Source organism: Chaetodon trifascialis, chromosome 14, assembly GCF_039877785.1.
Source record: "Chaetodon trifascialis isolate fChaTrf1 chromosome 14, fChaTrf1.hap1, whole genome shotgun sequence".
In the NCBI taxonomy this organism is placed as follows: domain Eukaryota; kingdom Metazoa; phylum Chordata; class Actinopteri; order Chaetodontiformes; family Chaetodontidae; genus Chaetodon; species Chaetodon trifascialis.
Genome location: NC_092069.1, coordinates 24,825,047 through 24,934,065, shown reverse-complemented (window position 1 = coordinate 24,934,065; position 109,019 = coordinate 24,825,047). Strand labels below are relative to the sequence as shown.

The 109,019-nt window shown below is 43.3% G+C and overlaps 6 protein-coding genes and 11 non-coding genes across 17 annotated transcripts; 7 read left to right on the top strand and 10 right to left on the bottom strand.

The window, feature by feature from the left end:
* The first annotated feature begins 1,562 nt into the window (after nt 1-1,562).
* On the top strand, nt 1,563-6,241 carry LOC139341888 (exocyst complex component 3). Its single transcript, XM_070978596.1, has 10 exons — nt 1,563-2,071; nt 2,566-2,683; nt 3,562-3,663; nt 3,757-3,857; nt 3,995-4,096; nt 4,298-4,424; nt 4,570-4,677; nt 4,958-5,113; nt 5,199-5,320; nt 6,100-6,241. Exons 1-10 carry the CDS (start codon nt 1,563-1,565, stop codon nt 6,239-6,241), a joined length of 1,587 nt encoding a protein of 528 aa, XP_070834697.1.
* Nucleotides 6,242-8,987: 2,746 nt separating this feature from the next.
* On the bottom strand, nt 8,988-54,547 carry LOC139342546 (tumor necrosis factor alpha-induced protein 2-like). The gene is made up of 12 exons (XM_070979716.1): nt 54,539-54,547; nt 15,487-15,738; nt 14,260-14,902; nt 13,446-13,557; nt 13,012-13,134; nt 11,909-12,003; nt 11,721-11,813; nt 11,496-11,622; nt 10,969-11,088; nt 10,462-10,617; nt 10,191-10,312; nt 8,988-9,310 (listed from the first exon to the last, which is right to left on the bottom strand). The coding sequence occupies exons 2-12, from the start codon at nt 15,683-15,685 to the stop codon at nt 9,166-9,168; spliced, it is 1,935 nt and encodes a 644-aa protein (XP_070835817.1). The 5' UTR covers nt 15,686-15,738; nt 54,539-54,547; the 3' UTR covers nt 8,988-9,165.
* LOC139342821 (small nucleolar RNA U3) lies at nt 23,156-23,362 on the top strand. Its single transcript, XR_011603060.1, has one exon. It is a non-coding gene; the product is annotated as a small nucleolar RNA U3 (small nucleolar RNA).
* Nucleotides 24,008-24,214, bottom strand: LOC139342822 (small nucleolar RNA U3). Its single transcript, XR_011603061.1, has one exon. It is a non-coding gene; the product is annotated as a small nucleolar RNA U3 (small nucleolar RNA).
* LOC139342836 (small nucleolar RNA U3) lies at nt 25,005-25,211 on the top strand. The gene has a single exon (XR_011603073.1). It is a non-coding gene; the product is annotated as a small nucleolar RNA U3 (small nucleolar RNA).
* On the bottom strand, nt 25,851-26,057 carry LOC139342824 (small nucleolar RNA U3). The gene has a single exon (XR_011603063.1). It is a non-coding gene; the product is annotated as a small nucleolar RNA U3 (small nucleolar RNA).
* LOC139342837 (small nucleolar RNA U3) lies at nt 26,863-27,069 on the top strand. Its single transcript, XR_011603074.1, has one exon. It is a non-coding gene; the product is annotated as a small nucleolar RNA U3 (small nucleolar RNA).
* LOC139342820 (small nucleolar RNA U3) lies at nt 27,715-27,921 on the bottom strand. The gene has a single exon (XR_011603059.1). It is a non-coding gene; the product is annotated as a small nucleolar RNA U3 (small nucleolar RNA).
* Nucleotides 28,715-28,921, top strand: LOC139342829 (small nucleolar RNA U3). The gene has a single exon (XR_011603066.1). It is a non-coding gene; the product is annotated as a small nucleolar RNA U3 (small nucleolar RNA).
* Nucleotides 29,570-29,776, bottom strand: LOC139342819 (small nucleolar RNA U3). The gene has a single exon (XR_011603058.1). It is a non-coding gene; the product is annotated as a small nucleolar RNA U3 (small nucleolar RNA).
* exoc3l4 (exocyst complex component 3-like 4) lies at nt 31,680-50,878 on the bottom strand. Its single transcript, XM_070979641.1, has 13 exons — nt 50,674-50,878; nt 48,224-48,346; nt 47,137-47,364; nt 45,179-45,797; nt 43,851-43,968; nt 43,033-43,158; nt 42,332-42,432; nt 40,858-40,956; nt 38,026-38,149; nt 37,238-37,360; nt 36,433-36,585; nt 35,139-35,260; nt 31,680-31,916 (listed from the first exon to the last, which is right to left on the bottom strand). The coding sequence occupies exons 1-13, from the start codon at nt 50,876-50,878 to the stop codon at nt 31,697-31,699; spliced, it is 2,361 nt and encodes a 786-aa protein (XP_070835742.1). The 3' UTR covers nt 31,680-31,696.
* Nucleotides 32,137-32,343, top strand: LOC139342818 (small nucleolar RNA U3). The gene has a single exon (XR_011603057.1). It is a non-coding gene; the product is annotated as a small nucleolar RNA U3 (small nucleolar RNA).
* On the bottom strand, nt 32,991-33,197 carry LOC139342823 (small nucleolar RNA U3). Its single transcript, XR_011603062.1, has one exon. It is a non-coding gene; the product is annotated as a small nucleolar RNA U3 (small nucleolar RNA).
* Nucleotides 33,599-33,804, top strand: LOC139342838 (small nucleolar RNA U3). The gene has a single exon (XR_011603075.1). It is a non-coding gene; the product is annotated as a small nucleolar RNA U3 (small nucleolar RNA).
* Nucleotides 54,548-75,097: 20,550 nt separating the features above from the next.
* LOC139341932 (protein LBH-like) lies at nt 75,098-85,149 on the bottom strand. The gene is made up of 4 exons (XM_070978669.1): nt 84,954-85,149; nt 79,319-79,397; nt 77,955-78,129; nt 75,098-76,061 (listed from the first exon to the last, which is right to left on the bottom strand). The coding sequence occupies exons 2-4, from the start codon at nt 79,394-79,396 to the stop codon at nt 75,994-75,996; spliced, it is 321 nt and encodes a 106-aa protein (XP_070834770.1). The 5' UTR covers nt 79,397; nt 84,954-85,149; the 3' UTR covers nt 75,098-75,993.
* A 2,117-nt stretch (nt 85,150-87,266) lies between these two features.
* On the bottom strand, nt 87,267-90,372 carry LOC139341930 (neuroblast differentiation-associated protein AHNAK-like). The gene is made up of 2 exons (XM_070978665.1): nt 90,084-90,372; nt 87,267-89,810 (listed from the first exon to the last, which is right to left on the bottom strand). The coding sequence occupies exons 1-2, from the start codon at nt 90,302-90,304 to the stop codon at nt 88,121-88,123; spliced, it is 1,911 nt and encodes a 636-aa protein (XP_070834766.1). The 5' UTR covers nt 90,305-90,372; the 3' UTR covers nt 87,267-88,120.
* Nucleotides 90,373-97,547: 7,175 nt separating this feature from the next.
* Nucleotides 97,548-108,427, bottom strand: LOC139341886 (periaxin-like). Its single transcript, XM_070978595.1, has 8 exons — nt 107,934-108,427; nt 101,663-101,712; nt 100,886-100,990; nt 99,730-99,843; nt 99,461-99,614; nt 99,164-99,324; nt 97,806-99,079; nt 97,548-97,557 (listed from the first exon to the last, which is right to left on the bottom strand). Exons 1-8 carry the CDS (start codon nt 107,989-107,991, stop codon nt 97,548-97,550), a joined length of 1,926 nt encoding a protein of 641 aa, XP_070834696.1. The 5' UTR covers nt 107,992-108,427.
* Nucleotides 108,428-109,019: the final 592 nt, after the last annotated feature.

The window sequence follows — 109,019 nt, the reverse complement described above, 5'->3', positions numbered from 1 at the left end:
CGTCACCATGAATCACTTTGCTGTAGATCCCCAAGTGAAAGCAGCACATTAGCAGCAGTGCAGTTTCAGTACCACTTTGTTTGCACAGGATGCGTTCAGGTGCAGTATTGAGTGTGGGTCACCTCCATGTTGCCAGTGCTCACAATGTACTGTAAGAGTCAAATCCAAGAGAAGACACTCAGAGCATAAAAAGACACATAAAGTTGCCGTAATTATATTTAAGGAGCTCTCTAAAACACAACTCTAATGACAGTGATGACAACATTTCTGTCTGCCAGTATGTTGTGCTCTAACTAAGAAATTAACCATAAACTTGGTTTTGTGTGCACATGATCTGAATCAATCATTTGAGAAAAGTCTCACCAAAAGGTTCAGTTAGCTTCAAACAATTAGCTCTGGAGCTAACGATTAAATTTGAACATCTGTATTTCTTGACAGAAACACAAATGTTACTCTTCCTCTTATTCTTAGCAGTAGTAGAAGCAGTAGCTGTAGTATTAGTATTTGGGTTTATGTAGTAGCTCTGCTCGACATGATGCAACAGCTTTCACTTTCCCAGCATTCTCTTCCACAGGAAAACGAAACAGCACTGTTGATGCTGTCCTGGGAAAAACCCCCTTCATGTGCCTTTATAAAGGATCGCCGAGCTGCTGACTCACAGAGAGCTGCAGCTCTGAGCAGGAACAGGCATCACTGTGCGCTAAACCAGAACAACTTTAAACCTGGCCATGAGGAAGATGTGGAAATTAGGAGGAAGGAGAAAACCTCGCAGGACTGACAGCAGGAGTGCTTTGATGGACGATAGCAAAGACATACAAGATGGTAAGTCTGTTATTTATTTAATTCATTTGCTTCTTCTTATTTAGACCATCATTATCTTCAGTGAGGATTTAGAAATGCAAAGAAAGAAGAAAACAAACCTGTTATTGTGTTTTGATTTGTCTGAGGTGATCAAGAATTCAATCAGTGAACGAGAAATCATAAAATGTGTAGAATTCAGTGCACAAAGATAAAATGGTGCTAAAATGCTTAAAAACACAGAAACAAAAGGAGAGCTTTATTGTAGGTATAAAAATAAGCATCAGAGCATGTCAATATGATGAAAATAAGAGTTTTCAGCATGCTAGCAACTTGTGAGCCTGCACAGTGGCACTTTGAGCTAAATGCTAACAGCAGCATGCTAACATACTCACAATGACAATGCTAACATAATGACATTCAGCAAGTATAATGTTCACCATCTTAGCTTGGCATGCTAGCATGCTAAAATTTTTCTAATTACTAAGTGCAGCTGAGGCTGATGGGAATGCTGTGAGTTTTGTAAATATTTGTTAATGAACAAAAATGTCTAACAAATTAAGATTTTAACCTCATAGTCGCACTAGATGGAAAGTCAGTGCAGTTTTTACAACACTAAAACAAAGTCCTTGTACTTGAAAATGAGATCCATCATCTGGGAACCATGAATGTTTGCACAGAAACATTTTACCAGTCCATCCAGTAGATGTTGAAGTTGAGATGTTTCAGTCAGGACCAAAGTGGTCTAATAATACGTTTCTAAAATGGCGTCTGTCATAGGATACGCCCTTGCAGGTGACGGGCATGACAGCGCCTCAATTCAGAACACCTTCAACACCCACAAGTATCAGCTTTTGCGGAGTTCGGAGGAGATCATGCCACAGGAACTGGCCGAACTTCTCGGCGTGTCCTGTCCTGACAGTGCCTTTGAGGATGGATCTAGTTGCTCAATCCGGCCTGAGACCATTTCAGGACAGCAGAACGTGAAACTGAGTGTCGTCCACATCATGCAAAGATCGGTGTCCCAGCATTTCCCAAAGCCGCCCGCCGATCTGGACCGGAACCTTCAGCAGCACCTGTTGAACGTGCAGGAAACTGTACGCCATGAGCTTGTGAAGCTGGCTCCCCTGCTGGACAGGATGGGGTTGATGGGATGTCTGATCAACTGCTACCATCGCCAGACATTTGATCACCTCAATGATCTACTCCAGAACACCTGCTCCTCCAAGAATTGCCTTTTGCTGATGAAGTGGGTCGTACACACATATCAGAGGTACCAATCAGCCAACTTGCTGTATCTTTACTTAATGTAATTTTTACTGAGCATGTTTGCATGTGCACCAATCCCCTGAGAGGACACAGTCACATGTTTGGTGCATCTCATGACCTCCACGTTCACGCAAACAAATTACTATGCGAGATATCCCAAACAAACACCTAGACAACATCTGAACCTTGAAAGAGACCTTTAACAAGCTTTATTTCTATCTTCATTTCATAACAGTGCAAGCTTTAAAAGATGTCACTGATGTATTTGATGGATGGTCGTGCCAACACTAGGTTAGCTAGAGCTAGCACTAAGATACAACAACGCTCTAAATGGCTCTTAATGTGCTGCAAAGTCACTATCAGTGCAGATGTTTGTAGAAGTTGGCTGAGATGCACCTTTTTTCTTACATTTCCCAACCGTAACTTCTGCAGTACAACATTAGCGACAGAAGTGGAACCTGCTCAGTTCTGATGTCGGCATTTGTGCTACTTTGCCAGTCAGGAGCTGCTGGATCATCCTGACCTTCAAGAAATGGATCCCATAAAAAAAGTCGACTTCCTGCTGCTCACTGAATGGGTCACAAAAGCAAATGACAAACTGCTCAAAAATGTAAAGGTAGGAATACTAATATACGTTGTTCAGGCTGCTTCATGTTTATTGAATTCCTCCTCTGAGGATCAGTAAAGGTTGATCTTGTCATGACTTATAAGGAAATGCATGCAAGAGAAAGTGGAAGGTCCAAATAAATCAGAGCTCACCAGGAGGATGTGAGGCTTAAACATTTGTTTTGCACAAATGAATTTTTGTAAATATCTGCTTATTCTGACTCTGATGCATGTTTCAAACAAGTTGGGTCAGGAGCAACTAAAGACTGGGAAAGTTGTGGAATGCTCCAAAGACACCTGTTCCACACCTGGAACATTCGACAGGTTGATTGGTAACGGGTGAGAGCATCATGATTGGGTACGAAAGGGGCATCCTCTGTTATGTTTCAGCAGGTAGCGAGGGTAAACTAGGAATTTATTGAATGAACAGTGAGTGGAGACTCCAGGTAGACAGGAAACCCGTAGCTGGGAAGTCCTGAGAACAGCAGGTGAGGCACGAGGTACTGAGGTGGAGAGCAGTTCAGACATACCTACCTGTACCTGGAGGCACAGGTGAAACAAGGTGGTGATGGTTGAGGAGTTGAGGGTTGAGGGTTGAGGCAGGGCAGTATGGTGGCAGAGCAGGTAGCACTGATTAACGGCCAACTCTACCACTAAGCAGTGGAACCAGTCTGGCACTGAGTCCTCTGCAGTCCACTGTCTTTATACTGTGCTTGATTGTGATGAGTCCCAGCTGTGTTGGAGGCCAGCTTTCAGCCACCTGGAGAACCACGTCCAGCCTCTGCCAAAAAGGAAACAGAGGAAAGCAAACCTGTTATCACAGTCTGTGTCTTCACTATATGTGAGCGTGAGTTACTGTTATTGGTATTTCTGTGTTTCTGTCCACAGAAAGAAGTCAGTGAGTTCCTGGAGAAAATCCTGCAGATTGAGAGAAGGCAGGAAGGCGATCGTGCTGAAGCTTACGTTGGACTTTATGTGGACACTATTCAGGTACTTGGTACTTTTCTGACAGCATTTGTCTGTCTGATTATTGGCTGTATAATAATACAGTTCTTTTTCTTTTTTTTTTGGCTTTTCTTGTAGTGCATTGATGCCATGCCCAAAGAAGCACAGAAAATCAGCGCAGAACTGTCTGATCATGTTCGGGAGGTTTGTTTCCAAGAGCTGCTGACCTTTCTGGGGAGGTGAGAATCTATTTTTTACCTCAGGAATTAATTATTTATCAACACACGATTCTGAAATTTGATCATAAAGATCTGAGAATGAACATAAGTTGAACTCAGTGTGCTGCGTTGTTTAGCATCTTCTCTTTGGTTTGCAGGTATGCCGCCGAGCAGACTGAGATTCTTCAAAAAGAAGCAAAAATGGACAAACCAGACACAACACACTTCTTCAAGACTTTGAACACCTGTAAAGAACTCAAGTGAGTATTTGAGAGCTTCTGTCTCTTTGCCAAATATGAGCTTGTTTTTATTCCTTCAGGCGTATTTGATTTGCAAACATTGAGAATAAAAACAAGCCAATGCAGCACAGAAATGCAGTTAAAACACAGAAATCAGGACGTACATAGTTTTAACGTAACGTAAGAAAACATGACGATGACTTCTATGATTCTTCCTCTCAGGCAGCACGTCCAGACCAGAAGTGAAGGCATCAAAACATCCCTCCTCCAGGAAACCGTGGCCACGCTTGAAAACATAGAGACTTTTACTTTGAAACTTCTGATGGAAATTGTAGCTGACCTTGCACAGGTAGCTGTTCAGCTTCATCACTCACGTGTCGCTTTCTGTTACTGTTGATGCTTAGATTTCCCCTGAAGCTTCTTTCTTCAGCTTACAAACAGCAGTTTGACAAATTAAGATTTTTCAGTGGCTTAAATCAGTTTCTGTCCCACAGAGTCAGCTCAAGAATTACTTCAAAACGGAGAACAAGCAGTTCTTCTGCTTGACCATCGCAGTACAGACGTGTTTCCCCAAGCTGCCGTGGTGTCAGGACATACAAAAGGTACGTTAAAAAGACGAGCTTCAACATTAGCTGCGGCTATTTTAGATGTAATGTCTTAACTCCAATTGTGCTTCTTACAGTCTCAAGATATGTGCAGAAGACAGTTATTGGCCATTGGTCCTTAATTAGAGAGCACTACCATCCCCTGATTCTTCATGAGCTTTTTCACTTGATTTCAATGCATTTCGACCAAATCTTTGTGTCTAAATGTATTTCTGTTGCTTTGGGTGCTCTTCTTTACAAACACTACACTGTGTCTCTGTCTGTCTTTGTGTCTCAGAGGGTGATGGACGAGGCCTATAAGCTCATCGCTCACATTTACCTCAAACATCTTGTCCAAAGCAGCCAGAGCAAGCTGACGAAGTGCTGGAGTCCTAATGTTGGCCAAGCAGTCACTGCAGACGCGAAGCTGCTTCACAACAGCATCTCAAACCTGGTGAGATCAGTGTTTCTTCTTATTTCTTAAGAATGACACTGACTCTTTGGAAACGTCCTGACCCGTATGCATGGTGCTGTTTCAGGCTCCGGGTGTCCAGCAGTGGAACCTCCTGCTGCTGAACATCACAGAGCTGCTGGAGTGCAAAGACATCGACGGGATGAAGCTCATGGTGGCCAGCATGCAGAAGGAATGCCTCACGTGGAGGTAAATCGTTCTGATGAAAGATGTTTCTTAAACACGTCTGGGTCCAGTTTCCACCGTACTGTTGCTTTGACCCTCTGAAGAACTGACCACTACCCACAAATACCCAAAGTCTGTGTCAGTTACTGTAGCTAGCAAGGATAGCAACGACTCTAAGGACACTTTTTGGTACTTTAAGAATTATCTTAAAGTCGTCTTTAAGGGATATTTAAGGTAGATTGTCCTTAGATTAGGTGATTCTAGAGAAATTCGTCACTAACTATAAAGTGACTTTATGTTGTTTGGCTGAACTTCTTTGCATTTATTTTCACGTTGGGTTTTCATATTGGGCTGCACGGTGGCGCAGCAGGTAGTGCGTGTGCCTCACACCAAGAAGGTTGCCGGTTCGATCCCCGGGTCAGGCGGGGCCTTTCTTCCCGTGCATGTTCTTCCCGTGCATGCGTGGGTTCTCTCCGGGTACTCCGGCTTCCTCCCACAGACCAAAAACATGCTCATTAGGTTAACTGATGACTCTAAATTGTCCGTAGGTGTGAGTGTGAGTGTGAATGTTTGTTTGTCCTTGCATGTGGCCCTGCAATCGGCTGGCGACTGGTTCAGGGTGTACCCCGCCTCTCGCCCATTGTAGATGGGATAGGCTCCAGCCCCCCGCAACCCCGAAAGGGATAGGCGGTATAGATAATGGATGGATGGTTTTCATATTGGAGTTTCTTAAAGGCAGCGCCTAGTGGCCATTAGAGGAACTGCAGCTAACTAACATCCTGGTGTTCTGTCTTCAAACGCAGTGTGGACGTGGCTCTCCTGCCTGACCTGCTGCGATGGAAGGGTCTCTCTGGACGCCAGGTGAGGGAGGTGCTGGGCGCCGTTCCTGGACTGCAACCCAGACCCAGATCTGCATCCTGGTTCTCCTGTTTTGGCTGCTGTTGAAGGCTGAGCTGCTCTGCAGAATCCACTCCGTCACTACTCAAATCTGACCTGAAGCTACAGATAAAGAAGAGCAGACACCTTACAAAAGGTTTTTATAAGCTATAAGCCATTTCTTCACTATTAGAAGTAACCAGAAGGAGAATTTTCCATTATGTTCTTATTTATTATTATTTATTTCCGTTTTAATTTATTTATAAGAACACAAATGTTTCACAAGATGTGAAGATTCTTCTGTTTCTGGGTTACACTTGAACCACAGATTGCTTGAACTTGAATGTTTTTATGTTCTTCAGGAGCAGTGCTGAGTGCCTTTTCTTTTATTTTAAGTTTACTGTGACTTCTACCCGCTAAACTTTTTGATGATAAATTCCACTGAAACCACAGACAGTAGATCTTGTATCAGGTGTCGATGTACTACTTTTCATTCCCTCTTTAATGTCAGTACAAAGTCTTATTTTCTGCTTCAGTGTAACAGTTAATGCTTTTGTACTTTTTTAATGTTTTATAGTATATTCTTGATATTGCTTTATTGAGATGCAGATTAGATTGGTACGTTTCCTTTTCTGTCATCAATAAACTTCAGCATGGCTCAATGAAACATCAGTTTGTGGCGTCATTGTCTCACCACTAGATGGAGACTAACATCACCTTTCCACAGAGTGACACCACTGACTGGTTCATTCAGACCCCAGAGCAGTCCCTCAGTCTGAGGGACAGGACCTCTCAAGGGATTGTAAGATAAATGTGAGGGGTCACAAGATCATTAATTCTTACCTGTAAAGACCTGAAAATAGCCTAAAGGCCATGCAGACAGTAGACAACCCACAAAGACGACCCACAAGCAGACCTACACTTGCTCTGCTTGTTGCATTAATGAGTCAAAGCAAAATAAATGAACATTTAGCGCAGGAACAGATGACATTTCCCTGCATTTACACACAGGACAAACCAGACATTAAACAGCACAAACAGTATTCTGGAAATCATCAAAGGTTTCTGCCATGCTAGCTGCTCTGTGAGGCTGTGGGCTGACTTCTACAGCAGTGCCCTGAGCTACATGCTAACGTCAGCATGCTAACACACTCACATGCTAACATGCTGCTTTTCATGTTAGCAGAGTGTGTTAGCATGCTAATGATTGCTATAAAAGCACAGCTGAGCCTGAAGGGAATGAAATTAGTTCTATTCTATTCTATTTTATTCTATTCTATTCTATTCTATTCTATTCTATTCTATTCTATTATTTGCTCTATTTGATCCTAACACTGAGTATTGGTCAAGATCACCTGACGATGGCACCAGATTAAGAGTTAAAGGATCATTAAAGTTATCTCATTTCATCCTGATGGAGACATGATATTTATGTACTAAAGCTAATAGTAATGTTGACCATGTTCACTATCTTAGTTAGCATGCTAGTGTGCTATACTAACATTTGGAAAACTGTCATCAAAGGGATTACAAAAGATCCTGAGAGAAGCATGAATGAACGAACTCATTTTTGTGGTAATCCATCAGTAGCTGTTGAGATATTTCTGTCTGGAACAAAATGGTGGACTGACTGGCATTTATTTTCAGAACCGATAATAAAGCAAACTTTTTAATAAACGTCTATGGCTCATAGCAGGAAAGCACGGTGAATTTCCACCAACCAGCTTCCAGTTAGTGGTCAGCCTGATTATTCCCAGTACATCTTATCGCCAGTGGCTTTAATGAGTTTACCTTCCTTTGCTCCACCTCGCTTTCCAGGAGGAACACGAACCTATGACCCCCACCTTCCTGAGCAGCCCCTTCCAGCGGCGACATACAAACAGGCAAAACTACACACCGACATAACCGTGTGCATGCTCATATCCTTCCGCTGCCTTTAGGAACTACAGAACGGAGAAATAATAAACTGGAAAACACCTCGGCTCAGCGTGCACAGCCTCTGTTCCCGCTCAAAAGAGTCAAAGATTTCCCAGAATTGTTCAGGCCTGATTAGGCCGCTTGTGATGTTGGTCACTGAACAGGAGGCTCAGGTGTTTTACAACCCCCTGATTAAGTGTTCATAACCCTGACCTCTGACCTTGCTGTGGGATATTCCTTCAAAAACATTGCTTCAGAGCCATGTTGTTATTTTTAGGACTGCTAATGACTTAGCTAGCTTTGGCAATATCAACCTGACTTTCTGACTAATGATAGTAATTTAAAAACAATCAGGTTCATATTCCCCTTGGGTTAAAGTGTAATAACTTTGGTCATCCTTGGACTTTCTATGTGGTGCCACCAGCAGCAATTAGCAAAGGTTAACATGCTAACACGCTAAGCTTAAATGGTAAATTTTACACCTCCTTAAAATCTGCATGTTAGCATGCTGCTGTCGTGTAGCCCTGAGCACTGTTGTACCCACGTACACCCTCACAGAGCTGCTAGCATGGTGTGCAGCCATGCTAGCAGCTCTGTGAGTTCATGTATGTTCATGTAAATTAGCAGCAAACTGCAAAAAATAACCATGAAATCACACAGAGGTTTCACCATATTTATTTAAAAACCTAACTTACATTTAACACGTTCTCTCACAAAATTCTGTACATCAGATGACGTGAAACATCTTGTAAAACTATAAAATTTAAGCTTGACTCAACCATTTATTGCACATGCAAATATTAAAATAACAAACTATAACACTGATTTAATATAAAAAAATATACTATCAGACACAAACCTGATCCTTATATTCTTTTACATATAAACACACACTCTCACACACACACACACACACACACACACACCAAACCAGATTCTTTTGCCACAGAAAGCACCACATTTACATCAACAGTGTGAGCTGAATATTATACATTCAGACGGAAACTCTAACACTCACATGAGAATATTCTCCTCAGATTTTCGAACATTTGAACCAAACTTTGTCTTTCTCCGGCTCATTTGACGTGAACTGTGGAGAAAAACGGCTGCGCATCAGTATTTTTGCTGTCCCGACAGTCTAACAGAGTGTCTTTGACGGTCTTCCTGTTGGCTTTGGTGAAGTCGGTCTTGAGTTTGAGCAGAGCCGAAACGTGTTTCTCACTGTGGGTGAAAAACGAGGGGGAAAGGTTAAAAATCAACATTTTAATCTCTGGAACTACAGACGCTGGGTTTACCTCCTGACAATCTGAAGTAATAAAGTCATATTCAAGAGCTACAACTCAAAGACTGACATTCAGAGGACTAAGCTAATCTGGGTGTTCTATATATAGCCGAAAGTCTGTGGACACCCAAGCAGACACCGGTTAAAGTGCACCATGTGACTCCCTGTCAAACCTCAAACTGTCATTTTTAAATTCATGCTGTGTATGGAAGACATGCAACAGGTTATCGGTGAGCTTTAGACGTGCTGGTCGGCTGGTTTTGTTACCTTTGGAAAGAGTCAGGCTGGCTGTTTCCCTCTGTTTACATTCTTTATGCTAAGCTAAACTAGCCTCCAGCTGTTTTCTGTATATGTTATCGACAAGTGAGGCTTATGTAAGACCTCTGACTCACAAATCACACTGGGACTGAAGACAAGATGGTTTACAGTGCTGAGAGAAACTTTTGGAAACAAGTCCACCACATCAGACTGTTTACCGAGAACATCACCATCAACAAACACACAACAACCAGCAGTGCTCGCGTTAGCTCTACGCTCTCCAGCTGCAGCGTGTCTGCTTTTAGCTCCTAATCTCAGCCTGCTGCCAGGAAACATCTGAAGATATTTCCACTTCCTGCTGGCCCTCAGCTCTCTGTCATATGTTTCCACTCGTCTTAAAGTTATGCAAACCACGCACACCACCACGCTTTCTGTCCTTGTTCGGTCAGTAACACTTGAGACGACAGACTGGAGGAAGACCAGCGCACATCTGAGTGAAATATGCCGTACGTATCTGTGTTAAAAGTAACTAATGTTCATAATCCAGAGTGCAAACCTTACGTGAGGTCAGGATAAGAAGCTCCCAGTGATGCTATGTGCATCTGGATGGCGGGGAGGTCCTGGAGTTTCAGCACTTCTGCAATCATGGTCAGGACGTCCCTCAGCCAGAGTTCCTTTGATCCCTGTGAAGCAGCGGCATCGAGTCAGTTTACAAGTTTCCTGTGACGGTAATCTACACCAGAGGGGTTTCACACTGATTTTCCTGGATCAGTGATCAGTTCAGCTCCTTAGAATCTCAGATGTGATTTCTGATTTTGTGCTGGAGTCTCACCGTGTTGCCGAACAACTCCTGCAGACTCTCGGCGTTGTCCTTGATGGTGGTGTAGGCCTTTAGCTGCAGCTCCCTGTTCTTCAGCCTGACGTTTCCTTTCAGGAGCCTCTTCACATATTCTGCTGTCACTTCCTGGTGCAGCTGGCCAATCAGCTTCTGAAATCAATCCAATCATCAAATCAGGGATCAGTGTCAAAAAACAAGCAGCCTCATCTTAAAATGTAATAACTTTCGACTCGTTTGAGGAACCAGTGAAGCCTTTATAAAACCATACCGGTGATTTGACAGATTTCAGTCCATTTACTATAAAACTAAAAATACTTCACTCTGCTGATGACTGTTTTACAAACCATATTTAAGAGTTTTAAATGCTTTTTCTCTCAGGCAGCCACAGGTTTGCATTTGTTTCTTTACAGTTTGAAAATCAGTGTGCAGACTGTAGACTGTAGAAACAGCAGCTCCTCTCTTTGACTGAATTCAGAGTGTTTAATGCTTTCTTCAGTCTACCTGGTGGCAGGCTTCAATCGAACCCTGAAGATCCTGCAGCTGTTGTTCGATGCTGACCAGCAGCTTCTCAAACAGGTCCTTGTTCAGCCAGTCGCTGGTTCCCAGCTTGCGGTAATGGTGCTGTGAGGTACAAACACAATGCGTTAGACAGTTAAGACTTTGATCGACACGAGAAATAAAAAACATATTTCTGCAAATACCCTGATCTGGAAGGAAAGAACGTCCTGAGCGTCAATGTTTTTGTTTATATTTATGCTTTTTCTGTTTAATAAATGATATTTTGTTTCTCTTCTGTTTTAGGGCTAAATGCTTTTATTGTGAAGAGCTTCATCATCTCTGTGTTGCTTCTTCTTTTTCTGCATGAACACGTAAACCACAGTGTTCACATTCACTGTCATGACCAACCAGTGCGGCTCTCTCTTAATGGTTTTTGGACAACAATGGAGCTCTACGGCACAGAGGAAGAGGACACACCGTGTTTTGACACACACAGCAGCTAGCAGACAGTGTGAGGTGATTAAATGTACCTTGAGGTTCTCGTGCACTGGCTTTAATAAATATGTGCGGGCAGATTTCTCCATTTCAACCAGAATGAGCAAACAGTCTTCCTGCACCTGCTTTGGGAACAGATGGCTCTTCTTATGGAGGACGTCGCTGCAGACAGACAGACAGACAGACGTCAGACGTTAGCTCACAGGGAGATGTTCTGCTGTGATTTTAAGCAAAATTTGTCAGAAATGTCAGAAATGCACCTGAACTGTTCGATGCAGCCCAGATTGGCCTTGATGAACGGCCTGCTGTTGGGTTTGTTTTGCTTCACGACGTTGCTTTGGAAGCTGCTGAACCTGCGGAAGTTGAATAAAGACAGATTATTTTTACCTCCATAAGGCTGCTGTTCAGACAAAACGCCTCTGAAACTGACACTCACGAGCCTCCTTACCTCTGCATCAGATCTTTCAGTTTGCACGTTATGTTCTGGGCCTTCTGCCGATCTCCCACTATCGTCTCAGCGGACGTCACCATGCCATTGATAAGCTGAAGACAGACGGAGGATACAGATCAATAACAGCATTTAAAGAAGACTGAGAGAAAACATTTTACACGCCTTTTCATTTCACTGATAATCTTCTTGTGAATGGAAGATCTAAAGTCGTGAAACCAACAGGAGCTGAACTCTCTCGACTTATCAGGCTGCAGCTTTTTAACACTGAGACCTCGATCTGACTGTGAATGACTTTCTATAAATTATTAAAAGTGCTTCTTCGCTGGTGCTTGGTTAATCTTTTTCTCAAAGTTTAGACAGTTTGCTTCTTCTGCGGTCTGACTTTAATGAATATGTGAAAGAGGAAGGCACTGTGCTGGAACTCGTCCTGGTCTGAATGAGAGACGACTCGGGTTAATATTAAGTTCACATCACGTCACATCACAGTGATCACAAGAGACAAGAGAAAACATTTCATGTGATCGTTTACTGATTGCAGCACAGACATCACTGTTACTCGCTCTTGATGTTGTACGCTGTCCAAACCTTTTCAAAGATCATGTTTGGTCAACTCAACACAACAGAAGAGCTTTCTGATCAAAGCTTTTTATATTGAGATTGTGATCAGAAGAAAACAAACCATGAAAACATGTCGTCTTCACGGAGGCTTTGATTTATGTATTAGCTGGTTTTCTGGCCATTTTGGGGCAACAGAAACAAACTGTGAGCACAACACAAGTTAATATGATGAACTTGTTAGCGAACAGTTGCTTATTTACACATCCAGCCTTCACAGAGAAACATTAACATTCATCTGGATCCATGTTTGTCTCCACCTGACGAATGAAAGTCCGATATTCTCCCTCTTTTCGCTCTGTTTTTGGTCTCCACCAGCTCCTGAGGAAAGATTTTGCTCTTTAGCTGCTAAATGCTGCTTGTTGCAAGTGTTCAGAGGGTTTTTAGATTCAGATTCAGGTGATTATTCTCTGCATGTTCCTCACGGGAAGCAGCATCCTTCACGTTGTGTTCACGTCACTGTTGGCTCCCCTGATTCGTGGTACCTGAATGATGTCGTAGGCCAGAGGACTGTCGAAGCAGCCGTCCTCCCTCGTCGGTTCCTCCCCTTCATCGAACTTCTGCTTTGCTTCCTCCAGGACACGACCGATGAAAGTGGTCAGCTCGTCCTGAACGCACATTTAAAACATTCAGTGTTTCAACAGCAGCTTCCGCTCTGACGTCTGGACGTTTAATTATACGTTACTAGAAACATACATGAGATACACGCGATGAATTCTGCCTAAATAAAACTAAAACTGTAATGTTCTTCACACAGTAAGTGTAGGAGCAAACATGTCGATGATCTGGATTAGATCAATGAAATGAAAACAGGTTTATTCTCAGGAACAATCTCAGTAAACGTCTTGACAATCTGCTGTTCAGATTTTGATATTTCTTGAACACATGACATGACTAAAATCCTGAGAAATCAGGTTACCTGTTGTTTGCTCAGGTACTGTTCCTCCAGAGGTTCCAGTGACTCTTTGGGCAGCAGTTTTCCCAAAGCTTCAGCATCGATCTCACCCACCAGCTCGGCCTTTTGAAGGATTCTGAGACAGACAGCAAAGCGAGATTATTCACTTCATCAGTTTATCTGTTCTCCTTCAACCTGCCCGCCTCCTCGTCTTCAGCTTCACTTTCAAAAGTTCAAAACAAGGACAAGAGGCAACTTGTTTTCAATGAAAGGCTTGTGACTAACTGGTTCCTGAACATCAGGGTGTGACTCTTCTGTCTTTTTGATGCATTGCATTCTGGTATATTTATGATGTATTGTGGGTGCAGAGCCGCATGATTTGTGCCACTCCTGCAACGGATTTCCACACTTTCCACACAGTTGCACAACTTTAGGGCGCGCTGTTTGGTGCATCGACCAGCCTCTGGTGAGGGTGAAAGCGCTGCTTCCTCATTAACTGATTCCACATAATAAAACCACGAATCAATGGAAGAAAAGGAGACGATTCAAGAAAGATTTTGGTCTCTTTTTAGAGTCTAGAGGTGTAATTTAGCCCTGTGACAGTGGTCCCTTCTGCTGTGGGACCCAACCACCTTCCACCAGCATGCATGTGTTACATTCCCACCATTAAAGAGACTGGTACTCCATGAAGGTCTGCTTCGGATGCACCGAGGACAGACCTACACACTGACAGGTAGCGCCATGTTTAGGCTGCTACCTGGACAAAAATACACCAGCATAGACCAGAATGGACCCAGAAATGCAGCACAGGGTGCTAAGTACTTCAAACAGGACTCACTGTGGATAGTACTCGTTGACCCAGCGCAGGAGGTAAGTGCAGTCCTTGTCACCCAGACCAAACTCTGCGATCTTTCGGAGTCTGGCGCTCAGGTACTGGTGGTACAACCGGGCGTAAAAGTTACAGATGTCCATCTCAGGTGGGTAGCAGCTCCTCACTGTGTCCACCACGACCAGCAGGTCCTCCTTCAGCTGTATGCCCATGCGCTCTATGTCCGTCCGGATGGATGACCCCTGCTGCTGGTCAGCAGGGGGCGTCGAGGGGTTGTCCATACGCTGCTCCACCAGGTTGCGAAGCGTCACATCGTGGAGCTTCTTCCAGCCGCAGGGCCTCCAGGGTGGCATCGTCTCAGGCCTCTGCTTCCACTGCTGGTCCTGCTTCATCTCCTGGATGATGGCCGTCACAGCCGACGTCACAGCCCCCATGCTGACCTCATCCTGGGTGAGAGAGAGACTCAGACTCCGCAGTACAAGGTCTTCCAGTTGTCTGTAGTCTTCTGCAAGTCTGTCCACTTTCTCCTGGTTTTGTGTGAGCGCCTCTGTCTCTTTTATGTCCCTGAACAGACGCTCCTCTCTCTCTATCAGCAGCCGGCTGGCCTCACACAAGTGCCGAGCCTTGAGGATCTGCTCAAACGTGAGGGTCACTGAGGGGAAAAGCAAAGACGTCTTCAGTAAAATGAGGCATCTAAAAATGCCCTGCACAGCACGACACTCAGAGCGTGTAGCTTCCTCTACTGTCATGCAAGAAAAAGGAGAAAATCCTCACATTGCAGAGGCTTAAAACTGCAAAGGCTTGGCTTTGTATTGTCGATATACAACTTAAATGATGAATTCATGGTCAAAATGAGACGTGCTCTTCCTCCAGCAGCCCTGTGATGTTTACATGGGGATTTTAAAATAGTCCATGTTACTCTGCACTACACTTACTGATAGTAATTTCAATATTTGGCTTCTTTCTTCCTCTTCTATGATAACAAAGTGGATTTCTTTGTGTTTCAGGCTGTTTGACACTTTAAAGGACACAATTAATCGACTACCAGACAAAATCACTGACTGACTAATCACTGATGAAGACAATCGAGTTTAAAGCATTTTTGTTCACATTTCTGTAAAATATCTTCTTCATAAAACCACTTTAACAGGCTGTTGCTATCACAGGTCTGTGTCTTAATGTTAAAACAGGCTGATTATCCTCAGGTTTTTGATGAAACGTCGGCTGTAAACTGACCGCTCTGGGGCTGCTCTTCCCGGGGTGAGTGCCGTCCATCCACCGCGGCGGGGGTGTTGTTCACGCCGGCCTGACCTCGCTGGCCTCCCCATATCTTGGGTAATTTAAACCGTCTCCCCGCCGCAGGTCTCCCGCTTTGATCCGGAGGATGGTTCGACCTGAGGCCGTCCATCTCGGTCGAGTCTGACCGGAGCCGCATCGTTATCCAGGCGAAGCAACGGGACCGACAGTCTGAGAGTCGCGGTAATAAATCTGTGAAGACACACATCCGCCATATTAATGTCCATGAAAAGCTAAATTTATCGTTAGCATTCCGCCTGGATAACCGCATTTGCTAGTTACCTTAACCGTTTAATTTTAGGCAGATTTATTTTGATTTTAGCTGACTTATCAACGACTTTCCTCCTTATTTATGTTTCAGTTACTCGTTTTCTTAATGCCAAGGGCTGTCTTTCATTTCCAATGACTGTACAATGGAAGCTTCTTATATTTTGTAATGAAAATAAAGTTTTAAAGTTAGCTTAACGGTTCTGGAGCTAAAACAGCTCTAACATAACGACCCTGCGGCGTCCTTTTCAAAATAAAAGCCTAGCACAACAAATTTTACTTTGGCAATGCAACAGCTGTGATTTTTTTTAAACCAACAAATGAATATATATAGATATAGAGAAAATCAAATAGAAATAGATATAGATAAAATCAAAAAACACAACTGTAGATGACAGTGTCCGGTAGTATCATATCATCATCCTCATCCTCCTCCTCATCGTGTATGCTTTTACTGTTATTTTTCAAAGTAAAATCACACAGTTTGAATGAACGATAACATTTCAGCTTCATTCATGAACAACTAAAAACAAAACCTAGTGATGACACACACAACTTCTGCTTCAGACAGAATCTCAGCCCGTTCACGAACATCAAACTTAACATCAGCTGTAACTTTCTAAAGGTTAAACACGAAACTTTCTTGAGGTTGAATTCTCTCTCGGCTGATCCGGACTGACCGAGTCTCGGTCTGAGCTCCAGCAGCTGTTACTCACCCCGGTCTCTGTCCTCAGCGCTGCTCTGTTAGTCACAGAGCAGCTGGAGGGTCCATTTAAAGCAGAAGCCCTTCCTACTTCAGAGGGTGTAAATAAAGATGACATCCCAAGGTGGGTGGAGGAAACTCCACACACACACACACACACACACACACACACACACACACACACACACACACACACACACACACACACACACACACACACACACACTGGACTTTTTTTTTTTAGAAACACTTGCTGAGGAAATGTCTGTCACTCCTCGTTGGCTAAGAGTGAAAACCAACAAAGATTTTGAGGATTGTTGTTGTTGTGACAGACACTCATGGTCACAGTGATGAATCCTGATGACTTTGGTGACACTCGTCCTCAAACATTCAGTTCCACACGTCCACAGATTATTAACTTTATTAACTGAATAATCATTTGGTCCTCAAACGCAAACTAACCCTAAACAAAGACTCACATTTGAGTGGCTGAAGCCATCAAATTTTTGGTATTTCTGCTTAAAAATGACCCCGAATGATTCATAGATTATCAAAGTAATCGCAGACATGCGTGTGATGAGCATGTCCACCTCCAGACAAACTGTCCTCACCTGAGAAATCAGCACAGGTTGTTTGTTCAAACGCTTTAAACACGTTGCCTGAGGGGGCACTGACTTCTGAAGGGTGGCATGAAGCACAAACACGCTCAAACACGTCAGAAGAGGATTAATCCACCATTTCTCATACCTAATTTAGTTACTAACATCGCAGTGTGTTACAGTTTCTTACATTACTGTGTTTAAAATCTCTCAGAGAGCGGCAGCATCCAAATTTATTCTTTAAGTCCTCAAAATGAAGCGTTTCCTCGAAAAGTGGCTGCATGCAAAAGAAAACGATGAATATTCAAAAATACTCCTCAAACAGCTGTTTTGACCTTTGGTCCTTCCTCTCGCTGGGCAGATCGGCATCTGTGGTGGCCAATCGGATTTCAGGACACACCGCTGACCATGACCACGGTCCTTTCCAAACCTCAGCCGAGCAGTTTTTTTATCTGTAAATCTAATTAACCTGAATTACAGAGCGGGCGGGTTAGATAACATGAAGCTCTGACAAACAGCCTTGTTGTTCAGGCTGGTTAGAGTAGAGTTTAGAGAGGAGATAATAGTTTCAGGCTGTGCAAAACAACCCGCGACTGTTCTGAGGTCAGTGTAAACACTGACTGAACTCCTCGTTTGGAGTCATTGTTGACAACATTCATATGTCAGCTCTGAGTTTCTCAAAGTAAAGTGTTGATGGTGGCTCAGTTTTTTCCCAAGTTTTCTTTGATTTTAGACTTTTTTTGTTCCGTTTTTGTGAATTTAAGATGATATTGATTGTTATTTTGAGTTGTTCTGTCAGCAAACATTGCTTTGCATGTATAGAAATGAATTTTTAAAATTTAAAAACAACATTTCCATTCATTATTTTACAGATTTGAATTTTGTGTTTTCAGTAAATATTGAGACCCTTTTAGACATTTTTCAAAGCATATATATATTTCTATATCATTCACACTTTCATACTGTAACTTTGAGAGAGTGTTGGGGGGGGGCCTCCGGAGGCAAGACTGACTTCACTGTATTGAATATTCAAATCCAAGATGCTTTTATAGCTTCAGCATTTCATCAGAGGGAAATATTTGCATGTCGTTAAATAATTTTGTCCACAATTTCCCCAAATTATGCCTTTTATCTGCCATATGTGGCGTCCTTAGTTAAAGGTGGACTTGTGCTGGACTTCATTATATTGAGAGGTGTATTAAACCTTTTGTCCTCCATGTTTTTATACATGAGTTGAAACACTTCTGAATATAAAGACCAGCATGAAGCAGGACCTCATATGACCGAATGAAGACCTCTGTGTAAAAAACCTGAACATTGCAGACGTCATTCAAACAAACTTAAGGGTTGAACACTTGTAGTTGGACTGCATTAAACTGCTCAGGGGTACCTAATAAAGTGGCCACAGAGTAAATAAATACAGCAAAATGATCACGTATTAATCTGCAAAATGGTAAAATGAACTAAATGTCACATAAATCAATCTGAAAAGCTCATCAAAGGGACTTCTTGGAACAAGCTCCATATCATAAAATGTGATAAATCCTGCGTTTCATATAGATATTTACATATAACATATGCTAATATACGATTAACTGACTCTGCTGATTACTTAAATAACCTGAATGCTGTATCATAAACGGTTTTTCTGACCTTCTGCTCTGCAGAATCTGCAGGAAAAGCAGCCGTGAAGCGTCGAACACATCGCTCACAGGCGTGTAGAGTTCATCCGTCTCTGCAGCAGGTCAACGAAACACTGAACTGAGCGCATGGTGCAGACGAAACATTTGATGTCAGGATGTTGGTTAAGTCACTCTCTGTGAAAGTGAGCTCTGTTTCCCACTTGTGCACCTATACGCTCCACCTATGCACGTTTCCTCTGTGAACTGACGCCTGCACGGTGAGAACCAAAGCATGGAGGGTTTCAACATGACATGAAGGCTTTTTAAAATGTCACGCTCTCACACTGTGGAAAGGTGTTACTGGAGAGGCACAGTCTTACAGTGGTCTATTAGAGAGAAAAACATTTGAATTTTCTAAACACACCAGGCAAAAATACACAGATCAATAATGCTTTTACAGTAAATGTTTTCCCTCCACAGAGTTCACACCACAAACTGCTCTCACATACTACAAATACATCTGTGGAGCCTGTTTTCACTTCCTTACAAACAGTCTTTTCTTCCCTGACCACTGCTTTTACACACACACACACACACACACACACACACACACACACACACACACACCTTTATAAATAAGCAGCGTTGTTCCCAGCACTTCCTGTACTTGCAGCTTACTTGAGTTTTAAGCGGTCATCACTCACTGAAACGTGCAGTAAATTCGATTTTGCTGCAGGTGAGATGTGAGAAGGTTTTTCATCTGTATCTGCAATTTTAAATAATGGTTTCAATTTTGGGGCTGCACGGTGGCACAGCAGGTAGTGCGCGTGCCTCACAGCAAGAAGGTCGCTGGGTCGATTCCCGGGTCAGGCCATGTTCTTCCCGTGCATGCGTGGGTTCTCTCCGGGTGCTCCGGCTTCCTCCCACAGACCAAAAACATGCTCATTAGGTTGATTGGTGACTCTAAAATTGCCCCTAGGTGTGAGTGTGAGTGTGAATGGTTGTATGTCTGTATATGCTGCCCTGTGACCGGCTGGCGACTGGTCCAGGGTGTACCCCGCCTCCCGCCCGTTGACAGCCGAGATAGGCTCCGGCCCCCCCGCGACCCCAAAAGGGATAAGCGGCATAGAAAATGGATGGATGGTTTAAATTTTGGGTCTAAGAATGAGAAGATGCCACTTCATGTCTGTGTGTTGCTGTAAGTACAGAGCTGGAGCTGGGTGTGGTTAGCTTAGCTTAGCATAAAGACTGGCAGCAGAGGGAAACAGCTAGCCTGGCTCTGTCCAAAAGCTGGTAAATGCTCCTACCAGCTCCCGTAAAGCTCACAATTAACACGACATAATGTGTTTGTTTAACCCGACCAACCCGTGTGTGCTGTCATAGCCTGAACTCAGACACGCATATGAGCTCATTCATTTGACATTTGACATCACATCATTTGACATTTCAGTGGTTTAGCTCAGGAAAAGCTGGTAGGTGGATTTCGACTTGACGTTATTTTGTTCGTACTGATTCTGAGGTCTCAGCTTATTTTTTCACTTTCATTATTCAGTTTTTGGTCTGAGAGGAGTTTTACACACTGACTGGTTTTCCATCCACTCAGATCTTGGGAGGAGTTTCCTCAGCCACAGCGCAGGTTGCCGGATAGGACGAGTGTGAGCGGAGGCCATGCAAACACACTGGGACCAAATCAGATGACCTCACTGTGACAGAGCTGAACACTGACTGTGCCGGCGATGCCCAAGAAACACTTTGACTTTTAGTTTCTCCTTAAAACCACAAACCACTGCACTTTTATGAGATGCTGACCTTCTGTCCACTGAATCCTCGTCTAAGTTGTGCTGAAAGTTTAGTTTAGTTTATTAGTTTAGTGGACAGGGACCATGTAGATGTAGACCAGAGTTAGCTAAAATAGCTAATTTGCATCTGTGGTCCCTGGGCAGGAAGTGAAAAAGAAAATAAAACACATACTAAACATTACAGACAATATCAGCAACAAGATCTATGTAAGAAGAAAATTATTGAAAAGTTTCCCTATTGATTCACTGGCATTGATCGGTCGTCATGGAGCTGATTATTCCTCTTTTTCTCTTTTTGCTCTGACTGTTGATTAGCATGTTAGCATCCAAACATTTGCTAATTAGTGCTAAACTCCAAGTGCAGCTGAGGCTGATGAGGTCTGCAGGTATTTGGTTTCAACCAAAGTATCTGACAAAGTGAAACTTCGACAGTGGAGCTCGATGAGATCAGAGTTATTGGAAATCATCCCCTGAATGTCTGCACCAGATTTTAACATGTTTCTATACAGAACGAAACAATGGTGGATCAGACGCTCCAGAGCAGCCACTGAATGGACGAAAAGACTCATCTGGATATTTCTGTTTACTTGTATCACAGATTGCACATTTATGAGAGAAAGATTTGAAATATTTGTCAGTTTTTCCATGTTGACCATCAGTGTTCATGTCTGTCCACATTAGAGGAGCTTTGTGTTTTCATGCTTTCTGTCAATGAAAACATTTACACTGAAAGGGGTTTTTTTTTTTTCCTCCAGAATGACTCAAACTCCTTTGGTCAAGTTGACATGCAAGAGCTGTGTTGGCACACGATAACTTCTGCAAAACATCAGTTAAAAGAAAAGTAAAAGCATCAAAAGTGTCGCTGTTCGAACTTGCATCAGCACCAAAAGGGAAACACGGCAGAACTCACGTAAGACTGGAGCTTTGAGACACCGCAGCAACCACAACCGCAGGTGAAGCAGGTGGGAGCGTTTACATACAGCTTTCAGGAAGAGAGAGTCTTTATAGGAAACGAGCTGTTCCTCTTCTGCCTCTGTCTGCTCCAGATGTTTGCTGATGGCTGCAGGAGGCTCAGTTTATAATCAGTGATGATGCTGTGCTCTCCTCTTCACAGAAAACTATGAAAAATCTGCGTTTTAATGGCGAATTGAACTTACAGGGATCTTTCTTCAGTTAGTGATTTGAGAGTTGCGTGTTGTAATAACGTACAACAGCCGAGGGTTTTACAAACATGTCACATGTTTGCTCAGTGGATGAATCATTTTTTGGCACAGTGAGAAGTGAACTCGATGAATAAGATCCTCCTCAGATAATCTCACCTCTCACTCCCTCAGATTTCATCCTTTTAAAAGACGATCCGTCTGAATTACTGTAACTCACAAAGCTGAGACGCTCCCTTTGCTGGAGGAGGTAACCTCCAGATTTAATCAGTGGACTTTGGTGAAGTCGGAGTGAAGGTTTAATCTTTGTAGCAGCAGAAAATTTAAAATATTTGTTGCATTAAGTAATTTTCCAGTAAGTCTGACAAAGATGTGAAAGTTCAGAAACTGTTTAAGGTCGACTTTAAGATAATGAAGAACAGCAGAGCGAAGGTTTAAAATCAATCACACTGAGCACATTCGCATCCTTCAGGATATCACAAAACATGTTCATTTTCATTTTGTATATTTTTACCACATGAAATCTATCGAACCATCTTTTCTCCATTAGAGTCTCATTCAGAGAGACTGCACTCTTGACCTTCACTTCATTATGAAAGCAGTTTGGCTCCTGCTTTCTTTTTTAATCTTTTTTAACGTGTGAGCCTAAATAATTCAAACATTAATGCAGAATTTCTGTGGAGAAGTAGGAGAAAGCTCAGATCGTGTTTCCTCCATCAGATCTTTGACTTTGTCCTGTGCGTGACTTTAATCAGGTTGAACTTGTGCACTTATGCTCAGCTGGAAGTTAACCTGCAGTGTCTCGTCTTTATCTGCGAATAAAATCACTAAGCGTAAGCTGTCCTGCTCAAACAAGTACAAAGAAACCACAGAGGAATGAAGGAGACGTCTGTCAACCACAGTGTGCAGATGCTCTGAGAGGAGGTCCAATCAGACAGCATGAAGTCAACACACCTGTGTGGGCGGGTCTTTGCAGGTCCTGCACACCCACACAGGTGTTTGCTACCATTCAGCTGATCAGACCTCTGCTCAGGTTGAAGCTGATGGAGCTATGCTGGAGCTCCTTCAACTCACCAAACTTCATGCACAAATGACCACATTTATACTTCATGTGAGAGTAAACACATCCAGGAGGTCAAAGGGAAACAGGAAGTTTGATGTGTTTACACAATGTTTCTGCAATTAAATAAGTTTTGATCAATCAAATGGCATTTAATTCACAAATTATTGCATCTTTAAAATGTAATTGTGGAAAACTTCACTGCAGAACTTAAATGTCTTTTCTGCAAGAGAAAATGAATAAATTAAAACTTCTTTAATTACGAAAGCAAAGATGGAAAAACCAATAAAACCTTCATTTTAGACCAGATCAAAGCTCCACTCAGACCATGCTTCCTCCACCAGGAGTCAAAGTCCTCGTCTCCACGCATGAGACCCTGAGAGACATCCAGGACAAACCAAGACTATACTTTCAGGGATCTTTTCTTCAGGTCTTGACTTGAGAAATGTGTTTCTAAAGAGTTTGGTCTCGCTGCCCACGATGAAGAGCTGAGATGTTTCCTTCAGAGCAGGAAACTGGTGAGAAGACTTTGTTTCTTCTGCACTGTTGATGATTGTTCAGTGTTTCTGAATGAGACTCTGATGGAGGAAACATGGTCTGAGTGGAGTTCTTTATCTTGTTTAAAGATTAAATCTTTGTCCTGTGCTTGACTTTAATCAGGTTCAGGTTGTGCAGAGCTCAGCTAGAAGCTAACTACCATTTTATCTTTGTTTTCCAATAAAATCATGCATTTTTAATATGTCCTGCTCAAACAAGTGCAACTGATCTCAGAGAGGAATGAAGGAGACGTCTGTCAACCACAGTGTGCAGATGCTCTGAGAGGAGGTCCAATCAGACAGCATGAAGTCAACACACCTGTGTGGGCGGGTCTTTGCAGGTCCTGCACACCCACACAGGTGTTTGCTACCATTCAGCTGATCAGACCTCTGCTCAGGTTGAAGCTGATGGAGCTATGCTGGAGCTCCTTCAACTCACCAAACTTCATGCACAAATGACCACATTTATACTTCATGTGAGAGTAAACACATCCAGGAGGTCAAAGGGAAACAGGAAGTTTGATGTGTTTACACAATGTTTCTGCTAAATAACTGCATTTCAATAGCTAATTCAAGGATTATTGCATACTTAAATCCTGGTGAATCTTTTGGCAGATTCTTTAAAAACCATTAACTAAAAAAATGTAAATTCAGCATTTTTTAGAACATTAAGGATCTTTTGAAAACAGGCATTTATTTTAGACCAGATCAAAGCTCCACTCAGACCATGTTTCCTCCATCAGAGTCTCTTTCAGAAACACTGAACAATCATCAACAGTGCAGAAGAAACAAAGTCTTCTCACCAGTTTCCTGCTCTGAAGGAAACATCTCAGCTCTTCATCGTGGGCAGCGAGACCAAACTCTTTAGAAACACATTTCTCAAGTCAAGACCTGAAGAAAAGATCCCTGAAAGTATAGTCTTGGTTTGTCCTGGATGTCTCTCAGGGTCTCATGCGTGGAGACGAGGACTTTGACTCCTGGTGAGCTCCTGAGCTTCAGACAGACGCTCCTCCTACAGTCATCACAGACAGAGCAGTGAAGACACTCTGTGATGATGATGATGATGATGATGATGATGATGATGATGATGATGATGATGATGATGATGATGATGATGATGTGAGTCGACTGTTATTTGTTCAAATGCCACTTTAGCTTAATGTCAGTCCTGAGATCCATGAGTTGGTTTGCTTTTGCTCGATGCAGAATAAAACTCCTGAACACAAAACCAACAGAAGGGAAGCGACAGGAAGGTCCACAGAGCTGAATCTGCTGCTGACGTCTGTTTGCTATGAAATACTCAACAGTTTGCTTAATATGTCTTCTAATTAACTCTGATTAGTGTCTTATTTGTTGTCTTTTTCTCTATGACTGATAGATTTGGAGTCCATTTTTGTCTGATTTCTCACTGATGAGAGAATTTGAGTAATTTTCTGGGTCATCAGCTCAGAATGAAAACTGAATTCTGTCGTCATGCATGATGATGGAAAATATCTGTTTGCTCCAGGCAGAGAAATACACCTGTAAGACAAGAACAATTAAAACATAATGACAGAAAGTTGACAGACAGACAAAGACATATCAGTGTGGACACGTTGTTAATGTGTCTGTGATGACTGTAGGAGGAGCGTCTGTCTGAAGCTCAGGAGCTCACCAGGAGTCAAAGTCCTCGTCTCCACACATGAGACCCTGAGAGACATCCAGGACAAACCAAGACTATACTTTCAGGGATCATTTCTTCAGGTCTTGACTTGAGAAATGTGTTTCTAAAGAGTTTGGTCTCGCTGCCCACGATGAAGAGCTGAGATGTTTCCTTCAGAGCAGGAAACTGGTGAGAAGACTTTGTTTCTTCTGCACTGTTGATGATTGTTCAGTGTTTCTGAATGAGACTCTGATGGAGGAAACATGGTCTGAGTGGAGCTTTGATCTGGTCTAAAATAAATGCCTGTTTTCAAAAGATCCTTAATGTTCTAAAAAATGCTGAATTTACATTTTTTTAGTTAATGGTTTTTAAAGAATCTGCCAAAAGATTCACCAGGATTTAAGTATGCAATAATCCTTGAATTAGCTACTGAAATGCAGTTATTTAGCAGAAACATTGTGTAAACACATCAAACTTCCTGTTTCCCTTTGACCTCCTGGATGTGTTTACTCTCACATGAAGTATAAATGTGGTCATTTGTGCATGAAGTTTGGTGAGTTGAAGGAGCTCCAGCATAGCTCCATCAGCTTCAACCTGAGCAGAGGTCTGATCAGCTGAATGGTAGCAAACACCTGTGTGGGTGTGCAGGACCTGCAAAGACCCGCCCACACAGGTGTGTTGACTTCATGCTGTCTGATTGGACCTCCTCTCAGAGCATCTGCACACTGTGGTTGACAGACGTCTCCTTCATTCCTCTCTGAGATCAGTTGCACTTGTTTGAGCAGGACATATTAAAACTGCATGATTTTATTGGAAAACAAAGATAAAATGGTAGTTAGCTTCTAGCTAAGCTCTGCACAACCTGATTAAAGTCAAGCACAGGACAAAGATTTAATCTTTAAACAAGATAAAAAACTCCACTCAGACCATGTTTCCTCCATCAGGGTCTCTTTCAGAAACACTGAACAATCATCAACAGTGCAGAAGAAACAAAGTCTTCTCACCAGTTTCCTGCTCTGAAGGAAACATCTCAGCTCTTCATCGTGGGCAGCGAGACCAAACTCTTTAGAAACACATTTCTCAAGTCAAGACCTGAAGAAAAGATCCCTGAAAGTATAGTCTTGGTTTGTCCTGGATGTCTCTCAGGGTCTCATGTGTGGAGACGAGGACTTTGACTCCTGGTGAGCTCCTGAGCTTCAGACAGACGCTCCTCCTACAGTCATCACAGACAGAGCAGTGAAGACACTCTGTGATGATGATGATGATGATGATGATGATGATGATGATGATGATGATGATGATGATGATGATGATGATGATGATGATGATGATGATGTGAGTCGACTGTTATTTGTTCAAATGCCACTTTAGCTTAATGTCAGTCCTGAGATCCATGAGTTGGTTTGCTTTTGCTCGATGCAGAATAAAACTCCTGAACACAAAACCAACAGAAGGGAAGCGACAGGAAGGTCCACAGAGCTGAATCTGCTGCTGACGTCTGTTTGCTATGAAATACTCAACAGTTTGCTTAATATGTCTTCTAATTAACTCTGATTAGTGTCTTATTTGTTGTCTTTTTCTCTATGACTGATAGATTTGGAGTCCATTTTTGTCTGATTTCTCACTGATGAGAGAATTTGAGTAATTTTCTGGGACATCAGCTCAGAATGAAAACTGAATTCTGTCGTCATGCATGATGATGGAAAATATCTGTTTGCTCCAGGCAGAGAAATACACCTGTAAGACAAGAACAATTAAAACATAATGACAGAAAGTTGACAGACAGACAAAGACATATCAGTGTGGACACGTTGTTAATGTGTCTGTGATGACTGTAGGAGGAGCGTCTGTCTGAAGCTCAGGAGCTCACCAGGAGTCAAAGTCCTCGTCTCCACACATGAGACCCTGAGAGACATCCAGGACAAACCAAGACTATACTTTCAGGGATCATTTCTTCAGGTCTTGACTTGAGAAATGTGTTTCTAAAGAGTTTGGTCTCGCTGCCCACGATGAAGAGCTGAGATGTTTCCTTCAGAGCAGGAAACTGGTGAGAAGACTTTGTTTCTTCTGCACTGTTGATGATTGTTCAGTGTTTCTGAAAGAGACTCTGATGGAGGAAACATGGTCTGAGTGGAGCTTTGATCTGGTCTAAAATAAATGCCTGTTTTCAAAAGATCCTTAATGTTCTAAAAAATGCTGAATTTACATTTTTTTAGTTAATGGTTTTTAAAGAATCTGCCAAAAGATTCACCAGGATTTAAGTATGCAATAATCCTTGAATTAGCTATTGAAATGCAGTTATTTAGCAGAAACATTGTGTAAACACATCAAACTTCCTGTTTCCCTTTGACCTCCTGGATGTGTTTACTCTCACATGAAGTATAAATGTGGTCATTTGTGCATGAAGTTTGGTGAGTTGAAGGAGCTCCAGCATAGCTCCATCAGCTTCAACCTGAGCAGAGGTCTGATCAGCTGAATGGTAGCAAACACCTGTGTGGGTGTGCAGGACCTGCAAAGACCCGCCCACACAGGTGTGTTGACTTCATGCTGTCTGATTGGACCTCCTCTCAGAGCATCTGCACACTGTGGTTGACAGACGTCTCCTTCATTCCTCTCTGAGATCAGTTGCACTTGTTTGAGCAGGACATATTAAAACTGCATGATTTTATTGGAAAACAAAGATAAAATGCTAGTTAGCTTCTAGCTGAGCTCTGCACAACCTGAACCTGATTAAAGTCAAGCACAGGACAAAGATTTAATCTTTAAACAAGATAAAAAACTCCACTCAGACCATGTTTCCTCCATCAGGGTCTCTTTCAGAAACACTGAACAATCATCAACAGTGCAGAAGAAACAAAGTCTTCTCACCAGTTTCCTGCTCTGAAGGAAACATCTCAGCTCTTCATCGTGGGCAGCGAGACCAAACTCTTTAGAAACACATTTCTCAAGTCAAGACCTGAAGAAATGATCCCTGAAAGTATAGTCTTGGTTTGTCCTGGATGTCTCTCAGGGTCTCATGTGTGGAGACGAGGACTTTGACTCCTGGTGAGCTCCTGAGCTTCAGACAGACGCTCCTCCTACAGTCATCACAGACAGAGCAGTGAAGACACTCTGTGATGATGATGATGATGATGATGATGATGATGATGATGATGATGATGATGATGATGATGATGATGATGATGATGTGAGTCGACTGTTATTTGTTCAAATGCCACTTTAGCTTAATGTCAGTCCTGAGATCCATGAGTTGGTTTGCTTTTGCTCGATGCAGAATAAAACTCCTGAACACAAAACCAACAGAAGGGAAGCGACAGGAAGGTCCACAGAGCTGAATCTGCTGCTGACGTCTGTTTGCTATGAAATACTCAACAGTTTGCTTAATATGTCTTCTAATTAACTCTGATTAGTGTCTTATTTGTTGTCTTTTTCTCTATGACTGATAGATTTGGAGTCCATTTTTGTCTGATTTCTCACTGATGAGAGAATTTGAGTAATTTTCTGGGTCATCAGCTCAGAATGAAAACTGAATTCTGTCGTCATGCATGATGATGGAAAATATCTGTTTGCTCCAGGCAGAGAAATACACCTGTAAGACAAGAACAATTAAAACATAATGACAGAAAGTTGACAGACAGACAAAGACATATCAGTGTGGACACGTTGTTAATGTGTCTGTGATGACTGTAGGAGGAGCGTCTGTCTGAAGCTCAGGAGCTCACCAGGAGTCAAAGTCCTCGTCTCCACACATGAGACCCTGAGAGACATCCAGGACAAACCAAGACTATACTTTCAGGGATCATTTCTTCAGGTCTTGACTTGAGAAATGTGTTTCTAAAGAGTTTGGTCTCGCTGCCCACGATGAAGAGCTGAGATGTTTCCTTCAGAGCAGGAAACTGGTGAGAAGACTTTGTTTCTTCTGCACTGTTGATGATTGTTCAGTGTTTCTGAATGAGACTCTGATGGAGGAAACATGGTCTGAGTGGAGTTCTTTATCTTGTTTAAAGATTAAATCTTTGTCCTGTGCTTGACTTTAATCAGGTTCAGGTTGTGCAGAGCTCAGCTAGAAGCTAACTACCATTTTATCTTTGTTTTCCAATAAAATCATGCATTTTTAATATGTCCTGCTCAAACAAGTGCAACTGATCTCAGAGAGGAATGAAGGAGACGTCTGTCAACCACAGTGTGCAGATGCTCTGAGAGGAGGTCCAATCAGACAGCATGAAGTCAACACACCTGTGTGGGCGGGTCTTTGCAGGTCCTGCACACCCACACAGGTGTTTGCTACCATTCAGCTGATCAGACCTCTGCTCAGGTTGAAGCTGATGGAGCTATGCTGGAGCTCCTTCAACTCACCAAACTTCATGCACAAATGACCACATTTATACTTCATGTGAGAGTAAACACATCCAGGAGGTCAAAGGGAAACAGGAAGTTTGATGTGTTTACACAATGTTTCTGCTAAATAACTGCATTTCAGTAGCTAATTTGGGGATTATTGCATACTTAAATCTTGGTGAATATTTCTGCAGATTATTGAAATTCCTTTAAGTAAAAATATGCAAACTCAGCATTTTTTTTAGAACATTAAGGATCTTTTGAAAACAGGCATTTATTTTAGACCAGATAAAAAACTCCACTCAGACCATGTTTCCTCCATCAGAGTCTCTTTCAGAAACACTGAACAATCATCAACAGTGCAGAAGAAACAAAGTCTTCCCACCAGTTTCCTGCTCTGAAGGAAACATCTCAGCTCTTCATCGTGGGCAGCGAGACCAAACTCTTTAGAAACACATTTCTCAAGTCAAGACCTGAAGAAATGATCCCTGAAAGTATAGTCTTGGTTTGTCCTGGATGTCTCTCAGGGTCTCATGTGTGGAGACGAGGACTTTGACTCCTGGTGAGCTCCTGAGCTTCAGACAGACGCTCCTCCTACAGTCATCACAGACACATTCATTCACGTCGATGTCAGACGTCGTTTCTTTGACATCCGTCACTCTGACATCTGTTTTCTGTGACTACAAACTTCTGTAACTGCTTTAACTGTGGACAAACTGACTAAACAAACATCTTCTAGAAATCATTTGTCCCCTTCTTTGAGCTTTAATCACTCAGAGACTCTGCAGTCTGTGCTTTAAATGTCACATTCATCAGTATAGTGTAATATATATAAAGTGAATCCAAAAATGGTCAATATTACAAGATTTTACACCTGAGCATCTGCATCAAAAATCACCATCGTTGTTTCTATCAGGCTTGAAAAGCTTCTTGCTCGACCGTCTCAACGTGCAGCTGCTTCATGTGCAGACAGGTGCGCAGGAGATTCATGAGACTGATTGGTTTGATGCGTTTTATTAAAAAAGATTAAATAAGCTCGACATTTCCACCCCTCTGTGCCGCGGTTACACATTTGAAAATCAGACATGAAACATTTCACATTTAAACTCTTTGTCAGGATTGATGAGAGCTTCAGTACCTGAAACACTTGCTGAGTAGTAAAGCCCTGAAAAACCAACCTGAGATGCTGATACATGCAGATGTGTATATGTACTGTATACGCTCCAGTTCTCCCAGTTGATAACAAACATACTTAAACAACTGACACACAGGAAAACTCAATGATTAAAGAAATGCATAAAAAATCACATCAAAATGATCAGATATCTGCATCTATGATCATACAAAGTGGTCTGGAGGCAGAGATTTAACAGACAGGAAATGGAAACGCGTGTTTCACAAAGACACGCTCATGTTTGAGTGTGAAGCAGCTGAAGAGGCTCACACACGGTGAACTTCCCATCGCTCGCTCAGTTCCTGAGCAGCACATTCAATCACGCAAACAGTTGCTGTTTGTTGATCTGAAGCTTTCAACTCAAACCGAGGCCCAACAGAAATAACATACTTCTACTGCAAAACAGTCCGGCTGAGAGAGCGTCCTCACAGCAAACACTGACGCCGAAACCTGCCTGTGATTGGTCACATCTGCCGAGCGCTCCAACTCATCCACGCAGAGAGTTTCACAATCTTTTCATCCCCCAAAACTTTGACTTTCATCCAGATTCCTCGGTCAATTGTTTTCTTTCCCAGAAAACAATCCTGCAATTGCTCACAATGCTGGAAAGGACTTAATCTGTGCCTCAGTGCATGCGTCACATTTAATACGTCCTGTGAGTGAAAACATGTGAGACGCCTCTGCCATCGCGAGCCAGAGGAGACATTCAGGAGCACCTTCAGCCTGCTGGGTCGCAGCATTTCATTATTACATAAGTATTTTTATTTTATTTAAACTTCATTTCAATTATAAAGCTGGAGTGCTTCAATTCTTTTTGTCACTAAATCCCATAAAAAGAGGAAAACCAGCCATGCGTTTGTCTCTCGATGTGCTAATCAGTCGCTCTCAGCTCACTGATTCTGACTGAGGACGCAAACCAACAGATTTATGGCTTAACTTTAAAAAGGGCTCAGTCATTTCCAAAACAACTGGTCACTGTAGGTTTTTACAAAAATGACTAACACAAGAGGAAATAGCAGATTTGCTGGTTTTCATGGGATTTGTTGACAATAATGATTTTTTTTTAGGAAGGCAGAATGACAAAGGTGGACCTGAATCTGTGCAGCTGGACTGAGTTTAGCTGGCTGTGTTTGAGAGCGAGGACCCTAATTTATGTCAAAATGTGTCCAAACACCTACGAAAACCTGTCACTAGCTCCGCCTCCTGAGCTGCACCTGTCCTCCACTCGGCGCCTCGTCCACCTTGCCGCACTAGTTGTCGGGCAGCAGGAAGCCGAAGCAGGAGAACGGCAGATTGGACAGACAGTCTGTGTTGACGGTGACCTGCATGTCACCAAATAAAACTTGGCTCTTGTCGCCGCCGCCGGCGCCCAGTTTCTTCCTCAGGTCTGTGAGCGTCTGGAGGATCAGCTGGTGTTCACGGCCTCTCAGCAGGCCTCTGAAGTACAGAACAGCAACCAGGTGCTTCTTGCTGCAGGTGGAAGAAGAGAAAACACATTTATTTAAGTTATTTTATCCTGATTCATCAGTGCATCAGAAGTTGAGTTTACCTGAAAAAGCACCAATGACAACAACAGGTTTTTCAGGTGTTTCATTGTTAGGAGGAGCGTCTGTCTGAAGCTCAGGAGCTCACCAGGAGTCAAAGTCCTCGTCTCCACACATGAGACCCTGAGAGACATCCAGGACAAACCAAGACTATACTTTCAGGGATCATTTCTTCAGGTCTTGACTTGAGAAATGTGTTTCTAAAGAGTTTGGTCTCGCTGCCCACGATGAAGAGCTGAGATGTTTCCTTCAGAGCAGGAAACCGGTGAGAAGACTTTGTTTCTTCTGCACTGTTGATGATTGTTCAGTGTTTCTGAAAGAGACTCTGATGGAGGAAACATGGTCTGAGTGGAGTTTTTTATCTTGTTTAAAGATTAAATCTTTGTCCTGTGCTTGACTTTAATCAGGTTCAGGTTGTGCAGAGCTCAGCTAGAAGCTAACTACCATTTTATCTTTGTCTTCCAATAAAATCATGCAGTTTTAATATGTCCTGCTCAAACAAGTGCAACTGATCTCAGAGAGGAATGAAGGAGACGTCTGTCAACCACAGTGTGCAGATGCTCTGAGAGGAGGTCCAATCAGACAGCATGAAGTCAACACACCTGTGTGGGCGGGTCTTTGCAGGTCCTGCACACCCACACAGGTGTTTGCTACCATTCAGCTGATCAGACCTCTGCTCAGGTTGAAGCTGATGGAGCTATGCTGGAGCTCCTTCAACTCACCAAACTTCATGCACAAATGACCACATTTATACTTCATGTGAGAGTAAACACATCCAGGAGGTCAAAGGGAAACAGGAAGTTTGATGTGTTTACACAATGTTTCTGCTAAATAACTGCATTTCAGTAGCTAATTTGGGGATTATTGCATACTTAAATCTTGGTGAATATTTCTGCAGATTATTGAAATTCCTTTAAGTAAAAATATGCAAACTCAGCATTTTTTTTAGAACATTAAGGATCTTTTGAAAACAGGCATTTATTTTAGACCAGATCAAAGCTCCACTCAGACCATGTTTCCTCCATCAGAGTCTCTTTCAGAAACACTGAACAATCATCAACAGTGCAGAAGAAACAAAGTCTTCTCACCGGTTTCCTGCTCTGAAGGAAACATCTCAGCTCTTCATCGTGGGCAGCGAGACCAAACTCTTTAGAAACACATTTCTCAAGTCAAGACCTGAAGAAAAGATCCCTGAAAGTATAGTCTTGGTTTGTCCTGGATGTTTCTCAGGGTCTCATGTGTGGAGACGAGGACTTTGACTCCTGGTGAGCTCCTGAGCTTCAGACTCTGCTCCTGCTGATGAATGTGACATTTAAAGCACAGACTGCAGAGTCTCTGAGTGATTAAAGCTCAACGAAGGGGACAAATGATTTCTAGAAGATGTTTGTTTAGTCAGTTTGTCCACAGTTAAAGCAGTTACAGAAGTTTGTAGTCACAGAAAACAGATGTCAGAGTGACGGATGTCAAAGAAACGACGTCTGACATCGACGTGAATGAATGTGTCTGTGATGACTGTAGGAGGAGCGTCTGGCTGAAGCTCAGGAGCTCACCAGGAGTCAAAGTCCTCGTCTCCACACATGAGACCCTGAGAAACATCCAGGACAAACCAAGACTATACTTTCAGGGATCATTTCTTCAGGTCTTGACTTGAGAAATGTGTTTCTAAAGAGTTTGGTCTCGCTGCCCACGATGAAGAGCTGAGATGTTTCCTTCAGAGCAGGAAACTGGTGAGAAGACTTTGTTTCTTCTGCACTGTTGATGATTGTTCAGTGTTTCTGAAGAGACTCTGATGGAGGAAACATGGTCTGAGTGGAGCTCATGTTGTGAAAATTACAGTTTAAGCAGCTCTTTTCAATGAGGAACATGCAGCTCTGTCTTATGAAATCTTTCTTTAAATGGATGCTGAAATATTTAAGTCTCAGCACATTATCACCACTTCATCGTTTTGTTTTTCCTGTTTTTCAGCTCTTTCTCTCATGTGGCTGCAGGTTGCTGAAATGCTGCTCAGCTGTTTGTCATGCATGCTTTCACAGCAGAGGTCATCTCCCAGCTTCAGCCCTGGTTAATGCACTGCGTATTCCCTGCAGACCGTTCAGTTCGTTGGGGGTTTTAGGCTCGTTTTTCATTTTCATCAGATGACATCTCTTGTGGGAATCACCTTGCGGAGGTCGTGTGTCTGTCTGTCTGTCTGTCTGTGTTTGGACTGGAGCCTCCTCGTGATTCACGTCAGGGGTTTCATGTCAACACTGCAGGCAGCTAAAGATCACGGCTCCGTTCTCGGTGAATCTGTAACTAAAACATACTCTCCACTTCACCTTTTTCTGCTGTTTTTTCATCATCACTTCCTCATTCTGCAGGTTGCATTCATTCACACGCAGTTGGCTTTATTTCAGTGTAAAATGGGGGATTTCTGCACAGCTTTAATCTGCTGACCACTCTCTGTTCATCTAAACATCGAGTAGAAAGTTAGAAAGAGGGAACTCGGACACTTTCTAGGCAAATGGAAATTAAAATCAGGATGTTGGTCAAACGTTGTCACGTTGGGTTTTTTCTTCATGGTTTTTCTTTCAAAGCCGGGTGATTTTGGCAGCTTTATCGCAACAAAGCCGCTGCTTTTCAACACAGACACGTCGCCGCTCTCTGAGAACCTCCATGTGTTTGCTGGTTTATAAAACCTGAACTGAAATGGACGAGAAATTCCCGTCCTCAGCCCGCCTGACATTGACAGGCTCAACAACAACCTGCGTCGTCCTCATGCCTGCGGGGGTCTCCTCTGAAGCTTCTGGATAAACCAGCTGACCATCAATCCGATCAAACTATGCATCACGTGTTTTCTAAGTTTGACAGCAGCCATGTTGGAACTGTTCAAACTACAAACAGCTGGGCAAAACCTCTGATACACCGAAATCCATCCCATCGTCTTACCACGAGGTCGCTGAATGTTCATGTGATGAATCAGGTGTCATGACCTCAAACTGTACGTCAAACAACACCTGATCTGGAAGAAATGTGGACTGATTCTGGCTAAAACCAGGTTTAAGTGTCAGTGAAAGAAAGATGTACTTTTCCATGATTCATTTTGGGATTTTTTACGGAGTTTCTGCAGTTTTGTCAGATTAGATGGCTTAAATGAGTTTGCGATGCCCACCTGAAGTCTGGGTAATGCTCCACGATCGGCTGCAGGTGGTTCTTTATGTCGCTCTTGTTTCTCTGGCCGATGATGTTGCTCAGGTCGTCTCCTGCAGAGTTCAGCCACTCGTGGGTCGAATGCTACCGAAAGTACCAAAACGTAACCAACTGTAAGTTTGAGTTTCACCCAGGCAGCATAAGAAAAATGGGATTTAGTGGTGCTTATATTTATTTTTCAACCAATTACTCCACGAATATGATTATGATGACATGAACCTTTTTCCTGTGACCACAACTTTATGATCTTACACCAGAAAAATGTGGTTTGTCAGGACCATAAACTGTATGTTAAAAGTGGATGAAGTCAGTGCCGAAACACCTTAAACATGCATTCTTTCTAATGACCAGCAGGGGGCAGCTTCACTGGTTGCAAAAAGAAGTCCAATTCTGTGGAAGTCTATGAGAAAACGACACTACTTCTCAGTAAACACTGTCTAATCTGCATCCAAATTAATATCACAGCTAACATGAATACAGATGCATGCTAGCGTTAGCCGATGGTGCCCAGCTCCGTCCTCCAAATACGGTCGCTCAAAAAACCAAGATGGCGACAACCTACAAGCCAAACTCGAGGCTTTAATGGTGGTTTTCAAACCAGCGCATGACGTCCAGTTGGCAACTTCTTCTAATCAGTCTATGGTTAAGACTAAATCTGGAATAAACCTGTTTCTTAGCCAGTCGTGACACTTTCCGAAGTGATACTGAAACAAAAAGTACCAGGAACCGTCCTGAACACACTCATTTAAAGGGGAACTCCACCAATTTCACACATAAAGGTCAGTTTAAGTTCAATAATCCACCTCGAGTTGGGCCTGGAGGCTGTAACTGTCTTTCAGTTGCATCATGGGAAACACAGACTAGGGTATTTTGGGATCTGGATCCATACTGGAGAGTACAAAATGACTCACTCTGCAGAGGGACGTCCTGTGTCTGATGCACTATTACTGCTGTAGCTGCTCGAGGTGGAGCTCGTGTCAACTCCTTCATATTCAGATAGTTTGGTCCAGTGGTCCCAACTTAAGGGTCAGGCCCCTCCAAAGGGTCACCAGATAAATCTGAGGGGCCATGAGACCATTAACGCTGGTTTAATCCTAACATTTAGAATGTTTTTAACTCTAAAATCTCAATCTGTGCAGCAGTAAATACATCTGTCAAATGAGCAGAGGGACGGAGTAACTCATGCACTGTGACGTAAACGACCAGGCAGACGCTGCTGTTTGTTGCTGTCGAGGGGGAAGCAAACAGTGGATTACCATGTCCTCAAACAGATCTCTGAGTTCAGCCCACTGCTCACGGATCTTCGCCGCTGCCTTCTCGTGTTTGCGGTTCTTGCATGAGTAGTTGTTCTTCATCAGCTGGCCGATGTATTCCTTCACCACGTGGTAATGCAATCGGCCCGCGAACTCCTGTTGCCGGGAAACACACACACACACACACACACACACACACACACACACACACACACACACACACACAGAAAGGGAGTAATGTCGCAGAATAACAGGATGGACACAAAGAAAGGGGAAATGGAAGGATGCTTGTTTTTATTTGACCATCACATGACCAGCAGCCATCAGATCATATGAGCTGACACCTCCACTTCCACCTATTCATGTGCGCCTGTCGCCCTCGGGGTTCTCGCCTTAATGGCTTCTGCAGTCGCAGCGTCCGGCCCTAAACAATGGTGCCAGCATTGAGTCACTGGAACTTCCACGAGGGTCAGTGAAAAGTAAATCAGGATTTCCTCTCCTCACGTCCAAAAAGCTCATAGATCAAATCATTTTTAGCTGGAAATCTCGTTATCTCAAATCTCATATCTGCCAACCTCGAGCTCCTTGTCTCAGGCAGTCTGTTGTTATATGGATGATGGATTTGTCTCATCAAGATGAGGCAAATGCCAGAAAACCTCTGACCGTAGGTGGGAACTACACTGGATCATCTCCAGCGCTGTGGGGAGTGACCAATCATCAGTGAGAGACATGAGGGGTCTTTCCTGTAAGCAAAACCATTTGGCTGGTCAGTTCCAGCCCGTCTCCTCCTCCTCCTCCTCTTCCTCACCTGGCTGTGTGGAGGCCTCACGAGGGAGCAGTGCTGAGAAAGCAGCTGAGTGCGACTCTGAAGCTGCTTGAAGTCGTCGTCGTTGGTGAGCCACTTCCTCGTCATCATCCTGCGCAGGTACGGCTGGAAAGCAGCACAAAGAGCCACAAACACTTACTGAACGATGCCTTCACTGTCTGACTCTCCATCGGTTTCCTCAGCGCTCCCAGGAGCTCATTTCGTTGGGAAATAAAGTATTAAATACAGAAATACAGTAACTGCTGGGTGTTTAAATAATGTTTGCTGGCTGCTCAGAATAACAGGTGGAGGTGATGAAGATAAAAGCAACACAAACCCGTTGGGGAGGAGGTCCGAGCAGATCGCTGGACATGAACGGAAACCATTCTTTGCATCCTGTTTCCTGCAGACACTCTTCTTTTGTGTGCCTGAACGTACTTAAATCTTGTGTAATGGCCATTTGTGACAGTGGACAAATGATGTCCTCCTGTTGGCTGTTTTAGTCTCAAAGGACCTGCTCTGTCTTTAAATTGGACAGCTTGCTGTGAGAGCCTCAGTCCGCCTGGTTTAAAGCCCGTTTTCACGTCCCTGCGCTCCCTCTTTTTAACCGTATGCAGCGGGCTTCTTGCTTGAAAGCATCGCTGCACTGTTTTCTAATAGAAGTTCTGCAAAGGCGCATCCCTTTTTCAATTCCCCTTTTGGAAACCACAACAGGACCTGGCTGCTCTGTGACTGAGGAGACTCACTGGAAAGCTGGAACTCAGCTTTCACCTCAAACACTATAATTGTACCTTGACATCCTCTTTGAACTGGTCCTCCAGGCTCAGCAGGAGCCTGTCAATCAGTGACTTCACCTCCTGTCTGAAGCCTTCCACCTCCTGCGGACACGAGTCCCGGTATCCCTCCATGTGCTGCCTGCAGGAGGAAGAACAGCAGGACACGAAAACCATCAGCGGCTGAAGTCGAACGTGGAATCTGACCTCTGTGCAGCTTTTCAGTAACAGGTGACTAAACAGTGAGTAATGCGACTGTGCTGGTGGACGGTAACTAAGTACATTTACTGTAATTAAGCACAATTTTTAGTTGCTTAACCATTTTATGCTGCTTTACACTTAAACTCCACTACATTTCACACTGAAATATTGTACTTTATACTATATAGATGAAGATTTTACATACAAAATACTTCCAACGTTTTTTTAAATGCAAACATTGAACAGCTTTTTGGTTTGTGACCCTTTAAAAAAAAAACCTTGTCACAGGTTTCACCAATTCATGAGTTCAAAGCAGTTACAGAAAGTGATTCAGGTGTTTTGAGTTTTCAGGGGGTTTATTTAAGTAACAGGACTCAAAGAGGTAAAATTCTCAAGTTTCACCAAAAAGCAAATCCCACTTTTCATCCACGACCCCTCAGATTCACACGGTGACCCTCTGCAGGGGCCTGACCCAGAGGTTGGGAACCTCGGGACTAAACTCGACAAAGCACTGCTCACTGGTGAATGTGGTGTCATACAGAGTAATATACATGTTACAGGGCCAGGAGTCGTGCTCACGATAGCAACGCTCACCATCTCAGTTTAGCATCTCATCGAGCTAACGCTTGCTAATTAGCTCCAAACACAAAGTCCGGCTGGATGGAAAGTCGGGAAGCATCAGTCACAAGGATTCGTCCTCTGGGGAACATGAATATCTGTGTGAAGTGTCGTGGCAACCCTTCCAACAGTTACTGGGATATTTCAGTGGGGACGAGGAATGTGTCCTTCCTGTGTCCCAGTTTCTGGATAATCCAGGACGTCCTTCTGGACTGTTTTCATCTGCACTACTTTCTAGTGAAACAGGAACGTCCCACCAGTCTGTTTGAGACTGAAACTGTGTAGCTGGCAGGACGACACGAAGGCTGAAAGAGAATAAAGAGCCTTTGACCAACGAGCCGAGTCCCAGCATGAAGATAAAAAGACATCCATCAGCGTTTATCTCACACTGTGTTTAAACTGTAAAACTCACTGTGATCGTCCACAATTTCCTGAAAATCACTGCAAGACATCAAAGCCCATCAAGAGCAAACAAGCGAGAGCACTTAAACAAGTAAAAAAGAGGAAATGAGACAATAAAATGAAGTCAGATGCTTCATTTTGACCTGTTAACCTTCAGTGTAACATGTTTCCCTCAGATTTCTGTTGTTAAATGAAACACAGGATCCTTTTTTCTGTCTTATGTCTTTGCTCATGTCTCCAGCCTCCTCCTCAGCTCTGCTCTGTTTGTTCAGTCTCGCTCTCTCCCTCTGCGGACGGCGAGCATTAAGACTTTATGACTTCCTGTGCATGACGGAGTACAAAGTGCAACAGTGGGACGATGCGTGCAGCTGTTATGGACACGCATGCACATATATTCACATGCACACAGATGAGTTGTGAGCGAGTTATGCTTATTTTGATGGTGCATGTTTTGTCTTACTGATATTTAATACTTGCAGTCTTTCCTACTTCGTGCTGCGTCTGCTGCACAACAGTTAAAGTTCTGTCTTATCGTGATCAGGGAGCAACAGTGGGGAGAGATGACAGGAAATAAGGCAGCCCAGCTCAGGTCTGAAGCGGGGACGCTGCACACATTTTAATGGGAGGCCTTGCACATTATTCCACGCACACTCCCTCATGGACAATAGAACTGAAACCCACGGCACGTATGAATGCCCCTGAATGCACCGCCTCAGGCCATCTGCATTTGTTGCTACAGACAGAAGCAGCTGGGGCGGTTTAGAGGTTCATCTGAACACTTTCACTTTACCCCCACTTAAAACTGCAGCGTTTCTCACTCGCGGCCCTGATTCCCCGAAACCACGTGAGGCGGGGGCCTCTCCAAGCCTGGCACAGTTACTCCTTAAAGAGCCATGGCCTCATTGTAACTGGGTATGTAATTAGTTTCTGCTCTAAATGTTACTTGTGCCTGAATCTTATATAAACTATGTTGGCACAAGTGCTGGGAATCTCCCACTGAAGTCTAAAATAGCTCAGAGATGAGTCACGCAAACAAAAGCTCTGCATGACTTTTAACTTTCACAACATCCTGCTGAATCTGTGAGCTTCCAGTCATTGGTTTAAAGCCGTTAAACGAATAATTAACTGCACTATTAGTAGGTTAAACTCTCCAGATTTCTACATAAGCAGCTTCTATTGTGGGCAGCCTTCAAAATAAAAGCACTCGAACAGGGAAAATTGTCCAGTTGACCAGCGAAGTCTAAAAATCCAGGTCTGCTTACCAGGTTTTTCCTGACCATCTTCATCAGCAGTTAGGGATTAAACTTCCAGAAAAACCTCGTAAGTGTCCCGTCAGTTAAGAAACGCATTCAGATAAATTTATCTAAACCTAAGAACTCCTGACTGGAGGTCAGTGCAGGGGTCACCGTGACCAGATTTAATGATAATAATAATAATCAATAATAATAATAATAGTGATGGATGCAGATGTTTGCATGCTTGCTGCTTTGTTTGAAATACTGTGTATTCTTCACTCATTTACTGTGTTTTATACTTTGATGAAGTTTTCTTACCATGTTTGTGCTTCATGTTGCATATTTTGTGAAAGTTAGTTCACTGCAGGTAATTTCAGGAAGTCATGTGACTTACTGTAAAGCCGTGAAGCTGTTGATGTAGGTAATGTGATACTCTGTCCAATGAGGCTGCGGTCTGAGAGCGCTGCAGTGACGTCTGAAGCCCGTCTCAAACCTGCAGAGGAGGAAGGAGAGAGATGCAATCAGCCTGCAGACGAATGAAAGGGTTTCAAACTCCCATCTCAACAGACTTCCTGTTGAAGCGGTGTTTACGCTTTGGATGCATGAGCATGCAGTGAGGGCAGCTTTATCTATGAAGCCCCTCAACAATTCAGGGGACTTTACAGAGAACAAGCCTTCAGGGGGTGGACAAAATAATGACAACATCTGAAGATAAGCATCCATCCATCCATTATCCATACCGCCTATCCCTTTCGGGGTTGCGGGGGGCTGGAGCCTATCCCAGCTACAATGGGCGAGAGGCGGGGTACACCCTGAACCAGTCGCCAGCCGATTGCAGGGCCACATGCAAGGACAAACAAACATTCACACTCACACTTACGGACAATTTAGAGTCATCAATTAACCTAATGAGCATGTTTTTGGTCTGTGGGAGGAAGCCGGAGTACCCGGAGAGAACCCACGCATGCACGGGAAGAACATGCAAACTTCACACAGAAAGGCCCCGCCTGACCCGGGGATCGAACCGGCAACCTTCTTGCTGTGAGGCACCCGCACTACCTGCTGTGCCACCGTGCAGCCCTGAAGATAAGCAGATTTAAAAAAAACAAAAAAACAAAAAACACATTAAAGAGGCAGATCAGAAAAATAATAAACACATAAATAACAAAAATATTAAGTTAGAAACTGAAACAAAACTGATTCTGAACATATAAAATAATAAAGGTCTGCTCCTGAAACTGAAGCTAAACTTTCTGTGTCTTTGAGACAAACAACAACAGAGGATGGACACATGACCTTCAGAGGCTTTACAAAGAAAGAAATATTCTGACATTACTCAAGAGGGAAGTCACATGACAGCGTGGTTAACGCTCAGAGCGCCAGATGCCCTTTCTGCTGGGTGTGGTTAGTTCTGTGGGCGGGTGCCCCTCATTCCTCTGACTTCCTCTTCTACCTTATTGATGAAAATGTTTTGTCCTTAATTGTGCACCAAGAAGCATTTTCTGCCCCAAAGCATGTGACGGTTCCTCTGACCTTTGACCTCAGCACTAATAAATCACAAGATAAGAGCACTTGTAGACGCAGAAAGAATTTATAATGAATGGGTTATTAACATTTGAGTTGGTGACAAATAAGACTCATGACGGAGACATAAAACCACAACAAGCGAGAAGAGGCTGGACAGCAGCGCAGCAGCAGAGTTTATGCTAATTATCTGGACTCATCGTTGTGTCACCACATGTGACTGACTCACTGTTACTGTAACAGTCTGCAGCCGTGCTAACAGTGCACAGGGGAGCTAAGAGCTAACAGCATGCTGATGTGAAGCAGCTTTCATGTGCGTTCAGTGTGTCCCCGTGTTGACATACGTCTTGGGAAACTGTTTCAGCTCTTCGAGGCAGGTGGAGATCACTCTCTGCTCCAGCTGAGCGTCGATGTCTCGAGCGTTCACAGCGTTTCCCTTCACTTTCTGTTGAGACAAAACATTAAAAACATTCAGCAAACGAAAGAGATGAAGGTGAAGCTCAACATGAAGCTCTCTGCTGCCTCCACATGGTCGAATCCCTGCACTGCATCAAGGTGGATCACATCACTGTCTGTCTACATCTAACTTAATGTCCATCAGTCCTTTAAATTCACCTAATTTGGACTTTTTTTCTATTTTTAAGAGATGAAAATCAAACAACAACAAAAACACACAAAACAACACAAACTCAAGCCTATTAAGCCATATACTTTGAAACAAATATACATTTCCTAACATACAGATGTTTAATTTACTTGTTTTATAATTATCCTAAAATGGCAAAAATCCCAAATTTAGAATTATAATTGTAGAATTTGTCCTTCAAATATGGTTTTAAGCAAAATTAAATACATTTATTCCATTATAAGAGTCCATCTGTGCTTTCATTAACTATACTTTCATCATAAAACACAATATACGTACAAGTTTTTTTATTTTTACATATAATTTCAAATGCACTGAAGCACATGTGTGATATTTTAAGAAACCATGATTTTCACTGTGACCACATGAAAGCAAACTGAATCAGCTCATGTGTCCTACCGTCCAGATGTCCATATCAATCTGAGAGTTGAGGAAGTCCTCGTCCTTCTCTGGAGGCCTGCAGTCCCTCCAAAATTCCTCATTTTCAAGCTCAACGACTCTGTCCAGTGAAGATCTCATGTCCTCCTGCATCAACAAACACAGCAGGAAGTTCAGGCTGACACAGGACCCTCTCTGAGAAAAGAAATGATTCCAGCTCCTCTTCCCTGCAAACACACGCCGCTGTAAATCTAAGAGCTCATAATAATATACAAGCGTTCAGAGAGGCTTTTGTGCTTTTATTTTGAAGGTCAAAATAAAAGCTCACCTCTCACAAGTAAAATAATTGCATTTCTAATCAGATTTTATAGATGTGTTCTGGTTTTGTGACTGAAATGTGAACTAAAGTGATGCTGATTAAAGAAATGTTTTTATTTTACACCAGAAAAATGACGAAAAGGTGAAAACACTTGTCTGATTTGGTTCTTTTTTTTATGACCACAGCCATTTTTTAACCTGACCTTCATCAGGTAAAATTAATTAAATCCATTTTGAATTTACCCTGATGAAGGTCTGAGGACCAAATTGCTGGCAGAAGGATGGATGGTTGAGTGCAGGATTTTTTGTTATCTTGTACATAAAATAAATGTTTTATTTCCCAGCATGGAGGACTAAAGGGGCAGAGTTAAAGGGCCTCTTTAACTCATAAATCCTGGTGAAGAAATACTCTAAAAAAGGTGGAATAAGGCCATAAAAATGTTTAAAATCCTCAAAGGTTTCCAACAAGTGACGGACCCTCAGCGTCCTCAGTGGGACCTTCGGCCCTGTACCCTCCTCACCCTCACTCTGCAGCAGTACTTGTCTTTGAGCTGCTTCAGGAGGTCGTCCTCCAGCTGCAGCTCAGCGCTCTCGTCCTCCATGTCCGGCTGCAGGGACGGACTTCCCATGATCCTCTCGCTGTCGGGGGCGAAACAGGACACAGTTACCCACTTTTCACGGCGCTGCGATCTGAAGAATGTGCAGACGTGTTGCTTCACGCCGGCCGAACGAAGAAATCAGGTTACAAGCTCTGCAGATTTCACCAGAACTCTGTGACGCTGCGTGAGGGCGTTTGAGAAACGTTATCTTTGAATCAGGCTTTGAATCAGGGAAAACAGTGAAAGTCATTCTAAGTAAATGCAGCATGTTGTTCGGCAGAAGAGGCTTCAAAAAGTTCAATAACGACCAACATGCAGGTTGAGAGCAGGTGATTTGTTCTTATTAACACGAGCGTCTGCTCCGCTGTGTGTGTGATTTACTGCACAAAGAAGCCTTTTTTAGGATGCTGCTTCACAGAATCTGTGAGGAACGTGGACACGACCTGATTTAATATTTTCCATTTTGGCCTCCAGAGTGTTGTTCCTGTTTTTTTAGAATCAGATCAGCTGTTTATTTTTGGGCTCCCAAATGTTGTTCCGAGCGCAGTTTTTCGGTCTGTTGTGGCCTGATTCAACAAACGCTGTCAGCAGTGCTGCCTCGTCTTCATGCTCGCTGTGGTGCTTTTAAACGTCTCCGCCTGCAACGGCCGTGAGCGCGTCTTTTCTGCAGGGACACCATCAGTCTGGGACATGTGGCCAAAATGTCTCGACTCCAGATGAAGACCTTTATTGCATCATTCCCCTCCTTCCTCCTGTTTCATGTCATTTCCTAAAAACTTAATGGAGGCAAAAATGCACTGATTCAGTGAGAATTAAGCACATATGGTGGAAGCTGAGGGGATCGAAATCTTTGAAAACAGCTCACAAATACATATTTTTATGTTTTAAAAGGGTTCAGTAATTTCCTAACACAGCTGCTCACTGTAGTTTTTAACAAAAGTTAAGAAAAGAAAAAGAGCTTTTGTTGGGGACTATTTTCAGCGGCGGATTAATCCTCGTCTGGTGCTGTAGTGAGTGTTTGTGTGTGTGTGATTGAGTTGTGTGTGTGTTCATGGTGATGAAGGAACAACAGTGAGGCTCACTGAGGTGTTTTTAATGTCTGTCAGAGCACGTGTTAGCGGATACTGCGACGGTCGATTGTATTTTCTTGGGATTTGCTGTGAAAGGTCAGACTGTGTCATCTTAATAACCTTTGTATCTGCGTTACGTAATCCACCCTGAGGACTCCACTCCCGCCTGCGTTCACTGACCTCTTGTAGCGTTTGATGATCCAGTCCAGCAGAGCGTACAGATCCTTCTGCTCCGTCACCTGCACCTCCAGCTTCTTCAGGTGCTGCCCGACGACCCTGTGGTAGCTCTTCACGTAGGTGCTGAAGACTTTAAAGCTGGCGGGGTACGACCACCGCAGCTCCCTCTTCACCTTCTCCAAGTCCTCCACGATGGCCTTACCCAGCAGACCCAGATGAACGGCCAGCCAGGAGGCGTTCTGCTCCCTGGGCTCCAGGTGAACGCTCTTCACCTTCACCTGCACCCCCTCCGCCACCGCCTCCTTCCAGGCCTCCATCCAGCTGCCCGGAAGCCCCCCCCATTCCTCGGCTCTCCTCTCCTCCTCCTGGATGATGCGGGCCACGGGAACCAGCAGCCCCTTGTTTCTGGAAGGAAGAGAGTTGGAGTCGCGCACGATGGCGTTCATCTTGTTCCTCAGGTCTCCATAGAGGAGGCTGAGGTCCTTCTCCTTCTTGGCGAGCTCCATGGACGAGTCCTGACCACAGTGTTCCTGTTCCTGCTGGAACTCCCGCCGCAGGGCGAGCAGGTTCAGGTAAGCCTCCTCCAGCACCTCCATCTCGATCAGCTTACTGATCTGCATCACTGAGAAATCAACAGAGACGACGGTGAATCTCCAGAAAGAGTTTAATACAAAAAACTAAAACGTTCCAGTGAAAAAAGGACACGTGCTGCTGTTCTTCATTAGCTCATACAGAAATGTGTGATTACTCTCAACAGACACACTCAGCGTAAAGGAACAGCAGCGAAGCTCAGGGAGGAACTCAAACCTAAAATGAGTAGAAATGACTCCTGACTGTCAGTTTAACAGTTAGAGCAGTGACTGCTGTTTGAGGCAGGACTCTGTAGGAATGAGATTTCTATCTCTGCCTGCTTTTGTTGCCAAAACAGAGGACGACAGAGAAGAACGTCCAATGTACAGACAGAGGAAGAGACGGGAAGGTGTTTGGGAACAACACTCAGCAGGTGGACAGCCCACTCTGAAGGACACGTCGAAACTTTTCTACACAATCTGACAAATACAAGCAACTGAGAATCAGATGAGGATATTCCTGAAGGACAGTCGCCGGCTCCTCACACTGAAGTCATGAAAGAACAACATGCCAAAAGCTTAAAATATCCACCAGGAAAATGTTAAAAAAAAGGTTCAGTATCATCGATTAAATAGAGGATCAATAAACAGGCCAAATAATCTACTTGTTCAACATTTCAAATCTTCTCGTTCTACATAAACAACATTAAAACTAATGGCTGAATTTACTGTAAGATTAATGGTGACATTAATTAACATGCTAACGCTAACATGCTAATACGCCAAACATTAGGTTACATGCTTAAAATTACAAGTTAAACATTAGCTTTTTAATGCTAACTGTATGCGTTATCCAAGCAGCAACTTCAGGGGCTCAAAAACTGAAGCCAGTTCCTTGAATGGCCACTTGAGGCCGGTTCCAGGGTGAGTCAATTCCCATAGACCCCCATATTAAAACGCCAAACTTTAGGGCAGAAGTAAACATGTTTACAAAAAACAAAAAACGGTTCTGGTCGCTATAGCTAATTAGCTAATTTATCCACTCATCTATACAGGGGTGAATTATTATATAGCTCACTCATTTTAATTATATTAAAGCTTTAAAATACGCATAATTAGGGACAAGACCATTTTGAGTGACAGCTAGCCGCCTTAAGCAACCTCAGCTCCACCCACGCTCCACCTCTTTGCTCATTTTTGATTGGCTGGGACAGACACAGAAAACTCTGCAAACTAAACAGACACATGTCGCAAAGCTACTAACATGACACGCTAACCTTTAGCATGTCCTGAGACACAGAGGACAGCTTTGTCCTCCAGTGTGGCTGCCAGAGGGACGGAAAGCCCCTTTGGATAAACAGTTTGAGGCAACAGGTGTGAGAGAGACTGTACCTGACAGTGGTGTGTGCGGTAATTCTGGCAGTGTGTACTCCTCCTCCATCTCCTCGCACGCCGCCTCCTCCTCCTCCTTCCTCTCCTCCGCTGGGCTTTCGGAGACGGGGACGAGTGGCTCGTCTCTGCTGCTTTTATCTTTGTTCTTCTTGGTGCCGATTTTCAGGCTTCGACGTAAGGACTCTCCGCTTTTCATGGACGAGGTACTGAAGCCGGCCATGGTGGGATCTGAAGATGACAGACAGTCATGAATTGGCCTCCATCGCTGCAGTCAGGTGTGAACCTGATGTCCAAAACCACCTAATTAACGGATTGTGGTTTGGTTTTTGTGATCCACCCCGCACAGGCTGAAGGAGCCTCGCTGCTGCCATCTTGGCGCTCAGGAACACCTGATAACGACCTTTTTCCCGACATTAATCACATCACGTTAACGGGCCGTCTGCAGCTGACATGTTGCCGTGTTGCACAGGTGAGATCAATCACAGTATTCATGGTTCTGTGGCAGGCAGGTACCTCGTTAAACCGAGCCAGCGTTCACGCTATCAGGTCAATCAGCCGCTTTCCCTTCTCAATAACACACCTAGTTTACAGTGAAAATCCTTTTTTAGTAGTTTTGCTGATAGATGCTCATAGATAAGATTTCCTTTTTCACGTTACCTTCAGGTGTCTTTTTTTTGGCAGGTGACAGGTGCTGTGGGGCAGAAATGACTTCAACTGAGGAAAAGACTGCAGTTCAAGAGAAAAAAGCTGCACATTGTACCTTTAAATACACTATATGGCCAAAAGTATGTGGACACTCCCCTCCTCTCTTTTGTATATTCTTGGTCTTGGGCTGTTTTTCATGTTTGTTCCAATTAAGAGAAATTTTAGAGCTGCAGTATAGAAGCGAGTGGAGGCTGGTGAAGCCGCGTTAATGCCCACAGTTTGTGTAATCAAATATGAGCGTAATCCTCAAGAGTCCACACATTGTTCAAGTTCTATCAAGTTATGTGCATCAAAGATGTAGAAAACAGTGTCAGTAGAGCTTTAATATGAGCAGCAAGGAGACTTATTGATGTGAGGAACTGTTGTTAAATGACTGCTTTACCTGTCTTTGAACGCGTCAGACCTTTGCTTTTCTGTGAAGCTGCGTCGGCGGCGTCTTCTTCTTTTTTCTGGAAAGGGCTTCTCATGTTCTTCAGAGGAGACGTCACAGAGCCGGAGCTCGGACCTGCCAGCGAGAGGCAGTAAACTTTAAGCTCCTTTCACTTTCTTCAGGCTCATATTTACATTATGCGAGCGCTTCGTCCTCCCGCTGACCTACAGCTAAAGCAAGTGAGGAATGCAAAGATTAGGTCATGATGAAAGCTGAGTGTGGCTCAGCTCCACAATATAAAAGGGAAAGTCGCAGTTTGTCCCCGTTTCTGCTGACAGGGTCGCTGATTTACGGGAACCCACGAGGCTTTTCTGTAAATGAAACGACCTCACGTGCACTGCTGAGTGGACGAGCGTAACCCTGCTAAATGCTGCAGAAATGTTCTGCTTTTTACTGCTTTTCAGAGTTTGTACTGCAGGACTCCAGCCTGGAAAACATCTGCTGAGGAGTAAATGAAGCCTGACTGATCGCGGTCCAATCAGCCTTAATTTAGATGATGATGTGCTGCTCTGCCTCTGCACTCCTGAACTTTAGCAGCTATTAAAACGAGACAATGTGGATCTAAATGAAGCCTGATTCTGCATCACAAGAACGAGACGATCGACAAGAAAACAAAAGCCGCTTCACATGATTATCTATTCTTCTAAAAGTCTTTGATTTGGACTGTTTTTCCTTTTCTGGCTTCTTAGAACAAAATTAAAATGAAACAGCAGGGGCCAAAAGGTTGTGAATCACTGAGAAATCCAGCGACGCTTTCAGAACAACAGCCGAGGCTGAGAATCAGAAGCAGCTCGGCGAGCGCTCAGGAAACAACGGAGTGTAGGAAGAGTTCATGTCACGAAGGAGAGAAGCGTCAATCATCCACCGTTCAGCCCACTGAGGCTTACAGCACGAAGGATGGAGGGTCCCGTCAGGACGTGATCACTCTCCAAACACAGACGTCAACAAACCACAACCCACATTCACTCAAGTACAGGATTTAAGTACAATCTGAGGTACTTGTACTTTACTTTGTCACACTGCTTCCTGCCTCTGCTTCACCACATTTATCTGACAGCTTCAGTCACAAGTTACTCCCATTCATTACACAGATGAAGAGTTATTTCACTGATCAATTAGTCAACTGATTGGAAGCTACTTTGATCATTTACGTCATTTTCATGTCAAACGTTTCATGTCTTGGCAGCCGAACGGTTTCTGTGAACGTGACATGACCACATGGCCTCCGCAGTGTCCCCGCTTCGCTCTGCTCCCTGATAACAGACAGAACATGCAAGAAAATTATCTCAGAAGAAAAAAAAGGAATTAAGATTTGCTGAGATACAAGCAGCAACGCTTCATCGCACGGCAGCGTTTTTAATGATGAAGGTTACGGCTGCTGTCTGACGGCACGTCACACCAGTTTGTTTTCATTTTCTCTCACCTGACGTCAGATCAGACTCGTAAATGATCCACATTAAAGGTCCAGTGTGACGGCACCTGACCTTCACCTACAGTGGCAGCTAAAAACACAAAAATGAGGCTGTCCTCAGACTCTGTTTGGTTTGTCCATTCCGGGCTTCTGTAGAAACATGGCGGTGCAATATGGCGGAAGAGGACCTGCTCCCTCATTGGAAGAGCTAACAAAAACATGATTCTCATGAATATTGTCTCCATTTCTCCTCCACGCTGGACCTTTAAAATAATCGAAGGCTGCATATAAAGATTATCACCTTGAGTCATCACATGTATTCTGTGACAAAGTGGTGAGAGATTTAAGTCATGTCTTCAAACAGCTACTTCAGATCAGATAAAGCACAAAAAATAGAAATGAACTATCAGATAAGACTTCAAATCGAGACAATGACTCGATGGACATGTCTCAGCCTTAGTATGCTCTTGATAACAGCAGCTGGCCGGCTCGGAGGACAGACGAGTCGAAGGCTTCACACAGTGGACGTCTGACTGCAGTGGATGTCCAGCAGACTCAGCCTCAGCTCTCAGGCCGCCTTAACGACGCTCGGCTTCGCTCTGCAGAGCTCTCTGCACTGTGCCTCTTTCCGCCCACGCGCTCTGCATCACCCACACCTGAGTGCAACAAGTTCACGCATGGTGGGTGTTGCAGGGAACTGTGGGAAATGTAGGCAATCGCTGACTTCAGGGGAATTAGAGGAGGCAGGCTGAGGCCGAGCAGTGATACGAAGCAGAAAGTGAGAATTTGATGAATTTTCCCATCTTACATGGGCTCATGTTTCCAGGACGTGCTGACACGTGACCCCTCCTGACGCCGCGCAGCTCGTGGTGGATTTCAGCCAAATCTCACCTTGCCTTTCCTCTTCTTCTGACCTTGAGACCCATGTTACTGTACCAGCCTGAAAATCCCATTTTACAGCAGATTTCATGACAGCCATGACGGTACTCACTGGGTGATGGCGGCGGCTGCGAGCCAGCGTCTGCTTTGGGTGTGACCTTTGACCCCTTGCCTCCGGATGACAGCAGGCTCTTCTCAGCCACTCGCCGGAAGCTGTTTTTGAACGACTGCAGCCTGGTCGGCGTCTTCCCGTTGCTCTTTCGGGACACTTGGTCCTCGTCGAGGGTCTCAGCCGGTTTGTCCATCGTCCGCGACATCTCACCCCGCTACACAACATCCAACTGTGACACAGCAGCAAAGAGCACAGGAGGAGTCTGACAAACAGTTCAGGTGTTTTTTGGTTGCTGGCCGGCGGGGGCGGGACGAGCAGCTCTGTTTACAGACAACATCCCAGCCTGCAGCTCTCGTCATCGCGCACACAGAATGAGAGGAAATCTGTTCTGACTGCAGCTACGTCACCTTTTCTCCAGCACTAAAACCAGTGCTGATAAAATGTGTGCAATAATATAATAAAATACAATTTATTAATGATAACACATTAGACACTAATGTTACTGTGTGTGTCTTCAGCATATTCAGTATTTTTGAGATCTCCACTAGAATTCAGAATAAAAGCTCTCTGTAAAGTCTCTCTGGGTCGAGTTTCCACCTGTTGAATCTAAATGTTGTAATTAATTTATCTCACGATCCTCCACCACAGAAGCTCCCAGAGCTAATCTGAGATAACTACAGTTACGTTCTTAATTCAGATGTAATAAAGTCTTTCATACGTTGGACCCTGGAGGTGAGACTGAGTCCGGCAGTATTTGCACAGGTAGACCTTTCTGTAAACAAGGAAGTCGTTACACTCACCTGTGCTCTGCACCTGAACGTTTCATTTAACTTTTGATTTTAATGTTTGTCAGACAGCTGAAAACAGAAAATGAAAGCAGAGGCTTAGAGGTGTTTTTTAGCCTACGTGAACTTACTGAAGACTAAATATGAAGAGAAAAAGAGTGTCCCATTTACCTGCAAGAGTCGATTCTAACTATGAGGAGCCAAGACATTGAATTATGTCATTTACACTACATTTATTTTCTCATTGCGTCAGTTTGCACAACAGTGTAAATGTCTGCAGAGGTGAAACTTCATTATAATGCCAAACACTAAGCGGCAGTCTGACACAGTGACACTTCAAAGTCTCCACAGAGGATTAAAACTCTCTTCTGTTGTATTAAAACACATTAGAGTCTATTACAGACACCACACAGGCCTGTCAGATCGAGCTTTATGAAGTTTTGATTTTTAAAACCAGTTCAGGATGAATGATTAAAACGTTTCCAGCGCGCTGATTAAAGCGTTTAATGGTCAAATAGGGAAAAAGCTCCAGAGCGCCATTTTTCAGCCAGAGTTCATCACGACGACTGAGACTGAACTTTGACTGCAAACACTGATGCTCGACCAGTATCTTCAGAATGTACACTAAAGGGTTCAAACTTCACGCTGAGAGAGAGAAAAGGTGTTTCCTTACCTGCGGAGCTCAGGTAGAAATGGTCCCTCTGCCGGGCCTCCCCCCGCGGGTTTATCACCTCCGTCCGCCTGCTTTCACTTTCTCTACCTTAAACCGGTTTGGATTAAAAAAATAAAAGTACGATTTAGTGTCAGGAGGGTGAGAAGCAGGCAGCACAGCCAGCCTCTGGTGGCGTTAGGACATGTCAAAGATCACCTTCCGCCTCGAGCTGACCTGCCGCCGCTGTGACTGGTGTCCACTGAGGACACAGAGGACGAGTCAATGATTAACGGACGGACGTCGCTCAGAGTTCAGCTCTGCAGCCTGCTTTCATGACACAGCTCAGCAGAAACACTTTCCTCACAAATCACAGTTTCACAGGTACATTCTTCCCTCACCTGGAATGTGGCGTTAAAACCCGAAACCGTGCTGCATTCAAGTGCCCCCGTAAACTCCTCTCTGACGGGATAAATCAGATCATTTACGGACGTAAAAATACCACGAATCTGACTTTACTTTAATATTTCTTTTTGGAGCTTTACCTTCGGGGTCATGAATACTACATCCCAGGTCAAACAGTGTTGTACTTCAGTGTATTAGAAATAGTACAGAAACGCCATCACAAGTACACTTTTACTTTTTGTGCTTAATTTAAAGTATGTTTGACAGATACCTTTAAAAACTGTATTAGACTTCAAATACTTTTAATAGTAATAAAGTGCACTTGTGAAAAATATACTTATGGTCATGTCCCTTGTGATACGGTATTAGCATGCTTAATTAAAGTGTACTTTAATTTCACTTCATTTGAAGTATATTTAAGTATATTTATATGATATACTACAACTGTACTGTAAGTGTGTTTTAAATGCTCATGAATCCTGATTTTCACAGGTGTAATTCAGTACACTTAAAGTTTGTGTATGTAGCACGTTTCAAGTACACTCAGGTATTACTCAAGTGGTACTCAATGACTGCTTGAGAACCCTTAACAGTACCTTAAGAGTACTTTTATCACCTTTTTGTATTTTATAAGCGTAACATGTTTTTTAATGAAGGTTTAGTAGAAACTAAGTCTGTGAGATAAATGTAGTGGAGTGAAAAATACAATATCTCCCTGTGAAATGCAGTAAAACAGAAGAATAAAGTGTAATAGACACAATACAAGTACTACAGTACCTGAGTAGCAGCTGGGTCAGGTGTGCCAAAGTCAGAATGACATGATTTCAGGGGCTGTCGTGTCGTTTCCGTCCACTGGAGGGCGACACGTGACACAGTTGTCTCTGGTGGTCTCCTGCTGCAGGGAGGAGGAGGAGGAGGAGGAGGCTCTCACCTTCAGCTCTTCATGCAGGAGATGGACGTTAAATGAATGAAGTTCTGAGTTTGAGTACAGAGACACTGAGATGTGTGTGTGTGTGTGTGTGTGTGTGTGTGTGTGTGTGTGTGTGAGAGAGAGAGAGAGAAAGAGAGAGAGTGTGAGCTGTTAGCATTGTGAACATAAGATAAGACCTCCTCCTTGACAAAGTAGCACTTTGTATCTCTATTAATCAGCCCCCCCCACTCCCACCCCCCCACCCCCCAAGCAAAGGTCACACTTGCTTTTTATTTTTTCTACAAACTCATATTCTTTAAACTTAGTTAAAATTCTTCTTCTTCTTCTTCTTCGAAACCCAAACTTTTTCAGTAAAAGTGGAAGTGAAAGTTTTTACATTTGGAAATATTTGTTTGCATGTTAAATGTCGATGTGAAATGCTGTTTTACATGTGATGCAGCACCCGGACGTCTTTCACAGAAATGCTAACGTCCACATGCCAACATGCTCACAGTGCTAATGCTAACATGCTGATGTTTATCAGGATTCAGGGGTTAGTTTAACTTGCTAGCATGCTAACATTAGCTAATTTGCACACAGTTTGATTTCGATGTTTACCTGCTGGATGCAGAATGAAGTGCTTACAGTCTGTGATAGATTTCATTTCCATCCATGAAACCAACACAACAGGTGGAGCTGGACCTGCAGCATCACCCCATGTGTTACAGGAAAAGGTGTGACAGTGCACTCATCTGTTCATGCTTTCATTTCTGTCGCTCTCGCTCTGTTTCTATTATTTTCCATCTACTTCCCTCTTTCGCCAGCAGTCCGGGGATTTCCACCGTGCTGCTGAACTCAGCAGCCGCTCCACCGCACAAAGGCTGCAGCTCAGGCTTCAGGTAAGCGTTGTGTGTGCGTGTGTGTGTGTGTGTGTGTGTGTGTGTGTGTGAGTGAGTGAGTGAACCCAGATGTCCAAGAGCTTGGACCACATTGATTAACGTCCAGTTAATCTGCCTCATTGTCACACCGAAGAAAACATAATTGAGATTATTTGATAACGTCTGTGTTGTCACGGAGCAAAGGAAGCACATTAACAGCACGTTATCCCCGACAGACTCAGGTCTGTCTGTCCTGTCTGTCCTGTCTGTCCCTCCCCTGTCCGTCAAGTCTGAGTCTGTCTTTCTGCAGGGCGGGACCGACAGCTTAGGTCCAGCCTCCTCCCCTCCTGAGCACAGGTGTGCTCAATCAAGCAATCCAGACTCACCTGCCTACACGGTATTTAAGCACCAGTGTTCGTCGTGTCGTCTGCTGTGCTGTGTGGTGACGACCTGAGCTCGAGAAAAATGTTCATCTTTTCCAAACAATCTGTGTTCACTGACAGCAGTTTTCATGTGCTCTCAAAGTGGTGAACTCGCTCCATCCTCTATGATCGACTGAGCCTTTCCAGGACGCCCCTTTCACAGCCAATCATCATCCTCTCACCTGTTACCAATCAGCCTGTTTACCTGTGGAACGATCCAAACAGGTGTTCTTGGAGCGTTCCACATCTTTCAGGCTGTGAAACGTGTTGCTGCATCAGATTCACAATAAGCAGATATTTACAGAAATCAATGGAGCTGATGAGGAAAAACATTAAATATATTGACTCTGAGCTGTTTTCAGGTCAGTTTAAAATGATCACATTCTGGTTAATTGATGTTTGATGCAGCCTGCCAGTTGGAATCAGGTCTGTGTGTTTGTTGTCAGGCGGCGCCTCGAGTGGTCGGAGTAATTATGACGGGAACAAAGGAGGAAGTGATGTAATACAAACAAAGTCCAGTTCACCCAGGAGATGCGTGTTCACGTCCAGTGTGAGCCCAAAGATCAACACTGACTTATTTTAACTCGTGTGGGATTTGTTTTGTTCACACCAGGCTAACGCTACATTAGCTTAGCCTTCGCTACTGTAAATCTGATTTGCATGCTGTCCTGGAGAAAAGAGACATCTTCATCTGCTCCTCATCTGAGCACTCAGTGCTGACAGAGCTTCAACAGCCCTGACACTGAAGTAACGCTTAGTCATGTTATTTGGACAAAACATTACCTTCAGCTGCAGGGAAATCACATATGGAAATGAGATGCATTCATGCTGTCAGCCGTCAGGTTTTCAGGTGAGCCAGAGAGCTCGGAGGTTTCCTTCCTGTCAGTCAAGCGGTAACAGCAGACAGGAAGTCGTCCGACGGAGCTGCACGTCTATTGTTGGTCAGAGCGCTCAGGCCTCGTCGCTGCTTCGCCGCAGACGGCGCTCTGGCTCATCCAGATAGGACACATCAGGCTTGAACTCTGCTCTCTGGAGACAGCCGAAGCGGGATAATGGGCTGAACAAAGCTGCTTTAAAATAACCCAGGAAGAGCCTTTAACTGCGGATGTTTCGGGTTACTGCACAAATGGAAACGCAGTCGAAGAGTCGCTTTCTTCAGGACTTTCAGGCCATCTCTTCCCCCTCATGTGCATCCACGTCATGCCTTTAAAACCTGGATGAGCTGGCAGACTTTTCACCTCAGTCTTTCTGGGGAGCATGTGTTCATTGAGTTTGTTTGAATTCAGGGTGGACAATCTTTGGCACCATTGTTTAGAGGCTTTGTTTAATTTTTTCCAGAAAGCTGTGACAAAAAATACCTCCCCGACCCTCCATCGACTTGCCCCGAGCGAACCTCCGTGTGTTGAGCTGTCAGTCTGTCTGTCAGCGTCTCTGCTGCTGAGCTTGTTTGTCCTTTTCGTTATCCGTCACATCAGCTGACTCCAGGTTGGCATGTGTCTCAGACTGTTGTCCAGCGTTCATTTCTGTGTTAAGCAATAAACACGGAACTAACTCGGTTTAATTAACTTGTGCAAGTTGCAAAATCTGGATCATATTTTGGCCAAGCTAACAAGCTAACGTGCAACAGCCTCATCTCAGATCTGAACAAAAGGTGAAGTGTTGGAGAGGGATTTTTGACATGAAAAGCATTTGGGAAAACAACAAAGCAGAATAAAATATTCAAGAAGAAAAAGAAAGGAGAGTCAACAGGCAGATGGCAGGAGAGCGTCAGCGACACGAGCAAAGCGATTCTTTTCTGTCTTCATCTTCCTGCTTGGATTTGTGCTTCGTGACTCATTGTGTTTTCACTCATCTGTGCTCAGGGGGGAGCCGAGAAGAGAAGAAATAACAGGTGAGCGAGGTTCTGTGCTGTCAGAGATGGTTTTATGAAAATGCGTTTTGGGGGAAAGCGGGAGAAGGAAGATGAAGAGACAGAGAGAAGACGAGCTTCAGAGAAGGAGGGAGGACAGAAGTGAAGGCATGAGATGAGAGGAGAGCAAAGCTTAGCAGACGGACTGGCTTCATGAAAACTGGGCTGCAGAGACGCTCAACTTCTGTTTGTCTTCCAAATGTGTTGTTCACACCTGAATCCACCACAGTTTTACAGTTTCCGGATGTCGTGACACTGGACGAGTCCTTCACGGTGAATACATAATCAAGAGTAAAGTAAGAATTTAAAGCAGCTTTTGGGAACGAGACGAACGTGTGAAATCAATAAGAAGTCATGATTTAGTCAAAGACAGAGCCGACAAACTGAACTGTACATTAGATTAAGAATTACTGGCATGATATGCTTTAGAGAACAGATGACTGCTATGAAGCAGCGGTTCACAACAAACCTCAACAAGAGGTCAGCAGGTGATTATTAACAAATATGACAAAATTCAGCTGCACAAAAAGCTGCTTTTTTAGCCCCTTAACATTAAAAAAAGTCAACCAGAGAAGGAAAATGACTCTCTGAAGTGCTCACAAAGCACAGCCAACCCATGAAGATGTATAAAATATTCAGTTATAGATGCAAACTTGCAAAAAACGAACAAACAAAAAAAATGATGGAATTCATTAAAAATGAATGTGAGCTTATCATAATTTAACGTGAGTGTAATGTGGCTCATTGGCTCAAACATCATTTGTGTGTGACAGCCTTGAGGCAATGCTGCAAAGATCCTCAGTTATCAAATCTGATAAAAGTCCGGAGTGAATACGTTTCAAACCTTTGATCATCTCAACGTTAAGCTTCCAATGAGTCAAGCTTAACGACGATGAGTCACATGATGCCCTCCTCCAGGCCTTTGGTACTCTGCCATCACTAACCTTACTGTTAATTACTGAGTCAGTTTGTCCTGCAGATTTCTCTTTAATTAGGCTCCATACAGATGAAGAACAGATGGAAGTCTGATGGAGATGGATACTTGTAATTGAAAATGAATGGGAGAATGCATAATGGATCAGTGTGGCTGCCCTGTTGGATGAAGCAGAGGAGGCTGAAGCCGTGAAGCCTGGCGCTCCATCCTTTTCCTGGATCTGAACGTCTTGTCTTTGTGTGTTTCTCTGCCTTTGTGACTGCTGATTAGCCTCACCTGTCCCCCATTGACCCCCTCCTGGTGTGTTAAAGCCTGTATTATTCCTTTGCAGCCCTTCCTCTGGTTTTTGGTCCATTGCTTTGTTTTCTCCTGAACCTTCAATGCTTTGGACTTTGGGATCTTACCTGCTCTGTGTTGAGGTCTGATTGTGTGTTTGAACTGTTTTCCTGCCACACCTTCCCATAAACCCTTTGTTTATTGCCATTTTTGTAATAAACCATTAGAGCTGCAGCACCTCTGCCTTCATATTGTGCCTTTGGGTCCTCACCCTTTGTTCCCTGTTTCCTCGTATGCACAAGCACGACGCCATCTGCCTAAAAACCTTCTTGTGAGATGATGTTGATGCACCATGTGTTCAGAGCTGATTGAGTCCACTTGTGTGCACCTGGGTGTTTGGCATATTGACACCCAGAGACCTGTGGCAGTACAGCAGGATCCCATCCAGCCTCCTCAGACTGGACGCAGTGAAGACCAGGACACTCCAGTGGAGACCTGCTCCTCAGAGTCTGAGCGATCAGCTGGACGAGGCTTCGATCAGGGAAGAAGTCTGAAGTGATGAACGGTTGCTCTGCTGCTGCCGTGTTGTCAAAAGAGCTTTGCTTGGATGTATTGAAGGCAGACCCCCCCCCCCACACACACACACACACAATGCAGAGCTGTGGGCTTTCTGCACAGAGGAAGGTCACAGATGGCTACTAATGCCCCGATCACAAAAACATCAACCTCGATCCTCGTCTCCGTCGTTACATCCTCCCATAACACACATACACACACACACACACACACACACACACACACACACACACACACACACACACACACACACACACACATCTGGGGACATTACATAGACTTACATTCATGTCCTGGAGACTAACCTTAAGCAGAACCATACCCACTGCTTGCCTCACCCGAACCCTTATCTTAACTTATCCTTAACCTAAATCTTACCGCAGCCCAAGTCTTCACCCTAAAATTACTGATTTACAGGACACACACACACACCATCCTCCACTCTGCCTTTAGCAGAGAATAAATGAACGTTAACGTGGCTTCTCTCCGTCATGTGTTGCTCCGTGTTGCAGCATGAGGCGTCGTCAGTGAGAGCAGAGTTAAGGAAACGATTATGTAACACATTAACGAGCTGTCAGGCCTGGTGTGTTTGTGTGTGTCTTCATCAGCTGTGAGGCAGACGGACTGTTGGAGGCAAAAAGCTCAGATAAACTGTTACCGTGAATGATTTGACTTCACTTTCTCTCAAAGTTACACAGAAATAATGAATTGCACGGTGCACACTAATGAGTAATTAGTAAATTATTGGCCATAGACGAGAACCCTGACATCCAGTTTTTTCCTCTTTTAAAGCTGCTATGCTGCCAGGCTGCCGCCAGCAGAGCTGAATGTCCCCAACAAATGAACTATTTACTCCTGTTTGAGTAAAAAAGACAGTGACCAGCTGTTTCAGGAAGCTGTGGAGCCTTTTCTACAGTCTAAACCACACATCTGTGATTTCACTGCTTTGTTTGTAAAGATTTACATCCTCAGTAGGAAGCAGTGAGCCTATCACCAGCCAGACATGTCGCCATCAGAAATATGACCTGCTCGCATGAAAGAGGCGAAGATCCAGAACATCTCAGGTATGTTAGAAATGTGGCACCGTGTTCACGCTGAGTCTGATCCCAATTTGCACCATCTATATGTCACAGCTGTGATAATGAAAATCCAACTTTAACCTGCCCCCCCGCCTTCCTTAATAGGTGAAATCAACATGGGACTCTATCTTCTCCGCCTCTACCCACCAGTCAAAACCGTTTCATTGACAGATCTCTGCGAGCAGCGACCGCATCCAGACGTCGTATATAAATATATATCCTGTCCTACGTTTCATTTATTCATTCAAAGTGGCGTTTGACATCACAGGTCTGCTTTCAAAGACCTGTTCCCTGTTTAGAGGTTGAGCCGCCTCGCTGCTGCGTGGTGCAAACATCAAACGCACGTTCAGGCTCAGATGTATTTTTATCCCCTCGGCCCCCCCACACACTCCCCTTGTCAGCGGTGAATAGACCCTTTCAGAGGATTTTGTCTGACCACTTCCTTTATTCTCCCCACTGAAGGCTAATTGAGGTTGTGCAAATTAACAGAGGGAGCTGTCAGACGGCGGGAGGCTGGGGGAGGAGGGGCTGTGAGCTTGGGGGGGTGTGAGGGGTGGGGGGTGGGGGGGTGGATGGCGGTGAAAATAAGCGCTTCCTCCTCTCTGGCTCTCAAAATAACCCGCGCCCCCATGGCTTGATCGCCCCACTCCTGAGGACCGGGTATCCCAGCTGTGAGACGAGCTGTCAGAGTGGCTCTCACTCTGACACACACACACACACACACACACACACACACACACACACACACACACACACACACACACACACACACACACACACACACACACACACTCCCTCCTTCTCTGCTGTACAGATAAAGCAGTATCAACACTTGCAGACACACGCTCCCTTTCTATGGCTTATTTATTGCTTCCGCTTTCATCTTATTACATTTTTAACTTGGAGTCTTATTATGCTGCTGACAACCTTACATGGCCAAAAGTATGCTGACGCCTGAACATCACAGCCATCTCATCTCAAGACCATGAGCATCATCTGCTCTAACAGCAGGAAGCAGCTTCCACTTCCACTTTGCAGGGATTTGTTCCCATTCAGACACCAGAGCACTGGGAGATCAGGTCTGGCTCCCAGTGGATGTTCCAGTTCATCCCAAAGGTGTTGAATGGGGTTGAGGTCAGGGGTCTGTGCAGGTCAGTCAGTTTCTTCTTGGGGACACTTTTGGTAACGTGACCTCTAGGCTGCTGTTTTAATGTCTGATTTTTCTCTTTTTGAGGTTACTGCTGCATAATTTATTGTCTATCTGGATAGCAAACAGTTAAACAGGGTAAAAATCCTGTTTATTCTGCAGCAGATGGAATATTTTTCCATTCAGGTTGATGTAAGAGTCTTTGAGCTTTCTCGAAATACCTTCAGAATAGCGCTAAAGGCTGTTAAATGACCTTCTGGGATTTTAAAACAATGCTTGTGATTGCAGCAGATTTACAAAATGAAGAAGAAGAAGAAGATCAATCTTGAGAAACGTAAGCTCATAATTAGCACACTTTTGATTTATCTGAAACTGAAATCTAAGCAGCAGTTACATTTATTCAATGAAAGTGACGTCAGATCTATCTATATGTCTAATTATCCATCTATGTTTAACACACACCACGCGCCTCCTGTCTCTTGTTGTTGAGATGAAAATGGCAGCATGATTGCACGCAGCATACACAATGAGCAGCTGAGGGCCTGGGAGAGCTTCTTTGTTCAGTCAAAACAAACTGCCTCTACGACAGAGACAAGAAAACCGAGACAGAGAATGACAGAGGCTTTAAATCGCCTCAATTTCTGTGTCTGGGTGAAGTTTTGTCATTTTCAAGTTTGGAGACAAAGCTCGATTTTGTGCGACGCTGAAGTTGAATCCAGGTTAAGCACAAAAGTGTTGCTGTGTGTGTTTTTTTGCTGCACAGGATCTGATGTAATCATCCCTTGTGGAATTTATGAGGGCTGAATTTGAAAGCCTGGCTTTGATGTTAGAGGACAGGGCGGCTGGAGAGAGCGGTGCAGCTCCGGTCAAAGATATTTGGATGAATTAGCTGCGCAAGACCTGAAATATTGAATAAGATCAAAATGGAGAGAGTGTGTGTTCAAACGATGAAGCCTTTACTTCCTTTAGCTGTGGCTGAGACGCCCTCGAGCACAATCGTTGAATCTAGAGACGTCCTCGGTGAAGCCAGCAGTGGGAGGCTGCAGTTCGACTGGGCAGCTTCCAGGTATGTCCACGACGTTGACATGGAGAAAAAATGTGTCAAAGATAAATCTCACATGTTTAGACAGGAGAAGTTAAAACACAGCAGTTGAATATCAATCAAAGGACAGTTGAGCTTTAATTTTCATGTCTCGTGACCTGGAGCCGTATGAATGACTGCAGGGTGAACGTCCACCTGCTGAGAGCTGCTTCAGGTGATGCTGCGAGCTCGATAGCACACCTGGCCGGCTCTGCCAGCATATGGACGCCACCGGGGAGGAAATGTAGGACGCCCCAGGGGACAGAACGGGTTAGACATGATCTACTCTCTCCTGCTCTGTGATTACAAGGAACAAATCAGGCTGACTCTAATTTAAATAAGACTTTGTTTTTAAGATTAAGCAGGAGAGTATTTTCTGTTAATGGAGCGGCGCCTGATTAATGACCCGCGTCCACGTTATGATATTAAATGATTATAAAATCAGGTTACAGCCAGTTTTTCAATCTCAAATGCTTTTTCTAAGGTTCCTCCAGCTGTTTGTGCTGCACATTGTGAGTCTGAGTGGAAAATAGCTGAACAACACCGCCTAAAATCGAAAAAAATCCACCTAAATATTGCAAAACAAGGATTTAGCCATAGCTGTGAGAAACAATGATACTGCTGAACCTCTGTCCTCTTCTTTTGCTTTTTTCCTGCGGTTTAAATGAAGTGTTGTACCTAAAAGAGCTGCTTTCAGAGGCCGCGCTGAGCCACAGCGACGCTCTGAGTTAAATGCTAAAAAGCTAACAATGACAATGCTAATATGCTGACATTTAGCAGGCGTAATGTTCATGACGGTGGCACGAGATTAAACATTAAGATGGAATTAAATCTACAGATTCGTGTACATGGACATGAAGTGACAGAGTGGTGGACAGAGCTAGCTGTTAGCTAGCAGGTACAGAGCTAGCTGTTAGCTAGCAGGTACAGAGCTAGCTGTTAGCTAGCAGACGCATAGCTAGCTGTTTTCTCTACAGCTAATCCAGCCGTGCAGTTTACATGGATGCATTTTACTCATAGTACTTAGTGGTGTACTGACTACTTCAGTCATGGAAATGCAGTCTTTGCTCAGCTCTTATAACCTGTGTAAGATTTCCTGTAAAAGAGACCTTTTAGGATATATTTTAGCACTGTGGTCACATTACTGGAGTTGAGCTTCGCCTCATTATGTGAATGCTGAGGGGCATCAGAGTCCCTGCCTGTAATCCACACTGCTCCAAGTCGTCCTTTGTTGATCAAACCCAACAAGCCAACAGTCAGAGAAGGCAGCATGTATTTGCTGTCCACCTGCAGTCTATAATTTCAGGGACATTATGTGCATTTTCAAAGAGCTGAACCGAACTGCACGCCTCATCTTATGTGGACTCCACATGTAAAAGCATCCATAACAAGTAAATGACAGGCGCTGGGATGCACTCTGCACTCCTGGATCCATCTTTCTGTTATTTTTCACGTTTCCTATTCATGTTGTTAAAAGGAGACGAGAAAGAAACCAAGTCAAGATGTTTTCTTCGATATGTCGAGGGTTCAAAAGAGGCAAATATCATAAAGTCAGCGTTAATGTTAAATGTCAGATTTTGCTGGCAGTCCCTCAGAAATAAAGACATTCAGCCTTTTCTCAGGTTCATCATTTTGCACCATCCACACAGAGAGAAAGAAATCCTGTGCAAAGCAGGAAAAACGGATTTCTCTGCAAAACAAGATAAAGGACGACGTGCTGGAAGCAGCAGGTCACACAGCTCGACTATACATCATCAGACTCCCTCAGCAGCGCCTGCTCTCACTAACCCTCCTCCAGAAACATCAGCTCGCCTCGCTGCCATGGTGCTTTGGGAATAACCCAGTGTTGTCCTCTCTGTTGGGCTTTTCCAGAAAGCAGCTAAAGTGTGACACATTAAGCTCCACCTGTCAGCGATGGAGCCTTTCCTGACTGATTAAAGGTTAGAACTGCACTGCAGTACTTTATTTTGACTCGATTCACATCCAGAGTCTTGTTTGTGTCCACCCCTGTTAGCTCTGGTTTGGTCTCCACCACCTCCTGAAGAAAACTTTATTTCTTTATTGAGAGAATATCTGGAAATGACGGCGAGAGAGGACTCAAACCGCTGATGTTGCTGTTCTTCGTTGGCGTTTTAACCTTTTGTTGGAGATTTTTAGCTGAAAACAGACGCCTGCTGGAAATGATCAAAGATAGACTAAAAACAAACTTTTTCTGCAAAATTTCCCTAACATGGGATCAATAAAGTTTTATATCTTATCTCTCATAATCACTTGATTTACTGTATTAGAATAATTCCATTCAATTCAGTTCAGTCTTACTTCTATAGCACCAACAAATTAACTGAAAAGTGGACCTTTAAAATTAGTGGACATGAAACAGAAGACGACTCGCCAAATGAAATAAGAAATGCTTTATTTCCTGACAATAAATAATACTTTTGCTGAATACAACTATGAATTTTGGTGCAAAGAGGACAAACAGTGTTCACTTACGATTCGTTAATTCAAGCTGCTTGTTAATTGTCTTTAGTCTGAGGACAGGAGGTCAGCTGAATGTACGAAATGTGAAATTTGTCTACAGGCAAAGCATAATTCAACATTATGGAGAGTTTTCAGTAATAAATGATCGGTTGATTTGAGTTTAATGAAGCTTTTCTCTGAAGGAAACTTCAGATGCCTTCAGTGTTGTTAATACTTTCATTTCTAAGGTTTATGTAACAGTGGAGGCGTATAAAGCTTTGACTTCACAGACTGAACTTGATAGCAAAATAAATCCTTTGTTAGTTAAATAAACCAGATTAAACAACGTCAGAGTTTGCTCAGAAAGAATACCTCTGCCCTCTCTTCAGCTCTGCAGAGGCTTGACGAGAGGCTGCAGATTAAAAAGCCAGGACTCTGGGTAGACTTTCAATAATGCATGCGGCGTCGTCGGCTCCGTGTCGCGTGTCCGGGCCCAAGATGCAGAGACCGTGTTCAGCCTGAGGGGCCCCGAGGCCCCGAGGCCCCGCCTGACCTGCGGGATCTCCAAGGCTTTGAGCGGGTCAACGAGCAAAATGAGGAACAGCTCAATTTCAATCAGGTGGTATTTACTTAACAGCAAAAGGCCACGTCACATCCAGAGAATAGCTTTGTAAATGTCTCTCCGCTGGACGCCTGAAGCAGGTTTTACAGGCACAATCGACAGAGGTGCTACGTATGAGCTACTTTACACTAAGTGCTTCCATTCTGGGAGTATTTCTGCGTTTCCTTCACCACATGTCTGACTTTATATTTGAGATAAGTTTAAATATCTTGTATCTGTCGTAGTCATCAGCAGCAGGCAGCAGCAGCAGATTCCACCGGATGTCCTTCAGAAGCGTTTTGAATGTGTGTTTGTGCTCATCCGCTTTGTTTTTTGAAGTGATAAAAAAAGTCAATCAGTCAACTTCAGAGGTGCTTGCAGGCAGTCAGCAGCTAGCTGTTTCCAGTCTTCATGCTAAGCTAAGTTAAAGTGCAGTTTCATCAATCTTCTCAGCTAACTCTCCTCTAGAAGGTCAATAAGCATATTTCCCAAAATGCTGAACTATTCCTAGAAATGTCACCGTAAGCAGCTTAAATTCAAAGGTTGAAATATTACTTTCGTTCAGATTTTGGCTGCAGGACTTGTTTGCTTTGAACTAAACATTAAACTTTTTCATGGTGGTATTTCTAAAATCAATGAAGAATCAGAGCTTATACCTTGAAGGAAATTAAAAATATACCTAACTTCATTATAAATTACATACAGACCTCCCAAATAAAAATAAAAGATAAAATATGTTTAAAATATGTTCAAATGTTCCCTCTCAAATGACACAGAAGTGGTTTCTGACGTCTTATGTCTGATGTTTTATGGTGTGATGCGGTGGTTTGTTTGGGTTTAGGGACAGATCACTGTTGAAATGATGACTTTGTGAGGGTTGGGGTCTTCACTTAATCCCCTCTTTGGATCAGGCTTTAGTCAGACTTCAGTCTAAACTGGGCAGGCTCCGTCTGCAGGACTGTTTTCGTTTTGTGATCCAGCTTCGACTCCCAAAAGAGAAAATAATACAGTCTGCTCCTTGATTGCACTCTCCCTGTCGTCTGCGTTCCTGTGTTTGCTGTTCCGGTGAAATTGCTGCGTGAGGTGCTGCTGCTTTATTGGACAGTACGCGGCAGACCAGAGAGGAAAACACCGAGAACGAAATGAGAGGAGAAAACACTTCGTGAGCTGAATTCTGACTCCTGATCACAGCCGAGCGCCAGCGTCATCCACGGAGCCATCAGGACAACATCCAAAGGCACATTTTCAGTTATTTATTCACAGCCTGAGCTTCAGACCTGCTCAGCAAAATTAGATTAATGCCACAACCGTCACACGTAAAGATATTTCCCTCCGTTCTCACTCGGTGTGCTTAGCGTTAGCCAGTTTGCGTTTACCGCCAGCAGAGACTCCATATGGTGACGTGACGTGTTGCTCCTCAGACCTCAAACTGTTGGTGGATGAATCTGATGAAGTATTCACATCCTTCACTGAGGTAAAAGTACTAATACCTCACTGTGAAAATACTCCACTACAAATAAAAGTCCTGCATTCAGCCTCACTTCAGTTAAAGTATGTAAGTATTATCAGCAGGACAAAGTGTTTCAGGTTGAACTCACTGAGCTCCTTCATATCCTGTTGCTGATTTAATCTTCATCAATGCATCAGATTCTATAAGATCATCATATGTTTGCAGCGCGGCCGTCCTGTGAGAACCACGTATCTCCAATAAGTTTGATGAGCTCAGAAAAACAGGCTGTTTTCTGCTTTGAGATGATGCATTTTCAGCTGATCGAAGAGGCTTTTTAGAGAGTTTGTTTAGCCAAAGAAGGAGAATTCACACTTCATCCTTCAGTTTAACACAAACACTCAGCTCATCTGGAGGTACGTGGTTTTCGCTGGGCAGGAAGGGCATGAAAAACTTTAATCTGAAAAGTAACTAATAACTAAAGGTGGCAGACAAATGTAGCCTCTGAGATGGAGTAGAAGTGCACAGCTGCACGAAATAATGATCAAGTGAAGTACAACTACCTCAAAATTGTACTTAAATCAAGTTCTTGCAATGTTTTTATTGGCACATGTAGATCAGTGAGAAGGAGCTCTGTGTGGCTCTGACTTCATACAAAGATCATTTAAGTTAACTAGTGCTTCCACAGATCACAGCAAAGGTTCAGAGCCAGAGAAACAGTCTTTGCTTTGCTCTGTAAATGAAATCAGCGCTGCCATCAAAGGTCAGTTCGTCGTGACCGGCTGCATCCCAGCGGCACGCGATGAAGAAATAAACGAAGTATAATGAAACATATATTACAATAAAACCCAGCAGCAGATCAAAACACTGATGAAATATGAGCGAGCGCTTCCCTCCCTCCTCTCGCCTCCTCTCGGCAGACATCTGGGCTCTTTAAGTCTCAGCTCTGTTTACCTCACGACGCCTTTTCAAAAGCATCTGCAGCGGGCGGAGGCGCGCTCGCTCCGGCTGCAGCAGCCTCACCTCCTCCCGGCCCTCTCCTGGCTCCACCTGCAGAGCCGCCCCATCTAAAATTGATTACGGTGACATTTACTATTCATAGAAAAGGTTACTAGAGTAACCCTGTGCTGTGCCGCATGTTTGAGTGGAGCATTATTCCCAAACAAATGAAGAGGCTCTCTTCACTCAACTGTGGACCAGAGCTGAATGGCAAACTGGTTGAGTAATTATGAATAATGTGCATCTCTGCTGAGTATTTGGCTGATTTTTTTTCCTCCCCTCTGTTTAATTTTGAGAAGGGAAAGAAATACAGTGGGTGTTTAAATTACTACGGGAAGATCAATATTATAGTATTTTGATGGAGCTCTTACCCCTGAGCTGATGGTGGTCGAACCTTCTCCACACCCTCCTGACCTTGGCAGATTTCTGAATGATCATCCCTGGTTGTTTAAAATGCAGAAGATAGAGAAATGTTGAATAATGCTGCTTTATCGCCTTTACTGGCCTTGGCTAATCTGATTGGCTGGCAGGTGTAAAACTGTATTTTCGGTTAATAGTTTAACCTCTTAATCAGAACTAAAGTGGTGATCTTCACCTGCAGGTAACCATGGCAACAACACTTCTGTTTCATCCTGCCTGAACTCTCATTGGCGGGGAAGCCGGCGAGAGTTCAGAGTTCATGTTAAAGTGACATACGCATCACCAGTCACGGTCCAATAATATCACATATATACATATATTATTCTGAAATGGGCCATTCTCTAAAATGAGAACTTTAACTTTGGTTTGTTAAGTACGTTGTAGATTTTGATGCTAATACCTTTCTCGTATTTAAACTTTTATGTGGGTAAAAGATTTTCAAAGTGCTGACTGGCTAATGCGCTAATGTTAGCTAGCCTGCAGTGAATGCTAACATTGTATTTTCCCCTGCTGGAGGTTGTTTCTGCACCGTCTTTGCTTTTTGGAGCCGGAAGTGACCACATTTGGATGAGAGGGCGGAGCTGCCATGGGTAGACATTGGTACACCTCCATCTTGATTGGATCGAACCCGAGGATGCACCGTGGTAGCAGCGTCTATTTTACTTTAAATGGGACCATAATTTACTAAATGAACATCATGCTGTGCTGAGGAAGACTTGAAACTCACGACTGAGACCATAAACTCTTTAGGAAACTGTTTACTGAGGTGATAAATCAAGTGAGAAGTCGAGTCATTTTCCCATAAGCTTACATACAATCAGACTTATTTTGACAGCCCCCTGCTGGCCATTAGGAAGAATGCAGGTTTAAAGCACTTCAGCATTGGCTTTACTGATCAAACCCAGAAGCTCTGTAAAATCGAACAGAATAAAACCTGCAACTTACAGAGTTATTCAGTGAGTTTAGACATGGAAATGACATAATAATGAAATACATCTCATTGAGTAGAAGATGCCAAAAAAGACAAAGATACTGCCACTGTAATTACGACTAAAACAACACTATTTTGGGAAGAAGTAAGGTGGACTTTGCTTCCACATATAACTGCATGCATGCATGAAGGGTTTGAACACACTTCAGGTTTTGATTCAGCCACATAAACAATATGTTCCACTTGAAGTCACCAAACAATTACAAGAGCAGCAACAAGTCGGCGGATGAATGTTTACGTTGGCTTTCAGTTCCGGTCACAGCGCCGTGCTCGGCAGCCATGGTGAGTCCAACGCGGAGGTGTTTTTTTACACTGCGTGGGCATCGAACTCGAAGGCTGAGAGGTCTCAGAGGAGACGGAGCTCCTTGCTGGCTGCCGTCCATAAAGTACAGTAAGTGCTCTTCATACAATCAAACACGCTGCATCTCGCTACTCTTTAATTTAGTCAGTGCACATTCAAGTGTTTCATCAGAATCATGCTGCGTTTCATGGGTTCAGTCTTTCAACAAAACTCCTCTCTGCTTATGCTGCGAGGCACATTATCAGCATCTTTTCCACAGACTGAGCCTTTAAGTCTGTTTGGAAACATTTTCCTTGATTCAGGGCAACACTCGAAACCTCTAAACGCAGCGAGAGCCGTGTTTACTGACTTTAAGAGGCATAAAGTTAGACATCCAATCACAAGTCTTCAAAAATCAACTGCCTAAATACAAATGTGATATTTTTCCACATGAGTACGAAGGTTTGGGCATGGCTCAGTTCAGGAGTGATTAAAACCCCCCTGGAGCTCACTGGTGTCAGTGATATCAGTGAGATGAGGTGCTGCACAGAGGCCAGAGGATACCAAGACAACATTCACCCCGGCAACATCCTGTTTCCATCTGGCAAGCAGTGCAGAAGTATCTGTGGTGTCTGCGTCTGCTGTACCAGCAGACTGCAGAGCAGCTTCTTTCCTCAGGCTGTGAGACCCCTCGATCCGTCCTCCATACATCATAAAAGACTTCAGTACAACGTTAGAGATGTGCTCAGTTTCACCTCAAGATGGTACGATGCTCAAACAGTTGAACCTCCTGAACTTTGAATTGTTCTACATTTTGTGAAATATTTAGCTGGGTATCTCCAGCATGAGGCTATGACCAGCAGCCAGTTAGCTTAGCTTAGCACAAAGACAGGAAACAGGGGGAAACAGCTAGCCTGGCTGTCCAAAGGTAACACCTACAAGCACCTTTTCAAGCTTTTACTAATTAATTAACATGTTATAATTGGTTTGTTTAGTCCTTAAAAAAGTGTTTTGTCATCACCATGAGACTGTGGAGGATCCAGGAAGTCGCTGCACATGGCCAACACATAAACCTCTGTCAATCTATAACTTGACATTTTCGGTTTTTGCACAGATTAATTAAAGAAGTTAATCGGTTAACTTCAGAGGTGCTGGCAGGTGAAGTTTGTTACAGTTCCATGGAGGCAGGATAGGTTTCCACTCCTCATGCTAAGCTATGCTAACTGGCAGCTAGCTGTGGCTTCACATTTAGCATACAGACATGAGACTGGGGTCAAACCTCTCATGTAAGTCTAAATGAAACTTCCCAAAATGTTTAACTATTCCGATTAATTTCTTCTTAAGGAGGAATTCATGTGCCAAAATATTAAAAAACGGCTTACTCAAAGTCAGATTATGCTTGACTACATTAAAGGCATTCTGTACGGTGGTGTTCCTGTTTGGCACCTGGTCTCACCTGTGCGCTGTAACTGGCTGGGAGCTACACGCCCACTACTCAAAGGCTGCAGCCCAGAGACGTCCAAAATACAGCAAAACAAGAGGAAAATAAGAAACTACAGGCAGAAAAAGATAAACACACCAACACACACTTCTAGTGCATCATGAGTCTACACTGGTTTTAAGAAAATACTGCATAGTTTTGGCGAACTTTAAGACAATCTAAATTTTACATACATTAAAATATAATATTTGCTCACCGTCTCATTATTATGGAAAGTTTCTCATTTCACCGAATAAGATATTTCAAATTTTTAGGAAATGTGTTATAGCATGAAAAGGATGTAAAGAAAATTAAAAACAAGCACCTATTTATTTGTTATTGTGGCAGAAATATGCAGACTATTAAATATCCTTTAAATAAAATGCATGACTGTTATGATCATGATTCTCAATTCAAACTCCATTAAAACTTTGATCGATGAGAGGTTGATGCCGTCACCTTTGGACTCATCAGAGCCTGAAGCCACTGCTGTTAACTTAATGTTTGCATATACTTGTGTTCTATATTGTGACTTATGGAGATTTTGTGTTGTCTCTGGTACGTTTGACATTACAGCCACAGCACAAATCTCGTTATCCGGTCGTGGAGAGCTGCGAGAGGACGCCGTTGGGCTGCAGGCGGAGGGCGGGTGCGCGTTACCTCGGCCTATCACGGACACATTTGAAAGACCCGTTTGAAGCCAGCAGGAGTGGGAGATGAAAGTCCTGGCACAGCACACTTTGACATCATCAAAACACAACTCCCTCACAACACTCAGCGGCTCTAATGGCTGTGTTAAAAGGTACTTTTAAATACACAGATTTACAAGTGGCCGCTGGCATGGTCCGCACGCTCTTTGTTCTGAATTGAACATGAATGAATTCTACATAATGAAACAGGAGAGCAGCCAGAGGAGGTAAAGCACAGCAAAATAATGGTTTTACTGAGACTGAGCTAAAATGTTGGATGTGTTTGCACTGAGGATTCAGCAGAGTGAAGCTTCATTGATTTAATGCTTTGTGTCACCAGTTTGGGGGAGAAGGGAGGAAAACAAGGAAGGAAAGCGTAAGAGGGGCAATAAAAGATGAAATCCAGCAAAACAGTTCAGCCTGGACCAAAGAGGTGGACCGACAGACACAAGCAGACACATTTAAAATACATAGGAACATGATTCAGGACAGATCCGTCGGCATGTAAGTGCAGCATCATGGATCTTGTTGTACAAATCCGCGGGGATGTTTTACTGATTGCAGCGCTGCAGCAGCAAATGTTAAAAGCTTCCACCTTTGTGAGAATTATCTGTGAAATATGAGCGAGACACAGTGTGTGTGTGTGTGTGTGTGTGTGTGTGTGTGTGTGTGTGTGTGTGTGTGTGTGCGAGGCGTCGTTAAGAGGAGAGACGAGTCCTTCTCCCTCTGAAAAACAGCTTGTGACATTTGAGAGATAATTGACACTGCACTTTTCCCCCCTCGCAGCCTCGCTCCCCGGAGCCCTCCATTTTCCCAGGAGTGACCCCGCTTGCTCCGACGAAGTGCTCTTCACAAGGTTGTCATCGGAAAGGTCAGATCCAGAGAGCGAGCGAGGCATGAAAGAAGTAAGATGGAGATCCCACCATCCATCTCGCTGTCTGGATCAAGACACCAATCTGACCTTTAACAGTATATCAGCCTCAACAAGCTGTCAGAGCGTACGTGGGAGCGCGGCGCATGATGCCTGTTGGTCTGAGCGAGTGTGTATACGAGACGCAAAGACTTTTAACTACTAACGTTCATAATATTTACATGCAACTCCTCAGTTTGCAGTTTAATGTACCTCTTCTTCTGTGCACGGCGTACTCAGAAGTATTTTCATTCTCTCATTGCTTAAATTTGAAGTTATTAAGGCAACGTTTGGGGATCAATTTGGAATTTAGTCCCTTAAATGTCACAAAACAGAGAAAAATTAACATAAAAATGTCCTAAAACCGAATGTAATGTCTTCAAACTGCTGGTTTTGACTGACCAGCAGTCCAAAAACCCAAAATACTCATTCAGTATCGATGAGAAAAGCAACAAATCATCACAACTGAGAAGCTGCAACGAGAAAATATCTGATATTTTTCTTGATGGGCAATTACTGAAATTCCTGTCGGCTAATCAATTAATCAGCTAATCGTTTCATTTGAACCTTTTTTTTAGTACGTTTTTGGAGGAGTTTTTGTTCTGAAGACGCAAAAAGAAAAGCTTTAATCAATGGACATTAAAGTCTGTAAAGCCATTAAAAGTACAGCTCTGTGGAAGTTATAACTGTAATGTTGCTTCATGATAATAATGAAAAAAAAGCTCCAACTTTTAAATCTGGGAACCAATCAGAAGCAGCTGAGTTTTACACGTGTTGAACAGAAACCTCACTTCAGGCGTGAGAACTGTTTTTAGCTGTTGTTAAACAGAGGACAGTTTTACCTCTTAAGGCCCCGAAAAACGACTGAATTGAAAGGATCCTGAAGGCAACACCAGCCTTCAGACATGAGCTGTGATCAGAGGTCACAAGCCGACGTTACTTTGCTTTAAAGGACCTCAAGCCAAACGGCGTGGGAGCCGCGGCCTCATCACACCTGACTGCAAAATTTAGCCAAAACGCAGAGGAACATGGACGCGTGCTGGATGACGTCGTCGGGACGAAGGAGCTGATTGTGGACTCTTCTGAGCTCTGCATCCGTCCAGGCGGAGGCCATCGTGGTGGCTCGACTTCCTGCGGAGGCTCTTCTTCAGCGCCTGGTCTGCAGCGGCCGGCGCTGCCCTCCATGCAGAAAGACGCTAACAAGCTGCCAGCTCAGTGATTGGACAAGGAGAGGAAGCGGGGACAGAGAGGACGATGCTGGGTGAGCATCCTGAACGTCTCTCTGACATTTAGACAAGAAGACGTCGTCCCCCGAGCGGTGGAGGAGATCATGGCTGCTGGTGGCGATCAAATGGTAAAGCTCATCCCAGCTTCATCACAGTGTGGACGTCAGTGGACCAGGGTGCTCTGACGTCTTTAAGGACTCATTGATTGAACTTAACTTTTGGCACAGAGCAATAGATCTATTTAACCTTTTAACATAGACTAGCTGGATGGAGTGTCCATCGGTTAGACGGACTCACGTTAATAATTATTGCACCATTATTGATGTTTTTGCCTTGAATGTCGACATCGCAGCACTTTTTGTTCTCACGCCTCAAAAAAAGTGAGAAAGCAGCAGGAGAGCATTAAGTAGAAGCTCGACGTCGTATTCGTCAACGTTGCTCATCAGAACCAAACAAACATCGCTGTGGGTTCCAGATGTGTCTCACCATTAAAACCAGCAGCTGTTCTCACCTGAGCAGTGGTGGAAAGTCACTATGAGTGCTTACACATGATTTACTTCATTATTTCCATTTCATGCTACGTTATACTTTAACTCTACGACAGTTCAGAGGGAAATACTGTACTTTTTACTTCACTACATTTATTTGAAAGCTGAAGTTACTTTGCACATTCAGATTAGTGCTGTGCGATATTACGATATATGTCGTAGTGCGACAGAAAAATGTCTACCGTACGATATAATCCTCTATTGTTTATATCGTAATTTTAACATGTGGGCTGTGGTTAGCTCGGCTAATGTAACTGCAGCAACGCTACTGCTTTGCGGTAGCAGTTTACGTCACCTGCAAGAACTCCTTTACTGCACTGCTAACGTTTTCAGCCATTTGTGCGAGAGCCAGCGGGAGCATGGACGTAAACAATGTAGCAGAGATGGAGAGCACAGTGGACACTGAACCAACAGAACCCAAAGAGGAATTGGTGCCGAAAAGAGGGAACAGGAACTCCATTGTTTGGCACTGGTTTGGATTTAAAAAGGCAGACACTGACCAAAAAACGGTAATCTGCAAAACATGCCGCCTACTAGCAACTCGAACACGTCTAATCTTTTCTATCACTTAAAGACACGGCATGAAGAACAGTGCAGAGACAGCGTTAAAATGCGACAAACTACTAAAGTTAAAGTAACAAAACAGAAAATAGTAATAAAAGGGACTCTGGCTCTAAAAAGACTTGTTATTGTTTTTTAATTGTCTTGTCCCTTTATATATAAAATATGTGTTTTATAAATGAAAGGAGAAAATAGAGGATTTGCCATTCATTTCATGTATATATATATATATATATATATATATATATATATATATATATATATATATATATATATATATATATATATATATATATATAATTTTAAGGAAAAACACTGTATCGGGATATATATTGTTATCGGGATATAAAATTACCTATATCGGGATATAAATTTTTGTCCATATCGCACAGCACTAATTCAGATCGATGGAAAAGTATTATTAGAAGTTACTGTAAGCCACCCAGCAGCACATGAAGTAATCAAATGAGTTCCACCTTTACCAGCTGCAACATTAAAGTATATAATACATAATATAATATAATAACATCACAGGCTTTATTCTGAAATTGTGCATACTAATATTTTTTGTACTTTCATTATAGTACGAATTTAAATGCAAGACTTCTACTTGTACAGTATCTTTACACTGTGCTAATGCTGCTTTTACTGAAGTAAAAGTTGCAAATATTTAGTCCACCACTGCACTTCAGGTGCTCCAGACCTTTCCCCTTATTTCAGATCTTCCAGAGCAAACCACAGGAACAAAGAATTAAAGAGCGTTTTAAGAATTTTCAAAAGGTTTATTACTTCTGCAATAATTTAGGCTTCCAGTATTTTAAAAAATATCATGTCTGTGACAAGCGACACACATCTAAAATATCCTGGTTGTTTTTACTTCTGTGGTCTGTAACAAAATGGATTGCCTTTAAACTCCTGTGAACATATTGCTCCAGTAAAAGTCACCACCATCACATTCCCTTTAACACCTACTGCATGAGGACAACGCTCACATGTTAGAATATATTAAAGAATGTATCGTAGCAACACCGAATAAAGTGATGAAGGCTTCCTTAATCAAACACGGTTCTTTAAACATCGCAGCTATTACAAAGTGAATCGTGAGACCAAGATCACCAAAACTACAGCAGTCAGCACTTAACATACAGTGATGTCATTTACATCTAGAGTTAATGTAAAAACTGTGCACAAAATACAGGAGCTACCATTAGTAGTATAGTAGTTTTAGTATGGCACACATGAGCTAAATACTTCAGACAGCATTTAGAAACATCTGTCCAGACCCCGTGGGATGTGAGACATCTGGACGACGAGGGCTTGGAGCCAGACAGAAACTTTAATTATCGAATTAAAAACCTATATTTATATCAAAATCACAAAGCTGTAAATCATCTTCATTAGCGTAACGTGTCAGAACAACCTCCTTCATCAGCGGCGATGATGAGTACACCGAAAGAAAAAACACCTGGAAACATATTGAAGAAGACTCTGGCTCCAAGCCCGGGAGCTGGGGTTTGGGAATCTGTTTTCTACCCTTCCTCCTCTGCCTCTCTAATCTGTCTGTCAATGCAATCTGCTCGTCTATTCGACTCTGTTTCATTCATCCAGGTCTGGACACACTCACAGTAACAGTGGATTACGCAGCAGGAGAGTTTGTTCAGTTGGAGTCCTGCATCTCGGCACCTGAAGCCTCTTCATCCACGCCGACGCTCGACTGTTCCTCATCTGGAAAAACACGCAGGGTTACCGGATTACTCCCAAATACGTCACATCAGATCAAATCATTTAGATTTCTGTCACTGTTTTGTTGCTGTGAATGAACAGATCTTGTGTCGTGATGCTCTGTGCCTTCATCAACACAAAAACAACACTTAGCAGTCAAGCTAGCAGCTCTGTGAGGCTGCGCTGCTCTGAGACAAATGCTAACAGCAGCATGGTAACAGTGACAATGCTAACATACTGATGGTTCACAGGTGCTGACCATGTTGCTCATCAGCATTAAACACAAAATATGGCTGAAAAAGTCATCCTGAGGAGAGCGTTGAAACAAATTTCAAAGCAATACTTTCATTAGTAGTCGATAAATGTCAGCGACTACCACAAATATCAACCTCTAGGAGGCGTTAGAGGGAGTCAGAGATCACAATCATGAATGTCTGAACGTTTCACAGCAAGATTTGTTCGTAAGTTTCAGTCTGCACCGACAGACAGACACCACCATCCCTAAAGCAGCTAGCAGGGCTAGAGTAGCTCTACTTTGAACCTGTGTACTCTAAAGGTGTTTTTAAGCATTCTTCCTCCTAAGCAGGAGCCACTAACTACTATCACCAACGATGGCAACAACACACTGATCACAGCTGTCAAACTGTGGGTATGGTTCTTAAATCGGTTTAAATTGGTTGAACGAGTAAAAATCAACAGCAGATTAAGTAAATCTCTTGTTTAAAGCAGCAGGTGCTCAGATCAAACTCAACAGGAGATCAAATAAAAAGTGCAGATAGATTTTCTAAATGTCTGAGCTCCACTGGAATGATATTCTCTAACGTCTTGATCGGCCACAAACCCCAGACGTGGTGAATACTGCTGCGTTTCACGACCTAAAGCGGTGCTTAGAGGCGGCGTGAAAGCTAATAAAGTGAATGTAGAGAGCCGACCGGAGGCAGACAGGTGCAGGTCATGGCTGCTCCAGGTGAAAACTCTCCCCTCCAGCGATTCATCCGTAGAGGGAAATCGCATTTATCTGAAGTTGTGACTGCAGCTGTTCGCTCGGACCGATGCTGCCGCTCTTTTCTCAGCTCACTGATGCAAATCATCATATCTCTGCAAACCGTCACACCGCAGCACTGAGCTGCCTCGCCCAGTGTTTCCTGCTCACGCTCCGCTCGGCCGCTCAGGTGAGACCGACTGCAACGAGCCTCATTAGCATAACGGACGAGCAGCAGGAAGTCATCACAGGAAATAACCTTTTATGGGCATAAAGAGACGGATGTTCATCTCTGAGGTCCGGCAGCTCGTCCTGTGTGGAGACGCTCTGTTTGCACGACCGTATGATCGCCTGGAAAGTCACTAAATACAATTACTCAAGTAGCATTTTGAGGTACCTGTACTTTACAAGTATTTCCATTTGTGCAACCATATACTCCACTAGCTTTCAAAGGGAAATACTGCATTTTATTCGACAGCTTTAGTTACTCCATGAAAGCACATGATAATCTATATAAAACACATAAAACAAAATAAATTAAGTATTTCAAACCTCCACTTTGGTCCTCTTGTCATCCTCTTGTCGGAGTCATTATAAAGCCTCTGTTCACCTCTAAACTTCTCATAATGCTTTAATTTAAATAACTGTTCAAGCCACAAAGACAAAATTTATCTGATTTTTCACAAAAAACATGAAAGATTGGAGAAAAAATGACAAGATTTGAACATCAGAGCTTTTTCTTCTTTCCTCATTAATCATCTCATGACCCCTCAGGTTTACTCTGTGACCCTTCGGATGGGCCTGAGCCGCAGGTTGGGAACCTCTGGACTAAATGAAGTGTGAATGAGCAGCTACAGCAGTGAAATGCTATCAAACATCTGATGATGAAACAACGATACATCACTCGTCCTCACCTGCAGCGTCCTCCTCTGCACGCTGTCTCTCAGCTTGGCCGTCCGGAGAGCTCGGCTCGTCCGGCGGCCAGCGCAGCTCGCCGCTCTCCACCTCGGCCGCGTCCATCGGCTCGACCACGATGGACGGGAGCCTCTTGGACAGCTTTGGATACCTTTCATGGGTATCTGGGAAGATCTGTTTGAAGCTTATGTAAGGTGAACCGGAGGGATAAAAACATCTTTACTCTCACTGAACAACAATGCCGTTAAAGGGATTAGGAAAATTGTGCCTTTGAGATGAAGGATCAGCAGCTGGACTGATGAAGATGACTCGACTGATTTGTAGCTTTGATCTCAAACTGAGCTCCTGTTGCCTTCTTTTCTATTTTCTACTTAGATGTAAATGTTTAAAACTGGGACAAAGTCTGAGTCTGATTCATCAGAGCCGACTGCAGTGACTCCTCAGTCTTGTTAAATAAGGGCTTTAATTATGTCCAAAATGTCCTCCATCAAGCTCTGAATCATGCTCAAACATGGGCTGCAGCCATTTTAATGAGTTTAATGTGTAAAAATCGACAGGAGAGAGAATGACCTCTTGTTGCAGCCTTCACGAAAAATCCTTGATTAGATCAAACTGAAAGAAGATAAAATGAAAAAGCACTGTATCCACTGAATAAAGTGAAGATAATAGGATGTGTCTGAACCCAGACACCCAGATTTATTAAACACAAACCATAAGTTTTATAGCACATCGCAATAATAATAATGCTGATAGTCAGGAAAACAGTAAAATAAGAGCGCACATGTCGAGTCTGGGTGTACAGATACGGACACTGTCAAACACCTGAAGCCGGCCACCAGTGATGATTGAGAGGGGAAACTGTGTGTGAGTCCATACATCGTTTTTTTGAGAAAATCCTTTAAGCTCAGCTTTAACATCTTTATGTTCTGACCTGCAAATCACCAAATCAAAACCTCCTGAGAAACGCATTACAAATGCTGGTTTTCAGTCCGTTCTGCTGTCGTTTTCCCATTTCACCAGAGAGAGTTGCTTCAGTAGATTTCAAACTAAGCATCCGCCTGGCACTAAAGCACGACTGATGACTTTCCCACTTTAATGATGATACGTTGTGTTTAGAAAATAAATCGCACAGTAGTAGACGATAACTCACTCGTCCTTTTAGCTCAGCTGGATAAGACACGTAACATTTACTCGCAGCAGGACGGAGTCCAACTAATGCCCTTCGACGCATCAACCCACATTTTACTCTTGCTCATCGCTCCTCTGACTCACCACTGTATGCTTTCTACCTGAATAAAACAGGACTGGTCTGAAATAATCTGAACACACATATGAACATTCACACACACACCTGGAAGGATACTGCGCCCTGATCCGCCGCTGCTCCGCCCCCGCTGAAGTCCTCCGTACCTGGCTCCAGAGAGTTCATCACCTCGGTCATCCTGGAGGAAAACAAGTGCCGATGGTCAACCAATCAGGTCGCTGCCTGTGCAGAAACTCTGCGTCCTTTGGCTCTGAGGTGGTCGATGTGAAACCCTGAATGTTCAGATGACTGCACGGTATCTTCCTCAGTACTTTCTGATTACTGACAACATCCAGAGCAAACTACCAGCTGTAGAAGTGCAGCTGCCTGACGTGATGTTTGGTATCAGTACAGTTACTCAGGTATCATTTTGTGCATCCTTGAGGTCTAACAGATGTGCTGAGTGCATTTCCCTCTTGCAGAGCTGATCTTCATCACTGCCATCGCTGGCACTTTGCTGTGTTTTTGACCAGTGGATCCCAGAAAACCTGCAGGGTACCTTTAAGGTCGTTTTCACACCTGACCAAGCGGACTCGGTTCGATTGGGGAGCTGAAAGTCGCAGCACTGTTGCTTTTATCACTTGTTTCGGTTCTGCTTTCACGCTGTGATTTCTAAAGCGCACCGAACTCTCAGAGCAGCATCACGTGGTTGAAAGGGGCGCTCGTCGATTGGACAAAGTAGGAGGGGAAATCCCTCCCTCCCGGCCCGGAAAAACAACAGTGAATGCAACTGTTCCTATAACGCCATCGTAGCTCGTCAGGGATTGATTCTGTTATTTTTCTAACTTTGACGATCTAACGTGACAACAGATGAGCTCAGAGTTTAAGGACTGTGACTGTTGGTAGTTGTGATTTGTTTTGTTTAAATATGCCAAATTGTGAATTTATGGGTTATTGTTGTTCAGACAGTTGAGCTAAGCTAGCTAGCAACTGCTAATGTCAGCGGTCACTTGTTGCCATAGCAACAGTAAACATTCACGTAAGGACTAATGAGCTGTAAACAGAGATGCAGAATCAAGCTATATTATAAATACAGATGAGATACGTTGTGTTTTAGCATGCGCATGCACTGCGTACAGTGTCACTACATACATTTGGTCCTGTGTTTGGTCCGGTGAGCTTTCACACTGCATATGAACCAAACCGGGGTTCACTTGCCATCGAACCGAGACCCACGTTTTCAGGCGGACCAGAGTTCGCTTGTTTGGTCCGCAAACATGTCCTGGGCTCCACCGAAGGACTCAAGTGACATCCTCTGGGTGACATGATGGGGTGTCAATGGCCTCATGTTAAAGTGCGAAACAACACAAAGAAGCCACAACAATAATGACCAAAGGTGGCAAACACCTCAAACACTGCATTTGAAGGACATGTGAGCATAATATTTAAACAGCCTGTAGCTGAATAAAACACTGAAGAGACTACTGCATTGAAAATGAAGCAAAGTTGTGGACTGGACAGACAAACGATAAGGACCAACGCTGAGGGGAACTTCAGCTTCATCTGATAATTCTCTGTAGGTTCATCACTGCAAGCAACCACGTTGTTTTCCCGTTGTGAAGTATGAAAATATCCATCACAGCTGCTTTAACTGGTATTATAACTGCAGTTCTTCAAATGGCCACTCGAGGCTAAAAAAGCAAGCCAATCCCCACAGAGCTCCATATTAAAATGTCCAAGTTTACAGCAGAATTAAATACGTTTACAGCAGTTTTGGTCTCTAAAGAGGTTAATCTTCATGCTTAAAGTTTCACATAATTATTGGTGTGTCCACTTCGAGTGACAGCTAGCTGCTAGATTTCAGCAACCAGGCCTCATTCGTCCCACCTCAGCTCCACCCTCGCTCCACCTCTTGGCCGATTTCGGATTAGAGTTTGGTGGAGTCAGGCGCTGCCAAGATGGCGACAGCTGGAGTCACTGAGCTTCATAATGGCTCTTCAGAAAGCTGTGGATGACGTCACGGAGACTACGTCCATGTTTTATACAGTCTATGGTTATGACCAGTGTCTCAGCAGAAGATCAAGACATCCTCCACCTCCACCTCCACCTGGTTGTGCATTACACCTAAAATAATACTGGGGGCAGAAAAACTGGACTTGTGTTAAAAATCTAGACTCTCTGCCTCCTTAAATCCAGCCAGCAGCACCAGTCTTCTGCTCGCTGGTGAAAGCCAGTCTTTACATGTGACAAGTTATCAGAAACACCACTTTCCATACAATCACACCAGCAGTTGCTGTTGCCATGGGGACGAGCGATTGAGATTGTATGCCTCTGATTGTCTGAGTAGTGCACTTTGCCTGAGCGCACGAGGCCGAGAGCTGATTTGGGGGTATTCATGTGTGCCGTTACGCAGCAATTACCGCCGTCAGGACGGGGCCGTGTTGTTGTGAGACTTTCTCTGTGAATCCTGGAACTGCTTCTGTCCTTCATCATCGCGGCGCTGAGACAATGCAGCCTTTATTCTTCATCAGAGGCTCGCATTGTTCCTGCAGAGGGAATGTGTGCGGTCACGCCGGCCCATCGCGTCCGGGTATTTTAAAAAGGCTCTGTTAGGTAGCAGCTGAGGAGGCTCTGCACATGATCTCAGCCTGACCTCATGCATTCATTCTGCGGTGAGGTGAAGCGTAACAGACACAAGGATTTAGATGCTGATGCCAGGCGTGATGCGTCCGTCATGCTTTGATTTTCCTCTCCAGATGAATAATGATTTCTCATTTAAGTCATTAGGTCTGAACAAGGTTATCCATGTGTTGCTGTCTGCCTGTTTGCTCTGCGGGAAGCTGCTTCACTTCTGCCTCAACAGAGGAAAATTAAATGTTAAGGCGCTCCACATTTTCAGCTGCTGGTTCACATTGTGGCATCTTGCTTTGTAGCAATGGAAAATGTCTATTCATCGAGATGAACCGAGCAGAGGCCATTTCAAAGTGTTAAAGAAAACGTCACTTCAGTGAAGATTTCATGGTTGTTGACTTTCTAGACGTTGTAAGTGAATCAGTATCAGAACTGCAAATATTAAAGGGCCCCGTGAGGTTTTCACCTAAACAAACAAAAGCTGCACAGAACGTTTGCAAAGTCCATTTTTTAAAATATTTTTAATCATGCATTATTTGCCGGCCGCGACCTTGAACAAAACAGGGGTCCACTCGTAAAAACATTGCTCCACAGCGCTACTAGTGGTCAAAACGTCCACATGGTACCTTTAAGCATGAATTGGAGGTACAACTATCAACTGTTTTCATTACAGGTTCATAGAAAAAGTCAAAACTGAGAGCAGAAATCAATCACAAGTAATAAAAACCCAGTGCTGGAAGAAGTATTCAGAACTTGTACTTCAGTTGAAGTAGAAATACCACTATGCAAAAACACTATTACAATTAAAGTCCTGCATTCAAAAGCATACTTAGCAAAATGTTCTTAAAGTATCACAAGTAAAAGTATTATGACTGATAGAGTACTATTTTCTAAACTGATCATATGTTTTGTGCGTTAAATCGTATTAAGTAGCATAAAATGGAAATATTCAAGTGAAGTACAAGGACCTCGAAATTGTACTTCAGTGCAGTACTTGAGTGCTTTACATTCCACCACTGCAAGAATGTCTTAAAACTGCTAATTCTTTATTATTCACTGTCAAAAACTTAATTTAAGCTAAACTTCATTAAATTCATAATGCTACGAAAAAGAGAAATAGAAGTAGAAATCTCGACAAGCCGCAAGCTGCAAATGTTTCAATTATTATTAATCTACTAATCAAACATCGAAGCTGTCGTCAGTTACCTCTGTGCTGATTGGATAATTGAGTAATCAAACCGTTGTTTCAGCATTAGTCATTATCTTCTATCATCTGATGTCTAACCCTTTTCCAAAACTTAAAGTCCAGCAGCTGAAACGATTGGTCAATTAACAGATCAGACCAACGACGGAAAATAAACCAGAAGCTAGTCCGACGATAGATTCACTGTTTAAGGAAAAATGACTTGCGTGGATTTGTTCCTTTTCTCTTTTGACAATAATAAATCATTTGGGATTTTTGACAGTTGGTGGAATTAAATGAAGCATTTGAGGACGTCGTGTTGGCTTCCAGGAGATTTTAACAAGCGTTTTTCACTGTTTTCTGCCTTTATAGTTGGAAAATAATTGGCAGATCAACTATAATGAAGGGCTGCACGGTGGCGCAGCAGGTAGTATGCGTGCCTCACAGCAAGAAGGTTGCCGGTTCGATCCCCGGGTCCCCTTTCTGTGTGAAGTTTGCATGTTCTTCCCGTGCATGCGTGGGTTCTCTCCGGGTACTCCGGCTTCCTCCCACAGACCAAAAACATGCTCATTAGGTTAACTGATGACTCTAAATTGTCCGTAGGTGTGAGTGTGAATGTTTGTTTGTCCTTGCATGTGGCCCTGCAATCGGCTGGCGACCGGTTCAGGGTGTACCCCGCCTCTCGCCCATTGTAGCTGGGATAGGCTCCAGCCCCCCGCAACCCCGAAAGGGATAGGCGGTATAGATAATGGATGGATGGAACTATAATGAAAATCTTGAAACTGTACAAGCCAAAGCCCACAGGAGCACCTTGATGTACTGCAGCATCACTCAGCTGCAGACTTGAGTTTGAAGCCAGATGCTTGCACCTACGAGTCTTTTTTAATTGATTTCCACTTGAAACGGACCCAAATCTCCAAAAAACGACCCTGCTCGTGGCCGCCGTCTCATCTCCCATCCTGGCTGTTTGCTTTTCGGATGAAAGACGTGCATCTGGTGTGACCTCACGGATTAAAATTCCTCCTCTCTTCTGTCCATCATGGGATTCATCATGGTGGAGATGGTCCAGTTAAAGGCGCAGCGGTTCCCAGAACTGGGCTCCTCGACAAACGCTTCAGTTCCACTGTTTAATTTCTGCAGGAATAGTCTATTGATGGGATGTTGCTCGAATGGCTGCTCTACTCTCTCTCCTCTTATCGCCCCAGCTGCACTTCAAACATTTTTTTTTCCCATTTCTGCTACTACACCAGAGCCAGCAGCATCACCACCTCCTCAAATGCAGGTTCCTCAGATAAATCCAGTAAGTTTTTACAGCCCAAGGACATGAAAAAATTCAATCCATGGCCAAATATGGAGATATTCTTCTTTACTTACCACACAGCCTCCTGAAATGTCCCTCTGCCCTGTTTTCTGTGCAGTTTCAATAGATTTATTGGTCTAATTCTCCTGCTTTATGTTTGGACTCAGATGCACCAAGTTGATGTTTTAATGGCAAAGAAACTTAGTTGTACGCATTTGATACATTGACAACATTATGCGGAATTTAATAAATGTGTCCACTGGAGCTTTACCTGCATGGCACACAACAGGTAGCCAGTTTACTGCAGGTAGCAGAAACTATTAATAGATTTAAATACCGGTGTATGAAGCACAGCTTCTGCTACACCTACACTTCCACAGACCACGCAGGCTGATCAGCTTTCTGCCCACAATCCCACACACTGAGCATCAGCAGAGCACAAAACCCACAGGGGGAAGCAGCTTTCATGAATTCTCCTAAAGCTCTCAGGTCCAGCTGAAACCATCAAACTCATTAGTTATTTTTATCTAAAAATTAAAAAAACGAATAAAAGCAGCTTCTAACTCAGGGTTCAAACACATGAAGAAACGTTTGTCTGATTGTTTCCAGAGTGGTTTAAAAGGCGGATAAAAGCTCCGTACCTGTCTGCGGGCTGATCCAGTGTCTCAGAGCAGGAAGGTGTCCGTCCTCCGCTGCTTCATCACACTGATGCTGCTGATGCTGATGAGGATGATGATGATGATGGTGGTGATGATGGAGATGATGATGCGGGCTGTTGTGGGCGACAGGCGGCGGGGCGAGCGAGGCTCCCGGTGAAGTTGCCGCTCGCAGTAAAGTGTTCGGAGCGTGCGCAGTGGAGCGGGACCGGCGCTGCGTTAAAGGACTGTCGAAAACGTGACGATTAGAGGGGGAGTGGGAACGAGGTGCTGTGGTGAGATCAAATAGCAAGAAGTATGTGGCTTCCCGGGAATACATGGGGATATGCATTTTGGGTGGTTTGTGCAAGGGCCCCTTAGTTCCAGTTAAGGAGTATTTTAATGCTACAGCATACAATGATACTTTAAACAATAGGTAATCTCAGCTTGTGCCTCTCATGTACTGACTTCAAACCCATACAACACCTCTGGGATTCACTTGACCACCAAATGCAATCCATATGTTATTGCCCAACATTGCTATTTTATCTGACTGATGCTCTTTTGGCTGAATGTGTGTGGATCTGCAGTCTCCCCTCCTTCCCCCCCTCTGTGCTCTGCTGTTTTCCGTTTCTGGTGTCTCCTGTTTGTCTCTCACCTGTCTGTGTTCCAGTGGGGCGTGGCCAGCAGGTTGGGACCGGCCTCCTGAACTCAGCTGCAGGCAATCACCAATCAAGACCCATCTGCTCACTCTGTATATAAGAACCCAGATTACTACCAGTATTCATCCTGTCGTCTGCCTTGCTGCACGGTAATTACTTACCTGAATTTCATGTTAAGTACTCAGTCAGTTTTTGCCTTGTCTATTTTCTGTATACCTCATTGGCTGTATTCTCCCTGTTGTGCTCAGGTGCTTAGCCCACACCTGCTTTGTTTGTGTCCTGTTGGACAGACACATTTATGTCCATGGTTTTAGAAAGGGATTTTCAAATAATCGGATGTGGATCTAGTTTTGAGGCGTCCATATTCTTTACCCAGGGGCGCACACACATTCCCCTGTGGTGTATTTGACAGACTTCAGATTAGGGCAAATGCACAAATGCAAACCTTGTCTTTGCATAAATGTGATTTTTGGACCCAATTTACCAACAATCCCTCATTTACCAGTGAAAATGACTTACTCCACATTAGAATATCTTACCTAGAAACTACCATTTCAAGTGATTCACTGGGTTAATTAGTATGTGGGTTGATTATTTATTTATTGTTTATTTAGTCCTAACAAAGTTATTGAAAAATTACATTGCTACAGATAAAATATTTAGCCAACAATCTCACCACTGACAGTTCAAACTTCACACACTTTGAAAATATTCACATTTATTGGAAGTGTTAGATTGCAGGTGCAGGTTTTAATCTTTGGTTTTGTATCAGGGTGCTAGAGCAATGCTGGGGTTTACATATGGATCACACATTGTGCCTTTTAACTAGAAAGAAAGCTCTGTCCAGTGTCCCTGCTGTTGAATCTTCGATAGTATAATTTACGAGGAGCACTTGAAGGCAGCGCCTATTCAGCGGTGAAGCGATCGGCCGTTAGTGATTTTAAATTAGCTAATATCATTAGCAGTTAGCTCAATTTAACAGGTAACTCTTTACACTTTATGCTGTCATGCTAAAACTCTAACGCACGAAGATGCCGTGTGTTTCTATGGGCCTATTTCATGTTACAACATGTAAGTGAATTACTAAAGGCTTATATTATGCTAAATATCAACCAGCAACAAAACATATAGTGAGGGAAAAAATGCTTCTTTTTAGTCAGCAAGCTAGCACAGCTAACACAGAGGGGTTCAGTGGCTTTAATGAGCTTTTTCTAACCCTTTATTTTATCCCAGGAACACAGTGATAGCTGGTAAGAGTAGCTTTGTGAGCTGTCTCCCTCTAGTGTGCAAATACATGAGTATTAATGTTTCATATAACCATGTTGTGTAGTCCTGAGATGATACGCTCACGAGTAATGTATTTTTGAAATGTTTATATTTCCCTAAACAAATGCAGCCCTTCAGCATTTGATATTTTGAATAGCAATTATCCAGGACTCATTGAGAGACCTATTTGAGTAAATCAAATGAAACAGAATAAACAGGAAAAGGTTGAATTTAGGCCATAAGCCAGAGGGGTTTCACTGACCTGGATTTCAGAACGTAACTCATCATACAAGTATATATAATAATGTTTATTTATTATGTCTAACTTCGCACCTTGGGTTAGAATTCAAAGAGGAGCAGTTATCAAATAAAACTCCAGAGAAGAGCTATTTACACAGCCATTTAATATTCCCACTTTGCACAGTTATATCGAAAGAGAACATACTGTTGGTATATTTCTATGGTAGCAAATTAGGTTCTAAGCAAAATATTAATAAAAAATATAGTTGCAGCAGTACACTTGCTGTGTTCGATGATAAGCGTTTTCATTTCAGCTATGCATTGCTATTGTTTCTTTACATATTAGCTACAGCAACAGGTATAGCTTGGTGATACATATCTATATTGATCTTTCAGTGATATACTGCATTATTGTATTGTCGGTGTTCTCGTTTGTCAGTTTTACAGTGAATTTATTGTAAACATATTTTGGAATGTCAGTAACTGATCAATTTTTGCAACAGTCTTGTTCAAATGAGTTATTAAATCAAATCCACTGGTGATTATTATGTAACAATTAAGAGCACAAGTTTGATCAGTCGCGCACATTAAAAACTATCAAACAACAAAGATACAAGTTTTGATAATCAAAATGCATGGCTTACTTCAGTTCTATACCATAATAAGCAAAGATATTTGGTGAAGCCCTGTCATAATTTGCAGTCAGGGTGCTCAGTTACACAGCTTATTAACAATTTAATTGCATTGTCAGTCTGAAACACATTAATGTATCTCTTTACAGGTCAACAATATGTAACCAGAGATTGAAGTTAACTGACAAAATCTGACAAAATCTTCCCTGTGATTGGTAAGTTGAAATTGCCAACAATCTTTTCCAGTCGCCAACCTGTTTTCTGTCTCAACCTTCTGTCGCATGGCTCATGGACAGTGAAATTCAGAACCCACCAGCCACTGAGCTGGACAATGAGGAATTGTATCTTCAGACATAATTTACATTGAGTTATTTCACTTTTCATCTCCATCAAAGAACTTCATTTTCTCCGAATGCACAGAGTCTCTCAGTCGTTGAATGGATGAAGCTGTCTCACCTGAGATGGGCTCAGAAGAGTCAAACATATGTGTAATTTGTTTAGTTACAACAATTGTTTCTTTGCTTTCACTTCTTTCACTTGATGTTTCTCTCACTAAATGCCTCTCTAAGATCATTCTCTTGCCACTTTGGGAATCTTCAACAGTCCATGATGAAGCTTCGCTTGCCTGTGATCTTAGGGGAAGACCTTCAGCTGATTGGACTTGGACAGCAGTTAGTAGCTTGGCATGCTGTGCCTCTGGTGTTGCTTGTATATTTGATGAAAATACATGTATTTTTCCAGATTCTAGTCTGAGTGTGTCTTCTGATGAAGATGAAACTCCAGATGACAGAATGGTGATTTTCTCAGGCAAGTTGGGCTCAACCGAGATCAACTCAGTCCTTGTGGTGGAAGTAATGATGTTGCTGTGCATCTCTTCAAGCCCTGTCACAGTGTTTGGATCAGAGTATTTGACAGTTACCTTGGTTGGAGATGATAAAGATAGACCAACATGCTCACTTGTCATTGCAGAGCTAATATCAGCAAAGGCATCAGATGACTGTACAGAAAAGGTGGGGCTTATTTCCTCATCTCCTGTTTCCCGTACTGGGCTCTTTTCATCTTTGTGCTCAACTTTTTCAGAAATCTTGGCAGGTTCTGATGGGGAGGACAGTCCAAACTTGGGGAATTTAAACCAACCTGTCCTCTCAGGACTTTTAGTAGTATCTTGTTTCGCACTTGTTTCCTTTTCCTTTGGCTGTATCTGCTTTTCACTGGTCTCATCTGTTTCACGAACATCCTTTGAAGTTCCAAGTGTTTCTTCCTCTTTCTCTGTTTTTGGAACATCAAATTCTACATCAATATTCTTGAAGATTTCACCAAATGATGTTAAAGTCATTTTTGGTGATTTACTCTCTCCTTTAGGCTCAACTTCCATTTCCAGTTGATCTTCGTTGGAGTCCGCTTCAGTTTTGTCTTCAGGTTTTGACTTTGAGAAACTCAGCTTTGGCATTTTAAACAACGGTAGTTTGAATTTACTTGGAGAGCTATGACCCACACTGTCAGTCTCCGTCTTTGTCATTTCAGTATCTCTTTTTCCTGCGTTGGACACATCTGTTTTAATATCAACACTTGGACCTTTGATGTTGACCGCAATATCCTCCTTAAGTTTAGTTCCATCAGTTTTAGCTACTTTGTCTGCATCAGGTGCTTCTATGGTGACATCGTAGGTGGCACTTCCAAATTTCGGCATTTTCATTGTTGGCATTTTAAATTTTAGTGGCGATCCTCCAACATCTTTTGACTTTGCTTCAGTCTCAGAATCTGTGATTTCCACACAAGCTGAAGATTTGACTTCAATTTCAGGGAGTTTGACCTCTGCTTTAACTTTTGGCAGTGTGATGTCTACATCTTTCTGTGATGCATTTAAATGTTCTTCAGAACCTTTTACTTTTGGCACAGTTATACCAAACTTTGGCAATTTAAACTTGCTTCCTTGTCCATGTTCAGCCTCAAGCTCGGGAGCTTTAATTTCCATTTCTGGTTGTTTGACTTTCACTTCTCCCTCTAGGAGAGAAACATCAACATGTGGATGCTCAGCATGGACTTTGGGCATTGAGATGCCAAACTTTGGCATTTTAAATTTGTTTCCTGATGCCTCAAGTTCACTTCCTTTAGCTTTCCCATCAACATATGGACCTTCTGTGTCAATGCTGGGTGCTGTAACATCCACCGTAGCTCCCTCCTTTGGTACTTCCAGCTTTGCTCCGTCAATGTTGATGTCTTTGTCCATATCAGGTACTTCCACACTGACCTTTGGGATAGCAGCTCCAAATCTGGGTAATGTGAATGTTGGCATTTTAAGTTTTGATGGTGATCCTACAACATTACCCGCTTGAGCTTCAATCTCAGGAGCTTTAATTTCCACTTCAGCAGATGATTGCCTTATTTTAACATCTGGAAGTTGAACAGCTTTGGCTTCTGGTAGTGTCACATCTACATCTTTCTTTGATAAACTTAAATCAATTTCAGGCCCTGTTACCTTTGGCATTGTGATTCCAAACTTTGGCATTTTAAACTTGCTTCCTTTTTGTTCATGTTCAGTTCCTGTAGTTTTCATATGTATTGATGGTCCTTCAGTGCCAATGCTGGGTGCTGCAACGTCAACTGTGAGAACCTCTTCAGGAATTTTGATGTCAGCTCCATCCATTTTGATGTTCTTGTCTGTATCAGGAACTGTGACACTGGCACTTGGCATTCCAACTCCAAATTTTGGTAATTTGAATGTTGGCATCTTAAATTTTGTTGGTGATCCTTCTGCATCCTTTGTCACAACCTTGATCTCAGGAGCTTTAATTTCCACTTCAGCAGAAGGTTCTTTCAGTTCAATGTCAGGAAGTTTGACTTCAGCTTTGGCTTCTGGTAGTGTCACATCAACATCTTTCTTTGCTAAACTTACATCAATTTCAGGCCCTGTTACCTTTGGCATCGTGATTCCAAACTTTGGCATTTTAAACTTGCTTCCTTTTTGTTCATGTTCAGTTCTTGTAGTTTTCATATGTATTGATGGTCCTTCAGTGTCAATGCTGGGTGCTGCAACGTCAGCTGTGAGAACTTCTTCAGGAATTTTGATGTCAGCTCCTTCGATTTTGATGTTCTTGTCTGTATCAGGAACTTCGACACTGGCACTTGGCATTCCAATTCCAAATTTTGGTAATTTGAATGTTGGCATCTTAAATTTAGATGGTGACCCTTCTGTATTCTTTGTCACAACCTTGATCTCAGGAGCTTTAATTTCCACTTCAGCAGAAGGTTCTTTCAGTTCAATGTCAGGAAGTTTGACTTCAGCTTTGGCTTCTGGTAGTGTCACATCTACATCTTTCTTTGCTAAACTTACATCAATTTCAGGCCCTGTTACCTTTGGCATTGTGATTCCAAACTTTGGCATTTTAAACTTGCTTCCTTTTTGTTCATGTTCAGTTCCTGTAGTTTTCATATGTATTGATGGTCCTTCAGTGTCAATGCTGGGTGCTGCAACATCAACTGTGAGAACCTCTTCAGGAATTTTGATGTCAGCTCCATCGATTTTGATGTTCTTGTCTGTATCAGGAACTTCTACACTGGCACTTGGCATTCCAATTCCAAATTTTGGTAATTTGAATGTTGGCATTTTAAATTTTGATGGTGATCCCACAACATCACCCACTTGAGCTTCAATCTCAGGAGATTTGATTTCCACTTCAGCAGATGATTGCCTTATTTTAACATCTGGAAGTTTGGCTTCAGCTTTGGCTTCTGGTAGTGTCACATCTACATTTTTCTTTGATAAACTTAAATCAATTTCAGGCCCTGTTACTTTTGGCATTGTGATTCCAAACTTTGGCATTTTAAACTTGCTTCCTTTTTGTTCATGTTCAGTTCCTGTAGTTTTCATATGTATTGATGGTCCTTTGGTGTCAATGCTGGGTGCTGCAACGTCAACTGTGAGAACCTCTTCAGGAATTTTGATGTCAGCTCCATCGATTTTGATGTTCTTGTCCATATCAGGTACTTCTACGCTGGCACTTGGCATTCCAACTCCAAATTTTGGTAATTTGATTGTTGGCATCTTAAATTTAGATGGTGACCCTTCTGTATTCTTTGTCACAACCTTGATCTCAGGAGCTTTAACTTCCACTTCAGCAGAAGGTTCTTTCAGTTCAATGTCAGGAAGTTTGACTTCAGCTTTGGCTTCTGGTAGTGTTACATCTACATCTTTCTTTGCTAAACTTAAATCAATTTCAGGCCCTGTTACCTTTGGCATTGTGATTCCAAACTTTGGCATTTTAAACTTGCTTCCTTTTTGTTCATGTTCAGTTCCTGTAGTTTTCATATGTATTGATGGTCCTTCAGTTTCAATGCTGGGTGCTGCAATGTCAACTGTGAGAACCTCTTCAGGAATTTTAATGTCAGCTCCTTCGATTTTGATGTTCTTGTCTGTATCAGGAACTTCTACACTGGCACTTGGCATTCCAACTCCAAATTTTGGTAATTTGAATGTTGGCATCTTAAATTTTGATGGTGATCCTTCTGCATCCTTTGTCACAACCTTGATCTCAGGAGCTTTAATTTCCACTTCAGCGGACGGTTCTTTCAGTTCAATGTCAGGAAGTTTGACTTCAGCTTTGGCTTCTGGTAGTGTCACATCAATGTCTTTCTTTGCTAAACTTACATCAATTTCAGGCCCTGTTACTTTTGGCATTGTGATTCCAAACTTTGGCATTTTAAACTTGCTTCCTTTTTGTTCATGTTCAGTTCCTGTAGTTTTCACATGTATTGATGGTCCTTCAGTGCCAATGCTGGGTGCTGCAACGTCAACTGTGAGAACTTCTTCAGGAATTTTGATGTCAGCTCCTTCAATTTTGATGTTCTTGTCTGTATCAGGAACTTCTACACTGGCACTTGGCATTCCAATTCCAAATTTTGGTAATTTGAATGTTGGCATCTTAAATTTAGATGGTGATCCTTCTGCATCCTTTGTCACAACCTTGATCTCAGGAGCTTTAATTTCCATTTCAGCAGAAGGTTCTTTCAGTTCAATGTCAGGAAGTCTGACTTCAGCTTTGGCTTCTGGTAGTGTCACGTCTACATCTTTCTTTGCTAAACTTACATCAATTTCAGGCCCTGTTACCTTTGGCATCGTGATTCCAAACTTTGGCATTTTAAACTTGCTTCCTTTTTGTTCATGTTCAGTTCCTGTAGTTTTCATATGTATTGATGGTCCTTCAGTGTCAATGCTGGGTGCTGCAACGTCAACTGTGAGAACCTCTTCAGGAATTTTGATGTCATCTCCATCAATTTTGATGTTCTTGTCTGTATCAGGAACTTCTACACTGGCACTTGGCATTCCAATTCCAAATTTTGGTAATTTGAATGTTGGCATCTTAAATTTAGATGGTGATCCTTCTGCATCCTTTGTCACAACCTTGATCTCAGGAGCTTTAATTTCCATTTCAGCAGAAGGTTCTTTCAGTTCAATGTCAGGAAGTCTGACTTCAGCTTTGGCTTCTGGTAGTGTCACATCTATATCTTTCTTTGCTAAACTTACATCAATTTCAGGCCCTGTTACCTTTGGCATTGTGATTCCAAACTTTGGCATTTTAAACTTGCTTCCTTTTTGTTCATGTTCAGTTCCTGTAGTTTTCATATGTATTGATGGTCCTTCAGTTTCAATGCTGGGTGCTGCAACATCAACTGTGAGAACCTCTTCAGGAATTTTGATGTCAGCTCCAACAATTTTGATGTTCTTGTCTGTATCAGGAACTTCTATGCTGGCGCTTGGCATTCCAACTCCAAATTTTGGTAATTTGAATGTTGGCATCTTAAATTTTGATGGTGATCCTTCTGTATTCTTTGTCACAACCTTGATCTCAGGAGCTTTAATTTCCACTTCAGCAGAAGGTTCTTTCAGTTCAATGTCAGGAAGTTTGACTTCAGCTTTGCCTTCTGGTAGTGTCACATCAACATCTTTCTTTGCTAAACTTACATCAATTTCAGGCCCTGTTACCTTTGGCATTGTGATTCCAAACTTTGGCATTTTAAACTTGCTTCCTTTTTGTTCATGTTCAGTTCCTGTAGTTTTCATATGTATTGATGGTCCTTCAGTGTCAATGCTGGGTGCTGCAACGTCAACTGTGAGAACTTCTTCAGGAATTTTGATGTCAGCTCCTTCAATTTTGATGTTCTTGTCTGTATCAGGAACTTCGACACTGGCACTTGGCATTCCAACTCCAAATTTTGGTAATTTGAATGTTGGCATCTTAAATTTTGATGGTGATCCTTCTGCATCCTTTGTCACAGCCTTGATCTCAGGAGCTTTAATTTCCACTTCAGCAGAAGGTTCTTTCAGTTCAATGTCAGGAAGTTTGACTTCAGCTTTGGCTTCTGGTAGTGTCACATCAATGTCTTTCTTTGCTAAACTTAAATCAATTTCAGGCCCCGTTACCTTTGGCATTGTGATTCCAAACTTTGGCATTTTAAACTTACTTCCTTTTTGTTCATGTTCAGTTCCTGTAGTTTTCATATGTATTGATGGTCCTTCAATGTCAATGCTGGGTGCTGCAACGTCAACTGTGAGAACTTCGTCAGGAAGTTTGATGTCAGCTCCTTCAATTTTGATGTTCTTGTCTGTATCAGGAACTTCGACACTGGCACTTGGCATTCCAACTCCAAATTTTGGTAATTTGAATGTTGGCATCTTAAATTTAGATGGTGATCCTTCTGCATCCTTTGTCACAACCTTGATCTCAGGAGCTTTAATTTCCACCACAGCAGAAGGTTCTTTCAGTTCAATGTCAGGAAGTTTGACTTCAGCTTTGGCTTCTGGTAGTGTCACATCAACATCTTTCTTTGCTAAACTTAAATCAATTTCAGGCCCCGTTACCTTTGGCATTGTGATTCCAAACTTTGGCATTTTAAACTTGCTTCCTTGACCAACAATTTCATCTTCACACTCAGGTGATTTCATATCTACTTCACCACCTTTAACTTTTCCCTCTGGCACTGTAACATCCACACCTGGATGACTGACATCAACTTCTGGGGCTTTAACACTTTGTTTTGACAAAGAAAATCTTGGCAGTGAAAACCTTGACTTTTTCATTTTTGCATCTACCTCAAAACCTGGCTGTTGGGCTATCACAAGACCTCCCGAAGGTTCTTTGACTTCAACTTCTGGCAGATGAACCTCTGCTTTCACTTCTGGTACATCAGAATCTGTGTGTGGCACAGATATGTGCATGTCAGCTCCATCAATTTTGATTTCTTTGTCTATATCATGTACCTCAGTGCTGATATTTGGAGTTGCAGCTCCAAAATTTGGAAATTTTAATGTTGGCATTTTAAATTTTGATGATGATGGTCCTTTCACATTGCGTAATAGAGCATCAGTCTCAGCAGCCTTAATTTCCACTTTCGCTGAAGGCTCAGCATCAGGGAGATCGACATCTGCTTTGACTTCTGGAAGTGTGACATCTACATCTTTCTTTGATAAGCTGAAATCAATTTCTGGTCCTTTTACTTTTGGCATTGATATTCCAAACTTTGGCATTTTAAACTTGCCTCTTTGTCCGTCAAGTTCACCTTGGGACTGTAAGGGTTCAATTTCCAGTCCAGGTTTTCTCGCCTCCAGCATTGCTTCTGGAATTGAAGCATCAGGTTTTTCAACATTAATGCCTATTTCAGGGGTTTCTGGGAGTTCAGCTTCTGCCTTAGGTTCTGGTAATTTGACATGTACATCTTTCTTCGATACACTTACATCAATTTCAGGCCCTTGTACTTTTGGCAGAGATATTCCAAACTTTGGCACTTTAAACTTGCTTCCTTGCCCATCAGATTCTTCCTGACACTCTGGTGGTTTCATATCCACAGCAATTTTAGGAGCTTTTGGGAGTTCTATCTCAGCGTTTGCCTCTGGTAGTGTCACATCTGCATCTTTCTTTGAGAGGCTTAAGTCAATTTCAGGCCCTTTTACTTTTGGCATTGTAATCCCAAACTTTGGCATTTTGAATTTACCTCCGTGTCCTTCAAGTTCAACATCAGTCTGTAAGGGTTTGACGCCAGGCTTTTTAAAATCCACATTTGCTTCTGGAATCAAAACTTCTGCTTCTCCAAGACTGACATCCATTTTGGGGGCATCTGGAAGTTTGACCTCAACATTTGTCTGTGGTAATGTCACATCTACGTTTTTCTTTGATGAGCTAAAGTCAAAATCTGGCCCTTTTACTTTAGGCATTTTAATTCCAAACTTTGGGATTTTAAACTTCCCACCATGAACATCCATTTCTGCTTCATGCGCTGGTAGTTTCATCTCCACAGCAATTTTAGGGGCTTCTGGAAATTTAACTTCAGCCTTACCCTCTGGAACTTCAATCTCAGCCTCTGCAACATCTACTTTTCCAAAATCACTCTCTGAAAGTTTGATAGCTTCAGCCTCTGGTAATGTGACATCTCTGTCTTTCTTTGATAAGTTTAAATCAATTTTAGGTCCTTTCAGCTTTGGCATAGAGAAACCAAGGTTTGGCATTTTAAACTTGCTTCCTTTTCCATCCTGTTCGGTTTCTATAGTTTTCATATCCATCAGAGAGCCTTTAGGTAATGCAATCTCTGGAGATTTAACCTCTACTTTGAAACCAGGGTCTGCATGTTCAAAATGAGGAGGTTTGACTTGTGCTTTAGCTTCAGACAATGTGACATCTACATCTGTCTTTGATACGCTTAAATCAGCTTGAGCTCCTTTTACTTTTGGCAATGATATTCCAAATTTTGGCATTTTGAACTTGCCTCCTTGTCCATCAAGTTCACCTTCAGTTGTTAGAGGTTGGATTTCCAGTCCAGGTCGTTCAACTTCCATCTTTTGCTCTGGAATAGAAACATCTATGTTTCCAAGAGTGACGTCAACCTCAGGAACTTTGGGCAGTTTGACTTCAGCTTCAGCCTCTGCTAGTGTGACATCTACATCTTTTTGTGATAGGCTTGCATCAATTTTAGGTCCTTTCACCTTTGGCATGGAGATGTCGAGATTTGGCATTTTAAACTTGCTAGCCTTTCCCTCTCTTTCAAATGTGTTTGTCTCTGCCCCAACAATGTTTATATCCTCATCTGCATCAGGCACACTTACACTGATGTCCACAGTAGCTGCTCCAAATTTGGGCATTTTGATTGTGTGCTGCTCAGCATCAACATCTTTTACTTCCCCTCTGATCCCTGGAATTGAGGTGTTAGTATTTGGCATTACAGCATCAAGATTAACACCAAAACCTGGAAGTGAAATGCCACCATCCTTTTTGGCTGGTGAACCAACTCCTGAATCAATGTATTCAATGCTGTCGATTTCAGGTATTTTCACATCAGCTATGACTCCTCCAATCTGCCCTTTGCCTTTCCTACTTTCAGTTTTGGATGTTTTAACTTCTTGGCTGTCTATAGTCCCTTCTCCTTTCACAGTGTCGCCCTTTTTCTGAGAGATATTTTGTTTGAAGTCAATTCCAATGTCAGGAATTTTTATATTTGGTTTTGCAATCCCAACGCCAGCCACTATTATCTTTGCCCTCTTTGATTTCTTGTCTGATTCTTTTGGGCTGAGTTTAACTGCAGATTCATGTTCAGATTTGATGCCCTCTGTGTCTTGTTTCTGACGAATGGCAACTTCTTGTCCACTTTCTTTTCCAGGTATTACAATATCTTCTCGTTTATAGATCTCTTTGTCGCTTTGTTTTGCCTTAGTTTTGTATTTCTTCTCAGTTTTCAAATCTACCCTGGTCTCAAATAGAGGTTCCTCTGACGTTGAATCAGCAGGTGTGATCCTTGGTAGTTTCACTGTTGTCTTAGAGATTTCTGGAGAGGCAGTTATGTCAAACTTAGTGAAGTGTGTCTCATATTTTGTTTTGGTATCAACAACTTTAGTTGGTGTTTTCACTGATATCCTTTGTGCATTTGCATCTATAACAGTGATTTCTTCAGGAATCGGCACTCCTGACATGTCAACCCTCGGGAGCTTATATCCAGGCAGTTTTGAAACTGCCTCTTTCACGCTGTCAACATCAATTGACAGTTGAACAGTTTCAGCTTGAAGTTCTTCATACTGTCCCGTAAAACCAGCTTTAGGCTCTTTAAGTCCTTTAACTGTGGTCCTCATTGACATGTCCTCCATGCCTGGAATTTCAATTTCTTCGCGTTTTGGAAGTTGTGTTCTGGAAAGACTTCTTTTTGACAGTTGTTCATAAGGATCTTCTTTCACTTCTGTACCCTCACTTGTAAGATGCTCCATTTTAGTTGTGCATTCTTCAACATTTACATGAATTTTTTGTACAGTTTCCTCAGTGGCAATGTCACTAAAGCCTATTTTAGGCAGTTTGAATATTGGACCTGTCTTTGTTTCTTGTTTTTGTTTGCCTTTCCTCGTTTTTTCTTCACTTTTCTGTGGAGATTTGCAAATAAATGCAACATCAGATACATCAAGTTCCTTCTTTGATACACCCATTTCCATCTGCATTGTCACTGATTTGGCTGAGATTCCCCTTGAAGTCTCATTGCTGATTATTTGAGTATTGGCATCCAGTGCGAGTTGATCTTCCTGTAGTTTTGTGTGTGACTCAGGGCTGAGGATGGCATCTGATTTTACATTTTCAGGTTGATCTGGTATTTCAATACTTGCCCCCAGCGTTTTCAGCCGTTTTGGGGATTTTGCTTTTGTGTCTTTCTTGTGCGATTTATCCTTCCCCAAAATTTTCATTTTTAATTCGGAACGTTCTTTCTTCTTTTTCTTGCCATCAGGGGACTTGATACCAGAGTTACTTTCTTTATCTGGCAGTGCCACAGTTAGATCTGCTGTTTTCAAAGGGCTGTCTATAGTGATGAGCTCCACCTTGTGTTGAACAGTTTGAGGTTCAGTCAGTTTTTGCTCAAATCTTTTGTCTTTCACTGCTTCCACATCCCCTGTCGCACAGACTTCAGGTGTTTCTCCTGAGGGACTTTCAAGGCACTCGGGTGAAAGCATGTCTGACGCTTCATGTGTCTCAAGAACTTTGCCACTGGTCTGCCCGGTTGTTGGCGTGTCCATGTCCTGGTCTTCAGATGAACTTATGCGGCCTCTCTTTGTCAGACTAGAAAGCTTTATTTTATGCCTCTTCTTGCCTTTGAGAGCATCTTGAGATTTTATAGGTGACTCTGTGTCACTCGTGGTGGGGCTAAGCTCAAGCTTTCTCTGCTCATCAGCCTCTGAGGAACTGTGAGACCTGGTAAAGCGGGACTTTTGTCCTTTTCCAAATGAAGGAAACTTGGGCCACGACACCCGGCCGTCACCTCGCCTTTTGGTTTTTCCTTTCTCCCTCATCTCGAGAGCGGGGAGCTCTCCCTCCTGTTGAGCAACAGAAACAGGAAATGTCAGTTTTATCCCCAGTACTACCGATCACAAAGAGTCAGACAACTTGAAAATAGTTACAGGGATGACGTCAGAGTCGATGGCTGGTTCACTCTCTGTGACGTCTGGTTTGCGTTTCAAGCAGAGCTTCAGTTTGTAAGCCTGAGCGTGCTCCAGAATCTGAATGGCGTCCTCATACGAGACGTTGTCAAAATACACAGTGGCACTCAGAATCTGATCACCTGCACAAACAAGAGCGAAATCTGTCAGTGTCGATATAAACATGGGTTTTGGAATTTGAAATTCCAGAATCAAGACATAAAATTAGTCAGAACATCTTTAGTTTTCATTGCAGTTGGAGAGAAAATGCTCGTTCACCTTCTTTCAGTTTGAGACTTTTTGAGGCAGGTGACTCTGGTATGACTTCCTTAATGAAGATCCCGTCTTTCCCTCCTCCACCATAAACAAGACCCTCTGCACATCCGTCTTTGGCTGTTTTCACGATCACCCCGGACTCAGGGCTGTGAACTTCCTGCCAACACATCCAAACAGAAAGGATAAAATCACTTTTACCTTCAGCTGTGCTATTCTGTGCTGCGGCACAGCCTGAAGGGATTCACAGATGCAGTGTGGTGGGAGTGTCTCACCTTCAGTTTACTCATCTTTGGAGTTGAGCGCTTTTCAAACATGGACCCAAGCCCAGACTTTTTAGCTTTCTTTCCACTCCCACTTTTGTGGTGTTGGTCATGCTCTGCTTCACACTAAAACAACAAAAACAATACAATCATTGAATTCTAACCAAACAAAAAAATACTGCAATGAGATCTTCATCTTTAATCAAACAGAAAACGTGACATATATATATAGATTTCATCCAGAAGCTTTGAAAGTATTTGCAGAGGGAATGCTAAAATGCTGTATATAGTGTACATGCATTCACACAGGGGAGTAACTGAATCTGCAGTAAAAAAGAAATACTGTGCCTGATGCTATACTTGTAAAGGGATAGTTGACATATGATTCCTTCAGATTACGAGCTTGTGCTCCCAATATGCTAATTTAATTGACATAATTTAGTAAATCTGCATTCCCAGAAACAATCTTCAGTTCTTCGAGGGCAGCAATACACATGAATTAGGGCATGTCAACAATATAATAATTGTCACTTAATTTGTAGCAGCTTCTCGGTTAGTGAATAAAGAAAAGTAGCCGGCAGAACATTTCCCCCTGTCAGCAACACAGCAAACACAGCAAAGACGTAGCTCTGTTCACACCAGCAGAGCTGTTCAATGTCAGCATTCACGCGTTGTGGCTACGACTTCAGTCAGCCTGCGTGACGCCTATAAGCTGCTGATAGATCATCTGACGAAACACAGTTTGGGGTTTTCAAGACGACGATGTGATTGAGAAATGGCTGTAATATTAATTCCAATAAAGATTGATTTCATGACCTTCATGTGGAGCAGAGCTGGATATTAGGACGTGCATAGCTCAGTGTGAAGGTAGATCAGCCAATGCAGTCTCGCCTCTCGTGGTCACAAGCTTATTCTCTTAAGCTAGCTTAACTTCGTTTGTCCAGGGCCTAAACAAAATAGACTGTGGCTTCACGGATAGAAGGCTGAAGGACTCACTGTGTGTGTAAGTAACCAGGTTAAAGTCTGTAATAACCTGATTTCTATCATGTTAAAAGAAACGAAGAAAACTGATTTCTTGCTCATGTTTACCTACAGATGGAGGTGCATGTAAGCAGCCTGGGTTTACCTGCTTTGTCGTGTCAGATGGTGGCGTGTTGGTGTTCTGTACCTCTTTGTCACTGTCGATGTACGTTTCAGGAAACTCCTCGACGGGGGACGAACCCTGAGGCCGTGGTCTCTCTCCCTCTGTGAACTGAGACGGCTCGTCACATATCTGCGTGGACATATGGACATAAGGTCAGTCGGCACAGACAGTCACATGGTCTCGCCCTAAAACAGGTGTTGTCATTTCAAAGAGATATCATCAACAGGATCTCCTCTCAGCCGCCTCAGAAACAGTTTTAATGTAAGAACTCGTGGAGCTGCGCCTGCAGAATGAACCACGAAGGTGTTGAGAAAACTGGATCACAGATAGTGTGATGACACCTTGCCGTGCCAAAGGCAGCGCTGACGGGGTGTTTGGCGACTTGGCGTTTCATAGTTGTCACATTAGTAGCGTGTTTCCAGGGATGGCAGTGTTTGCCGGTCTGTCAGTCCAGCGCTTTGCTTCACAGCGAAATATCTCAACAATAGTCTGATTTATTCACATAAACTTTAGAGCAGACATTAATGGTTCCCGGATGATTAATCCTAATAATCTATCAATTTAATGGTTTTCAAAGGGCCTTTGAATCAATTACAGCAGTGAGGTGTCAAATTTAGAAGGCTGCAGCCTTTATTTCAGTGTCAGACAGACATTTAATCAACGTTTCAGCAAATATACAAATATAAAAAATACGAGCATCAGAGATAACATACTGTTTTTCCGATGATTGAAGCAGAGACCGAAAACTTAAATGCAGATAAATCAAACGAAGACAAAACGTAAAACAGTCGTTTAACTCACCGAATCGTCCTCTGTGCCGGGCTCTGGCCCTGTCAGCCTGCGGCCAGCTCCTGCACACACGCACACACACGCACACACATACACACACACCTCAGACACATGTTGCATGGTGATGTTCAGCTAAAGGGAAAATTGCATTAGATATTTTAAGCAGCAGAGCAGCTGAAGAAAATCCAAGTACAAATAAATAATGCTGTTAAATGAAATGGTTTCACAAAGAGACCCAATAATCTGCGTTCAACAAGATTAAGTATGCAATTATCTTATTGAATTGTCGTGAAGTATTAGCATGAAAAGCACACAAAGGTTAAGCAGAGTGATGTTCTCCAGCCTTTGAAACTTCACTAATGCACAGAAGTCTGCTGTTTATGTGCTGCTGTTGAGCAGTAAGCTGAGACTCCGGCCCGGTCTGACTCCTGACAGTTGTTTTGAGGCTCAGAGAGACACCGGAGCCGATGATGAGACTATTTAGAGTTCTTCCTGGCAAAAATTCCCCCAGGGGCTCGCTGCCTCTTTCGTCTGTTAAGTGATCCACCGTATTGATCCACAGATTAGTATCTGCAGCGCTCAGCTCAGCCCCTCAAGGCTGTGGAAAAGGGAAAGTCTGACTCCAAATGAATATGGTTAGTCAGATCATTATTATTATTATTATATCTCTGACATCTAACCTCAATTTGATTAGATTCCATCTAAAACGACCTCTTACTTCAGGCCGTTTTAATTCGAGGTTCGTTGTATCAGGATTTCCACTTCGGGCTGCAGTTCATTTGTTAGTTGCTCTAAAGTTTGGGATGAAAAAATGACAACTTGTGGCGACACAGTGATGCTCTGTCCTCCACGTCTCCATGTTTTCTGTGGTGTTTCTGTGGACTAATCAATTCACATCATCAGTGTCAGCAAAAACAAATGCAGTCACACTCTACATGAAGGATCTCATTATTTCCACTGCAGATCGTATTATCTGGTCTTTGAGCAGCTTTGTAGACTTTGTATTTCCTATTAAAGCACAATCCCCCAAACTCAAATCAAGAAATTAAAGGGAAACGTCACCCAAGATTTCAAAGTGATTTACCAACTCACAAATATATCAGAAAAAACGTGTGTTTGGGTAGTATTTTGAGAGGTTTATATGGATGTTTTGAGATTTTTTGTTGTTAAAATCAGCTGCTCTGCGTTGGTGTAACTACTCGAGTAGAAGCTGAACTTTCTGTGACTTCATCTGAAAACTTCTGGCAACCAACTCATGCAAAACTAATGGTTGTGGGGTTCAATATACAACTAAAAGCCTGAATTTTAAAGCTGAAATGATCTAACAATTAGTGAACCTATGCAGCACCTCTGTGTTTTAAGCAGCCGCCCCACCCTCTGCCTTAATGTATGTCATGTGAGGAGCTCTGACTGCCTGTGTAAGTGCATTAGAGGACAATAAAGGCAAGAGGCCGACGGTGAAAAACCTCCTCCTGTAACAGGGTGTGTCGCTGCCTCAAGGTTGATGATTCAAGAGAGTTCAAGAAGCCATTGAGTGACATTGACTGATGATGAAAAAACCTTGAAAAGCAACCTGCGCTGTGTCATAAACATACATTCCTCTGACTCCAGGATCAGAAATAACATCGGAGAACACTTATCCAACAGAAAGCAAGGCTCGCACTGTGAACTCTGATCACACCACAGTCTAGACGTGTTGTGAAATATAATAATCAACCGTCTGTGCAGCTGCCTACACCATTAACTCGAGTGCTGTTTGAATCCTTATCACAGAGTCGTCCCTGTCATCCCTCAGACCAGGTATGACTAACAGAGATTTTAAAGCCACTTCTGAGGAATCACACAGCTCACCTACCTGCTGCTGCTGTTTAACTCCTGGAAACCAACCAAAGTGTTAAGAGCATGTTGTCCAAACTGCCCTGAACACCCCTGCATGTGTGGAGCTGCTAAAGTGGCTAAAGTGTTTCGTTCAGTCTCAGATGGACGGAGGAGGCGGGACACTTGTTGCAGTCATACCTTGGGTGTTGCTCCCAAACTCAATTAAGTGGTTTCTGAAGGTCCTTATGCTGAGATTTAACTCTTTGCACCACATATGCCTTAAAAAAACCCTTAGCTTTTCACTGATCTCTCATGAATTACTACCAGACCCCCTTAAATTTGCTTGATTTATGAATGCAGGGCAACAACACCTTCCTCTTCCAGACCACCTCAAAGAATCCTCAGTTTACTGTCTAATATAAAATCAGAGATGGAACCATTAAAACTGCCTTCATGTGTTTTTTAGGTTTCCATCTATGTCAAGGGTTTTAGTCGCTGCAGCAAAAACTGGAAACTGGAGAAACTTAATGAGTCTTTTCACATAAACCAATTCATTAATAAGTCCCTTCCAAAAATCAGTGGTGCTCGCTGAGACTGAAGGGACGTTCATGGTCCTCAGATGAGATGATTTTGAGCAAAACGTCATGACAACTATAAGATGGCTTGCCGTCAAATTTCGTATCCTGCCGTCACCAGATCAAAGGGCCTCTGACATTTCCATCAGCCTCAACTGTTCTTTGTGTTTACTGCTAATGAGCATGTGTTAGCGTGCAAACAGGCTAAACTGAGGCGGTGCACAAGGGAAACCTGCTGCACATCATCATGTTATCATTGTGAGCATGTCAGCATGTTAGTATTGAGCTAACAGCCTCCATGAGTGTCCTCACAGAGCCGCCGGCGTCGCTCTAGACTCAACGTCTGACCAGTGTGGAGTTAATGGAAACAGCTGAGGGTTTAAGATGTGTTTAAGATGTTAAAATGTGTATTAGCTGGTCATCATCAGTCCCCATGCAGAAAAATATATATAACTGAGGTATAGGTGGTACATATTTCAGCCATACCAAATGGATGACATGGAGGGGACACGCCTAGAAACAGGAAGTAGTTTAAATTGTGAGGTGGAAAGAAAAGCTGTGGAGGTTATTAACATTCAGGTCTGACAAAAGTGGGTTTTAAAAGTGGGTTTACAGCTGCACCCGTCCATTCAGAGGTAAAATACGTGATGTGATGGTACAGCATCATTGTTTTGAACTATTATTATTAATGATTGAGACATGCGGCACATTCAGTGCTCAGTTTGAACTGTGGAGGGACGTGGAGCGAGTGATGGTCCAGGAAGTTAAACTGAACAGAATTAAACCGCCGTCGCTCAAGACTGAAAACTGGCGTGTCCATGTCTCAAATACACAGCGCTCAGAATCAGTGTGAGCGTGTGCAGTGAGCTGATTCAGGCCCTGCTCGGCATGACCGGATGATGTTTTTCACCACTTCATCCAGGCAGATGTCGGATATTCCTGCCACAACAACTGGTGCTGCACATGTAGAACCTCCTTTCTCAAATATTTGTCATGTGGGTGCTGCAGAGGGCCTGATAACAACTTTCACTGCTCCCTGAAATTACCAAAATAAAATCAGAGTTGACCTATTTGCTTATCAAAGATTAGATATCCTAAATATTCACAAAGCTGCTGGCTGCCGTTCTTTTAGCACGGCCAGTCGACGCTGAAGACTTTCGTGGCTCAGATCCTGCATGATTCATATCTGAGTGCAGCTGCAGCTCTGGATTTGGGTGTGGCTCGTCCCTCAGCGCCTGTGCTGATGTGATGAAGAACGAGGCGTCTGAACTGCCGCGCCTGCTGTCAAACAGCGAACCCATCTGTCCTGCACGATGCTGCGTCAGTGAATCTACCTGATGCTCGCTTGTGCTGGTGTTTCCAAAAGCAAAAACTGAAATCCTCGAAATGGAAATCAGGTCGTAGATTAACTCTGGGCTGAAAATCTTAACTGCATTGTGTTAGCCGCCTGTCCTCAGCTCATCTCTTACGTAAGCGCCTTCTGCTCCAGTTTGTGCTTCCTGTTGAGAAGCACCTGGAAGGCTCCCTGAAGCTTCCTTATTCACTAAACCAATATAAAGTAATACAGCTCATTATTTGTCCTCTTGGATTTGGATTCTGCTCATTTTTTGTGTAACGGACAGACACAAGCTCCTTTCAGTGGACGGGAGTTTGTTTGGATCCAAATTATAATAAGATGGGGGGGCAGAATTAGATTTTCTGCATGCATTATATGAACATGAGACTGTACGAGCGCATGCTTTCAATCTAGCAGTCAGCTGCAGATCTACGCAGGGTTTCATCACAGTCCTGGAATCCGTATCTTTATCTGCCTGTTTTCCCACGACATGAAGTTAGCCTGCAGCAGAAGCACAGGGACGCAGTCTTATTTCAGGTCAGCCTCCAGCACCTGGGCTCAAGTGTGTGTGCAAACACTTGTTGGTGTTTGATTGGCCTCATATGCCCGGAGCACCGGGTGACTCAGACTTAACCCTGAGCGTTAGAGGGCTGACTCGCTCGAAGGGTCTGATGTACTAAATATAAGATATTGAAGAGATGACTGCCAAAGTTTTTCCTTCATTAATTCAATTACGTTTTTGAGAATCGATTCCAAGTAGCTTAAAGCTGCCCTGATCTGCGTTTAATGGTCTAAAAGTTGTGTTCAGACAGTGAAAATATAGATGGAAATTGATAAAATATGAAGATTTTCAGTCTTAGTATCAAATACCAAGAACCCCAAGTGACCCAATAATTATCTGAATTCTAAGTCTTTTCAGAAGCAGTGTAAGAAAACAAATGCTCAGATTGGCTCTCCTCTTCTAAACTCTCCCTGTGGTGAAGTATTGATTCACAACAGGACTGGCTGGCTGGGGTTGATGCTCTCTAATGGATCGGGCTCGTCTGCTCTCGGCTCCGTTCAGCCGCCCCGTCTGGCTCACTTCCGAACAACAAGCAAAGCTCTCTCTGACCTTGAGCGTCGCCTGGAGCCTCTGAGAGCAGCACTGACCCCTCTGCATCGTCAGAGATGATTAAAAGTAGCAGCAGAGGTAAATGAGAACAGTTGTGGGAGATGGAAAGGGGCAACATAGAAGTAGAAAGAGGCAGTATTATGTTTGAATTAATGATTTACCAGCAGATATCCACCTTCCTGCGCCTTGGCGACACGATGATACACACCAACATAAGCCTTCGATATCAGTTTTAATCCCATGATGTCCACTAACAGCAAACGCAGTATTATTTTATAGCTAGCTGAAATAAATTTACTGTAACTGGGCAGCAAAATGAGCCTCACTGTAAAGTCCAGTCAGATTTTTTATGGTTCTCTTCTGACCCTGTTTCATCTGCATGTCGTGCTGCTGATGCGTTTGGCTCATTTTACTGCTGGACTTGCTCATCCTTGGTAAGAACAGTTATCCTGTGGCAGCCTATGAGGCTGTAAAAGTGCTGCTCATGTACAAGAAAACCAAGCGAATGAATAAATGTGAACATGAGATCTGCAGGAATGGTGATTTAAAACCAAAAAAATCTGTTTTTCCCATCACGCTTTCAAGATTACAAGCAACAGGCTTCATCACCAACACAGCTCGGATGTAAACAGCCTCACACAGACAGCATGACTATGTTCTAGGCCCACATACGTGATCAGGTCCGTGCAGACATATGAGCACATTACAAACATCCATTAGCTGCAAAGCATAAAGATAGGATCAATTAGCTGCAGCTGATTTCTATTTCTGTCTGCTTCCCTGAAACAGTGCATTTATAATTGTGAAAAATTCATAATTAGATGCACGAAGAGAAGGACTGTGAGCAGCAAGTTTCAGAGCTTCCAGCATCCTGAACTTTGAGAATTTTTTAAAATTCCTGCAGTAAAACTGATGCAAGGTTACAGGTAGTCGCTCTTCTCTTTCACATAAAGGCTGCAGCTTTAAAGCTCAGCTCTGTAGGGTTTTCCACTGGATGCATTGCTAATTTTGGGAATATTTCTGACGCCTTTTCGTCTTCACCCCCAGGAAGTTATCCTCCGCAGCTATTTTTGCTTTCTGCCTCAGTAACCGAGTCTGTTTGTCTTTCAGCCTCTGCTTCAAACGCGCAGCAGGAGGGAAACAGGAGAACGCAGAGCTGCACGACATCCTCCATGATGGCATCTTCAAACACTCCCCTGCACTCTGCAGACACACCCAGCGCTCACTGCAGGTCAGCAGCTCAGCATCAGCATCAGCGGCAGCCGCCTCACACTCGCTCGCTGCCTCCTTCCATCACACACACACACACACACAAACATAGTCTCTCCCACTGCACTACTGAACCCTGCTGCTGAATCAGTGAATTGCTCAGGGGAAAACAGCACTGACATAGAGTCATAGAGAGAGTGAGAGAGAAAGGAGAGCGGAGAGAGTGATGCCCACCCGTCCCTGACGAGGCGGCGTGCCAGTTGGGGAAGGCCAGGTGGAAACAGTCGCACATGATGGCGGCGGCGGTGGAGTCGGTGGCAGCAGAGACGAGGTCCTGGGCCGGGCAGGGAGGGAGGGTGGTGGTGGTGGTGGTGGATGGTTAGGCAGGTGCCGTTGCAGCTGCTGCTGCTGCTTCCCCCCCCCCCGGCTCTTCCTGAAACAGCCCGTGTGTGCAGGTCGCAGCGCAGCGAGGGATGAGTAGCAGAAATAACCCGAGAGGAAGGAGAGTAAGAGAGCTCGCTGCTGGCTTCTCTGCACCCAGAGCTGTCCACCGAGTGAAGGAAACTCCCTGTCCGCCCCGTAAACATGGACCTCCAGCGCAGCACGCTAACTTAATTATGGGAGGGGCTGCGCCCCCCCCAACACACAGACACATCCCTCAGTTCTTCTTCTACTCCTCCTCCTCCTCTTCCTCTCTCGTCTGTTCAGTCTCATTGATCGTCCTAATCGGACAAGGACAATCACGATGTCAGCTTCTGGCTCCGGCGCTGAGGGGGAGGGAGGGAAACAGTTTACTGACATGGAGCCGTAACTCAATTTGACGCTGTGTACACTTAGTTTAAAACCCCTCGCTGTGGACGGGGAGGCATGAAGACGAGGACCTGATCTGTGACAGCGTGAGGGGAAACTGAGGGAAATGGAACTAAAACAGCATCGTGTCGGCCTGTGAGGCGGCTTCAGTTTGCTTTTCAGGTCAAGAAAAGCAGATGAGCGATGGGAAAAGTCAGTCACAAGACGTTCAGTGATGTCGAAGCAGTAATGCACAGTCTGAGGTATCCGTGTAGAGCAGCCCAAACTGTGAACACATGTTCAGATCGCACATAACCAGTGAATGAATGTTGATGTGGGAATGCAGACAGAAACGACCTCAGTGAAAAACAAAGTTCAGCTTGTGTGGCGCTGAGGTTATTAATTGATTAATGAATTAGATGATCCACCCTTTAATCATCGTTTATCAACAGTCTCTGCTTCCAGCTGTTGAATTGTCTCCTGTCTTTGTAATTGAAATATTTTTGGGTTTGGGCCTTTTGTTTTTGGCAG

What these genes read in the sequence shown, in the direction of transcription:
- LOC139341888 (XM_070978596.1), top strand. Translation starts at nt 1,563, where the DNA reads ATGGCGTCTGTCATAGGATACGCCCTTGCAGGTGACGGGCATGACAGC. An exon ending in GTCGTACACACATATCAGAG is followed by an intron (nt 2,072 to 2,565) that starts GTACCAATCAGC and finishes CTACTTTGCCAG; the next exon opens with TCAGGAGCTGCTGGATCATC. An exon ending in TTTATGTGGACACTATTCAG is followed by an intron (nt 3,664 to 3,756) that starts GTACTTGGTACT and finishes CTTTTCTTGTAG; the next exon opens with TGCATTGATGCCATGCCCAA.
- LOC139342546 (XM_070979716.1), bottom strand. Translation starts at nt 15,685, where the DNA reads ATGCGGCTCCGGTCAGACTCGACCGAGATGGACGGCCTCAGGTCGAAC. An exon ending in GGAAGAGCAGCCCCAGAGCG is followed by an intron (nt 14,903 to 15,486) that starts GTCAGTTTACAG and finishes TTTTCCCCTCAG; the next exon opens with TGACCCTCACGTTTGAGCAG. An exon ending in GGCTGCATCGAACAGTTCAG is followed by an intron (nt 11,623 to 11,720) that starts GTGCATTTCTGA and finishes GTCTGTCTGCAG; the next exon opens with CGACGTCCTCCATAAGAAGA.
- exoc3l4 (XM_070979641.1), bottom strand. Translation starts at nt 50,878, where the DNA reads ATGTCGCGGACGATGGACAAACCGGCTGAGACCCTCGACGAGGACCAA. An exon ending in TGAGGCCTCCACACAGCCAG is followed by an intron (nt 36,586 to 37,237) that starts GTGAGGAAGAGG and finishes TCCCGGCAACAG; the next exon opens with GAGTTCGCGGGCCGATTGCA. An exon ending in GAGCATTACCCAGACTTCAG is followed by an intron (nt 31,917 to 35,138) that starts GTGGGCATCGCA and finishes TTCCACCTGCAG; the next exon opens with CAAGAAGCACCTGGTTGCTG.
- LOC139341932 (XM_070978669.1), bottom strand. Translation starts at nt 79,396, where the DNA reads ATGACCGAGGTGATGAACTCTCTGGAGCCAGGTACGGAGGACTTCAGC. An exon ending in CAGCGGCGGATCAGGGCGCA is followed by an intron (nt 78,130 to 79,318) that starts GTATCCTTCCAG and finishes AGCTTCAAACAG; the next exon opens with ATCTTCCCAGATACCCATGA. An exon ending in TGCAGAGGAGGACGCTGCAG is followed by an intron (nt 76,062 to 77,954) that starts GTGAGGACGAGT and finishes GTGTTTTTCCAG; the next exon opens with ATGAGGAACAGTCGAGCGTC.
- LOC139341930 (XM_070978665.1), bottom strand. Translation starts at nt 90,304, where the DNA reads ATGAAAACTACAGGAACTGAACATGAACAAAAAGGAAGCAAGTTTAAA. An exon ending in AAAGCTCCTGAGATTGAAGC is followed by an intron (nt 89,811 to 90,083) that starts TCAAGCGGGTAA and finishes AATGCCAAAGTT; the next exon opens with TGGCATCTCAATGCCCAAAG.
- LOC139341886 (XM_070978595.1), bottom strand. Translation starts at nt 107,991, where the DNA reads ATGTGCGACTGTTTCCACCTGGCCTTCCCCAACTGGCACGCCGCCTCG. An exon ending in CAAAGATGAGTAAACTGAAG is followed by an intron (nt 99,615 to 99,729) that starts GTGAGACACTCC and finishes ATGTGTTGGCAG; the next exon opens with GAAGTTCACAGCCCTGAGTC. An exon ending in AAGTCTCAAACTGAAAGAAG is followed by an intron (nt 99,325 to 99,460) that starts GTGAACGAGCAT and finishes TTGTTTGTGCAG; the next exon opens with GTGATCAGATTCTGAGTGCC.